This window comes from Populus trichocarpa, chromosome 15 (assembly GCF_000002775.5).
Source record: "Populus trichocarpa isolate Nisqually-1 chromosome 15, P.trichocarpa_v4.1, whole genome shotgun sequence".
Classification (NCBI taxonomy): Eukaryota; Viridiplantae; Streptophyta; class Magnoliopsida; order Malpighiales; family Salicaceae; genus Populus; species Populus trichocarpa.
The window spans coordinates 143,851-283,415 of NC_037299.2; the positions used below are offsets into that span (position 1 = coordinate 143,851).

General features: G+C 35.1%; 16 protein-coding genes, 1 non-coding gene and 1 pseudogene across 28 annotated transcripts in view; 7 read left to right on the top strand and 11 right to left on the bottom strand.

Annotated features, from left to right (window-relative positions):
- The first annotated feature begins 13,649 nt into the window (after positions 1–13,649).
- LOC7464473 (protein DOWNY MILDEW RESISTANCE 6) lies at positions 13,650–21,123 on the top strand. Its single transcript, XM_002321318.4, has 4 exons — positions 13,650–13,989; positions 14,156–14,403; positions 19,948–20,275; positions 20,433–21,123. Exons 1-4 carry the CDS (start codon positions 13,792–13,794, stop codon positions 20,673–20,675), a joined length of 1,017 nt encoding a protein of 338 aa, XP_002321354.3. The 5' UTR covers positions 13,650–13,791; the 3' UTR covers positions 20,676–21,123.
- Positions 21,124–34,138: 13,015 nt separating this feature from the next.
- LOC7464474 (NAC domain-containing protein 86) lies at positions 34,139–35,395 on the top strand. Its single transcript, XM_002321319.3, has one exon. It carries the CDS (start codon positions 34,139–34,141, stop codon positions 35,393–35,395), a length of 1,257 nt encoding a protein of 418 aa, XP_002321355.2.
- A 4,702-nt stretch (positions 35,396–40,097) lies between these two features.
- On the top strand, positions 40,098–66,563 carry LOC7464475 (DNA-directed RNA polymerase III subunit 2). The gene is made up of 38 exons (XM_052447286.1): positions 40,098–40,275; positions 40,400–40,499; positions 40,630–40,751; positions 40,961–41,053; positions 42,169–42,241; positions 42,316–42,406; positions 42,500–42,552; positions 44,354–44,418; positions 47,424–47,529; positions 47,629–47,739; positions 49,200–49,259; positions 50,978–51,016; positions 51,206–51,256; positions 51,335–51,433; positions 52,017–52,076; positions 52,171–52,263; positions 52,468–52,569; positions 52,677–52,787; positions 52,917–53,033; positions 53,878–53,994; positions 54,090–54,170; positions 55,651–55,755; positions 55,832–55,912; positions 56,014–56,145; positions 56,238–56,286; positions 57,288–57,361; positions 57,431–57,570; positions 57,707–57,788; positions 59,793–59,917; positions 60,002–60,137; positions 60,238–60,368; positions 62,592–62,717; positions 62,804–62,859; positions 64,147–64,217; positions 64,693–64,777; positions 64,866–64,969; positions 65,693–65,821; positions 65,911–66,563. The coding sequence occupies exons 1-38, from the start codon at positions 40,244–40,246 to the stop codon at positions 65,959–65,961; spliced, it is 3,453 nt and encodes a 1,150-aa protein (XP_052303246.1). The 5' UTR covers positions 40,098–40,243; the 3' UTR covers positions 65,962–66,563.
- Positions 66,564–67,369: 806 nt separating this feature from the next.
- LOC7464476 (caffeic acid 3-O-methyltransferase 3) lies at positions 67,370–70,247 on the bottom strand. Its single transcript, XM_002321912.4, has 4 exons — positions 69,615–70,247; positions 68,517–68,827; positions 68,299–68,363; positions 67,370–67,938 (listed from the first exon to the last, which is right to left on the bottom strand). Exons 1-4 carry the CDS (start codon positions 70,028–70,030, stop codon positions 67,636–67,638), a joined length of 1,095 nt encoding a protein of 364 aa, XP_002321948.1. The 5' UTR covers positions 70,031–70,247; the 3' UTR covers positions 67,370–67,635.
- A 1,417-nt stretch (positions 70,248–71,664) lies between these two features.
- LOC7464494 (RPM1 interacting protein 13-like) lies at positions 71,665–73,026 on the top strand (annotated as a pseudogene).
- A 1,732-nt stretch (positions 73,027–74,758) lies between these two features.
- On the top strand, positions 74,759–76,662 carry LOC7464477 (nascent polypeptide-associated complex subunit alpha-like protein 2). Of its 3 annotated transcripts, none has more exons than XM_006374019.3 (4): positions 74,759–74,960; positions 75,044–75,146; positions 75,855–75,973; positions 76,093–76,662. In XM_006374019.3, exons 1-4 carry the CDS (start codon positions 74,859–74,861, stop codon positions 76,441–76,443), a joined length of 675 nt encoding a protein of 224 aa, XP_006374081.1. In that variant the 5' UTR covers positions 74,759–74,858; the 3' UTR covers positions 76,444–76,662. The 3 variants fall into 3 exon arrangements, with proteins under 3 accessions (XP_006374081.1, XP_024442710.1, XP_002321358.1); XM_024586942.2 differs by having other exon boundaries at positions 74,769–74,915; XM_002321322.4 differs by having other exon boundaries at positions 74,779–74,960; positions 75,041–75,146.
- An 817-nt stretch (positions 76,663–77,479) lies between these two features.
- On the bottom strand, positions 77,480–79,249 carry LOC7464478 (peroxidase 5). The gene is made up of 4 exons (XM_052447287.1): positions 78,879–79,249; positions 78,447–78,638; positions 78,178–78,340; positions 77,480–78,093 (listed from the first exon to the last, which is right to left on the bottom strand). Exons 1-4 carry the CDS (start codon positions 79,098–79,100, stop codon positions 77,681–77,683), a joined length of 990 nt encoding a protein of 329 aa, XP_052303247.1. The 5' UTR covers positions 79,101–79,249; the 3' UTR covers positions 77,480–77,680.
- A 1,891-nt stretch (positions 79,250–81,140) lies between these two features.
- On the bottom strand, positions 81,141–82,786 carry LOC18105479 (peroxidase 5). Its single transcript, XM_006374020.3, has 4 exons — positions 82,498–82,786; positions 82,077–82,268; positions 81,830–81,995; positions 81,141–81,719 (listed from the first exon to the last, which is right to left on the bottom strand). Exons 1-4 carry the CDS (start codon positions 82,717–82,719, stop codon positions 81,307–81,309), a joined length of 993 nt encoding a protein of 330 aa, XP_006374082.1. The 5' UTR covers positions 82,720–82,786; the 3' UTR covers positions 81,141–81,306.
- Positions 82,787–83,704: 918 nt separating this feature from the next.
- Positions 83,705–89,575, bottom strand: LOC7464495 (uncharacterized). 3 transcript variants are annotated; one of them, XM_002321914.4, is made up of 6 exons: positions 89,351–89,575; positions 88,472–89,156; positions 86,015–87,597; positions 85,459–85,593; positions 85,157–85,334; positions 83,705–85,037 (listed from the first exon to the last, which is right to left on the bottom strand). In XM_002321914.4, exons 2-6 carry the CDS (start codon positions 89,115–89,117, stop codon positions 83,869–83,871), a joined length of 3,711 nt encoding a protein of 1,236 aa, XP_002321950.2. In that variant the 5' UTR covers positions 89,118–89,156; positions 89,351–89,575; the 3' UTR covers positions 83,705–83,868. The 3 variants fall into 3 exon arrangements, with proteins under 3 accessions (XP_002321950.2, XP_024442738.1, XP_024442739.1); XM_024586970.2 differs by having other exon boundaries at positions 83,705–85,067; positions 89,351–89,571; XM_024586971.2 differs by lacking the exons at positions 88,472–89,156; positions 89,351–89,575 and adding an exon at positions 87,668–88,393 and having other exon boundaries at positions 83,705–85,067.
- A 3,233-nt stretch (positions 89,576–92,808) lies between these two features.
- LOC7464497 (protein SODIUM POTASSIUM ROOT DEFECTIVE 2) lies at positions 92,809–94,427 on the bottom strand. The gene is made up of 2 exons (XM_002321916.4): positions 94,019–94,427; positions 92,809–93,334 (listed from the first exon to the last, which is right to left on the bottom strand). The coding sequence occupies exons 1-2, from the start codon at positions 94,146–94,148 to the stop codon at positions 93,048–93,050; spliced, it is 417 nt and encodes a 138-aa protein (XP_002321952.1). The 5' UTR covers positions 94,149–94,427; the 3' UTR covers positions 92,809–93,047.
- Positions 94,428–103,365: 8,938 nt separating this feature from the next.
- Positions 103,366–105,855, bottom strand: LOC7464498 (heavy metal-associated isoprenylated plant protein 9). Its single transcript, XM_002321917.4, has 5 exons — positions 105,405–105,855; positions 105,082–105,271; positions 104,801–104,973; positions 104,573–104,663; positions 103,366–104,056 (listed from the first exon to the last, which is right to left on the bottom strand). The coding sequence occupies exons 1-5, from the start codon at positions 105,423–105,425 to the stop codon at positions 103,587–103,589; spliced, it is 945 nt and encodes a 314-aa protein (XP_002321953.1). The 5' UTR covers positions 105,426–105,855; the 3' UTR covers positions 103,366–103,586.
- Positions 105,856–107,340: 1,485 nt separating this feature from the next.
- Positions 107,341–111,087, bottom strand: LOC7464499 (IAA-amino acid hydrolase ILR1-like 5). Of its 3 annotated transcripts, XM_024587020.2 has the most exons (7): positions 110,531–111,087; positions 110,307–110,432; positions 109,631–109,945; positions 109,188–109,316; positions 108,402–108,779; positions 108,019–108,084; positions 107,341–107,867 (listed from the first exon to the last, which is right to left on the bottom strand). In XM_024587020.2, the coding sequence occupies exons 1-6, from the start codon at positions 110,873–110,875 to the stop codon at positions 108,040–108,042; spliced, it is 1,338 nt and encodes a 445-aa protein (XP_024442788.2). In that variant the 5' UTR covers positions 110,876–111,087; the 3' UTR covers positions 107,341–107,867; positions 108,019–108,039. The 3 variants fall into 3 exon arrangements, with proteins under 3 accessions (XP_024442788.2, XP_024442787.2, XP_002321367.4); XM_024587019.2 differs by having other exon boundaries at positions 107,341–108,084; XM_002321331.4 differs by having other exon boundaries at positions 107,341–108,051; positions 110,531–111,085.
- On the top strand, positions 111,082–111,167 carry TRNAM-CAU (transfer RNA methionine (anticodon CAU)). The gene is given in 2 exon segments: positions 111,082–111,119; positions 111,132–111,167. It is a non-coding gene; the product is annotated as a tRNA-Met (tRNA).
- A 392-nt stretch (positions 111,168–111,559) lies between these two features.
- Positions 111,560–114,582, bottom strand: LOC7464501 (NAC domain-containing protein 62). 2 transcript variants are annotated; one of them, XM_002321920.4, is made up of 6 exons: positions 114,301–114,582; positions 113,896–114,173; positions 113,208–113,465; positions 112,739–113,110; positions 112,185–112,598; positions 111,560–112,105 (listed from the first exon to the last, which is right to left on the bottom strand). In XM_002321920.4, the coding sequence occupies exons 1-6, from the start codon at positions 114,470–114,472 to the stop codon at positions 111,833–111,835; spliced, it is 1,767 nt and encodes a 588-aa protein (XP_002321956.4). In that variant the 5' UTR covers positions 114,473–114,582; the 3' UTR covers positions 111,560–111,832. The 2 variants fall into 2 exon arrangements, with proteins under 2 accessions (XP_002321956.4, XP_024442785.2); XM_024587017.2 differs by having other exon boundaries at positions 112,700–113,110.
- Positions 114,583–116,116: 1,534 nt separating this feature from the next.
- On the bottom strand, positions 116,117–120,119 carry LOC18105480 (uncharacterized calcium-binding protein At1g02270). The gene is made up of 9 exons (XM_024587018.2): positions 119,468–120,119; positions 119,259–119,364; positions 118,492–118,712; positions 118,310–118,386; positions 118,088–118,196; positions 117,851–117,976; positions 117,571–117,681; positions 117,361–117,468; positions 116,117–116,983 (listed from the first exon to the last, which is right to left on the bottom strand). The coding sequence occupies exons 1-9, from the start codon at positions 119,732–119,734 to the stop codon at positions 116,750–116,752; spliced, it is 1,359 nt and encodes a 452-aa protein (XP_024442786.1). The 5' UTR covers positions 119,735–120,119; the 3' UTR covers positions 116,117–116,749.
- A 7,648-nt stretch (positions 120,120–127,767) lies between these two features.
- Positions 127,768–131,669, bottom strand: LOC7464479 (protein GAMETE CELL DEFECTIVE 1, mitochondrial). The gene is made up of 4 exons (XM_002321334.4): positions 131,488–131,669; positions 129,796–130,318; positions 128,331–128,520; positions 127,768–128,195 (listed from the first exon to the last, which is right to left on the bottom strand). Exons 2-4 carry the CDS (start codon positions 130,296–130,298, stop codon positions 128,004–128,006), a joined length of 885 nt encoding a protein of 294 aa, XP_002321370.2. The 5' UTR covers positions 130,299–130,318; positions 131,488–131,669; the 3' UTR covers positions 127,768–128,003.
- A 1,017-nt stretch (positions 131,670–132,686) lies between these two features.
- Positions 132,687–135,151, bottom strand: LOC7464504 (L-type lectin-domain containing receptor kinase VIII.1). The gene has a single exon (XM_002321922.4). The coding sequence runs from the start codon at positions 134,843–134,845 to the stop codon at positions 132,827–132,829; it is 2,019 nt and encodes a 672-aa protein (XP_002321958.1). The 5' UTR covers positions 134,846–135,151; the 3' UTR covers positions 132,687–132,826.
- A 1,657-nt stretch (positions 135,152–136,808) lies between these two features.
- The window catches only part of LOC18105481 (serine/arginine-rich splicing factor SR34A), a 4,694-nt gene continuing 1,937 nt past the window's right edge, over positions 136,809–139,565 (top strand). The window contains exons 1-7 of one of the 5 annotated variants that reach the window (XM_052447291.1): positions 136,809–137,012; positions 137,842–138,101; positions 138,256–138,375; positions 138,607–138,708; positions 138,905–138,970; positions 139,246–139,320; positions 139,394–139,508. In XM_052447291.1, coding sequence (XP_052303251.1) covers positions 138,289–138,375; positions 138,607–138,708; positions 138,905–138,970; positions 139,246–139,320; positions 139,394–139,508 — 445 coding nt within the window. In that variant the 5' untranslated portion in view covers positions 136,809–137,012; positions 137,842–138,101; positions 138,256–138,288. The remainder of the gene's footprint in view (positions 137,013–137,841; positions 138,102–138,255; positions 138,376–138,606; positions 138,709–138,904; positions 138,971–139,245; positions 139,321–139,393; positions 139,509–139,565) is intronic. The other 4 variants (XM_052447289.1, XM_052447290.1, XM_006374022.3 and 1 more) reach the window with 4 other exon arrangements.

Below are 139,565 nucleotides of genomic sequence, written 5' to 3' on the forward strand. Positions count from 1 at the left end.
AAAATTTAAAGTTCTTGAAGAACTAGTATTGTAAGTTCATGAAGAATTAAATAAAACAAATACAATTCTTAAAGAACTAGTATTTTTAAAGAACTAAATAAATAGCAGTTATAAAAGACTTTTTCTTTTATATTCATGATTTTATTCAATAAGTTTTTTTTTTAGATAATATCAAATCTAACAAAACTTGAATTTACCGCTTTTGATATATCTGAGAATTTTTTTTTTGTCATGGATCTTTGATGCTTAGATTCATTTGGAAGCTATGAATCTTGGAGAGACCATCAAAGAAGAAAATAACGCTTTCTTGCAAGATCATGCCAAAACAATTATTTTTATTCGCCACCATCTCCATGAAGGATTAAAAGTTGAATATCTCACAATAAAAAATCCTCTTGTTCTGTGGCAAAATCTAAAGGAAAGATATGACCACCAAAAGTTTACCATACTTCCTCAAGTTCATTATGATTGGTTGCACCTAAGGTTGCAAATTTTTAAATTGGTTAGTGAATATAATTAGACTCTTTTTAAAATTACCTGACAACTAAAATTGTGTGGTGAAAATATCACAAAATAACAATGCTAGAGGAAACATTTTCTACTTTTCATGCCTCAAATATTATCATATAGCAACAATATCGAGAATGTAATTTCAAGAGGTATTCGAAACTAATTTCATGTCTTCTTATGACTGAGTAAAATAATGAGCTTTTGATGAAAAAACATCAGTCTTATCCCACAGGTTCTAAACCATTCCCTGAAGTGAATGGAATCTTTGTTCAAAAGACAAGAAAGAACCAAAGGTATAGATATGAAAAAAAAATGGAAAAGAAAAGGAGACAATCCTTCAAAAAGCAACATATCATACCACAAGAAGTGGAGACACAATGAACCCAAACAAGAAAAGGGTAGGAATTTGAATAAACATTAAGATAAGTGTCATAGGTGTGGTATGCATGGTCATTCATCTCGTACTTGTCGCACACCAAAACATCTTACATATTTATATCAAGCCTTTTTTAAACAAAATGCAGTTGAGACTAATTTTATTCATAAAGAAGATCTTGAAGGTTATAATGCTTATCTTGATGTTAATATTTATCTTGATGTTTATGATTTCTTTGAAAACCCAGATAAAATAGATAATATGCTTAGTGGTGGAATCCTTAGGGATGATTAGTATTTTTTTTTATTTGTATTAGGATATTTACCTTATTATATTTTTAATAAATAATGTCAATTTTATTTCAATTAAATAATAAACTTTAATTATATTTTGAATAGAGGCATGACTTTTCATAAAGAAGATTTATGTCTGGCAGACAATGCAATAACGCACACAATTCTCAAGGAAAAAAATACTTTGAATATTTGACATTAACCAAAGCTAATGTCACTACAATATAAGATCTAACATACATATGATTAAAGGCTCCGGAAGAGCTAATATTTTGTTACCAAATAACACATAACTTGACATCAAAGATGTATTATATTCATTTGAGTCCATAAAAAATTTATTTAGTTTTAAAGATACATGTGCTAATGGTTATTATACTGAAACAATAGATGAAGAAAAAAAAGAATATATTTATATTATTTCACGTATTTCAGGCTAGAAGATTGTATTTGAAAAATTACATGCTTTCTCTTCTGAAATTTATTATACGATCATGAAATCTATTGAAACAAATGTTACGATACACTAGAAGTGTTTCGACCAAGAAATATTTATGCTTTGGCATGATCGACTTGGATATCTGGGATCAATAATGATGCGATAAATTATTGAAAACTCACATGGTTATCCTTTAAAGAACTTGAAGATTCTTTTACCAAGTGAAAATCTATGTGCTGCTTGTTCTCAAGGTAAATTAATTACCAAACCATCTCTTTCAAAGGTTGTTATAGAATCACCATCTTTTTTTGAAAGGATTCAAGGAGATATATGTGGATCTATTTATCCACCATGCGGACCTTTTAGATATTTTATGGTATTGATTGATGCATCAAGTAAATGGTCACATGTTTGTTTACTTTCTAGTTGAAATGATGCATTTGATATATTAATAGCACGGATTATCAAATTTACGGATGCAATTTCCTGATTATCCAATCAAGAAAATTCGATTGGACAATGTTGGTGAGTTTACTTCTCAAGCATTTGATACCTTTTGCACTTCTATTGGAATTAATGTTAAACATCCTATTGCCCATTTACATACTCAAAATGGTCTCGTAAAATTTCCAGACCGTTACTTATGAAATCAAAATTACCTACATATGTTTGGGGACATGTTATATTACATGTTGCATCATTGGTTAGAATTAGACTAAGTGCTTACCATAAATATTCTTCTTTGCAACTTGTTTTTGGTATGCCACCAAATATATTTTATCTATGAACTTTTGGTTGTGCGGTTGTTGTGCCTATAACACCCCCACAAAGGACTAAAATGGTTCCATAACATAGAATAGGAATTTATGATGATTTTGATTCTTATCTATTATTAGATTCCTTGAACCTTTAACTGATGATGTTTTTAAGTCACGTTTTGAAGATTGTCATTTTGATGAGAACATTTTCCCATCATTAGGGAAAGAAAAGTTAGTGCTTGAAGCACGACAAAAAATTATTTGGAATAACTCGAAGTTATCTCATTTTGATCCAAGGACAAATCAATGTGAATTTGAAGTTCAAAAGATAATTCATTTACAAAATATTGCAAATCAATTACAGGATGTTTTCAACAGCAGTGAAAAGATGATTAAATCTCATATTCTAGCTGTAAATGCTCCATGTAGAATTGAAATTCCTGAAGGAAAAAAGAGCAACATAGTAGCAAAAGAATCTATACCACGCCTGAAGCGCGAAAGACCCTTTGGTGCTAAGGAGAAAAATCCTAGAAAATAAAAATTACAACAAATAAATGATGATACTTTTGAAGATTTCTTATCCATAAAACAGGCGATAAATATTATATCAAAATCATCTTCTAATATTGATCCTCCTGAAGAGGCATCTTTTGAAGAGATATAGGTACCTGGAAATAATGAGATCTTCATAAACTATGTTTACACATGAGAGATTTTAGATCAAAATAAAATTATCATAAATGTTGTATTTGCATTTAAGGTTGCTTTTGGCATCACCAAAAGTGATGATGAAATTGAACCACAAACTGTTGAAGAATGTCGACATAGAAATGATTGGCCAATGTGGAAAGAGGCAATCCAAACAGAGTTAAACTCACTTAAAAAACGTGAAGTATTTGGACCTGTAGTTCATACACCTAAAAGTGTTATGCCTGTTGAATAGAAGTGGGTTTTCATTAGAAAATGAAATGAGAACAATGAAATTGTTCGATACAAGACACAACTTATTGCGCAAGGTTTCTTACAAAGACCTGGCATTGATTATAAGGAAACTTATTCTCCGGTTATGGTTGCAATTACTTTCAGATTTTTTATTGTTTTAGTTGTCTCAAAAACTTTAGATAGGCTTTTAATGAATGTAGTTACAACATATCTATAAGGATCATTAGATAAAGATATTCATATAAAAATCCTTGAAGAATTCAAAATGCCTGAAGCCTTTTATGATAAACCTATAAGTGTTTATTCTATTAAACTACAAAAATATTTTTATAGGTTGAAGCAATTTGGTCGAATATGGTATAATCGTCTTAATGAATACCTTCTAGAAAAATGGTTTGAAAATAATGAGATTTATCCATGTATTTTTATTAAGAAAACTACATACGAATTTGCTATTATTGTAGTGTATGTTGATGATTTAAATCTTATTGGTACTCTTGAAGAGCTCATAAAAACTTCTACCTATTTGAAAGATGAATTTGAGATGAAAGATCCCGTAAATTTTTTTTGTTTGTCTTGGTTTATAGATTGAACATCTTTCAAATGGAATATTTGTCCATCAATCGATGTATACATAAAAAGTCTTGAAGCACTTTTACATGGATAATGTTCATCCTTTGAGTACACATATGGTTGTTCGATCACTTGATGTGAAGAAAGATCCTTTTTGACCGTTTGAAGAGGATGAGGAAATTCTTGGTCCAAAAGTATCATATCTTAGTGCTATTGAAGCACTTATGTATCTTGCAAATTATACAAGACCAGATATAGCTTATGCAGTCAATTTATTAGCAAGATACAATTTCACTCCCACAAAAAGACATTGGAATTACTAAAATGAGGTTATTTTATAGTGGATCAAATTCACAATTGATTGGATATGCAAATGCATGTTATATCACAAACAAGTTATCTATTTATCTATGGAAGTACTGCAATTTCTTGGAGATCTGTCAAACAAACATTAGTGGCTACTTCATCAAATCATTCAGAAATTATTGCAATCCATGAAGCAAGTCGAGAATGAATATAGCTAAGGTCAATTATCCAGCATATAAAAGAAAAATATGAATTGTCAACCATTGAAGATAGTTCCTTAATATTGTTTGAAGATAATGTTGTATGCATCACTCAACTTAGAGGAGGCTACATTAAATGAGACAAAACAAAGCATATCTCATCAAAATTCTTTTATACTCACGAGCTTCAACAAAAATGTTATAATGAGATATATTCTGAGTACAAGGTCATTCAAGGAGAAGTGTTATACAAGGTCATTCAATGAGACATATTTTGAGTACAGAATCTTAATTATTTATTTATTTGATGAAAAGAGATTTCTTGAACCATTTTGTGCGACGTCTACAACTGAAGAAATAAGATTCTGTCCCTGAAATACGCAATATATGAAAGAGAAGTGGTCTGGATCCTAGAAGGCAAGTCTTAGTCGCAAGGAGAAAGATCAAATCCTGCAGTGAAGAGGAGCCATATGCATGAACGCACACTAGTGGTGCCGAGACGAACATCATCAAGGACATGGGAATCAAATGCATACACACTCACCAACTCCATGGTGAACCACAGCCAAACATGCCACCTGCAACCCCACGTTAGGGCCGGCCCCGTCAAGTCTTCGCACGTCATCTCTCTTTCTGTTTGAGGTGCTTGTGCTCTTGCAGCCGACCCTTTTTCTCTCTTTCATGATCACACAAGATATGGATATCCTCCTTTTCATTTTCCACACAAGAGAACAAAATTAGCTAGTGTTGTCAGGAATAGATAACGACACTAGTGGCTCAAACTTAGGGTGATATGCGTTCAATGGCAATAGAGGATCCTCCTAGAGACAGCGGAGGGGCATGCAAATTGCAGCAGCAACTACGATATCTTTCTTCTTTTTTTTAATAAAAAATAAAAATGGGACAAATGTGGGCGGAGACTGGAGAGGGACATACCATATGGGCGGTTCAAGGAGGAGTAGTGGCTTCCATTAATTGCTTGGGTTGTCCCTTTAACTATTTCCAAAGATAATCATTGAGCTTGACTATGAATTATATATAGTTGCTCACACACAGCTGGCTTAAAGTGAATTGTCACTTTGGATGAACTTATTAATGTATATATATGACAAATGAGGTTTAAGTTTACATAATTTTTATGTTATAAAGTATGATTGATAAATATATTTTATTTATTTTTGAAGTTTTTATTTTTTGGTTAGGGGGAGGTCTTGAATTATTGTTCAAGTTATCTATATGTTCTGGCTGACTTTGTAGGTTACAAGTATAAAAATAATTTATTTATTGTGAGCCGATGCCATTATACAAGGGTTTATTTTTCATGGCTTGGTAGTAGCATAGCAATGTTTAGTGATAGAAATTAATGGAAGGTGATGAGGTTTACTAGAACCCACAAGGTGGATGTTATTGTTGGAAATTTATTTTAATTAAATAAATTATAGGTGAATAAAAAATTAATTTTAAAAAATCTTTGGTTTTCATACTTAAATAAGTATTGGTTTTCTAGATTTAATTCTTGATTTATAGCGGCTAATTAAAAGTTGATAATAGTGAGAATTAATTTTTATTAATTCTTTAACTTTTTAGTTTTCAAATTTCACTATAAAGGGGAGGGGGTGAAGGAAGAGTTTCTTGTCATCACTCATTTTTTACCTCAATTTTCAACATATTTTTTAAAAAAAGATTGAAGAAATGCCAAAATTCACAGAAAATATGTTTTTGACATGATTTGACCAATTTCTAACCATTTTGCGTATTGTTTTTGTATTGAATTTTTTTTCAAAAATAAATAAAATAATTCAGAAGAAAAGAGAAGAGAAGAAAAAATCAATCAAATAATTTTTTTAGTAATTAAAATGTAATTTAAAAAAACACAAGGACTGATTCATTTTTAAAATAATAATTCCAAAAAAAAAAGAAGAGAAAATTAAAATTAGCTTATAAGGAAGGACACTCTAAAAAGATCTAAAAGGTAAGAAAACATTCTAGAGAAATATAGAAAGTAAAGGGAATCTTTAGAAAAGTCTAGAAAGTGGAAGGGTTGAGAATACTATAAATAGCCACTACACTCCAAAAACAAAAAGGAGATAAAAAGATCCCCATAACAACAACAAAAAAAACACAAAAAACATTCTCTCTTATCCCTCCCCACACACCCTATACACCCCAAAACACTTTTTTTAAAAAAATAAAAAATAAAAACAAACACACAAGCCCCGTGACCTTCCTAGGAGAAAGAAGACCAAAATAATCACACTCATTCAAAGTCCAACCACCATCTCCCACCATACTTGCCTCCACACCAAGAATCTTTACTAGCAACTAGCAATAAACTTTATCAGTGTCTCTCTCACAACACCAACAACCATAATTTTTTCTCTAAACAATGGTCACGACCTCTTCCCAGTCACGACTGAGAGCCACCTCAGTAGCAGCAAAGTCTCTAAATCGTGAACTCCGTTCACAACACAACACCAGATCAATTAATGTTTTGTTCTTCCACAAGCTGATGCCGACAGCCATACCTAAAGCCAACAGTAATAGTGAAAGAAGACAATGAAAACCACTAGAGAGAGATCGAGAAGAAAATGATAGAGAGGACCAAATCATCAACTAAGCATATTTTCTTTCTCATATGTTTATTTACCTCACTACTAATCCAGGAGTGAAGATGAGACAAATGAGCTTTGGATCAACCAACTCACAAACCTCTAGCAACGGCGACGCGTGAATCTATGCGTTGGTAGTTGCATGGTTACACGTTCCACCACCATTCCAGCAAACCTCCAGCCTTGATCTCAATAGATCTTGGACATGCCAAACACCTTGAAAGATCGATTCGTAAACTCAAATATTTTTTTTAAAAAAAATTGCTAAAATATTATGAAATTTGAGAAAAAATACTCATTGTTGTGCATAATGTTTGGATTGTTTGGACATTATTGATTTGGATTGATATGTGTTTGTGATTTGAGATGATTTTCATGAATATTGGATTGGGCATGAATATTATGAGATTTTATTTTGAATGAATGGAATTATTATGTTATTGGCTTGTTAAATTTGTTGAGTTTTTGATTTGATTTGTTTTAATATGATTGAATATGGACTGATTAATTTTGATTTTGTCTGTTGGTTGGGTGGATAAGATAAGATGATTGAATATAGCCATAAACTTTGAATTTGAGAATTTTTAGATCATCGTGAAAAATCTTGAGATGAACATTATATGGAGTAATTATTTTTCTAATTTTTTTTTGTTAACAATAATAATTGATTAATCTACCCAATATGGTATGGTCTAACCTTAGGCTCTGTCTTTCGGATGTTGATTTTTTAAAAAAATTAAATAAATAAAATATTGTTTTAAAGGTAATAAAAAAAATAAAAGACAATGATGAAAAAAATAATAGTAATAAAAAAAATTGTAATAAAATCATCCTTGTATTAATTGTTTCTATTAGTTGTTAACTGACTGAAGATGAAATAATCTTATATTAGATCCTGTCTTTTAGATGGTGGTTATCGAATAACAATATTAATTAATTGTTTCTATTAATTATTGATTGACCCAAGATGGTAGGGCGCAATATTGGATCATGTTCTTTGGATGTCAATAATTGAATAATAGTACCAATTAATACATGATCTATAGGATATTAATCAATAAAATTTTCAGTCACCCTATAACCATTTTAATCTTTACAAACTCAATTCATTGTTCTTATCATTTATCAAGTAGCCCAAAATGGTATAGTCCAAAAGGGGGCCCTATTCTTTGGACGCTAATTAATAGATAATATTTATTTTTCAACTTGCAATAAACCTTATATACAGGTGTCCTTATCATTTCCAAATAACCCTGGATGATGAGGTCCAATAGCGGGCATTGTTCTTTGGACGTTGTTTTGTGAAAGACAATAATACATTGAATAATATACATTCCAATTTAGGCAAACAACCAACAATGTACCTTAATTTAGGTAAGATGTATATGATAATGTCTATCTTTTCTATTACATAACCAGTCTCTTATCCAAAACCTTTGAATACTAGTTATGGTTTCTAGTTACCATAAAACTAGGTGTCGACTCATTTTTTCTATTTTACCCCTTTTACATGTTACCTCGCCTAGATGTCCACATGTAGCATTTCTAACTAGAATTTCATAGATTTTTCCACTCTTTCCCACTTCATTTTGAGTGTTTACATTCTCTTTTATGTTTTGGTTTTCCTCCCAAATCTAGAGTTTATGTTCATTTTGTTGAAAAATATTTGAGTTTTATATTTTTTTTATTTGCATCTAAACCAAGGTGTTGTTGTTGGAATCTTGGGAGTCATATTCCAAGTATCCTTTTTTGTTTTAATTTAAGCATATATATTTTTATTATCAGTATGCAAGCATGCTTATCAATTTAAACTTGTATATAACTCTAGGCTTCCCTTATAAACTTTCTTATGTTTAACATGCCTTGTTATGATAAACTAATCATTATTTCTCACTAGTCTAATACACACACACACACACACACACACACACACACACACACAAACTTTGGTACTACAATCTTAAGACTTTATCCTTTTAGACTTTTTTTAGTTTATCTTGTGAAAAAAAATAATTTAAATTAATTATGAAAGAGGTTATTAGCATCTTTAAAATATAAGTTACTATTTAACTTTCTTTTAAGTTGCTATATTTTCACATATGGATTTAATTTTATTTCTATATGCTTTAATCTATAACCTTTAGGTATGTTATGATTTATTTTTTTTATATTTAATTTTAGAAGGTTGCTATTTATCAGTGTTTTATAATTATATTTTGTCTTTTAAAATTTCTTTTCAAGCTATTTGGATGGTTTAATGCATGTTATATATCTTATTGATTTATATTTTCTAATAAGTGAATACTTAATTTGTTTATGATAGTTTATGTTATCTTACTTATACTCTATAAGATTGACATCAAAGTTATCTTCTTGGTTTTGTTTGCATATATGTTCTTGTTCATATATATAGAAAGTTAGTGCGGTAAATAGATACGGTCTAGGAATTTTTGTCTAAGAAGATTGGATTTTAAGCGGAATTGTTTGTAACCCCTCTATTTTTTTTTTAGGAACTTACTTAGTGAAAGTATTATTCACACGATACTATTTTTGTATACAATATAATTTGTAAGTGAAATAATGATAATTAAATAAATCCCAGTGAATAAAATAAGGCTTAACATAGTAATCCAAGAAAAGAAATGATTGTGGGTTTTATCTTGCATAGTTTAAATATTTTTTTATTCAAAAAACTGCTCTTTTACAAGTTTTTATTGTATTACTTGCTTATTGTGGAGATAAAATATTTATTTATAAATATTGTTGGCTATTGTTATTTATAGATTATATCATGTCTTCTACTCCTTCTATTCAAGATTTGATTATGTCAACCAATGCTGCTTCGACAAGTACTACTTCAATAGTGAGGATTCTATCATCACCTTTTATGGTGTATGGTGAGAAACTTGAAAAGGTTTGACGAGAGAGCTTATGTATAATTCATCGAGAGAAATAAGTTTAAAGCCTTTAAAAGATGAAAGAGTGTAATGATGATAACTATACCTAGCTGATTGGAGATCCTAAAATCTAGATTCAGGTGGAAAATAAGTCATATAACATTCTTGGTAGCACTAGAAAATTATTATTTCTTTCTTACTTCTATGATAAAATAAGTGTTAGCTGCAGTGTGATAAAGGGTGAGTTGAGCTCTTATTGATTTCTATATTTTGGTACACCAAGTGAGTTATAACATAATACTTTTAATAAAAAAAATCATCTATATGAGTGAGAAATATGAACATTTATTTTAGAATTTCAATAAAGACTGAATTTTCTAAAGCACTCATGAACCCAAGAGTTATTCAGAGCTAAAATGAATATAACAGTAAGAACCAAATAAAATATCTAGGTAGAGAACTATGTGATTACTATTGTCATGGTTTATATAGAGATTAAATAGTTCAAGACAACACGCTTGCTATTTAGTCGAGTAAATCTAATAGGATTTCACTAAGGAAGGTTCAAAGCCAAAAGTTATCTATCCTGATATAGTAATCTACCATATCAGTATCTCTCAACAAATCATTGAGTCGTTTTCAAACTAATAAGATAATTTCCATTCAAATAAGGGATTGTTGGAAATTTGTTTGAATTAAACAAATTATGGGTGAATGTGAAATTAATCTAAAAAACCCTTGGTTTTTCTAATCAAAGAACCCTTAATTTTTCTAGATTTAATTCTTAATTTATGGTGGCTAATCAAAGGTTGATAATAGTGAGAATTGATTCTTATTAATTCTTCAACCTTTTAGCTTCCAAGATTCACAATAAAAAAAAAGGGTGAAGAAAGAGTTTCTAACTAGAAATTTTTAGATTTTTCTGCACTATTTCTCACCTTATTTTTTATGTTTTTATTCTCTTTAATACTTTATTTTCCCCTTCAAATTTAGAGCTTAGATTTATCTTGTTAAAAGATATTTGAGTTTCATATTCTTTGGCTCAAAAATCTTGTTTAGAAGTGCATCTAAACCAAGGTGATGTTATTGGAATTTTGGGAGGCATATTATAAACATCCTAGTTATACAAGTGGAGAGCAATAAAGTTTTAAAAACAAAGGATTTATCATTGACAACAACAAAAGTCGTATTACTTTAAAGTGTTTTAACAAGTAAGTACCCTCTTTTATTTTTATTTAAGCATATATGTTTTTATTATTAATATGTATGTTAGGACTTTGAATTATATTAATTATAAGTTTGAATATATAAAACAAACCTCTGATAAGACACTTTCTGCCAACGATTTTCTATCGGCAATGAAAATACCAATAAACTTTTGCCTAATCATCGATAAAATATTTCGTCAACGATTATTTAAGATAACAACCCATAATAGTTAGTAGGTCACTATTGAGTAAAAAAAAAACCTTATGTAAGTCATCTATTAGGTTTGGGCATGTCATAACGCTGCTAATTATAGCAAAAGAAGGTGTGAATATGAATCAATGCTTTTAAAACAATGAAAATGATCACCTCCAGAGTATGATGAATACCATTAATCTCATTAACATTCACATATATAAAGAAGATAGAAAAATATGGAGTTTAGATGGTAAAGGCCATTATGTTGTTAAGTTGTGTTCTACTATCTGTGATAGAATCATTTACCCAGGTTTGAAGGCATACAATGCCGTCATTTGGAATGATGTTTCTCCTTAAAAAACTGAATTTTTCTTTGGTTAGCTATGCACAATAGGTTATGCATCTGCTCCTTTTTTATTACAAGGAAAATTCTCACGATGCAGGGAGATATATGTATTCTTTGTATTTTTGAGTAAAAAATAACAACTCACATCCTTTTTCATTGTTTAGTGTCTTAGAGATTCTGGAATAAAATAGTAGTTTGCTAGTGAGGACTTTCATGGTGCATCCTTTTTTCCTTTGATGATTTTTTTCATCAATTGTAAGGAATGATTAAAGGAAAGTTTCAGCAAAAGGTTTGGCAAGTACTATTCTATGGAATAGTATGGATTATCTAGCATACTGAGAACAAATTCATATTTGATGTAATTACATTGGATTAGGATTATGTTTTTTGCTTTTTATTTCACAATGTTGCATCATGGATTTGTTCATATAATCCTAGTTTTGTTTATGCTAGTATGGATTTGTTAAGAAATAAAGAGTATGTAGCATATCCGAGTAATTAGTTCTTGTATCTTGTTATGTTACCATATCTATTGTTTGTATCTTTTTTTTGTTTTGCTGGATTTCTATCCACTAGATGACCAACTTAATATAATTCTTTGATATTAGTAGTAGTAGTAGTAGAAGAAGAAGAAGAAGAAGAAGAAGAAGGTGTGAATATTAGTTTTGTTTCCAACTAGTCCTTGTTGGAAACAAATTAAGTCATGAATTGAAGGATTTATTGAATATTGTTCTACCAGAATAAGTCATGATTTCAATTTCTATTTGAAGTTCCTATATGTTGAACTTTTATTTCATGTGTATGTTATACCACTTGCAAGGGCAAGAGGATACAACAAAAGGAGGTTAGGTAAAAACAGTAGTAATTATTTGAACTCATCCACGCAATATAAACATGGACTAAATCTTGAAGCAAAAAGAGAGAGAAAGATTTAGTGGCCCAAACAATTTATTAAAATCTATGAGAAAAAATAGATTAAGAACCTTGACCACTCACCGGCCCGCAACCTAACCCATGAATTTTCCTGTCCACTGGAAGCGCAATGCAGCACAGATCATCATGACATAACTACAAAACCCCCCCTTTTTTTTTATCAGAAACCAAATGATGCTCCTGTGAGTGGTTTGTGCTCCCTCTACTTTAATTCCCACGATCTGGGAGGTCTTAAGAAGACACTCCCACTACCCTTTTGATATTTAACACCATGTATAAAGCAGAAAGTGATGGCGGGCCTCTATTTAATTTGGCACTTAACAAGAATTCTAGATATTCTTCAATCTCCGGCAACCTTTCAAAAAACCAAAGAGCAACAACGTTCGCTTCTGGCCACAGAACCACTTTCGAATTCTCATCCCCCCCACTCAATCTTTACTACGTGTGTGTATTTGATAATGGGGTAGTTTTCGCATCTGCGATTCGAAAAGAAAGTTTGAATTCTAATCTCTTTTATCAAAATTCTAGCAGTGAGTTTTTATCCATGTATGCAGATTATAATTCATTAGTTATTCCAGATAAATCTGAAAAAAACCAGAGGTTTCTTGTCCTTAAACCTGTGAGGAGCTCAGCACACCACAATTAATTTCTATCCATATTCAACCGGCCAATTCGAGTGGAATTCGATATATGGCCTAGCTACCTCCAAGACAGAATCCATATAGGATTTGGTAAAATTCAGTGGCCCCATCAAACCTTGAAGCCCCTGCACAACACCAAAGCGCAACGAGAGATAATCCCAAATATTAACCACGTCTTGAGAAGAAGAAAAGAAATTAGGCATAATTCATGTAAATCAAATCAATCATATTATAAGAAATTTTATAATTATTTTATTCATGTGGGACCAAAGCATCAACAATTATAATAAATTAAGTTAAATCATTCCCTAAATGACGACGACCTAAAGGCCATGAGACTTTTTGTTTTTATAGAAAAAAAAAAAGAAGAAGCAAAAGGGACCGGCCTAGCCTCCATGTGCAGATATAAATACATGTGGTGCTTTACAGAGCTCTCTCATCTTCCTGGAACCTTGCATAGCTATAGCAACTCCAAGCTGCAAAATCATAGTGTTGGTGCCCACCTTTTAATTTATAATAACTTGCTGTCTTTTTCATCCTTTGTTACTGTTTTTAATTAGTAACATGGATACAAAAGTAATTTCCTCTGGCGTCCATTACACGAACTTGCCGGCTAGCTATGTTAGGCCGGAATCTGAGCGTCCCAGGCTGTCGGAAGTTTCAACGTGCGAAGATGTTCCGGTTATAGATTTAGGTTGTCAGGATAGGAACCAAATTGTCCAACAAGTTGGTGATGCCTGCGAGCACTATGGCTTTTTCCAGGTAAGCCCACTTTCTATAACTTCTTGCTTCATATATATATATATATATATATATATATATATACACACACACACAGCTAGCTTCATGATTTCGCTACGATGATTAGATGCAGTAGTAATATATAGAGGTATATATAAAGAATGTTCTTCTGGTTTCTTAATGTCAGGTGATCAATCATGGAGTGTCCTTGGAAGCGGTGGAGAAAATGTTAGGAGTGGCCCATGATTTCTTCAGCTTGCCGGTTGAGGAGAAGCTGAAGCTGTACTCAGATGACCCATCAAAGACAATGAGACTTTCTACAAGTTTTAATGTGAATAAGGAAAAGGTCCACAACTGGAGGGATTATCTTAGACTCCATTGCTACCCTCTTGACAAATATGTGCCTGAGTGGCCTTCTAATCCTCCTCCTTTCAAGTAAGTACTCCCTCCTCCTCCTCCTCCTCCCTCTCTTTCTCAACATACTCACACACAGTAGAGTAGATCCACATACATGGAGAGCTATGCTTCTGACACCCTGGGTGCATGCACCAGAGGTGCCTGGATTGATCTGCCACGTCCCTTTCTGTAATAATATTTGTTATTTCTTTTTCATTGTTAGCATTTATTAGCGAAAATGTACCTAGAAAAATCTTCATTGAACGAGTAAGACAAAAAATTTAACCGATTTTATTTAATATATTTTAAGATTTTTTTTAATAAAATTTTAGCTCAATTTAATAATTAGATTGAAAATTACATCCAATAACATAAATATATATAAAAAAATTATAATGAAATAAAATATACATATATTAAATATAATCAATTACATTTGATAACTGAAAAGGACTGTCATTCAGGTATCATATCTTATTCTACGAGAACATTCTAAAGAATTTTTTTTTTTAACTTATAGTTATAAAATCATAGGAATTATATAGTTAAGGTATAATATTAATTTTGAATACTATCTATCATTTAAAATATTTTATTTGCATGAAGATTTTAAAATTTCTCTTTATCTTGAAATAAAAAAAGAAAACCTAGAGAGAAACATATGGTTAGGGTTTGAATTTAGGTTAGACTTTTCTTAATGAAATCCCTACTTGTAATTAAAAATAAAAGAAAAATACAAACTTATTCTAATAACTAATGAACTCAACTTGGTATTATGTTCAATTCAATTAAAGCATGTTAAAGAGTTATGTTTTTTATTTGAAAATATATTAAAATAATATTTTTTTTAATATCTATAAATCAAAACAATTTAAAAATAATAAAAAAATTAAATTTTAATAAAAACATAATAAAACTCAATACCAAATAACCCTGGGAAACTCTAGGTTGCATAGAGGATGTGATCATTCCAAGTATAAAATTCATTTTCCAGCAGGTAGATTAAATGAAGATCTTGTCAAAAACATCTTTTCAAGGAGGATAAAGATATGAACAGTAGCATTAAAATCCAAAACAAAAGGTGTAGTGTCTAGACATCGTACTATATTTGGATGGATATATCCTAGTCCTGCTGGCCTAGAAAACCTACCTTTCCTTCGTCACAAGAGCAAGAAGGGTGTCTGGTTTTGATCAAGTTAAATTTAACCAAGAAAAGTCAACTCTCCCACTCGTCAAGTCATCACTCCAAATAATCTTCTTGTCGCCCAGAAAAAAAAAAATAAAAAAAAAATTATGTGGTCCTGACGAGGAAGTCGATGGGCACGTGAGCACATGCAGCTCGAAAGAGGAGGATTCATTCGATCTGTAGCCGTACTTTTCTGCATCTCTTGCTCGCTAACTTGGCCTTCTGCTCATAAATTCTGGGATTTTTCACACACTTAACCAAATATGGATCAAAGCAATTCATTCATTTTGTCTAGATTATAGTTTTTGCATTAGCCTTTGAAAATTATTACGCACTATTATTAAATCAAGTTCAACATATTAAATTTAATACTTTATATTATTCTACTTCTTACTTGACTTGAATTTATAATTAAATCGTGCTTTTTTTGGCAATATATATATATATATATATATATAGAGAGAGAGAGAGAGAGAGAGAGAGAGAGTCAGAGAGGTTTGTCCTCGTATGAGAGGAAATACCTTTAAGCGTGTTCTTGCTAAGACATATATATGTAGTGGTTAATTCTAATCAATTGTACATAATATATTTGTTTATAATTTATTTTAAATACTTGAAAATATTACTATATGAAATAATACTTTTTTAATAAATATAATTGATTCTTATTCATGCCCTTATTCATGCCTTAACGAAGATATAATCTAATAAATATATTCATATAATTAGATGTCGATCGTAAAATCATTCATTAGCTTTTACCGCAAAAAATATACACAACTCGATCAGAAAAAGCTCTTTGCCATTGAGACCAGTATCATTAACTTATTAGGAGACTGGGTTGACTTCTGTAGCTGCAGTAATTAATTAAGGCTATTTGAGGATGTGGTTGCGATTATTTTTTAAAATATTTTTTATTTAAAAATATATTAAAATAATATTTTTTATTAAAAATTATTTTTGAAATCAGCGCATCAAAATAATCTAAAAACACTAAAAAAATATTAATTTAAAACAAAAAATTTAATTTTTTTAAAAATACATTTGAAACGTAAAAACAAACATAAATATTTTTTTTCAAGATTATTGATTAAGTTTTGAATATTTCATCTACAAAAAAAATATAAGTCTTAGAGTTTACTTTACTTTTTTATATCAATACGTGGCTCATTTTCTTTATTTTAAATATTTATTCAATTAATTGTTTGATGTGCCAAAAATCAAATAAAAATAAAATAATCTCCTTCAATTGCATGTATAAAATATTGCTATCTAATTCGATACACATCAACATGCCATGTGCAAAACTTACACAACAACATTAATTAATAATAGGATTCTAGCAGCAAATGGAGTGTTTAGGCCATCTTTTAAACATTAATAAATAATTAATATATATATTAGCACATGCACATGATATATAGGACCAACAATTATTTAAAATCAAAACAGTATTATCACGAATTATTAAAACCACAACAACAAAGTCTGCCGTCTCTTCTCACACATTATAATTGTAATTATTGATTCTATATATGTTCCTAGTTTTTTTCAATATAAAAACTTAAAAAATATAAAGAATTAAAATAATGTCCTTCTTTTTTTTTTTTTATTCCTCTTTGTTTTTGTGTTTTTTTTTCAAAATTATCTGTCAATTTTTTTTAATATTAAGTTGGTTGAGAATTTTGCTTCATAGTTTTTTTCTTTAAAACACCGTGGATTGCTACAATGTTTCCTCACATGATTTTTGTTTTGCTACAGTGTTTCCCCACATATTTTTTTTTCAAAATTATCTTTGTCGATTTTTTTAAATATTGAGCTGGTTGAGAATTTAGCTTTAACTTTCCCTACATGTTTTTTTTCCCATTGTTTTTTTATTTTTTTGCTTTTTTTTCCAAAATTATCTTCTTCTTTTTTAATTTGTTTTTAGAATTGTTTTTGTCAATTTTATTTTTTTAATATTGAACTGGTTGAGAATTTAGTTTTGTAGTTTTTTTCTTTAAATCATTGTGGATTGCTACAGTGTTTCTACACATGATTTTTTTTATGATTTTTTTGTTTTTTTTCCAGAATTATCTTTTTCGATTCTATTTTTTTTTATATTGAGCTGGTTGAGAATTTAGTTTCATAGTTTTTTTCTTTAAAATATTGTGAATTGCTACAGTGTTCCCCACATGATTTTTTTTGTTATGATTTTTTTCAAAATTATCTTCATCAATTTTATTATTTTTAATATTGAGCTGAATGAGAATTACAACAGTAGATTTCTTCATGAAACACCATAGATTGTTACAGTGTTTTAATGTATGTTTTTTTTTCTTTTTTTTGTTATGATTTTTTTCAAAATTATCTTTGTCGATTTTATTTTTTTAATATTAAACTGATTGATAATTTAGCTTGGTAGTTTTTTCCTTAAAAATATTACGAATTAAAATAGTTTTTTTTATATATATTTTTTTCACAAACCCATCTAATATTCAATTAGAGGGAGAAGAATTAATGCTCCAATCATCACTAATACCTACCGGTTTGCATGCTATGTACAATAATTTGCTCTTAGGTCCCACTACCATAGTCTCCTACTACCATAGTATCATCACTACTGTATTTAAATCGTGGGTGCTGATGCCGGCATGCTCTAGACTCCGAACACTTTCTGTCTTTTATGCAACTTGGTGTCAGAAACTTGGCATGGTGGATCCAAAAGTTAGTGTGGTTCGATACGCTCCTTGGATTACGTGAAGGTTTTGATTTTTGTTTTATCTTATTTTTTATATTTAAAATAAATTTTAAAAATAAAAACAATATTATTTTAATATATTTCTAAATAACAACCATTCCAATTACTTGTGGTTGTCACTCGCGTTGAAATTGCAATCCGTGTCAAGTACAAAAAAGGAGACTTTAAAATATTAAGGTGGGCAATTATTTTATAATCCAACGGTCATGACTCTACCATTGATGCACCGGATGAGATCACATCCATCGACACTTTTTTCTTTTTTTAAAATCTCGTACACAGAAAATAAGGTTGTCTTAGCTAGGTGGAATATGATGTCATGTCCTCCCATTGTCGTGACGTAACAGAACTGATCCATCTGTGATTGATTGGCCTTGTGATGAGGTAGAAGAATCTCTTCTCACTGAATTATTCCCTAGTCCTTGGATTTTGACACGTTACAACATAGTCCTTCATGCTTGAAGACTTTCGTGCTTAGAGTCCTTCTACTCTTCGTGACCATCATTGTCTTGTTAAGACGTTTTGGTATTTCTACCCTAATAAAGGCTGGCAAGAGTCAAATGACTAAGTTGTAGATTTGAAAAAGAAGAGGGACTAAGCTGTAAAGAGTTAAGAAAACCCAGGATTAAAGCATGATTTATCCAAATCTATTACAGTTTAATAGGGTAGGGCCGTTTGCAAAAAGTCACAGTTATTAGTTAGCCCTCTTCTAGAAAGATGATGCTTGCACATGACATGGTCGGTGTTGGAGCAGTCTATTTTAGGGCTTTATTAGTCAAATTTAATCACGGCTCTCCTTCCGTCGGGGCACCGGCAGAGTGTATTTATGCTCATGTTTATCGATGAAATAAATAATAGTAAAATCTAGAATCAATTCACAGAGGCTATAGGACTTCCCAAGATCAGCGTGAATATTTTATTTTTTAATCAATAAATCATAGAAACAACTTGCACGAAAATGTCAAAAAGTAAGGAAGTAGGTTCAGCTTGAAGATAACCATATCGTTTCACAATCCAATAGCATTGATGCATGCCATGTGGATAGGGCCAGTGATGTGGCTGAAGTAAAGCAGTGAGTCATGTCTCCTTCTCCTGCTGTATAATTAATAGACTTTTCTTTGCTTCTTTGAACAAATATATAATTAATAGACAGTGAGTCATGTCTCCTTCTCCTGCTGTATAATTAATAGACTTTTCTTTGCTTCTTTGAACAAATATATAATTAATAAGAATTGGGTGGTGGATGATTCTGAACGCAAACTCGGTTTCATCGTTTTTTGGGAGACGCGATGACAATTATCGGGGCAGTTGATGTATTCCTGCATTTGGGGCTAAAGTCTTGCCTGCATCAAGACTTTCTTCCATTTTTTAAGTGGGAATCTTCTCGTATTCTCATTAGATAATTCGGAGGCAATGACAAAGAGATGACTCAACTTTCACGCCGAATCCACTAGCTGTGCAATCATCTTTCATGTAGTCGATTCATTCCTTCAGCTAATTAGTTCTGGAAACAAATTTCAAAATCCCCTGTGCACTCTCATGCATCCTTCCGAATAACACAGAAAACGAAAATTTTAAATTATGGTACATGTATCTTCAGATGTAACTGAGTCTGTACAGCTAAGATCTAATGATGTGGCATGTGTTGTATCCATAGGGAAATTGTAAGGAGTTACAGTATACAAGTTCGAGAACTGGGGTTTAGAATACAGGAACTGATATCAGAGAGCTTAGGCCTCGAAAAGGATCACATAAAAAATGTTTTGGGTGAACAAGGACAGCATATGGCTGTAAACTTTTACCCTCCATGTCCAGAGCCAGAGTTGACTTATGGATTGCCAGCACATACAGACCCCAATGCCCTAACAATTTTACTTCAAGACCTATCAGTGGCAGGCCTTCAAGTCCTCCTCAAAGATGGAAAGTGGGTTGCCGTTAATCCTCATCCGGATGCATTTGTCATCAACATTGGTGACCAGTTACAGGTAAACCTGCATTTCCTTTTACCAAGGAGAATGCAAAACGAGTGCCGTTGGGCTGCAAGGCTCAATGGCAACGAACATTTTCATGTCCTTGTTTGATGTCAGACACATGCTAACAACTTTAGTTCAAGGGTCTTCTTACGATTATGAATGATTGCAGGCACTAAGCAATGGAAGATATAAGAGTGTGTGGCACCGAGCCATTACCAATACTGACAAGGCAAGAATGTCAGTTGCTTCCTTCCTCTGTCCGTTTGATAACGCATTGATCACCCCACCTAAAGCTCTCACCGATGATGGAACCGGAGCCATATACAGGGATTTCACGTATGCTGAATATTACAAGAAGTTTTGGAGCAGGAACTTGGATCAAGAACATTGTTTGGAACTTTTCAAGAACTAATTAATAGCAGTACATTTATTAATAAGTGGTGCCCATATATCACCTTACTATTGTTGCAATTTGCTAATAAATCCAGGTCGTGGAGGAGGCAGTTATTGTTGTTTTTTTTTTCTGAAATCCTGGACTGACACATCGCCCAAATCAGCCTTAAATTCTTGTTCAGTTTGTGAAATGATGGCAGCAGCAGGCTAGTTTCTAGCATACGCAGTGTTTTGTTCCAAGCATCAGGGTGTTGCTGCGAGTTATAGGGAAGATTATTTGTTGCTGTCTCAGATGATGTTAATTAGACATTCGAATTTGTTCCAGTCAGTGTTCAATTGTTGGTCCATGCTACCTCCTGTTGATTTTGAACTTTGATTCATGTACTATTAATAGATGTTCATTGGTAATCGTTGTTGTAATCAGACAGAGACTTATGCAATTTATTTTATGCTTCCATTGCTTAGAATGTTGAATCTCCCTGCTCAACAACAGTTCTATAACATCATTACCAGCATCACAGCCTCACTAAGGTTCAATCCTAGGTGCTTTCTTAGGACAACATTCCATTCAAAGGCTTATCAAAAGTCATCCAGCCTCCAGCTTCAGTTCCTGGGCCATGATGGTCTGCTAAAATTTTAGGCCAAGTAATTGGCTCAGGCCTTGACGCAACCATTATAAGGCAACCATTAACAATTCAGAGGCTGATAAAATGTTATCCACCTCCAACTCTTATTTCAAACACAATGGCCTCCCCCCTATTAAGATTCAGATCTGGGAATAAATATTCAGTTCATCATCATCATCATTATTGTTAGACCGAGAGAAATGTAGATTAATGCAAACAGAAGGAAAAAAAAAAAGCCATTACAAAGACAAGCCTGGATTTTTTAAGGGAGAGGCAGAGTTCCTTTAGACAGAAGGAAAATATTGAGGTGATAGTTGGCAAGAACACCAAACTCATGCAGCGACAGAAATCAGCTAGCACTGATTACGCCATAGCTTACAAACTTTTTCCTATCTACCAAAAGAGCAAAGAAGCATAGTTTATTTCAGCCCAACCCATTGAAATACAAGACAATGAAGAAGGCCAATCCTGAACCTGACTAAGCCTTTTGATTTCCTTTTTTTTTTTTTTTTTAATTTTATTGTCCATTTTAATGTCTCACTTTCTTTGTGCACCTCTCTAGCACTATGGCCGAGGACTTGCAGAAGATTCACAATGTTTCAATCATCGCTCACAATCAATTCCGAGCCCTCAAACTTCGAAGTTTGAGATGATTTTAGACCAGCGGGTTCAAGCTCAGACGACCCATCTTGCTGCTGATTATGAACTACTCAGTGCTGAGACAACCAAACTCCGTCAATTGGTAAAAAAAAAATGAGATAAAATATTGGCGGTGCTTGTGCTCCCTCTTATTCGCCTCATGGTCTAGGTGAAGACCCACCTTCTCCTCCAACGTGTAAACCCCCAAAATAAACTTTCATAAAAAAAGATAAAAGGTAGGGGTTAAATGCATGGAGGAAATCAAATAAATTCAATTGCTAATGAGGGATTTTAAAAGATGAAAAGAGATACAACTCAAATTATAAAGAAGAGGGAAGAATTTGCCAAAGTATAATTAAGAAGAATGAGACTATAAATACCCTATTCTCTCCTCCATGTGGTCGATTGCATTGAGACAAAAAGGAGGAGGAGATTTAAGATTTTCTTCCACCAAAATTGAGAGGAAAAAAAACCAAAATTGTTAGGGCTATATAAACTCTAGATACTAAGTAGAGAAAACATCCTTTGGTAAAGGAATTGACAATGAAACAAGTGAAGAAATTGTGTGGGAAAAAAAAAAAGAGGGTCGACTACATGCAAGGGGGGAGGAGCTAAAAATCTTAAACCAAATTAGAGTTGAAATCCAAATTTTCTCCAGGTAAGGAGCCCTAAACCTAATTGTGAAAACCAATTCAAATTCGATTAGGAATTGTGCACCAATTTTAAAATTTGAAATTAAGTTAATTGAAGTATTATAAGTTGCCTTAAACATGAAATCATGCAAAAATACCAAAGAAAATTCAATGGCCAAATGGATAAAAGTGGTCGGCCATGTGAGGGTTGAATGAGAGGAAAAGAAATTCTGAATTTGCTTGATAAATCTTTATGATATGTTGTCATGATGTGAACAATGAGTAAATGAGACAAATAATTGCATGGAAAGGAGAAGGGGACCCTTGGTGCCTTTAGGCCAAGTTTCGGAGAAGACCAAATTGAAGAGGGGGGGAGGAATTTTGGGATGTCATATGTTAATGATGAGTGAATTAAGTATGGTAGGAAGCTTAATAATAAGGGAAAACATGATAACTTTGTAGTAGGAAACTTCATGAATAAAATACATGTTTTACGTGAGGAGGAAATGACTTTATTAATCTTATGTATAGCCTATAGCTTTTCTTATGAAGAGTTATGAAATGGAGGAAAAACGTAGAAATAGTTGTTTTAAGAGAAGAAAGGGAAATGGGGATAATTGAAAATTCATCTAAAACTGTTGACGAAAACTGGGCAGATTCATCACCTTGATTTCAGAGAAGATTCGGGCCTAAAAATGATAGAATTTAGGGAAGGTTTCTCATAGATGTTATAGCTAGAGATGTTAACTTTCCAACGAGTCCAATCTCATTTAATTTGAAGCTCCAAAACTCCAGATATAGATAAATATCCGAGGAGAGGTTGAGCTGCCACCTCTACTGGCAGATTCATCAAATTGGCAAAACGATGAAATTTAGTCATGTTAGAGGCAGAATCAGGTTTCCTTCCCTCAGAAAATGTGTAGCATCATGTCTTGGCATTGAAAAGGAAATAATCCATATTTGAAATTGAATTTGTGATGTTAGTTATGATTTGATAATGAGCCATAATCTTAAGGGATGTAATGGAAACAAAAATGTAAGGAAACAATTGTAAAAGAGGGAATAAATGTTGTCATTATTATTGTTGTTCTTTTGCAAAATGTAACTTGAGTAACAAATAATGTAGCATGCCTGTGGATTCAGGAGGGGCACAATAATAGTAAGGGAGCGCGAGCCGAGCTTTTGCAGTAGGTAGGTGTTCTATACCTATACCTTCCTTAAATAACAACAATTTTAGGAATCTGTTCAATTCTTAGATCTCATACTTGTGGATGAAGCCAAAAGGAGAAGAGATAAGATGAAATGAATGAGGAATAAAATTAGATTTGATTAATGGATTTGATTAAGAATGACGAACTATATTAATGGACTTCACGAATAACCACTTCTTGAATTTGATTAGCCGATACTGAATATGGGAGGCTAATGATGTTAGTAAGATTTACTAACATTGATATGACCTTTTCAGAGAATAAGGGATACTGAACTTGATTAACTATTCAAGTTAAAAATAGTTAATGATATCGACAGATGACGTCAATATCAACAACCCCATGAAACATGATTAACTATTCCTGATGTGAAAGGTAATGATGCCAAGATTCCTTGACATCAGCATTCTCAGAAATATTCCAAGGTGTTATGGAAAATTGATTAACTATTTCGGGTTGGAAATAGTTAATGACATCAATCGGTTGTATTGATGTCAACACTACCACAAACTTGATTAGTCAGTCCTGATAAAGGCGACTGATGACACCAATGACATTTATTAGTGTCGGCATTACCCTCCCCAAGTTTTGGAAATGAGCGGTATGATTGGTATTCTCGGTAGTGAATTGTTGATAATATTAATGAAATGGAAATCGACATTTTAAAGGAATTATTCATTTGAAATTAATATGTGATATTGGTTGAAAATTGTAGGATGAAATGGAGGGAAAAGAACGTCTAGTGAATTTCTGAAGGGGTAAACCTAGAAGCATTAGAAGGAGACTATATGAGGTATTGTAAAAAATTATGATAGTACATAGTATTGAAGACACACACACACATATCGTTTGATATTTTCTTCATGATAGTATTGCTTCAATATAATTATTTCTGAATGTTATGTTGTTGCACGTCCATCACATTCATGATAGGAGTAACGTTTTAGATTCTCTAACTTTTATGTTATTTAGGACTGAATGAATGCTAATGTAATTTGTCTTTCAAGAAACCATATAACTTGAATTGTAATAGCATTCATTAATTTGAATGGTTGAATGTAAACTATATTACTATGTACTCCTTCATGTATCTTGTTTTTATATTTAAGTATCATTTTATGTCCTACTTTAAAATATGCATATGTGGGATATTATGGTTATACTATTGCATGTTATGATGTTTGAAATTAGGGATGATTGGGATGTGATTGATTAATGAGTAATAGAAGTGTACAAGTTATTTGTCGATAACTTGGGATCTCCCGGTATGGGGGAGACTTTGCCAAAATTTTGGTAAAAATTTTGGCCAGCTTTGTATGGATTCGGTTTGAAATTTTTTTTCTTACCATATTTTCTCTTTTCTTGATTGATGTGTAGTCCCGAAAATGGGGATGTTATGCAGCACCTTTATTCTAGATTAATTGTATTTGAACTTATAAATGTTTAAATTTTTAATAAATATTTGAATTTTATAGTAATTTAATTTTTTAAATTATTTTATATTTTTTTAAAAAGGTTTTTTTAACAATATATATTTTTTAAATAATTACTAACGGGGTTATCGACGGACTTAGTTCGTCGGTATATTCTACAGAGTTGAAAAAATATTATTGCAAATATCACTATCACTGTTTACTCATGGACGGAATAATAGACAGTATGTTTGACGGTTATATGTCAAATTCATCGACGAACATACAAACGGAAGGAAAAAAAATCAATGATGGAATGATATATAGTTTTTTTGTCAATGATATGTTATATTCCACGATGGAAATACTGATGGAATGAAGTGTGTAAAGTTTTTTTTAGCGTGCTTTGTCCATCAGTAAATTCATCTGTAAAATTATTGCTAACATACCACAAATCACCAACGAGAGTTTTTTCGACGGATTATTTCTGTCCGTGAGCTTATCTGTAAGTTTTGATGCCGGTGGACAGTGAGTATAAATACCGATGGAAAATTCTATTGATAAATCTAAAATTTCTGGTGGTGAATGGAGTTTGCCCTACTAAACATACTTTTAAGATTGAACTAACAATCATTAATGTCAAACTTGCCTTGGAAGTGGAACCTGAACAAATAAAGTTCATCTACATTATCACATAAAGGCATAATAAGGCTAGTGTTGAAGATGCTTGTACTAAAGGTGTACTTTCAGCGAGTGGAAGTGGCAATGAAGGAAATTCTGAAGCTACTTGACAAAGGAATCATCTATCCTATATATGACAGTCAATAAGTTAGTCGTGTGCATGTAGTTCCTAAAGAGACATGTTTGACGCTTGTTCCTAATGAACAAAATGAGCTCGTTCCTATGAGAATTCAGAATGGGTAGAGAATATGCATCAATTTCAGAAAATTGAATGCTACCACAAGAAAAGATCATTTTCCAATTCTTTTTTCGATGAAATGCTTGAAAGACTAGTAGGTAAGTCATTTTTCTATTTCTTAGATTGGTTTTCTAGTTGTTTTCAAATTGTTGTAGCTCAAGAAGATCAGGAAAAAACAACTTTCACTTGTCCATTTATGACTTTCGCTTACAGATATATGCCTTTTGGATTATGTAATGCCCTAGATACATTTCAGAGATGTATGATGAACATTTTTTCTAACTTGATTGAAAATTACATTGAAATTTTTATGGATAACTGTATTGTTTAGGACAATTCTTTCGATCAATGTTTAAATCATTTAACCAAGGTTTTAAAACATTGTATTAACATCAACTTGGTTCTAAATTATGAAAAATGTCATTTGATAGTCCAACAGGAAATAGTTTTGGGTCATGTAGTTTCAGGTAGGGGTATTGAGGTTGATAAGGCCAAAGTTGATTTAATTACAAGTTTGCCATACCATACTAATGTTAGGGACATTCGTAGTTTTCTTGGTCATGCAAGCTTTTACGGGAGGTTCATCAAATATTTCTCGAAAATTTCATAACCATTGTCAAGGTTATTGCAAAAGGATGTACCATTTAACTTCAAGGAAGAGTGTCAAATATGATTTGACAAATTGAAGACACTGCTTACTTCAGCACTAATTATACATCCACCAAATTAGGATATTCCTTTTGAGATCATGTGCGATGCGAGTAATTATACCGTAAGAGGTGTACTTGGCCAAAAAAATGGAAAGAAAAGTCATGTTTTTGTTATGCGTCAAGGATGCTGAACTCCTCTAAATGTAACTATTCTACCACTAAAAATGAGCTTTAAGCTATTGTATTTACCTTAGACAAGTTTAGATTATATTTATTTGGATCTAAAGTGATTTTTTTTTACCATGCTACCCTTTAATATTTACTAGCATAGAAGGAATCCAAACCAAGACATATACGCAAGATTCTTTTATTGTAAGACTTTGATTTGGAGATCAAGGATCGAAAATGAGCTGACAATTCTATGACAGATCATTTGAGTAGGCTTGTTGATGCGGGACAATAAATAATAAGAATTAAAGTAAGAAAAGAAAGAAGCTTTTAGAGAAGAAGCTGAGAAGAGAAAGCAAAGAAAAATAAGAAAGGGAATTGGAGATATGCAAAGTCTGCAATATTTTCAATAATCATCAAAACTGCTTAACATTTAGAAAAGTAGGGTATTAATACTAAAACCCTAACTAGAACAAGCGATTGGGCTTATGGTCCACTAAATAAAATACCCAACAATAATTAAATCAAACCCAACAAACAAAGCCTAATTAATAAACCTCAACTAAAAGTTCATATAAATTAAAACCAAAAACATAAGTTAAAGCCCAATTTCTTAATTGTTTGGGCTATCCTCCATCGTCTATGATCATACGTGTGCATAAATAATATTTCGGGTTCGGTGTCCCCACCAATTCTCCGGGGGTTGGAAGAACTTGACCCCGTCGAGTATAGGTCAAGGCAACTCCGATAACGCTCTCAAAGATAAGGATCAAGCTGTTGTGATGTCTCTCTGATAATCTAAGTATAGTCTGAATCTGGTCGTCGAGCCCATATACCAGGATTTGCTGAAGTTCACCATCCCTGGTAAAAACAACTTGTGCATTTAAAGTAACATTAATATGTTCCTGTTGTGCCAAAGATATGGATAATGAGGTAGGGGTATCAAAAGAAGCATTAGGGATAGGTTGTATTTTATAAATACTGAGGTCTTTTATGTTAAAAGTAGAGCTAATATCAAAGTTTAATGGCAATTTAATGACATAATTATTTGATTTAATCATTTGCAACACTATGAATGGTCTAGCACTACTTACTTGCAATTTATGATCGGTTTCCAAAGGACACCGTTCAGGTATAATCTATATCATGAAATAATCTCCAACATTAAATGCATCATGATACTTAAGTAAATCAACTCGAAATTTGTATTGTTCATTACTTGCTTGAATTTGTTTCATGATCTCAATATGCAAATTATGAACCCTACATGGTAACGACTCAGCTAACTTAGACATCCTATCGTGAAGAGATATAGGAAGGTGTTCTATAGGCTTATCAGGTTTGTAACTATGAACACTAAATAATTGAGGGCGTGGAATGAGACAAACATTGTTTGAAACCTGTGTAGATATGGTATGGACACAATCAAGTAAACTAGGATTATCTTCATCTTCCTCATCACGTGCATGAGGTAAGGGGTCAAAAAGCTCAACATGTTTCTCTAAACTTATGATGTGCTGGACACCAAGCATGTGGGATGAGGAATCAGGTAGTTTAGGAGGACTAATATCATGAGACTCTTCTAAGACCATACTCATCTCTATAGGCGATTCCACTGAAGAGTTCCCTAAAATTTCCTCTACCATTAAAGCAGACATATCAGACTCCTTCTTAACCTCAGTCTCAAGCTCATGTGGACTCATTGTGTTAAGTCTCTCTTCTTGCACATCCCTGTCATCTAGGTCACTAAAATCCTCAAGATTAGGCTCATACACTTCAACACTACAATATTCTTCTTTACCTATATCCTTATATTTTTGGATGACTAAAGGTTTAGAGGTACAATTTAAAGAGATATGACCAAAACTAGACGATTAGTACACTTAACCATAGAACTCACCTTAGACACTTCATTAACAACTCGTTTGCCTTTATCTTTCTTATAAAGTTGGGAGTTACTAAGATTAGGTCCGTGGGGTGGAGCACCTAATAAAGAATCATTACTTCTGAATCAGGACCTAATAGGGATACTATAAGAGTCCTTACGATTCTTCCACTGATTCTTTGTGACCAACTTGTAGTCTTTACGTAAGGTATAAGCTTGGTCAAGGGTAGATACACCTTGAAATACAACTTCTCTTATAAGATCATCATTTAAAACTTTACAAAATCTACGCAAAGTCATGGCTTCACTCTCTCTTATGGCACATCTAATCATGTAATCATTAAACTGCGTTATTTACTCATTGATAGACTTATTCCCTTGTCTTATATTGTTTCATTGGTCTAAGAGTTTATTCTTATAAGACTGGGGTAGGTATTTCTCCTGAAGTTTTTGTTTCATTTTGATCCAATCAGTTATAGGAGGTTTACCTCTCATCTCTAAACAATCCTCAACATCTCTCCAATAAATTTTGGCTTCATCAATGAGTTTCATCTTAGCAAATCTAACTTTTCTATTATTAGACAAGTTATGCCACTCAAAGAATCTATCCATATCATGAATCCACATATCAAATATCCAATGGTCATGACGACTGTCAAAAGTGTGGGCTTCTATTTTGTTAGGACTCAAGACTCGCTCATCAAAGTCATCGTGTTTAGAGTAACCTAAATGATAGTCATATTGGTGGCGGTCAGAGTGAACTTGTCCATAATGATTATTCTTGTGATATTTATGGGTCTTTGAATGTCTTATTCGAAAACTCTCTTGGGGCTCAATTCTCTTAAACATGTTGATCACTTAAGTTTGTAGTTCCCTTTAAATGGTCATAAGAGTATCACTAAAGGTTGAGTCTATAGTAAGTGTAGACTTAAGCTTGGACACTAGATGATCATGACACAAATACATGCAACACTAACTTATAAATGGAATTGAGATCACAAATGGTTCTTGCACGTAAAATCACAATACAAAAATAAAGCTATTTTTTTTATCTTTTTTTTAAATGCGGAGAATAATCAAGAACAAATTATACTAATAAAATTGTAAGCCTGTAATACTAGATTCTTAAGTGTAAATGATTAATCAAACACGATGTCACAAGCATGAACTCATAATTATCAAATAGAACAAGATATTAGCTATCACTAATGAAAGAGGTTGATGAACAAAATTAACAATTAAAAATGCTAGGTGAGTTTTTTTTGGCACAAAAGTAATATTAATGATAACTTCGAATACCAAGTGCAATACCAAAAACGTAAAATCAATAAACCGAAAAGCAGAGTAATTTACCGACTAAGATTCAAATCATCGAATTCGATCGCGGATGGACCTCAGATGACATAGTAATAGGGGTGACGTGGCGAGGTCTGCTTATGTGGTGAGTAGTGACGTGGCTGCTTATGCTGATGTGGCGGACAGTGATGTAGCTGCTCATGTTGATGTGGTAGATGGTGTGGATCTAGAGGACTGACGTGGTGGGTTAATTAATTTCACCTGCCATGCCTTATGTGCTGCAATCTTGTTTTGTTGAGTTTCCTTTGTCTTTTGCGATTTCTCGGTTGCTGTTGCTGGCGGCGGGACATAACAGTTGAAGGCGAAGACTATTGCGGCCACTGGAGGTGGTGGTTGTCACTGATTAGTTTTACTATTTTGTCCGTTGCTGAAGATGAAGATCTTTTGCTGCTACAATGTCGCTCTATTGCCAGGGAACTCGGACGCTACAGGCAGCTAGTTGCGGTTGTTGTCACTGACAGGTTTGTTGTGAAGGCGTTGCGACTGGTGCTGCTGCTAGAGGGTGCGATTCAGTGGTGGCTGAAGCTCAATCGCTGGCGCTGAAGAGGATGGCACTGGTTCAGGCGCTGCCTTTGCTTCTGTAAACCACGAATCGACGTTGGCTGTGATGGGTTTTGTGCGCCGGCCAGTTCTACTGCTCTGTCGGTTGCTAATGGTGGAGGGCGATGGTAACTGAAGTCGCAGGTCTGCTGTGGTCCTGTGGAGGCGCTGCTGAAGGTGATTTGGTGCGATCTGTCAGAGGCGTGGGGAGTGGACTTCTGTAAGAGAATCTACCGCCATGGGTCTTGGTGTGACCAGCGTTGAGGCAGAGTTTCCGATCGGCGTTGATGCACGCTGTAATCGGCGTTTTCCAGATTTGTTGAGTATTACAGCGGCTGTTTGCTGGTGGAGAAGATGAACAGTTTTTTTTTGTAATAAGAACAGTACGCTTTTTTTTTATATCAATCTAGGGTTAAACGTAAACATATGGATCGTTTAATTATAAAAACAATTAAAACCCTTACTCTGATACCAAATTTAATGCGGGACAATAAATAATAAGAATTAAAGCAAGAAAAGAAAGAAGCTTTTAGAGAAGAAGCTAAGAAGAGAAAGCAAAGAAAAAGAAGAAAGGGGATTGGAGATATGCAAAGTCTGCAATATTTTCAATAATCATCAAAACTGCTTAACATTTAGAAAAGTAGGGTATTAATACTAAAACCCTAACTAGAACAAGCGATTGGGCTTATGGTCAACTAAATAAAATACCCAACAATAATTAAATCAAACCCAACAAATAAAGCCTAATTAATAAATCTCAACTAAAAGTTCATATAAATTAAAACAAAAAATATAAGTTAAAGCCCAATTTCTCAATTGTTTGGGCTATCCTCCATCGTCTATGATCATAGGCGTGCATAAATAATATTTCGGGTTCGGTGTCCCCACCACTTGTGCGTGAGGAAGATTCATTGCCCATTGCTAAGACATTCCCCAATGAGTAGCTACTGCATGTGCAAGGTAAGGAACCTTGGTTTGCTGATAAGGTAAATTTCATAGTTGCTGGAATGTCACCTAATTATTTGAATAAGGCAAAGAAAAACAAAATAAAAAATGAATCTAAGTATTATATATGGGAAGAACCATACCTTTGGAAAATAGGTTTTTATTACATTATTCGTTGATGTGCAACTAACAATGAAATTCATTCCATTCTTACTTATTGTCATAGTCATACATGTGGTGGACATTTTGGACCCAAAAGAACAACTAGAAAAATATAAGACATTGGGTTTTATTGGGAAACTCTTTCTAGGGATGCTTACCAATTTCGCAAGAGTTGTGAAAAATGACAAAAAAAAATGGGTGGTTTATCTCGTAGGAATAAAATGCCATAAACTCCTATTTTACATCGTAATATTTTTTTTTTGTATGGGAAATGGATTTTATAAGACCCTTTTCCTAATTATTTTGGATTTTTTTGCATTTTGCTTGTTGTGGATTATGTTTTTAAATAGGTAGAAGCAAGGCTACCCGCACTAATGATTCTAAGGTTGTTGGAAGATTTCTTAAATCTAACATTTTCTATAAGTTGGGAATTCCAAAAGCAATGATAAGTGACGAAGACACCTATTTTTGCAACCAAATTGTTGAATCATTAATGTGAAAATATGGAGTACACTATCAAGTAGCCACAACTTACCACCCATAAACCAATAGACAAGCTGAGGTTTCAAACTAAGAAATAAAGCACATTTTGAAGAAGACGGTGAACCCCAACCTAAGGGATTAGAGCCTGCATTTAGAGGATGCGCTTTAGGAATACCGCACAACATAAAAAACTGCAATTGGGATGTCACCGTATAGGTTGGTTTTTGATAAGTTATGTCATTTACCGATTGAAATTGAATATCGTGTCTTTTAGGAAGTGAAACAATGCAATCTTAATGCTAAAAAGGCGGGAGAAGAACGAAAATTGTAGCTACAACAACTTGAAGAAGTTTGATTGGAAGCAAATGACAACGCAAGGCTATATAAAGAGGGAACTAAATATCTTCACGATAACTTTTTGCAGCGCAAATAATTTTTTATTTTGCAGAAAATATTACTTTTCAACTCTATATCGAAATTCATGCCTGGAAAATTATGATTTAGATAGATTGAATCATTTGTTGTTTTGAATGTTTTATCTCATGGTGTTATTAAAATCCAAACCATTGAAACTAACAAGGTTTTCAAAGTGCATGGCTACATACTTAAGTCTTTTGTTGAGAATTTTGAAGACATTATTTAGAATGAAGTAAAATTGGTCAATCCAATCTACAAGGATGTATGACACGAAAGAAAACTCTATCTAGCCAAAGACAATAAAGAAAAGCGCTTTAGGAAGGCAACCAAATGTGGAGACAATCCACACAAAAACATTATAAATTGCAAAAGAAAAAAAAATTTCTTTTCTATTTTATTTTCTTTTCATATATGATCCGACTTACTACCTTGCCTTTTATGCAGCTTGTAATAACGTAAGCACCCCTGCCAGCACCATTTCCTTGCTCTGCTATATTGCACCACTCCATAGTAGGATAGGGCAGCACAACAAAAATGGATCGATGTATATAGCATAATAATAAATGTGTAAAGGTTAGTGATTAAGCTGGTAATTTGCATTTAAAAAATATTTGTTACTATCTGCGGTATTTTTGAAAGAAATTTTGTGTAGTTATTGCTCTAAATTTGATTTTTGAAATGTGGAAAATTAAAAAAGAAAAGGAAGATTATTTAACTTTCAGTGACCAAAAAGTGTTGTTAAAAATATATTCTGATCTATTATCTGCTTTAAGCATCGTAAAAAGATAAAAGATAATAACAAATTGGGATTGTAATAATTAATTAATTATTTAATGTGTAAAGGTTGAAGGTAATGTTGGGAGAGAAATCTTAATGATTAGCATGAAGATAAATGTGTAAGGGTTAATGATTATAGTTATTTGCATTTATAGAATTTTTCTTGCTATCCACGGAAGAAATTTTGTATGGTTAATTTTATAATTTCTTTAAGTTTGTTTTTAAAATGTGGAAAAATAAAAAACAAAATGAAGATTTTGACACAATTTAAATATATATATATATATATATATATATATATATATTTTAAATTGAAAAGCATTTTCGGTGACAGAAAAAAGTGTAAAAAGATTTGTTGTGGCCATGCATGGGATAATCACAGACACCAAAAGTTTCGTCGTTAAATCAAATCACAATACCTTATATTTTCTGTTTTGACAAGGATAATCGTGTTTATATCTCAACGAGATTCAGCAACAAATTGGGATTGTAATAATTAATTAATTAATGAGAATATATATATATAGCGAAGCCCTCAGCTTTTTTCGATCATAAGAAAAAAAAAACCCTAGCACTTATAATATTAGATCAGCCTCTCGCCTCTCTTTCTCCTAACTTGTTTTGTCATTGAAGATCACAACCCTACTCTCGTTTTACACAATGCAAAACAGCCCTTCTCGCCTTCCTCCTGGATACAAATTCCTCCCCACTGATGAAGAATTGATCGGCTTTTATCTAGACAGGAAAGTCAATGGAGGTTTGCCTGCCGAATATGCTAGCTTGTTCAAGGACTACAATATTTATGGCGAAGAAGAACCCTGGGAGATCTTCGACAGGTTTGAAGGTCACAAGTCAGGTGATAATGGCCTCTACTTTTTTACAACACTAAGTAAGAAAACGGTCAATTGTACTAAAAACAAGAACAGAAAGGTTGGTAAGAATGGCGGCACATGGCATGGTGACGGCGGAGAAGAAGTGAGTACTAGGGAAGGAGCTGTTATAGGAATGAAAAACAGATTCCGTTACAAGAACAAGCGACAACCGAACCATGATGGTTGGATAATGCTGCAGTATGGTTCAGAATTGATTTCTGAAAATATTGTGATCTCTCAACTCAAGACAAAGGAATCGAAGAAAAGGAAGTTGATGGACCTTTCAGAAATTGTTGGAGTTGCTGAAGATGAGGATATAATCCAGATTAGCCAAAGATTTAAAAATCTTCCAGTAATCAACTCAGAACCTACAAGGTCACAAGATCAACAACCCCACCAGATTATCCAGAATCAGGAGACGTGGCTTGAGGCAGCAACGGCTCCAGTTCAGAACATGGAGCCTGAGTTATCGGCAATCGTCAACCGGGGAGCTAAACTGTCACAAGATCAAGAACTGCAGCAGATTGCTGAAAATGTGGATACGTGGCTTCAGGCGGGTGTTGATTCATGGGAGGATGATGCGGGTTGCGCCACTGAAGATTCTTTCACCAACATTGATCCTGCAGCGCAAGTGGAGCCTGGCCAAGTAAACTTCACTAAAGAACCAACTGTTACTGAAAATCTGGAGACAGAGCTTGAGGCAGGAATTGTTCGAAAAGAGGATGGTGTTGTTGAAGATGAAGATATTTTTCATGATTTGACAGATATTGTCAGCAATGAACTTGCCTTTCAAGTGGGGCCTGATCAGCAATTAGACTTCATTCAAGAATCAACTATTAGCGAAAATCAACAGATGGCGCTTGCAAGTTTCAATAATGATCACGCGAAAGAAACTATTTCAGATAAGCTGGACGATATTGAGATGGCGGATTACTTAGAATCTATCTTCAATGGTTATCATATCAGCCAGATCATTCAGGATCTCGACCAGTTTATGCCGAGTCTCGACGACAGTCCAGCTGAAGAATCAGGAGACGGGGCTTGAAGTTTTCCCTACTGAAGATTCGTTCGAGTATGATCACGTTGATTTAGGGAGCTTATGGTCACAAAAACTGGACATATGTCTTGGTGCAATGCTCGTTTCATGTGTTCTTTGTTTTTGTTTTGGTAGGGCTATAAACACGAGATTTCTAATGTTTAGCACTGCATTTTAGGTTTAGCTTAGTTCGCAATTTGTAATTACAAACACTTGAATTTATGAATAAAATATAATATTTTCTTTTTATTGTATAGTATGTTTTTCCTTTGTTGCAGCTATGTTTACGTTTATGAAGGTGATCCTGCTAAATTGGCCCTTTCAGTTTCTTTCAAACTTTGTTTGGAATTCCAATTTGGATGCACTATGTTAAAAACAATATCATTTCTCATGAGCCAAACACTCCATGCTATGCTGAAGGAAAGGAGATTCCAAACCCGAGTATGAAATCTACATTTTACTAAAGAAGGCCACCGATAAATCAATAAATCCAAAGTTTTGAGGGATACACCGGGATACTCCCCACCATTGTAAGAATTTTTCCTATAATTGCCAAGCACTAGAACAATGGAAAAATAAATGATTCGAAGTCTCCCGCTCTACTGCACAAAATGGACATCTAGATTGCTTTACTTGTAATAACCGACGTTTGAGAAGAAAATCACATGTAGAAAGTTGTTTTTAGACCGCCAGCCACATAAATATCTATATTTTGGGTGGAGCCAATTTAAATCATATATTAGATTTGAAATGGCTAGACCCTCCAATAACATTCATTTCTAAAATGTATTTATAATCAAGTTACACTTGATTAATAATCTCATTTTAATTTATAATCAATGGTTCTTATGTGACACAATAGGTTTCCTAATAAGGTAGTCCAAATATAAATCATAATCCTAAATAAAATAAAATAAACAAATTAATTTATTGTCAATTCAACAATTAATTGATTTATATTTGAAACTCAAGTATAATGTCTAACAACTTGTAATGATCCGCAAATATTAGGAAAGACATATGTGGTTTGACTTAACCTTTCAGTGACCAGTTTCTTGGTGTAATTATTATTCCTCCATCAACAATGTTCCAATTTAGACATTATGGTATGGATTATGCCTACTCTGTCAAATCATATTTGTTCTCAACACCATAGTTATTGATTATTTGAATAAGATTTAAAACTCTTTTCAAATCTCATTTCACATTGCGTAAGGTTTTACAATCAATACTATTTGAGAACAGATGAAACATTTTTACTAATTCACCTAGTATGATGAATCATTTTTTTATTACTTAAATACTTTCAAATAATTCATATTATGCCCAATATTTACTTGTTTGATACCCATAATTAGGACAACATATAGTATGATTAAAGCATAACATTCTCTGTATAAGATAACTTAGTGATCTCAAGTTTAAGGATCACTTGCACAACTGTCACGTGAACCTTTCCATACATCATACACACAAGTGATATCTCCATATAAAATTCTTATGCTGGTCAATTCAACATATATTTCATCTGATAATCACCTATATATTAGTGTTATTGTCCCTCATATTTTAGCTTATAAAAACAACTGCTTCCTTTCATATCTCAACAACTCTAATTAATGTTCAATTTTTATAAAGCATTGACCATGAACATTTATGAATAATGCTCTAAAGCAATAACATTCTCATAATTATAACAATTTTATAATTTTCTTCGCAAATCATTTTTGTCCTAATAACTTTATCTTTACTCTAGATTCATTAATCAAATATTATATTTATAAATAAAATAATTGATGAATATTAAATATAAATAAATTTTTTATTAAATATATTTTCATGAACAAAATCAATAGTTGGTTCTTTAGTGAAGTTTATGAAGGGGACATTTTTAAGCCTCTATGTTATATCTTAATAATCGACAACAACAATTTATGATATGTTGGTCCCAATATTGAACTTACAATGGCAAAGAGAGATGAGACGTACAAAACTACAATTTATACACCTTTTTTCATTTATATACGCAGGAGTTGTCTTATTGTATGATAAGATAGATAAACGGTGTTGGAATTTTGAAACAACATATAATTACACGGTTAAACCTGGATGTATAGCCATTGACAGGATAATATTTTCAGGTGTGTCTCTAACCGCTTCATTACCGTCGAAAGGTCTAGTACTTAACAAAATTGAAGTCTTTCTTTGGCAATTGATGCATGACAGCTTATGTACTAGGGAGTTATTAGCCTACATGCATCATATCTCATCAATAAACGACTTGTCCATTTTGTAACTATGAAACAAAATCCTATTGTCATTTGTTCAAACATTGTTTGGAGCCATGGAAACTATGGAGTAGATTTATGAATTGGCTTAGGATCCAAAGGTGCGTGCCAAATTCAATTGATAATGTCTTGCTGCAACGGGATCATTTGGTGACAGGGATTTTTCAGTGACGAGCAATTTTATCGTTGTATTATGGAATTCTTTGGGTGATCTGGGTGACTAGAAATAACATTGTGTTTCAAGACAAGGATACAGAATGGAATGATGATTTTCACTTATACTTCAGAGATTGGCTCTTTAGTGAAGGTCTACAAACAAGAAATTTTCTTTATACATGTCTGGATCTATACAGGGGCCTTAGAAGTATCTTATAATGGACAATCTAGATTTTTAAGAGTCTCACTATTTCAGTTTTTCAGTTTAGTATAGAGTTTTGCTTTCTTTCCTTTCACCTTCTCTATGTCTATGTACATAAAAATAATTTTTTTTTCTAGTTAGCCAAGTTTTTTTTTTACACTAGCTTTTTTATAAAATCTTGATTATTTAAAAAAAAAATCACCTTTGCTTTGTTAATGAATTTATGATTTTTACTATTAGTAGTGTGAGTGCTATTTCTAATATGGTTTAAATATTAGATCAGTTTTACATATTATCTTGTCTTAGATTTAATCCTTCAAAATGAGATTTTTTTTTTGTTTTGGTATAAGACTTTGTTTGTTTTTGTAGTTGGAAAGAAAAAATTATAGTTTTTTTGGTTTTAATTATTTTTTTTATGTTTTTAGATCATTTTGATCAGTTGATGTCAAAAATAAAATTTAAAAAATAAAAAACATTATTTCAATGTATTTTCAATTAAAAAACACTTTAAAAAACAACTACTATCATAATAACAAATGAGCTCTAAAAATAGAAGACGTGGCACAATTTCATATAATTCTAGGTTTAAAATGGGAAAACTGCCCGTCGAGCACTTAGTGGTCCCTCTAATAACAGGAAAGCTCACAATACATGATTACATATTGTTCTTGGATAAACGTATGGATGAAAACTTTTGGAAATACGAATACAAGACAAGGCTTGATCTCTATAGACACAATTTTGAGCATTTGAAAATAAACAAGCATACATGTATAAATAAATGATTTTATTAATTATATGTCTGGGTTTAATCTCTATCTAAAATATTCTTTCAAAAGAATAAGACAATCCCCTGATACTTCCTTTGGATTTGATATATGATGACTTAATTTATTTTTAAGAAATCAAGACAAGATTTGTGCTTTGTAAAAACATGAATTTGTGTATGTATTACGAAGTGAGATTTGATACTTTGAAGAGTACATTTGATTTGTCTTCAAAGTGTTGTTGAAGAACTCTTATGAGATGTTTAGACTTGATCAAATAGAGTTTCATTCTTTGTAGATTTCAAGCGTAGATAAAGAAGGTTTGGGAGCTTTTGAGAGAGTTCCTTGCTTAAAATGCTTGTCTTAAAGAAAATTTTGTATCTCCCAGAATTCTTCTTCTCTTTTTGTCTAGGGTGAAGCCCTTTATTTTTAGACATTTATAAGGGCTCTCAGGTCATTTTTCAATGTCACATGACATTATTTTATTAGCTGATTTTTATTTATGAGATTTTGTATTTATGATAAAATATCTTAAATATCTCATCTCATATATCAACTTTTCATTGACCAAGAAATACATGAAAGTCTATTTATTTTTCATGTCATTTATTTCAATTTTATTTTATCCTTTCATGTAAAAATAAAATAAAAATGACACATGGTGAAATTTGATTGGTAGAAAAAAAATTATTTCTACAAGTGCCATGTTGAGATAATTTCACTTAAAGCACGAGCACTTCCCACAACTTGACTCATGCGTTGCATCTGCCAATAACTTTTATATATATATATATATATATATATATATTTAAAAAGATCTAGGCTCCTAACCCTAAATGATATTAACCAAAAACAATAACAAAAGGATCAAAAAACTCTTGGCTAGATAGAAAACCAAAAATTCTCCTGCTAAAAAAGGCTAAATAAATTACATTACATTGTGAAAAAAAAAAAAAAAATCATTCTACCTCCATTCAATTTAGTAATGACAAAAAAAATAATTTTGCTCCTAGAAGCAAGTTACATGACTTTTACTATGAAGAGAAAAATAATAATTTTATTATATGAATTCATAATAAATTTTGAATGTAAGTACAGTGATTTCATGATTTTTTTTTAATAATAATAATAGTTTACTTAAGTTTCTTTTTTGATTTACGAAAAACACAGAAATAGCCCATGGGCCTAATTCAAGCTAAAATCTTCAGATGGCTGATTGTCGGCCCAATGGGGATTAATTAGACCTGACCCCGAACCCTCTTGGAAAGAAAGTAAACCCAAACTGATTCCCAACCCAGACGCAATCCGCTGGTGTACAAAAGTCAGGGTTTAAGACGAATTAAAGCATAAACCCCTCTTCACCACCGGGAGAGTCTATCAGAGATCATCATCATCAAGCCGTTCTGCTCAGACCAAACCCTCTCTCATAAAAAAAAACCCACTAATGGTTGTCGTGCAAGCCGATTCTCTGTCTGAGTAAGTCATTCTCTCTGTTTCGTTATGGCGCTTTTGTTTTGTTTTGTTTTTTTAAAAAACTGATTTTGGTTACTGATTTTTTCTTAAAAAATTTGCAATTTTATTTTTTAATTCTGTTTAAAAGGGAGAACGTTGTTGACCATTTAATTGACAAGCAAAAGCATGCCGCTGCACCAGTAAAATCCGCCGTCGACAAATTCCAGCTTCTCCCTGAATTTTTAAAGGTAACCCAACTTTCTGTTATTTAAATATGAACGTACTTTGTTTTTTTCTTATATATTTTTTATGTGAATTTACAGTGTGTTACTGCTAGAGGGTTTTTTTCTTAAAGAAAATTTTAATGGTTTTTGATAGGGGAGAGGGTTAGTGAAGCAGCACTTAGATTCGTTTAATTATTTTATAAATATTGGAATCAAGAAGATTGTGCGTGCCAATGATCGGATTGTGTCCACAGTTGATCCTAGTCTTTATCTGAGGTAATCATTCATTTATCCATTTTATGTTTTGGTTGCTTTCTCTGGGTGCACGGGTGCACAAGCTGGTAAAGTCTGTTTATTTTGAGAAATGAAGCAGCATTTAGAAATAGGGAAAAAAAAGATCATCTGGGTTTTTTTTTTTTAATATTTTGTGAGATTGGATTCTATTAATTGTGGTACCTTTTTTTTTTTGGTCTTAAATCTTGTAGGTTTACAGATGTTAAGATTGGAAAGCCTTCTATGGTGGTCGATGCTATTAGTGAACAAATTACTCCTCATATGTGTCGCTTATCTGACACGACGTATGTAGCCATTCATGTTCTTTTTAGTTTCTTAATTGATTTTTTTTTCTCCTGGTTTTTTTCTTATGTTCCATTTTTTTAGGTAAAAGAAAAACTTTGTAAAAGTGAATAAAGCTAGACAATCTGTATGAAAGAACTTAAAGTATGAAGATTAAAACAGAAGGCCTTCCAATGCATTTGTGTACTGATTTAGAAAATCCTAGAAATGTCACAAAGTGGTACAAGTAAAGATGGCTACAAAAAAAAATCAAGCTTGCAATGGTCATCTGCAGGAGTAGAACTAGGGTTTTAGGTATCAGGGTGCCAAAAACTAATATACTATGATACATTTGCAAATAAAATAAACAAATAATGGTTATAGAATAGTACCTTTTTTTTTTTTGGAAGGAGGAGGGTTCCCAAATTGCATATTTTTTTAGAAATAAGCATTAAATTCAATGGCATTAACTTTGCCAAATTTTGAGGGTGCCATGGCCTGCCCCTGGTAACACTGAACCTGTGTAAACTATGCACTTATCCTTCCCTTTCTGATGCAAAATCAAAATGGGGAGTGACATTATTTCAAGGAGAGTGCAAATGGTTACTTGTCCAAAGCTTCACTCTCTCTAGCTTTAGCCCAAGCCCCTATCTGCCAATTCTATTGACTAAATATGCTTACCAGTTGTTACGCTCCCTCATGATCCTAACCTGCACTTGATGATGCCCTTCTCAATTCGAGAACTGAAGAGACTTCCATTAATCCATTTGAGTGCACATTAGCGATACTTGAATATGATTTCATCACTCTCCACATCAGACATTCATCAATTTTCTGTGTTCTCTTTTGTATTATTATAGAGTGGTACAATGATGATGTTCTAGCTCTGGTGTGATGAATGGGGATATATTTCGTTGTCAGAAGCAGGAAACTCTGGTTTCAGCATGTTGGTGTTGCAAGAAGGAAAAAAAACCCAAATTTGTTTCTTCTGTTTTCCTTGATTAAAATTTGTTGATAATTAGCGCATTAAACTGTTTGGCTATCCCTGATGGAACTCTAAACTTGCAATTTGCAACCATTATGCACTTGAATTATTTGTCTTCTAAGTTGTACAAGTTTTTGAATTTGTGAGTTTCAGGTATGCTGCACCGATATTGGTTAATATAGAGTATATTTCAGGAAGCCATGGTCGGAAGGAGAAGATGATAAAGGTAGTCAAATTGTACTTCGATATCTAATGCTTGAGGATGTGTGATTCGGATTTTAAACAAAGTAGTTCTTGCAGAATGATGTTGTCATTGGAAGAATGCCCATAATGTTACGAAGTTGTTGCTGTGTGTTGTATGGAAAAAATGAAGCTGAACTTGCGAGACTTGGTATGTATGCATAAACTCAAACATTGCTTTTGCTGCCACTTATTTCCTCTTGCTTCTTCCTTTCATATTCTTTCATTTTTCCTTTGAATTTAGGTGAGTGCCCCCTTGACCCTGGAGGATATTTTGTTGTCAAAGGAACTGAGAAGGTGATATTCTGCTTGTTGTTTACTAATGCCTTTTGACATCAGGAAGAAATAATCTATTTAATTTGTCTAAATAAAGTTTATGCTTGTGTGACATATTTTGCATTGATTTGAACTATGTGCCTTAATGATGCTAGGTCTTATATTTACATTTTGCATAAAGTTAGGGGTTAACATGAGCCTTAGTGTCATAAAGACTGATTTTTTATAAATGTTATGATGCCTGATCTTGAAGTAGCTATATCTATAGGTAGTTTTTTCTAAAGGGAAATTTATTTAGCTGGCATTTCCATATCATTATCAATTATGGATAACTTCTAAACTATTGATGTTGGATTTACTTTGATATTATTTTTTTCATTTCTATTATACATTTTTTTTTTCTATAGGAAACAAGGTTGCATTCATCATATTTTAGCAAAAGAACATAGAAAAAAAAAAGTAAGTGAAGCAAACTTCGTCGTCATTTTCCAAAGTGAGAAATATGTGAAGTTACTTTTTTTTTAGATGGATAAGCTTTCTGCTAAAAGAAAATAGAAAGTCTGGTTTCTAGAAAAGAAAGGGTAAATTATATTTTCACTATTTTTGATTTATTAATGTTCCTAAAAGTTCCCAATATCAAACTCTCAGGTTTCCAGAAAGTTCATTGGGGACCCTACCTATTAAATAGATAATGTAACCATTTCTGGACCAACCTTTAGAATCTTTTCAAGTTTGAAGTACTGGCAGACATCATCACACATATAGGGATTTGGTAGGAAATGATGAGAGAGACATGAAAAAGTGAAAAAAAGAAATGGAAAAAGTGGACATTGCTCGGTATTTGATAGCTAGTGGTTAGATTGGAATTTTTTTAAAACAACAGGGTTATCGTTGGAAAAATATAAAAAATATAAAATTCAAACTGGAAGATTGCTGATTTTAGCGGGACTAAATCGTAATTCACCCATAAAACAATTTTTATTTTAATTAAAAATGTTATCTTCACTCCTAGATTTTTGTTTTTGAAAATTGTAAATTTACAAGCAAACATGTCCTTAATTTTTATTCTTGAAGTATAATTGCCAATACAAATCTGTAAGTTTTTACAAATAAAAATAAGTAATAATAAAGGAGATTTGGTCTTCGTAAGTCTTTACAATCTGTATTTTTGAAAAGAAAGACGAACTTGGTTGTTTTCTTTTATATAATGATTATATTCTGTCTAAGAATAAAAGGAAAACAATCATGTTTATGTATGTTTAGCTATTTATTGCTCCCAAGTGAAGTGCTATTGCATGTTCTAAAAGTTTAGGGGAGAGAAGTGGACAATTAGACAAAAAATGCCGTGGGTTGAACTCTCAGAGAACATTTAGCTTTTCAATACAATTTGAGAAAGTTTGTCTCATAGTAGAATTGAATGGAGGAGCACGATAGTTTAAGAGCGAGATTTAGTTGAATTGAGTCATAGTGTAGTAATCATTCGAATGACTCTTGGATCAATTGCATTAGTGGTTTTTGGTGAATCAAGTAGACTGCAAATATGCTAAAAGTTTATCTCTGTGGAGGTCTGGTGATGAACACAATACTATTTTATCAGTGTCAGGAAATTATATGACTCACGAATTGCAAAATAAGCTGTTCAAATGAGTTCAAAATTTTCTTTTTCTTCAGCTTTTCATTTCATATCAACTATTGAGATTCTCAAATGTAATTTATTTTGTGTGAGGTCGTCTTGTTTATACTATATTTTTTCAAGAGCTCATGTGAACTTCCTTCCTTTGTCTTTTTTTTTTGATAGCTCTGATGCAATTAATCTTTTTAGGTGATTTTAATACAAGAGCAACTTTCAAAGAACAGAATCATTATTGATAATGACAAGAAAGGGAAGTGAGTTCTTATATCTTTGTTCTTATCTTTACCTCTCTTTCTTTCTCTCATCCCCTTGCATTCTTCTTCTCTTACACTCAGGGAGCTAACCAGAGATTACATTAGAAGTATTGCATTCTTCTTCTCTAACACTCAGGGAGCTAACCAAAGATCACATTAGAAGTGATACTGAACTGCAGTATATGATTTTCAATTTGTTAGATTCAACTATGTCTTTGTTGAAGAATGGGATGGCATTTCCTCTTCCTTTTGACTGGTTATTTTGACCCTCCCTTTCTTTCTTTTCTCCCTTTCACATTTCTCTCTAAATTAGATAGAGGCAACTGGAGATTACTTTAAGTGATGCCTAAATTTAATGGATGATTTTCAATTTCTATAGATTCAACAGTCTTTGTTGTAGAATGGGATGATACTCATTTATCTAATATGACACAAACACATTTATGTAGGTTCTCTGTAAAGTCACCAAGAAGTCTTGATACCATGGTAAAATAGGATAGAGAAGTCCCAACAATGAAAATATAATCATCTTAACAGTAATATGTTCTTGTTAATGAAAAACATTATGAAATGGGGCATTCCTAAATGTTGTGAAATTCCTTAACTTATATTCTTACCATCAACTTGTAACGCTTTTATTCTTTTATGTGTACCGTATGAATCTTGTTCTCTTCAACCTTCTACCTTTGAGCATTTTTTTTATTAAGAATACTTAATCAAGAGAATAAAAAGACACAACGTGGATACTAAAGATACTTATGGGATGATTTATTCCTATAATTACCAAAATCACCACAATCTTTAGTTGTCCAATGATCAAACTCCCCTAAAAGTATAGTGGGTAGAGCATTTTAGAGAAATCTAAAAGATTGGTTTGCCTTCTGAAAATTTCTTAGAAGAATTTTGGCTGATAAAAAAGTCATAGCATTCCACTCCATAAGAACACACCAAATCACCACAAGCATAGGAAATCTGTAAACAATTTTGCTATCTATTTGCCTCTCAAACCCATTTAATGAGTTGGATGAACCTCACAAATGATGTGGGCTAATACATTGATCACAAAAGTGCCAAAAAGACAAATCCTACATTTCAAGTAGTAAAACGTTGCAAGGAGCCAAAAGAAAAAGTATTTGGCTCACTCAATTTTAGACACATCATGCACACATTAAGAGACATTGTTGATCTTCTCATATATGGTATATCATTTGTATTTATCTTCTTGGGGTTATTGACCAAGAAAAATCTTCGGTTTAGATGGTGATTGATAGATACCGTTCCTTCTAAATGTGCTAAAATTAGATAAATTAGAAAAACCAATTGAGTTGGCATGATGCATTTAAAGACATGCAAAATTATTTGTAGTTGCGAAGTATTGGGTAAAATGCAAAAGTTTACTGCCATTTTGGTCATTTGCATTTTATATGTTTTTTTTTTCAAGGCCTCAAAAGAAGTGGACAACAAGAGTAATGATTTATCGTAACTAAAGAAATTTTGTTTCTCATGTTAAGTTCCTAAATGAAGAACACGGGATATGTTATTCTCTTTTAAACTATAGAAACTCATACTACCTTGACCAGGTCATCATTAGGAAATCTACGAAGTCATTCTTGGATAACTTGTAGTGTGATAAAGACTAGAAAGATGGTACACAAACATAGACCACTATAGAAGAATATCCTCTCTCCTTACTTCTTTTACAAGTAACTATAGAATCTTTATGCATATTAGTGTTGTCAAAGGAGAAAGGCGCTATAAGGCGCCAAGCCTGTAAAATGCCCAAGGCGCATGCCTGAATGAACCAAGGCAATATGCTATAAATTAAAAAAAAGTAATATTATATTATATTATATAAATCTAAAATATACATCTTCCCAGTTAAGATTAGATCATTAGAAAATCAAAAGAAAATATAAAATACCATAAAATAGTCATATAAAGTTATATTTTTCACCCTTAAAACAAAATAAGATAATTTAAAGTAGTAAGTAGCTAAATAGATTAAAAAGCAAAATTAAATACCAATTAAAAAAAGACAAATAGCTCAAAACATAAATTAGTTAAAAAAAGAAAGAAAAATCCAACATAAAACGAAGAACTTCAAGTAAACGCCAGCCTTAACGCCTTGCACCCACTTGCAAGGTGCTTCATTGAAATCCAACGTCTGAGGCTTATAAAGGTGTCAGGGCCTCGCCTCGCCTGGAGCACCTAGGCGAGTGCCTCAGTGTCTCTTGACAACACTAGTGCATATATTGCTATTTCAATCTTGTTATCTCTGATTTACAAACAATGTCCACCAACCTCAACTAATAAAGAATCCAAACAATTGGGAAAGCCCGTATAGTTTATCTATCTTGGTCCAATGTTTTCTAAAATCAGAAGAATCTTGATTACGAGCATTGGATTCTAATTCTCATATGGCACACTTCGATTGTTTTGTGTCAAATAATATCTCACTATATAAGTGTGAACATTATTCACAATACATTTACAGGTGACTATTAGAAATTCTAAAGCAATTCAAAAGGTCTATCCTAAATTATAGAGTTATTCAGAAATACATTAAAAATATAGTTATATTTGGAGGAAAGCAAAATATATCTTGATACAATATTTTGATTTTGGAGTAGGACTCCTCTACAATGTTGAGATTGGTCTTCAATGACACCTTAGAATTCCTTCTAGCATGCATTCAATAATTTTTATGAATTCCACAATTTTCCAACAATTCATGCTGGATAGAGCTAATGTTCTGTCATGGGACTTTCCAATCAAATCCATTGCTGTTGCTAATGCCCTACCAATTCTATGCCATTCTAGCATTTCCATTTTATTTTTTTGTAACCTGGATGACCTTATCCTGCGAGGGCAGCTTTGGTGATATCGCCAACTGTTTTGATGATGAATCCTTGTTTAGTTGATATCTGTTGCTTTTGATGTTTTCACTTCTTAGTGTTGGCTTATAGGTTTCTTATGCCCCCCCCCCCCCCCCACCCTGTTTTCAGCATAAATGCATCTGTTACAAGTAGCACCGAGGCAACAAAAAGCAAAACAGTCATTCTGATGGAAAAGGAGAAGATGTATTTATGTCTCAACCAGTTTGCAAAAAAGGTCTTTATCAGAATGATTTCTGTTCAGATCCAGCCTTTCATTTTTTGTTTTCAAGTTGTTTTATGTTTGGGCCGTAATGTTTTTCAAAATGTTTCTTAGATTCCTATAATGGTGGTAATGAAGGCTATGGGGATGGAGAGCGACCAAGAGGTGGTACAGATGGTAGGAAGAGATCCTCGATATAGCGCGTTGCTTTTGCCCTCTATTGAGGTAATCTACATCATGTAATTCTTAGTAGAAAATGTCAACTAACTTTCAAGATAATTTTAATTTTGGATTCGTTCATAATGAATTGGCCTTTTGCCATTGAACATTCATCATATCCCAGGTATCTAGGATTGCTGTTTCATAATCTAAATTTGAACTTCTATTGAATATATTTGAAGTTTGTTTGCTAAGTTGGTAATGGCCTTTAAAATACAGGAATTGGAAAATTTGCATTGCATTTTGCAATTCTATCCTTGTGTCAATTGGAAATTTTTCCCCTGATTTGTTAGAGATTTTTATGACTTTGTACTAGCATGCAGAAGGTTTTCAAGCTATATAATTTTTGTGGCATTAACTTAGTTTCTGCTTTCACACTTAGAGCTTGAAGTTAAATATGATTCAGTTATAATTGCAATAAGATTGCTAGCGCTTTCTTGTTTTCCAAATCATGTCAACCACCGGATACCGCTGTTGAGCCATGCTATGTCAGATGCTAATGTAAAAACTCTGATGTCACCTAGGAAATCAGCATTTCCACATGTATCAGAGCCTCATTTTTCTTATTGTCCTTGCTGTTTGACTTGATTATCCTTGATAAGGAAATGCAGAGCCCTTGCAAACACATTATGGGTGAATTTAACATGAATTGCAATACCCTGGGATTGAGCATCTCTTATTTTGCTGTCCTCTCTCTTTCATCAGTTGTTTTCTTCTGTAAATGGGTGCTCGGTATCTGATTTGTGTTTGACTTTTCTTAATGATCTAAATGCAGGCATAGTTTTAGTGCTCTCTTAAAAATAGATGTTTCTTTCTTGTCAGGTCAATGTAAAGTTTTTATATCCTTGCCTGTTCTAGACCTCTAAGTTAACTGGATGGCTTGAAAGGTGTAGAAAACACTTTCCATGTTGGTTCTTATCTTTACCAACTTTGCTTCTGTTGACATTTCTTTTATTCTAAACTTCCTCTCTTCTCTCATTCCATTTTCCCATTTATTAAACTTGCTAATGGAAGAGAAAATTGGCAAGAGTTTGTGTTTCATATCCCACAAACCTGCCTGAGGGGAGACTGATGTGGCAACTGCAGATAAAAAGTCAAATGGGTTTCGATTAAGCTAGTGAGAATGTAGTTTGTCCTGCATGATTATTATAGTGGCATATTTTCTTCCTTGTAATGATACAAATGTATTGGATGAGAAAGAATGTCAAACATATGGCTTTAATGTTTTTAGTAGTGGTAGGTTTTATTTTTAACATTTCCCATAAATTGTTGATAAATTCTTATCATAATTTTATTCTTCTTGTCTCAAGTATACAAATTGGACTGCTGCAGCTCTTCCTTTCCCAAACATTTCCTTTCCCTTCCTTTCCTTTTCTTTTAATCTTTCTTTATTTTCTTATTTCATTTTCATTTTTTCTCATACCTTTTGGTTTTATGCTCATTTCTATCGTTCATTTTATTTCTAGGAATGTGCAAGTCATGGTGTTTACACACAGCAACAAGCCTTGGAATATCTTGAAGCAATGGTATGTCTCTTACTTGCATGTTGCAAGAACATTCAAAACGCTATCATATATTCCATTATTAAATGTATTGATCCTTGAAGTGATCTGGGTGTCTCTAACTTGTATGTTGAACACCTATTGATGCTGCCACTTAATTCCATAATTGAATGTGGTAATGCTTGAAGTGAACATATAACCAACTCAGCCTCAAGCCTAAATTGGTTGGAATGAGTACAATGATCTGCCTACATCACTTTTAGTTAGCATACAAGATTATTGTGTACTGGAGCATCAACCTGCATTTGGTCTCCCTCCATGCTTTCTCTGTCCTAATACTTCAATTTGTTTGCTTTGGTCGTTGGTAAATCCACAGGTTGGAGTTTTATATGCTGAAATTATGTTAAAATCCCCACAAATATTTGAAAGAGAAGAACAAGAAAGGGATAAAACTCAACTGTCAATAATCAAGTGTCAATCATGTAAATAGGCTCCATCAAAACATTCAATAGGTACTGTTGTTTAGGCACCAAAAAACCATAAAACAACCAAAATATAAATAGACATCCCCAAATAAAAATCCAATTAAATAAGATGCTAACAAATTCTTGATAGATCTACTCCATCTGCTTCAAAGGAATAATAAAACTCTGGATAATCAAAATATAATTCTAGAAGTCGTGTGGTTCAGCAAAAAAAAAAAAAAAAAAACCTCAATCCTAAGGTTGGAATGTCAAAGTAGCATGAACTCTAAAATCAATCTTTGTTTCTCACTTAATATTGAAGAAGTTTGAACTTGGTCCCTTTTTCCCTCACTTTCAAAGTGATTAGAACTTCAATGCATGCATTTGCTTTGTTTATATTTTGTTTAATCATTGGCATGAATTAGAAAAATGTTGCATACTTGGTTCCAATCTCCCTTTCAAGACATTGTGCTCATCACTTCTTTACCATCTCTGAGCTTTCTTTTGACAATTTACTGATCAGTGGCTGTTCTTGTTCCTATACTTGTACTGTTATTGTTAATTATTCTCATTATGCTCTTCTTGACTTGGTTTGCCTTTTCTTTCTTGATTTGCCTCTTCTTTCTCGAACACTAATGGTAGCACTTGACCCATATCAGGCGCTATGTGTCTCTTCATAATGCTCTTCTATGGAACATAATCTTGATTCCTAGTGTTAAATTCCCCACCATATGATTGGTGCCCTGAATAGATATGGTTGCCTATAAAATTCAGTACCTACCCAATACCTTTTCTTTTCTAAATTGCAATTTTTTTCAGCTGTTTTTTATGTCTTGAAAATGCATAACTCCCCCCACCCCCTTCTCTTCTTCCAAGATGTTTGCTTAGATGAGAAATTTTATAAAGAAAACAAGTCGCTAACAATTAAGATCCTACATAGAAAATCATGGATCCACATCGACATTGGAGTCCTTACCTGTGAAACAACCATCTAGTGTTACCAAGCATAAATAACTGTTTAGGCATGGTTGGGTTGAATTCCTTTAGGTGATCATAACCTCTTCCAAGCTGCATTTTGCTTCTTTATTGCGAGTCATTTCAACAATCTTTTTTGTTTTACAAGGATGCTATCTTTTAATGTTATAGGTTTTTGTTTGATGGTTTGTGTATCTTTCTTGACTTCATAAACCCATATAGGCTAACTTCATGTGATTGTTATTGTCAACATCGTACTTGTCTTTTTGGCCAATTTTTCATAGCAGTTGCTTGCTCTTGCAGGTGAAGAGGTCTACATACTCTAGTTCATCGACTGAAAAGGTAGCCTTTCCCCCTTCTCTCTATGGAATGCATGTGTGTGGAGTAAATATTATAAATGCTACTTCTTCGTCTGTAATAATATATATGCTGCATCGTTGTCTATCTAAACATTTATAGACATGAACTATTGTTATTTTTCTGTTGTTGGCACTTCTATTTGATATTGGAATGGTTTGGTGTTTTCAGCAGGAAAATAGAGCTTTGGCCATTCTTCGAGATGTATTTATTGCTAATGTTCCGGTAGGATTTGTCTCATTTTTAAAATTTGCAGAATGTTTTTATTTGATTGTTAACCTAACCGTCACCTGTGCATTATAGGTGCGCAAGAATAATTTCCGCCCAAAATGTATATATGTAGCGGTAATGTTGAGAAGGATGATGGAGGCTTTATTAAACAAGGATGCAATGGATGACAAGGTAATGGATTTTTGGATGTAAGCCATGAACACTTTGTTTTATATCTTATATTTAGATAAACAATATAAATGCAAGTTTGGAGATGAATTCTGATGGTTGTTCGGAAGCCATTCAAACAACAGTAAGAAACCATGCTTATCTTGAGGTGTGAATATTTACACCTTTGAACATGTAGCTTTCAATCTTGTTCAAAAATATTCCATGACAAGCCTCAGAGATTGGTTTTGTTGGCTAATCAACCAACCATATCCAAACATCTATTTAGAACATAATTCAGGCATTGGACAGGCCACCTGCCCATGGACTAACAACCTGCCCATCATGAATTTTGCATGAGGATGTTTGCTTTTAAAAATCAACTACTTTAGATCAATTGCTTCGATGCTTTTGATGCCATGATTGCCCTTTTCCTCTATGCTTTGCTTTACAAACTCTTCTGTAGCTTTGTCTACTGAAACAGGCTGATTGGTCTGTCATGTAATCAATGTAAATGTTCTAGATTGAGTGTGTTAAAGCATATCTTTCCGAGTCCGTGGATGGATGGGTGATGGTAGATGACAAATAATTTTTTTTCTGCATGTAGGATTATGTGGGTAACAAGCGATTGGAGCTATCAGGCCAATTGATTTCTCTGCTTTTTGAGGTAATGTGGATCCAGGTCGTACTTAGTAGTAAACTGCTATGGGTGCTAAAATTGGCTCTCAAGCTGCCCCCTCCTCTCTCAATTTTCTTTGTAGGATTTGTTTAAGACGATGATAACTGAGGTCCAGAAAACAGCAGACACTCTGCTAGTAAAACAAAACCGATCTAGCCGGTTTGACTTTTCTCAAGTAAGTATAGCTGCAAAATCAACTCTATTTGTGACTTGATATAATGGATTTTCATATCTTGATTATAAAAATCAAATCAAAGAAATAATTTAGCCTCTTTTTTTTTTGTTGGAATCTGGTGTCTGCTGTTTCATTTAACACTGATTATGTTAAGTTGTTTTTGGAGTAAGTTTCACATTTTTTTTTTTTAATTTCCTGTTATAGTATATAGTTAGAGATAGTATTACCAATGGGCTTGAAAGAGCACTCTCTACTGGAAACTGGGATGTCAAACGGTTTAGGATGAACAGGAAAGGCGTGACACAGGTTCTGTACTGAGTATCCCCTCATTTTGCTTTATCATTCCTTTTGCACATATTTCTCTGTTTCTTGTTGGTATCACAATAAGCTGACAGAGAATCCTCTGCTAAAAGGTATTAGTCAGGTTATCCTATATGGCATCGTTGGGCCACATGACCAGAATTTCACCACAATTTGAGAAGTCCAGGAAAGTAAGTGGACCCAGGGCATTGCAACCTAGTCAGGTAATATTGATGTCTCTACACTGCCCTAAGAAATCTTGCAAAATTGTCATGTGTTTCTTAGGGTAATATTCAGTCTATTGCTGATGGTTTTTCCTTTTCATTTTACTGATTCCAAGTTTTTTTTCCTAGTGGGGTATGCTTTGCCCTTGTGATACTCCAGAAGGAGAAGCTTGTGGACTTGTGAAGAACTTGGCCTTAATGACTCATGTTACAACTGATGAAGAAGAGAGCCCATTAATCTCTCTGGTGTGTCCTCGGTTAAATTTCTCTTTGTTCATGAGCAACACAGACACAATGTTTTACATGTTTAAAATCATATGAAGTCTTGCCATGAATTTTACTTAGAAAGTTTATATGTAGTGAAGTACCAGCATTTGTGGTTCTCAATGGATAACTTGCCTCCCAGTGGCCAGAAAATTTTGAAAACAAACCTTGTCAATAAAGGATTGCCATGTATTTGAATAATATAATTTCAACTCAATTCTCCTTAAATGACGTATGCAAAGATTCTTCTCTGAAACTCTATTTTTGAATCCCCCTCTATAAAACCCAAATAACAGCCAGTGGAAAGCAAACACCCATATCTCTCTAAAAAAAAAACTACTTTCTGTTTCTTAGCAGCCAACTCTATGTCGATTAGTCTGTCATGAAACAAGTATCTGTTAGCTCTATTGCACTGTGCATGAACTAGCAGGTGGTTCATGGTTGACGAATTCAGCATCTTCTGTGAATTTTTCTTTTCCTCTCTCTCTCTCTCATGAGATTGTCAATGGGGAAAATCTTACCTGAAGTTCTCTCAAGCAAAAGAGATGCTTTGGCTGGAGCTTTAGACTTCAATGTTTAATTGCTTGTCAAGGAAAATTAGGCCTACCTTTGCTGCCCCAATATCTAGACAAGGCCGTGTAAAAATATTTAACACTAAAACTGCCTCATTTAGCTATGTCCAGTTACTTTATACATTCTGCATATAGTTTAGGGTGTCAGCTACTATTATTGACATGTACGTATAATTGTCTAGCATTTATGCATATGCTTTTTGGTCCTGTGAGCATTTTAGAAAAGAACTATGGCTTTTGTAATTTTGCTGCAGTGCAAGTGTTTGGGTGTAGAAGACTTGGAACTTCTCTCTGGAGAAGAGCTTCACACGCCAAACTCTTTTCTGGTTATATTTAATGGACTTATTCTTGGGAAGCACAGAAGGCCACAGGTAAGATTTCTTTTGCATTGAGCAGATGTTGATGTCAAAACCTTCTCATTCAATTCATTGACTTTATCTTCCTGTTTCTCAAAACACCTGTTTAGCAATTTGCAAATGCCATGAGAAAGTTGCGAAGAGCTGGCAAAATTGGCGAGTTTGTAAGTGTCTTTGTGAATGAGAAGCAGGTAATTTCTTCTGTGACATCAATTGGAAAAATCTTTCTGACAGTGTTCTTGTGCGTCAACTATGATGAAACATGCTTCTTGGATAGTGATTCTGAAATGGAACAGGATTAGGTTTAAACTAACTACAAAATAGGCCAAATCATATATCTGAATCAGAAGGTAAAACACTAATAACAAATTGCATCAACAATCATGTTTCTATTATGATAAGCAAAAATAACAGAATTTCAGACTCTTGGTAATTCTGCGAAGAGGCAGATTTCTTGTCGATTGCTTCTGTGGGTTTGTGGGAGAGGATAGAATTAGTAACTCTATGGTTGCGTGCCATCAGTGAAGTCCTGTGATGTGCACTTGGTTGGAGAGATGCTAGAGTGTTTATGAACCAGCAAACTTTGAGATAATTGTTGTGGAATGGGATATTTTTCCTCTCCTTGTGGTGTCATGCTTCTGGAGCTTTTACGGGTATTTTCCTACTTAATATTCAATGAGATTGAATGAACTTAACTATTGGGATACTAAATATAAGACCCTTGTTTTCTGATGTTTCCCTCCTAAAAAGGAGGTTTTGAACCCCCCCCCCCCCCCCATGCTTAAGTAACAAGCATTTTTAAAGACTTAGCTCAAAAGTGGTTTACCAGAATGGGTGGACCATGTCCCATATTTCCTGATTTAGTGGCAGAGTCCTGACTTTTTCCAGAAGAAATGGCGCATGGATTTGTATGCTTATCTGTTTACTCATTCTCTAAGTCCATGTGTCTAAGCCTTTTCATGTCGGTTTTGTATTCTTTTTTAGAATTCAGCTTTCTTTTTTCATGCATGGAGCTTGTTTTGTAGGATTTGAGGTTGCACACACTGCCTTGTTCATGGCGCTTTAAATATACCTCCATTTACTTGCATACACTCTGGCATTTATAATGGATGAGAGTGAAGCACCAAAAGAAAAAAGAAAAATGGATGAGAATGTGAAGTTCCTTTCTGTGTTTTGGGTCCTGAGGAGATCTTGGGGGCTTGTAATACTTGGAAGATACCCACACTGACAAGGAGGCACTGAGGCTCAAACACATGATCAACTCTCAAAGAGGATGTGCTCACCAACGGGCTAAGACCCTTGGTCTGTACCTTTGAAAATATACACATTTTAGTCACCCACATGGATGAGAGTACACAGTTTGTAATACCTGTGTAAATGTCATAATGCATGAAAGTACAAAGCTTGTAATACTGGTAAGAATGGTTGGTATAAAAAGTGCTTTCTGCTGATTCTTTAGGATGGTATAATATCTCATTATCTGTGGTCCTCTAAGGTAATCTTGTCCACCTATATGAAAGACACTTAATAAAGCTTCAGGCTTTGCATTGAAAGTAGGAAATTCATTAGTAATCCTAAAAATGACTGACTCGACCATCCTCTTTATTTATTTAGCTATTCATCTTGTCGTGGACTGCAAATAACTGATATTTAGCAAAAAATGTCTGCTAGCGTGCTGTGTACATTGCTTCTGATGGAGGTCGAGTTTGTCGTCCGCTGGTTATTGCAGACAAAGGTGTATCAAGGATTAAAGAACATCATATGAGAGAGTTAATGGTGAGTTCATTTATTCTATTAGAACCAAAGGAAAGGATGGTACTCTAAACCTGATTTAATTTCCATTTTCTTCAAGGATGGAGCCCGCACTTTTGATGACTTCTTACATGAGGGATTGATTGAGTATCTTGATGTCAATGAAGAGAACAATGCTTTGGTTGGTCTTGAAATCACTATTGAGAAACTGTACTATATTTTCATTATCTTTCTCTTTTTTTATTTACAAGGACCTTTTCAATATTATTATCTGTTTTACAGATTGCTTTGTATGAATGGGAGGCCACTCCTGAGACAACCCATATTGAGATAGAGCCTTTCACGATATTAGGTGTTGTTGCTGGGTTAATTCCTTATCCTCATCATAATCAGTCACCAAGAAATACATATCAGGTTTGTTGTCATTTTCTCAATATTAAAGGTGATACATTTGCATTTCAATTTCTAAAAATCACTCCTTACATCTTACTTGTATCATGTGGCAGTGCGCTATGGGGAAGCAAGCTATGGGAAACATTGCATACAACCAGGCAAGTTCTTTTATGTCATTGATTTGGTCGAATTATTACATTTTATGCAGTCTGCAACTGTTCTTGCATGTGCCTTAGCATGTTGCTGGTGGTGTGGTACTGCTACCAACGTGGTCAATAAAGACAAGATCCTTTTAATTTTTCCAGCTATCTCTACCTTTGAGCACTATATGGATAAACATCCATATGTATTGGAACACATTGGAGTGATGTTCCCATGAGTACTACAACTGATTGAAAAATTTACAGAATTTCATTATGGAAAAAATAGATGAATGAATTATCAAATAATAGATGTTTCATTGCATAGATGAAGGCATTTTTTTTTTAATGAAAATGTGCTAATTAGTATCATTGTTATCACTGTTGAACTGCCTAACTACATTTTCAACTTTGAAGCATGCAAATTCGGTGTTTCTGTTTCCATAAATTAGTCCCAGAAAAATTGCTTCATACAGTTTACACGAATAAATTTCAACCCCGCAAAAAAATAAAAAAGAAAAGAAAAATATGGGTATACTTTTTAAGTTGTTCGCATAATGTGGCTGAATTATTGTTTAACCAGCTCAATAGGCTAGTGATATCTCTTTTCCCATTTGAAGTAAGAGACCATGATCAACTCGTGGAAGCAGAGGATATTGGATAGTTTGTGGATGACATTAATTCTCTTTCCCAAATCAAAATGATGGGCTGAGTTACCTTTTTCCATTCTCAAAGAATCCCAAAGTGTTTTCCACGAGCTTTTTTCTTAATAAATCTCCAAAAGTTGGTGCTTCTGTTCTTGTTCTGTTGTTTATGTGACTTCTATTTCCATTGAACATATTGTTATTGATTTGTTTCATCCAAGTTTAAACAATGAGCAAATGTCTAAGAATGCTTGTTGGTTCCTTGCATCCTTTTTGTTATTTTCACTTTTTGATGAATGGCTGTGGTGATATTTATGTAGGTTTCTATAATAAGAAATGTTCTGTTCTTGACTAGTGATCTTCCTGTCATAGCAGTTAGGCCGTATGGACTCGTTACTTTACCTATTGGTGTATCCTCAACGGCCTTTATTGACAACAAGAACAATTGAACTGGTAATTATCTTCCTATTATAAATGCTTTATCGAGGATCATTGGCTGTGAACTAATCAGTTTGCTTCCAGGTTGGATATGATAAGCTTGGGGCTGGTCAGAATGCAACAGTTGCAGTTATGAGTTATAGTGGCTATGACATAGAGGATGCAATAGTCATGAACAAGGCCTCTCTAGATCGTGGTTTTGGTCGATGTATTGTTTTGAAGAAGTACATAATTTTGACATCCTTAATTTTTCCATATTTTATTATGATGGCATCCTTTCTCAATGTAATTCCCTGTGTGATTTCGCTTGCCTTGATAGAGTGTTAGTGGTTGCTTATTTTAGTCTTTGCTCTATGACAGATACACTTGCACCAATCAAAAGTATGAGAATGGTGCATCAGACAGAATCTTAAGGCCACGAAAAAATGAAGAAAGAGAGAGGGTATGAAACTACCTCCCCAACCCATTCCCTTTTCAGTTTAGTGTTTCCATCTCTATTATTCTTCTAGTTTAGTTTGCTGAACATTTGTTGGTTTCTGAATTTCATTTTCCTTCTCTTGGATGAACAAGAAATATTAATAGAAAAGATAATTGTGTCTAGAATCAGGTTCTTTCAGTGTTGATAGTTTTAGAGGCAGATGGTTCTTGTGCGTCCTTAGGGTTTACTGATGTAGGAAGAAAAAGAAAAATTAGCAAACTCACCAAGTCTGGTTATCTGGATTGTACTGCCAGAAAAGAAAACAAAGTTCTTTTTAAAACTCACAAAATATCAAATTGTCCATTTCTTTTTACAGCAGTAACAGCCCTTAAATACTAAACAAAACCCTAAATTAAAAGAAATAGCTGATGCAGGATCTTTGAATTATGATACCTAAATACTATAGTTTTTAGGTCATAGTAGATTTGGTGGGTTAGGGAATTGGGGAATAGAGTATAGGTGAGGGTTGGGATACCTTTAAGGGTAAGGTGATCAAACTAGATTAAAGGATGAAGGATATAAACGTTATACTTTGAATTAAACTGAATAAAAAAACTACTAGTCACACTAGTAGTGTTTCTATGTATCACACCTAGAAACTAGAAACCTAAGCTCCATGCACATGGCTCTTCGCAATGGATCCTATGATAGACTGGATCATACAATCTCAAACCATATAGTGAAATTCTCATCCATTCATTCATCTCAATGGGGGCTTACAAACAACATGCACACAGAGCAAGGAGGTCAAGCCAAATGGGTATGTTTGCCTTAGCATTATGATTTCCCTCATCTTCAAAAATCATATAAAGGTTTATGTTTTAATTGTTTCAGCTTCTGCATCACCAGCCCTTAAAAATAACTAAATCTTCATTGTCCAAATGTCCCTAATAAATAATGCATAAATAAACAAGTAAAGGAAAAAACCCTAATCGTTTATATAAGTGCACACTCCACTAACATGAACTACTACTTAGAATTTTTCCTGCATCATTTACCTTTGCATTACTTAGAGATCCCTTTTGGAGTATTTTTTTTTGCTTAGAATTTTTTAGAGAGGCTTGGTGGGTGAAAGGTGTTTTTTTCCCTTTATTGCTTCTCCAGTATTCCTTTAGGGTATGTGTATTTTTTTGTTTTTCTATTAGTGCTGCTGAATGTGATAAAAGATATTGAGGGAACAGGGGTTGGGTCGTTTAGTAAACGAGGAGGCTTGTAAGCCTAGTTAGAGGAAGGCTGAGGATTTTTGACATGTTTGAAAACATTAACCGAGTCGTGGCAGTTTCCTTTAGAGCATTGTTCTATTTGGTATAAACTGATTTGGAGCAAGTATGATTTTTGACAAAAATGGCTGGGATGTTATGGTTGCAATATCATTTGTGCAATCCTAAGAAGTTCATTTCATATATTGTTGTTGTTGTTAATTTTTCTTATCTGGTTAAAAGAAAGATGGTAGTGATTCCCAATTTCATTTTATAGCACTTCTGGGGAGGAGATATTCCATTGCTTGAAGCTTTTTCCCTCTTGTTGTCTTTAGAATTTAATTAGATTGCAGGAGAGAAAAAACTAGAGTTCATATACTCAATTATTTATCTCTTCAAGTGTTGATGAAAGCATATATGGACTCTAGAGGGACCCAACACTTGCAAGTCTTTCTTTGGCACATTTTGTTTGTTCTCCTAAACCTTCTTTTCCTTGGTCTAGTCACATTTGGAACACCAAGACACTTTAGGGTCATTAAGTTAAGACTTTCATTTGTTTGTCAATCCATAATATACCAGTGACTTACTACTAGGGAGAAGATTAATGAAAGCATTGTGTTTTAATTAGGGATCTTAAGCATTATAAAACTAGTGAGATGCAGGAAATCAGTTTTAATTATTTTTTCTAATATAGATCACAATGAACCCTATTACAGTGAGATAATTTGTCTTGTGTTTTATGCTGTCCCTCATGGTGTTACTTGTGTAGGTGTTGGATGATGATGGACTTGCTGCTCCTGGGGAAATTATTAGGCATGGTGATATCTATATAAATAAGGAGTCCCCAATTGAAACAAGGGGGCCTTTAAAGTCTGCAGCAGCTTTAGCAGATGTGTCAGTAGTTTACTCCCTCAATTTTAATTTATTAGTTTTTTCTTTTTTGGCATCATTATTCCTCACCTGCATTTTAATTTCCAGAAAATATCGGCCTTGTGCCCAAATATTCAAAGGTACTGAAGGGGAGTCATGTGTAGTTGATAGAGTTGCTCTTTGCTCTGATAAAAACAACAATCTATGTATCAAATATAAAATCCGCCATACTCGTAGACCAGAGGTACGGAACTTTTTCTGCCTAAATGTGGGAAATATGTTTCTTCAACTGGAGTTTATGGTGAATTGATACAGCATCATTTTGTTTTAACTTATCCACCCAGGTTGGTGACAAATTTAGTAGCAGACATGGGCAAAAAGGTGTTTGTGGAACAATCATTCAACAAGAAGATTTCCCATTTTCTGAACGTGGTATTTGCCCTGATTTGATCATGAACCCGCATGGGTTTCCCAGGTATCCTCCTCTAATAGTTAGTGTGCTTTTCTTATCACTTTGTGCTAACTAAAGAGAAGAAGAAAGTAACTTTTGGGCTCTGAATAGTGGCTACATACATGTATTCTGTATCCAGAGGATATCAAAATATGTAGGTCTGTGACCCCTGATAACTCTAAAATGCTATTGCATTCATGCATCAATAATTCATCAAAATTGTGTTCCTCTCCTGCCCTTTTTCTTATATTTCTGAAGATCTTAATGCGTTAGGCAATAGGCAACAATGTATCGAATCTGAAGATCTTAATGCGTTAGGCAATAGGCAACAATGTATCGAATTTGTGTTCCTCTCCTGCCCTTTTTGATATTTTGCATGATCATCTATCCATCTTATGGAACAATAGTTGATGAGCAAAAGCAAAAGGAAAAATACCAATAAGTTTTGTCATAGTTTTGGATGACAAATGACTGCATATTTCTGAAATATTTATGTTTGTAATTTCAGAGTACTCTCCAATACAAGGATTTGTCAATTTATCCATCACTAGTCCACAATCATAGCTTAGAATTTTCAAGTACTTTAGGCATCAATAATGTGCCATGTTTTTTCCTTTGATTATTTTTCTAGTAATGTTACATATGCTAAATTGCGAGTTTCTTTGTTTCTTTATTGTCTATCTTTATACTTGTAGGCTGTAGCCTTGGTACATTATATACGCTGTTATTGATGATCTAATTAACAAGCAATAGCATTCTTCTTTTTCTTTTTGGTGCTTCATAGTTGATGCTTGAAAAGTGTCAACAGACGTTGTTTGCAAAGCATTTTAACTGTCTTTTTTTTTACGTTGTTTGCAAAGCATTTTAACTGTCTTTTTTTTTCCAAGTATAATAAGAGCCTTGATTATTATACATGCATATTATCCCCTTAAATCATGTGGACCATCACAGAAAAAACGAACTTAAAAGCACCCATTTATCTGAGTAATGAAAGTAGAAAATGTGAGGATGACAAACTCAACACATATGGAAGTGGCTTTTGTAAACTGATTGAAGCAACACGCATCACTTGTGTGGAGTGTCTATTATCTTTTTCTTGACATTTTCTTAAAAATTATAGTTGTAATGAGAGTTCAAGATTCCATCCAGATAAAAAAGGTTTAAATTTTAAAAAGTTATTATTTTAGTAAATGATTGAAGGATGCATCGATAAGTTCATACTTAGGAGTGTAATTATGAATGTATAAAATAATTCAAATGTTAAAAAAGATCTTATTGCCTAACGTATACTAATAATACTAATAATAATAATAATAAAATTCTGAAAAATAAAATTCTATTGATTCTTTTATTTGAAAAAATACCAATAACTTAAGTTTTAATAAGCAAGACACAAATATTATTATTATTATTATTATTATTATTATTATTATTATTAGTGTCTTGCTTATTAAAACTTAAGTTATTGGTATTTTTTTCGAATAAAAAAACCAATAGAATTTTATTTTATTTATATAGGAAGTTGGAAGCAATAGTGAAAGGAGTTTATCTCCAATGATTTGTTCGTGAAGGATACCAACACCATTACCTTGCCAAATTGAATTTGACCAGTATAAGCATTTCAAAAGATTTCCTCAAAGCAGAGTGGGAGGGAGTGGGGACAACTTCTTATTCATATTTATGCAGATTTTAGTAATGCTTTCCACCATGCCCTTTTCAATGATTTTGACCATGTGATGAGTAATTCTTCTATTTAAAATGGAAAGATTTTACCTTTATTTATTAAAGTTACAAGTATTATCAGTTTTTAGTGATGTTTTGAAGTCTGCACATTAGAGACAATTGACTATGTTCTCAATGATTGACACCAGTGACTGCATTGATCGTATGTATTACTTGCGCTAATTCTATGAAACCAAATCTGTGTTTGCAACAGCTCTTAACCATGCAGATGAGTAAAGAAAAAACCAATATATAATAGGCAGATTGCAATTGCAATAACACAACACAAGAAGGAACTACTGTATGATATTATTCATGCAATATGTCACATGGGCACTTTACTAGCTTCTTCAATGTGGTGCTTCACCTCATCGCAATCGCTTGATTCTTTTTTATGATTTTTGACAACTATTTCATTTCACATGCACACAAGTTATAAGTTGTCGTGTGGTATCTTTTCAATTGATAGGAGTGCAAGATCTGCGCAAGTTAAATAATGTAATTGTGTGCTTGTTTTTTATATAGTCGAATGACTGTTGGGAAGATGATAGAGCTTCTTGGGGGTAAAGCTGGAGTTTCATGTGGTAGATTTCATTATGGTAGTGCATTTGGAGAACCAAGTGGTCATGCAGACAGGGTTGAAGCTATAAGGCACTTTCTCTCTCTTATGTTCTTTGCTTTTGGTCTATGTTTCTCAAACTTCATTTTTCTTTAATCCTTGTTCTGCTTCATGACAGTGAAACACTTGTTAAGCATGGCTTTAGCTACAATGGCAAGGACTTCATTTATTCAGGTTTTTGTGCTTACCCTTGAGACATTACTTATGAAATTGAACTTACATGCACTTCTATAAATAATTCATTTTGATTTTCTTGAAGCATTCTGAATTTGATATTTTTATTTTGCAAAATGTAAATTATTCCAATAAATAAATACTGGCATTAATGAGACAATACCTCGTTCCAAAAGATAATTTGATATGCTAGTCATGATTGAGTGGAGAAGTGACTGTATATACACGTGCTATGATTTTCAGATATGGGCATGGCTTTCTGCATGCCAAAATTTCAACATGTCCTAAAGACATAGTTCTTGTATTTTTGTTTATTGAATTTTAAATATTATAGACTATTTTGAGGGTCATCAGACTGAACTGTGCACTTAAGCAGTGATCCATCTTGTTTCTTTGTCTTGGTTGTGTCAATGGAGAGTCTTGCACATAATTAAACCAATGTATTACTCTGCCATTGCTTTCAGTAGTGCCATAATGACTTGAGGAGAATACATCATTTCCCCTTTGATTCTCAAATGACTGAAAAACTGGAGATGTCAATCAATATTTCCTTTCTTTCTTTTTTCTTTTTTATTTTCTAAAGATCTGAAAACACTTTCTATGAAGGAACCAAGAACTTGGCACCACTCCATATTCTCATATATATAAACACTAATATATTAGTAATAGTACTTTAAAATATATAATATTATTATAAATAATAAATTACTAATATATATCAACATATAATATTAGAAATTGTTTTAATTTACATAATATTTCTAGAAGATAACATTATAATACACAAAATTTTATACTATACAATAATCATATCTAAAACAATATAAATTCTATCATAACATAGGATACCATAGGAAAAAATTATTATCAATGCACACCAAAACATTGGAAGATGTTTTCCAACTCAACTAAACATTAAAAAAACATACATTTTTTTAATTCATTTTCCAAAAGGATTTCGTTCATCACAAACAAGCATGGCCTTGATTTTTTAGTGACTTGTATTTTTTGAGGTTCCTCTAGGAGTGCCATTCTTGGGGAGTTGAATTAAAGGAAACCTTTCACGAAGCATGCTCCTGGTTTTGTTTCACAAACCTTCCCACTCAAGTCATGTAGGTTAAGATATTTTATCAAGATCCTTCAAGAAGAGTATAAAGTTTGGTATAGCATTTATCTAACAAACAAAACCAATTTGGTTTATCCTTCACTGCCCTCTCCATATACCAACTTAAGCTCTTGGTTTGGATTCTCCAACATGGTCATCCTGACACCTCAAAATTTCCCCAGGTATCACAGGTTGTCCTCTGCAGGCGTATATTTTCATGGGGCCAATTTACTACCAGAAGTTAAAACATATGGTGAGATCTTAAGCTTTCTTTCTGGTGTGACATTGTTCATCTGTACTTGGATAGCTGTTCATGGTTGTTATTATACTTATTTACTGGTTGGTACTTGGGTGCTTCAAATCTATAGCTTTCAAATTAACATAAAGGTGCCAGAAGAGACATGGAATGTTTATAATGATGGGTTTAAGGTTTGCTGTGTATTCAAGTTATTGATTTTACTCTGTTAAACAAATGTTCTTTCCTTTACACATTTGGGGCTTGGGGTATTCTTTCAAGCAAAACATTTGAATTCAAGTTCTCATTACTGTTTCCGTACTTATAACACAGAATCTGCTGATAGTGTCTATAACATGGCATCTACTCTTTTTTTCCTTCACATGTTACATGTAGCCCTGTCACATTTCATTTCTGCATCTCTTATTTATTCAATTAGCACAGTATTCTCGCTTCTTCATATATTTTACATTGTATATCTTGTGGTGACTAGGTCTTAGATAAAATGCATGCTCGAGGTAGTGGACCACGCGTCATGCTAACCAGACAGCCTACTGATGGGAGAGCTCGAAATGGAGGTTTTCTTTTCCAATGCCAAGATACTTTTATCAATTTATGTTTCATGTTTAAGAAGATTTCGCCTTCAGATAAATGTTTGTTTCCCAGGTCTTCGAGTGGGAGAAATGGAAAAGGATTGTTTGGTTGCATATGGCACTAGCATGTTGCTTTATGAGCGCCTAATGGTTTCCAGTGATCAATTTGAAGCTCAGGTAACTTTTATTTGTTTTTGTACTCTACATGCACATAATGAATTTTAGCATGGAGTACTTGATGAAACAAAGTGGATACAAGTATTTTCTGGCATCCATGTTGAGAAACTATCCATTTTATACGAGGGAAGAGGAGTTGCTGCTTTAGTTGTTCAAAAAAAATCACTTGGCACATCATTGCATGTTAAAGTTACCTGCTCAATTGCTCATCGATCCAACTGCATTTATTTGTTTTTTGAAACTCTCCAGTTGAATAACTGTCTCATTGGACACTTTCACTAGCTATAGGTATTTCCCTGGCTATTGCCTTCTGGACCTTAGATTTCAAATTTGATTGAACAACATTTGATGATCATTTTCAGTACAAGTGATGCTAATTTTACTGAAAGGGTGCTCCCAGAATCAGTTCCCAAATTATCTGATTAATTAGATGTGTGGATCTCTCTGTGGGCTCTTCCTATGAACAAATGAGATTTTCTGGAAGTGGCTTCAGGAAAACGCTTTTGGTATAATTAGCCACCATTCTTCTTTATTAGACTATTAATTTATTTGATAGCAGAAATTTCTAGCTTAGACAGTGATTGATCCCAAATGTGATGAGTTACTAAGTTATGCTTATTATAGCCACCAAGTCTACTAGATATTTGTATCTTCTGTATAATAAAGAAGAAAGGTGGTCTGTTATATTTCCATAACAGCTGATAGCCTCTCCATGTAATGCAGGTTTGCAGAGCTTGTGGTTTATTAGGCTATTACAATCAGAAGCTGAAAGCTGCAATGTGTACCACGTGTAAAAATGGGGATAAAGTTTCTACTATGAAACTACCGTATGCTTGCAAGCTCTTGATTCAGGTAAGTGTGCTTTTGATCCATTTTTATACATTCAAAGCTTTCTGCTTGTGTTTTTGACGAACCTTTACCAATGAATGGTCCATTTTCAGGAACTTCAGTCAATGAATATTGTTCCTCGCCTAAAACTGGCCGAAGCATGATCTGATGGCTAATCTTACAGTTACCTCGAATGTGAACTTAAAGAGACGGATCAAGCTCATGAATTTCGTGGTCCAACATTTGTTACTAAGTAGTTAGACAAGAGGTCTGTCAATGCAAAAAGTCTGATGACAAACATGTCCTCACACGTCATCCTTGCTTCATCTGAAGGTGGAGCTGTGGGACGCTTTCTTCACAGGTCCCTGGATGACGCAAATGACCTACCTGTTCATCTGTAAGGGTTGCTCTCCTTCAAGCATTCTCAGGTACTCCGAATATCTGGCACCTAAATCAGTCAAATACTGGGTGGGTAAACTTCCTTTTCTAATACCCTACCCCACGGAAAGTCAAATCCCCACTGCCTCCTTTAAAGAGACGTCTGAACTATTAGACAAAGGGTGTGCCCGAACATTAGTGTGTGATAATACCATATATAAAATGGGTATTTGAAGGTTTAGCAGTCCATTAGTCTACTCATGAATCTTGGGATCCGCCTGGAATATGTAGAAGCCGAGGAATGGATCCTAGATTATAAACATTGTGAGTTGAATACACAAGACACTTGAAAGTGAATAAAACGTATTTTATAGGAACAAAAGTTAAATACAGTCTCTTATTAGGAATCAAGAATGGAATATGTTTGTTTAGTCCTCACGGCCATGTTCAAATGACCATTGCTTTGGAGAGGAGGATGAGGGCGGAGGTCCGAGGGGCACCAGTGAGAGATGGTTTTGTTTCTTCTAAGAAAAAATAAATAAAAAAAATTACATCCACCCATATTCATGAATCTACCTGATGGGGAAATGCCATATCTTAGTCTGAGCTGTGACCTACGCAAGCCCTAATTTTTCATGCATGCTGAATGAACAATGATTTCATCTTTACTGTACAACTGTTACCAAGAAAGAAAGAAAAAAACACTATTGGGGTTGGGGTAGCGCGGCCTTCGTCTTCATATTGATTAGGGGCAAAATAGTCGTTCTAACTCTTTAGGCACGGTATAATAATGAAATTACAGGATCTGGGATTAAATAATATATATAACAGGCCATAAAGCATTCCTTTTTATCTTTATTGTTGGTTACAAAGCCTAGAAGAAAAACCTTTTCACATAATGGCTCGGATGAGAAATTGAGCATCTTTAATTTGTGTTGAAGAAGAAATAAATAAACATGCAGACAAGTTGTCGTTATTCGAATAAACAAAGATCGATCTGATTTGTTTGGAAGTCAGCGTCACTTTATTTTTTAATTATTATTTATTTTAATAAGCAAGAAAGAGTAACTGCTCCGTGTTTTAATTTCTAATTGAATACAAACATATAATATCAATATGAAAAGGCTGGCATAAGATCAAGAAGTAGTCATAAATTAAGGGCCCAGAAAAAAAGAAAAAGAAAAAAAGAAATGCTTCTTGTTAAGAACAATATTCATCATGATCTTGCAAGATAAAAGACGAGTTGCTTTCTTTTTCACTACAACCTCTATAAGAAATCTTCTTCATCATTGCATGAACAAGAGAGATCTTAGAGCTATGGAGGTAATTTGAAACAAGAAGCAGACAGGACACGATCTTATTTGTTTCATAAGAGATAACAAGCAATCACACCTTTCAAAGCCAGCAGGCAGACAACAACTCTCTTTTATGGAACTCAAAATAACTTGGACTTTTGAGCCTTAGGCCTGCTTGCGGAATTCAATCACGTACGTATTGAATGCACAGCACATCACTTCGAAACCCTTGAAGCCAGCTCCCCTGGCCAAGCCCTCAAATTCCTTTTCGGTCCTCTCTTTTCCTCCGGGGTTATGTGCCAGCATTATGGCATCAACGTGCATGACTCCCTTGGTGGCAAGACTTGTGTCAGGAGCCACAGGGAGAATGCATTCAACAAGGATCACTTTCCCGTTTTCCGGCAGCGCATCATAGCAGTTCTTCAAGAATCTTAAGCAGTGTTCATCGCTCCAATCATGACATATCCACTGTGAGAGCATATAAGCACCACCCCCATCAATAACACAAGTACTCAACGCGCATATATGGATTAGTTAAAATAATAAATTCAGTATTTTACTGAGATTGAAAGACTCTTGTCTAATTACCCAGCTCATTCTAGACATTTTATAGACTAGAAACTTGTTAAATTCGACGAACGAAGAGCTTCATGACAGTGGATCATGAATGTAGGGTCTGTTTGTTTGTGTGTACAGTCAACCACGCGGTTGTTAGCCCGTGATTAGATTAGATTAGATTAGATTAGATCCAACTAAAACACCATGGCATGGAATGGAATGAGGAAGGTGACTTCATAGTGGTTTCAATAAATAAATAAAAAAGCTCACCTTCATGAAAACAGCATCTGCTTTGGGCACACTAACAAACATGTCACCACCAACATTCTCCACACCTGCACCCATTATACATGATCTCAATCAGAACTCATAATTAAGCAATTACAGGCAAGTGGCGCATGCATGCATGCATTACTACACCCGGTACTGGCCATCCACCAAGATAATCTAAGTGTTGGCATTAGACATGAGACAATGTGAGTATATACCAGGGAAAGCTGGGGCATCCGCAATGACATGAGGCAAATCAAAGTTGATGCCCTTAATTGAAGGGTACTTGGAGACGATTGTGCTAAGCACAGCACCAGTCCCGCCACCAACATCCACCAAGGATGCGAGGCCTTCAAAGCCTTTGTAGGTCTCAAGAATCTTCTTCATGGCAATTTTAGAATGGTCAGACATTCCCTTGTTGAAAACCTTGTTGAATCTTGGATCCGTGCCATGATATTCAAATGCAGTCATTCCATAGGCCTTGTTAAATGGAATTCCTCCTTCAAGAATCGCGTCTTTCAAATGATACCTGTAGCACTAGCAGAACCAAGTCACATTATCTTCTTAGAGCACGTTTGGGAACGCGTATCAACCTGCGTTCTCAAAAAATTAGAAATTTTTTTTTTGTTAAAATTTAATATTGTTTGTATGTTTTAGATCGTTTTGATGTGCTGATGTCAAAAATAATTTTTAAAAAATGAAAAAACATCATTGACATGCATTTTGGCACGGAAAGTTATTTGAAAAACATCCGCAACCACACTGCCAAACAAGTTCTAAGAAGCACAATCTACCTAAACAATGATGAATCATTTAATTAATTCAATTATTTAATTATTCTATGGTAGGTGTGATATTTTTTTTTTGGTAACCTGGGATATCCGGGTCAGCTTACGCGCATCACAACTAATTCCCGGATCCACTGAACACCTTGCAAGCCCAGTAGACAGGTAAGATATCACGGGAATAACAAGAATGCACACTGAGGCTCGAACCCAGATGACAGAAGCAAGAAACCTTGCCTCTGCCGCTGGCCACAAGCCTCATTGCTGGTATGTGTGATATTAATAATTAAGATGGTGGAGTAGCATTAATGATAGCCTAAACTTGTAATTAAATTTTAAAATCAAATTCAGTATAATTCTTTCGATCGGTAAAGGGGGGTAAAGATTAAGACCTCTTGAAGAATGCGGTGAAGATTGCATTTTAATTTTATTTTTTTTGAAAATGAATAAAAAATAATGTTTTCCAAGCAAAAAGTAAAAAATTTAAAAAGCGCGGCAATACCAAATGGCACCGAGAGATAGAATACTTACCAACTTTCCATGAGGACCTTGTCCTGGTTCATGAGACAGAGAGGGCTAACAGAGACACCATCTTCATTCTTGGTCAAGAACTTACAAACAGAAGCAAGACCATAGAGTCTCTCAACTTTCCCATCAGGAAGATCTCTTAGAGAGCAAATAAGAATGGAGTAACTAGCCAGAAGGCGCAAGATACGATCTAACATGACAGGTGCATCAGGGTTTTTGGTAGGGAGATGAGAAGCTATATCGGATGGGGACAAGAGAGCACCAGGGCCAGCTTTAGCCATGATTTCAAGAAGGTCAAGTTCAATGGCTGTTTTGAGGACCATAGGTAGCACTGAAGAACTGATCAGTTGCATGGCAAAATTCGCTTCTTCATCTAATATCTGAGCTGGAGACATCTGAGTTTCACCTGTTGAACCCATCGTGATCAAGATTGATCGATTCTTTTAAGGGAACAGAGGGTTGAAGAAGGTGTAAGAGAAGAGAAGAAATGCTTTGGGAGGGTATGGGAACGCTAGGACAGGGGTGTACAGTATATATATATGGTGAAGTGGGGAAGTACTACTCAACCACCTTGTAGTTGGTGCCTACTCTCTTGTCATTGCCCTTAAGCAACCTCTGCCTAAAATGGCACAGTGCCTCCTCCTCCTCATCCTTATTCCTATTCTTATTCTTATTATAGTAGTAGTCGTCGTCTTCGATCGTGGCATCATCTTGACCAAGTATAAGTATAAAAAAGGTTAGGTCGGGAGGCTATTTGATATGGTGATCATCAAAGTAATTAAATGTTTTAAAATAAGGTCGTCGCTCTTTGCATCTCTATCAAACGCCAGCCATGTTGTTATTTGTCAGAACAACATGGCAGTATATTATAATTCCTAAGGATTCTCATTACAATATTTTCTTAAGAACAAGGTTGCTATCAATCAATCGAAAACCTACCTACCACATACATTCAATAATTAAGATCATGCTAGCTAGCTAGCTCCACGCACGTACCGCTTGAGGTAATTAAACAAACAAGCTGCTTCCATATTTTGTTAATCCAAAACCTAGAAGAATTCATATGACAAGTGGAGATTTCTGTCACTTATTCTACATTTATATCGTATAACACCCCAGCATGTAGCTCTGTTCTAATCACTTATTTTACAAGATTAATGGAAGCACGCCAACCCCCTGCATATATGTCTAATATTCTAAGATCGAGAGAGATAATGGTTTAATTATTACCTTCTATCGAGGGTGTGTTGTCCCAAGGTACGAAGTTGACTTTGTAGAAGGACTTGAACAACTTCGCATCATATTTGGTAGGTTTTGCTTTAATTATGAGATGCAATAAATTATGGTCTTAGGTGCGCATTTCAAGCTCTAATAACAGGTTTTGTGATGAAGTAGTGATTAAAAGGTAATTAGCAAAGCTTATGTCACGCCAAGCTGCCTGCATGCTTCTGCGGATATCATAGACCTTGGGTAGCATGATGGTCACCACACACTCGATACAAACTTATTCACCCATAAGTACCCCTGCACGACAATCCACATAACTCAATTATGACTCCGTGCATGACCCTCCAAGATTCTTAAAAATTCACTTCTTGTCTAGAAAGTTAGCCTTATTTTCATATTAATCCCTTGAGAGTTACTACCAGCCCTTTCCCCCCAATCCTTGAAGATTTTTCAAATATTCATTCCTAAAGTCCCATGACATTTCTAACTTAGCCCCCACGAGAGTTTGGGTAGCCCTTCACCCTCGATCTGACCAATCTCTCATCGTTAAAAAGAGAGAGAAGAGTGGTGGCATATGTAGTCTCATGGAGTTATATCAATACATCAAAAGTTGTATTCTTTCTTCTTCTTTTTTCTTACGTAAAAGTGAGATTTAAATAATTGTATAGTGCATGGGTTGCATGTTGAACAGATGAAGTTTATACATTGGAGGAAATAATTTCTGCGTATAGTGTCCTCTCGACGTACGAGTGCATAGATTCATCCTATGTGTCTCGGGCCTCTCGGCCATCAAAGCGCAGGGGCTCACCATCTATAGAATTAGGAAAGAACTTGGCTATTTTGCCCCATAAAATGATGGGCTACAATATTGCAATGTCACGAAAACATTTTCTGTCGAAAATTATGTTCCATGCGAGCCAGGATTTTGTTTTGTTTTGGACTTAACTTTGTAATAGATTAGGCCTTAAATCTCAACAACAAATACTTCCTCAGCCCAACAAAAACTTCTATGGCAATACGCGCCTTCTTTGAAAAGCAACGGTCTCTTTTCGTACAATATTCTAGTTTTTGAAATTTGAGTCTGCGTGCTCTGGATTAAAACTTGCTCGGTGTTGTACCAGACTACCAGTGTATTGATTATTGTCCTGGAAGGCAAATAGACAATCATGGAGGTTAAAGATTAATCAGCCGTAATTGAGATAACATCTTCACCGTCTCCAGATGGGACTCCCATCAGACCCATATTTTGTTTGAAGAAAACAAACACGGAAAACATTAGAAAGTTTGATGAGATTGAGGATTGCTTTATCCTTGATTTCGACCCTTCTGATATTGACACTTCTCTTCATCGTATCTCCACTCTCTCTGTCTCCTCCTTCACTGATGATGGTGGTGGTGTCGATGACCTCTCTGTTGTTGCTGAAAAAGGCCAGGTCTTTTTTTATTCTTTATTTTATTTTTGGCTAAGTAGGATATAGGGTTTTGCTTTTTTTGTTGTTGATAGGTTATAAAGTTTTGATCTTTATTGGATTTTTCTTTTTTTGCTGTATAGGTGGCTTGTAGAGATTATCCACACTCAAGGCATCTTTGTACTAAATACCCATTTGATAAAACCCCACATGAGAGCTATTGTGAACTGGTAAATTATTAATGAGGATTGTGTTTCGTTTTTGTTAGTTTTTAATTATGCTGATTTGATTTGATTGCAGTGTTATTGCTATGTTTGTGATTGTGCTGCTCCATGTAAGGACTGGAAGGATTCTAAATCAGCTCATTGCAGTGCTTCAGAGAAAGTTGGTGATTGGAAGGAACAAAGGAGGTTGAAGAGAAAGGAAGAGATCAAACTTCCAAAGTCATAGGCTTTCTGGTTTTGCTAGTGGTATCTGACACTTACATTGTAAAATCTGATCCTTTTGATGTCAATTAGTCAAATTCATGCTTAGAATTTGACGTGTTGCTGCTAGGTGTTAGTTGGCAGTATGTTGAATGCCGTAATTTAAAGATGCAAATGTGATACTATTGTCTGTAATTTTTTGCTAGAGGGTGGTAACGAAGTGGTCATAGGCCATATGCTATTCTAAATTCATTCTGTGATTGTCTTAACTTTTCTCTAAATTGCCTTAACCCTTACTCGTGTTTAGAGAGAGTGCATCATAGTACTTAATTGGAACCTTTTCAGTTTCTCATATTGTTTTGAGCTCCTTTTGCAGAAACTGAAGCTATTTTTTTTATGGATTATTCATGTTTGTCTTCTTGCTCTTCTTGATTCTTGAATGCGCTGATTGCCAAATTTGTATGATATGGTAAACCTTCATTTTACTTTTTGAAGCCTTTGCTGAATCATGTTTCCGTGTGAACTAGTGGGAATTAGGCTTTCTTTGTTTTATAGGGGGGTAGTTGATATATTTTGTTGTTCAGAATATCTGTTGTGGAACTTGGCCTTGAGGATGTTTGGATGGTGAGAGATTGAGTAATTCATGCCTTTCTTTGAAACCTTGGACCTCATGGCATCGCTGGTTAGGTTAGCAGTGTTTAGTAAAATTGAATGATGAACAAGTGCTGAATGGCAAGACTGAAATAACTGAAATCTGTGTTTTGCATTGTTGAAATGGGATGGTAAATTATTGAGCGTCTGGTATCTGGGAACAGAAGACAGCCAACAAAATTTTACCAGTGAAATCCATTTATCATGTAAGCTGCATTTGACTGATTCGGTTGCCATTTATTCTCTGCTGTTCATTCATCGCATTAGTTAGGAAAATTGATATCGGTCTATAATACCTGTGTCAACGGGGTAATTGTTTTCCTTCAACACCATCCACTTCAATCTGTTGTTGCATCTGCATCTTTTCATGCATAGTTTGTTGCAGCTGCAACTTGACTTGAGATATAATCATCATCTTATCGCTTCTGTCAATTTGGTACACAAAAGCCTGTCCATTATATTTTTCTCTGCAATTTTTACCTTGGATACTTCACCTCTAGGACTATATGACATTTGTTTGGACATGGTTATTATTGTAGTTTATATTACCCTTTTTTTCTGGAATGTGAGACACCACAGGAAGTATCCTATGCTAGCAGCAAACGTCTTACTCCTACCCTTCATGGTCTGGAAATGGCTGGTTCCAACTGATCATGGCAGTGCTGAACTAGTTAGCATGGAACCAAATTTATGAAGCTCTTGTAATGAAGTGACTCCACCGTGTTAGTCATATGATGTTCATTTTGCGCCCACCAACATTGTCATGTGCTCTGCATATGAATCTCAGTATAGTCAACATTTTCTATTCATTTTAAAGATAGAAATGCATCTGAGTTCTTAAGCTATCCTGAAAACTTAAAAGTAAATGAATATTAAGAAGTTAAGACTTAAAATCTTTTAGAATTAAAACATAATTGAGAATAAAAAGTTAACTATATGAAAGGTGGAGGTTTTTGAGTTGTTCGAAAGGTCATGAAGCGGTAAGAAACTGCTGATCTTGTCAAACACAAACCCACTTGGTATTAATATGTGTCGGACTCATGTAGGTGATTTCAAGTCCTCAACCATGGCTTAATTTCTATTAAAACAATGTTTGGAACTTGGTTTATTTTTTTAAAATTCAATTTTTTTATATAAAATATATATATATATTATGTTTTTAGATCGTTTTAATGTGTTAATGTCAAAAATAATTTTTTAAAAATAAAAAAAATATTATTTTAATATATTTTTAAATAAAAAACAATTTAAACTCAATACCTCATAAAAACATCAAAAGCATCATCATAAAAAGCATCATTATCTAATTTCTCTAAGAAATATATATAAATTTTTATTTTCACAAAATTTCTCTTCTTGTTGTGACAAATTAATTTAAAAATGGGCCAAAAGAAAAGGTCCATTTCTCTTTAGCCCATAGGAAGAGACCTCTATATCCCTACCTTCCTTACTCTTCACTCTCTCTGTCTCTCTCTCTCTCTCTCTCTCTCTCGTTATCCCAAAACACAAGTAAACTAGCAGCAGCAGCCAAAACCATGTCACCCGGTCCCGTCGTTGAGGCTGAACCCGCCGCCTTCTCCACCACCGAGGAGGTGAAGTCAACTGTGGAAGAGACTCTGCAAAAGAAGCCTCCTCAGGTTTTCTTTTGCTTATGTCTTTAATCTTGATAGTTAATTGTCTAGTATTTGTTAGTTTATTCTGTTTGTATATTCAAAAGCAGAACGAGGATGAGCCTGTTGTGGAGGACGTGAAAGAAGATGAGAAGGACGATGAGGATGAAGACGAGGATGATGAGGACGAGGACGATGATGATGACACCCCCGGTACTTCCTTTTCTCATTTCTCTTATTGGGTTCTTGTTTTATATTTCATTTGATACGTTTTTTTCCCGCAAGTAATTATTATTGATTTGTGAATCTGGGTTTTCTTTCTTGAATTTTTGTTTTCAGTCTTCAAGTTGCTTTAGTGAGTTTACTTTTTTTTTCTCTGCAAATGTTGTGTCTTTGATTCAATTCTTTGTTTGACGATTCATTGTTTGAGGAAAAAAAAAGAATTTTTCTGTTTATTTGGTTTGTGAGGTGACTGTAGCAAATAAATGGTTTAGTGTCTAATGCTTACATGCTTTTGGTTTATGAGAATTGGAAGTGTATTGAGTTTCTTTCAATTACTTATTTCGTATGTGAGAAAATCGACTTTTGAAATATGATGGAAGATATCTTTGTGGCCCAATACGTGAGAGTATTTGCTTGTCAAGTTATAATGCTTTTCCTGGGGTAACAATCCTTAAAGTTTCCATCTTTTCATGTTATTAGTGTCTTTTCTTAATTAAAGTGTTTTGTTTATCTAGTTGCATTACAGATCCATTTTGTCTGATTTTAAACGATAGCTTATGAGTTTGATCTCATATAGTCTTAGCCTTTTTATCCTAAGGTTCATTTTAAATATCGGTTTGGTTTCGTGAATGTTGTTTTTGTTTTAAATAGATGGCATTGTTCTGTTAAAGTTAATGATAGGAGTGCTGTGAGATGCAGGTGCTAATGGGAGTTCAAAGCAGAGCAGAAGTGAAAAGAAGAGTCGCAAGGCAATGTTGAAGCTTGGCATGAAACCTGTTACTGGTGTTAGCAGGGTCACTATCAAGAGGACCAAAAATGTATTATCTTGCTTTATTGTTAATACTATTACTACTACTACTATTACTTTTGTTCTTGAACTTTGGCTGCCTATGTGATTTTGTGCGAGTAACCAATTTTTTTTTCTTTGGCCTTTCAGATACTCTTTTTTATCTCAAAGCCAGATGTCTTCAAGAGCCCAAATTCTGAGACTTATGTCATATTCGGAGAGGCTAAGATAGAGGATTTGAGCTCTCAGCTGCAGACACAGGCTGCTCAGCAGTTTAGGATGCCAGACATGTCATCTATGTTACCAAAATCAGATGCTTCTACTGCAGCTGCTTCAGCACCACCAGAGGAAGAAGAGGAAGAAGTCGATGATACTGGGGTGGAGCCTAGGGACATTGATCTGGTTATGACACAGGCTGGGGTTTCTAGGACCAAGGCTGTCAAGGCTCTCCAGACAAACAATGGGGACATTGTCAGCGCTATCATGGAGCTTACTACTTAGGCTGGCTACCTGGTTACTCTCTTATTTTCAGTTTATGAGCTCTCAGAACATTTAATTAATGGTAGTCAGATTGGCTCGCCATCTCCCAGGAGAATTATCCATTGTGTCAAATTTGAGATTATTGCGGTCATTATGCAGGCTTTTTGTTTTGGTAGTAAGATCTCTTATTTGTTAGACGTGCAGATTGATATAATCAACAATAATAATTAGTTTAGAAAATCCTCTGTCAAAACCTTGCCCAATGTACAAGTGTCTTGGCACTTGTCCAAAACATCATTCTTCCAGACACTGTAACTCTTATCACCAAATGCTCATTCATGTGTCTAAACCTTATTTTCCATTTTACTTCTTCCAATCGTGCCATATTCCACTATGCATATATGCTATAGAGTATCTGATTATTAACATTACACGAGCCACTGGAGCTCAGTAAATTATACCAAGATAAAAGCTTCTGCTCTGGAGGAACATCACAGCAAGGCCCTCCAGTCTGCACAAAGAATTTAAACGTGTTGAAGTATGTTAGCAAAACTGATACCGTAGACGCTAACCAGAGCAAGCCTACTTACTATAGCATACTATCCCTTGCTGCAAATGCGAGTATGTCAGCATACGAATATTGAGCTTTTTGTATCATGAGCTCAATGTACTCAACCATCCTACAAGAATTTATATAAAATCCGTGTAGAAGCTGAGAACGAATATCTTGACAAAGAAAGACAAGAGCCCAGCTGCATACTGTACAAAAATTAAATTTGCTTCATGGAAATCATATTTCGTCACAATTTCTGACAAAAACGTGAAATTAAGCCATGTACATGGTGATCTTGTCTAATTATAGATGAAAAAACATTTTACTGATCAGTATCTCAAATGTATCGTTCATTCATTGCAAGATATCATTGAGAAGGCAAGTGGAAGTCCGTTTCATGAAAATTGGGCTTCATGTAGCGTGAATTGCATTATAGGAAGTTTATTTTATATTATTTAGGGTTTTATATAGTTTTTAAATAGGGATGCAAATAAAAAAAAAAAATGTCTAATAACTTCATCACATTTTATTTTGGAAACCTCTTACAGTATACTGATCATTTGTTGACTCAATTATTACAGAATACTAGTAAATAATTAAGATGTAAAGGCTTCATGTGACGAAGTATATAGCATTTGCTATAATTGCCAATTGACTTGAAGTCTTCAAGCTTCAATGAGTAGTCCAACAATTCACCTCCTAACTTTAGCTGTTGATCACCCTACAGTTTGCCCTAATCTCTCCTGTGTTACCAGTCAAAACTTCAATTTGGCCCATTTTTACCATTGCTGCAGCAAACTTTCTCTTCCAGCCTAAGGGACTCCTCGAATTCGAATTCACTTGACTTGCTGTTGCTGTGTTTGACAAGAGAGTTTGATCTGATGTGAACAAGCCTCGGTTTGCTAGGATATCTCTGTAGTAACTTACATCACTAATGGTTGGAGTAATAGTGTCCATTGGCACCACCAAGTTAGTATCTGTACTAGCTTGTGGGCACTTCTGCTTCAAACTGGCTGCATATGTGGCATCCAAGCTTGGGTCTTGGCTATTTGTTCCACTGAAGTTGTATAATCTATCTCTGAAGGAAGTGCAATGTGAACGACCGATGGTATGTCCTCCTGTTAACATGCAGTAATTAGTAAGTTGTTAATGATCTTGTCTTAGAAGAGTGAGATTGATTCGAGGTTAATTAATTATACTACCGGATAGTGTGACCATTTCTTCTTGTGATAAACCCTTCTTTGCAAAGTTTTGAGTGAGTTGATCAACATTTAAGGTGGGAGGAGGTAAGTCTGAAGTCTCTGCGACTAGCGAAACTGTGCCATCTCTTCTTCCAGCCGGAACATCATAGCTAATCCCTCCAGTCTGCACGAATAATGAAAGGGTTCAAGGTTGAAGCATGTCACATACCACTTCAGTTTCCTAAACAATCCACAAATGCTAAGCCAAATTAATTAACGTTTCTACTTACTAAATCAAAGCTATCCCTTGCTGCAAATGCCAGAATATCAGCACATGAAACGACTCCTCGACATTCGGCTTCTAGTTTAGCCCTTGCATCGTCGACGACTTCATAACCACGCAGACTAGGGTTGTTGGCAGGAGAGTCCTTTTCTGCTGTGTTTGATGAGGTGGAGTCGAGAAGCACAGAACCTTCACAACCCTACATTAGTAAAAAAGAAAGAAACACATCTAACCAGGTTAATAACCTTCGAACAAGCAAAAAAGTTTACATGCTTACACCGATTAAGGCAACCTAGGGTTGCCGTTGCAAAAACATGTTAATAATTACTTTAAGCTTTTTGGATCATGTTATGATTAATTTAAATGTGTCTGTCATGTGTTTTTTTGGCTAGAAAATAACTTTTCTCGAGTGTGTGCTAGCTAGCTTATGCTTACGTACCCTAACAAAACAGTCATGAAAGTGCATTCTCACAAGGCCAGCAGCTACACCTCTATCCTTGTTGATACCATCTCTAACAGCATTTCTAACAATCAACTCAGCCCTCCTGCATGAATTTCTATAAAACCCTACTTGAAGCTGAGATTGGACACTTTGACAAAACAAAACAGCCACCCAACAAATGACAGATAGCTGAGTTAGCTTCTTGGAACTCATCATCATTATCCCCACAACTTTACACTAGCTATATCCTCGAACCTGAATTGTTTACTTGAAAGCTATACCTATTTATAGTTGAAGAAAGGAAACGCTGTTCCACTTTCAAACACTTGAATGTGGAATAATGTTTGGTGCAAGTTGAGAAGCCACTACTGGACTGCAATTAATATATATGCTTATTCTTGAATGGCCAGCGTCGAGTAAGTAATGTCTGTTGTCCGGAAATAGAAGAAAGGACAAGTTGAATCGTTTTCATGGCATTTGGAATCATATATGATTGGATTTCAATTCAGCATCATGCAAAAGAATTATCAGGCAATCAGACAAAGAAACCTAATGATTTTGACTAATTGAGTGGGATAAATTCAGCTACAGTACTGAGGGAGGAAAATTCAGCAAGAGTCTATGTATGAGCATGTCTTAATTTGTCCTATTAAACCCACTTGTGCGAGGTGATTCCCCCCTCATTTGTCTATGTATGAGCATTCTATAAATAATAATAATAAGATGTAAGCTTTGGATGCCAACTTAGTCAAAATTAGATAACGATTTGATTACAATACTATCTCGAGATAGAAAAAACATGTTTCTCAGTACTCTCCATAACTCTTTCTGGAGATGGATGAGGCAGGAAAAGTAATAAAACGTGAACCTACCTAATGCCACTTGCGATCATTGTTTGCATGGAAGCCGACACTCCAAACCAAATTTGAGACTTGGTGTTCGAGATTAATAAAGTCACCTAATTCAAGGAGATTAATTTGTATAATATCATATCTGGCTTTCTTCAAGGATATTAAACTAGAAAACAAGGATTTTAGTCATCTATATAGTATGAAAATCTCATCTCTTTCTAGGAGGTGATTTTTCAAGGATAAAATTTAGTCTATAATGGTGTTGCCATCTCTGAGAGACAAGAATTTCAGCTGTTTATATAGCATGAGGGTCTCCTCTCTTTCTAAAAAGCGTATTTTCAAGAACAAAAACTCATGTCAGCTGAGACAACCATTCTTGAAAGGTTTATCGGTGTGCGGAGTAGAAATAGACACACATTGTCTCCATAATTTTTGTTTTGGAGACAATAACCAAATGTTTTTGAAATTTCCTTCCTTAATTAATTCTAAAACCAAAAAGTTGTATAAAAGGACGTTAAATACCAAACTTTCAAACAAGCACGCTGCCCACAAAGATTCCACATCTTGAATTTTCCTGCAATAATTAGGGCTACCGACATAAAAAAGTAAAAAAAAGGGCCCTGAATTAGTCCCACGGCTGTCAAAACTATATATGAGTGACTTGATTAAAGATATATATCAGCATTATTAAAGACATATAATCCTGTTTGAGATTCTTGTCCTGTGATTGCTTTATTAGATTGTACGTACTGCCCCATCAATGATGTGAAATTATTAATTATATATATGTGTGTGTGTGTGTGTGTTATATAGCAACAAAAGAAGTGTTTCCATCCAAATTTGTTTTGTAATTAAGGGGTAATCTTGTCTTGATTAGTGTGGGTTTGTTATGTAATGCAATTTTGGAGTTTTTTTTTTTGTAAAAAATATTAAAATAATTTTTTTTTAATTTTTTTTATTTTAATATCAACACATTAAAATCATTAAATTTTTTTTTAAAAACACTAATAAATAAATAGACATGCAACGGAGAGTAGTTTCTAAACCAAAAATAGCTTTAATTTGTAAGCAATAATATTTACCTTAGGCTTGGAAGGACAAGTCTACAATGAATTAGGAGATCTTTTTATAGCTAATTAGAAAATAAATCATGCATTATACATGCATGCACCGATCAATATCCAAGTCAAAGAACATATATCACTACGTACAAGCAAGCTTAATCCTTTTTTTAATTAATTAATTAATGGGATCGGAATCTTATTAATTCTTTGAGAATATTAATTAACCATCCATTAGTTTTATTATTTTTAGAATAGCAAATTTAATAAAAATAATATAAGAATCAAAACTATATGAATTTTATTTTTTTCGATTGTAAAGGAAAAATTGCTCGAACGTACGTAGATACCTTCAAGTAGGAGATGAGTGTCATTAATTTGAGCTTTTGAGAATCATAACATTAAGCACTGGAAACATATATTATTTTATTTATTTATTATTTTATTTAAAAAGTATCCCATTGACTTTAAGCTTGAAAGCAGATCAATAATTCAGCTCCCAACTCTGGCTAGCTAACTGTTGATGACCCTACAATCAGCCCGAATCTCTCCCGCATTCCCGGTCAAGACATCAAGTTTGCCCATCTTCTGCATGGCAGCTGCAAACTTTCTCTTCCAAAGCATGGAATTTCTTGCATTAATATTCACTTGAGTTGCAGTTGCTGCATTTGTCAAGAGAGTTTGGTCTGATGTGAACAAGCCTCGGTTTGCTAAGATATCGAGATAGTAGCCTGCATCAGTAGTGGCTGGACTACCAGGGTTCATTGGCACCACCAGGCTAGGATCTGTACTGCCTTGCGGACACATCTGCTTCAAACTTGTTGCATACGTAGCATCTAAGATTGGGTCCTGGCTCGTTGTTCCATTGAAGTTGTATAATCTGTTGCTGAAGGAAGTGCAATGTGATCGACCGATGGTGTGTCCTCCTGGATGTATATCATCACAGAGTTTATTATGATCATTCAGCAGTGTCGAGATTTAATTTGGTAAGAATTAATCTTGTTTTGACAGGATATAGTAAATATAGGTAAAGTACCAGAGAGGGTAACCATTTCTTCTTGTGAGAAACCCTTGTTTGCAAAATTTTGAGTGAGTTGGTCGACATTGAATGTGGGGGGAGGTAAGTTTGTTAAGACCTCTGAAGCTAGTGAAACTGTGCCATCTCTTCTTCCCGCAGGAACATCATAGCCAAAACCTCCAGTCTGCACAAAGAATTAAGGGTTATATATATACATGCATGCTGAAGCATGCGCGTTTAACACTTCATAAACAATTCTTCTTACTATCTCAATGCTATCTCTTGCTGCAAATGCGAGAATATCAGCACATGAGACAATTCCCTTGCATTCGGTCTCTAGTCTAGCCTTTGCATTGTCAATGACTTCAAAGCCTCGCAGACTAGGGTTGTTGGCAGGAGAGTCTTTTTCTGCTTTGTTTGAGGTAGTGGAGTCAAGGAGCACAGATGCATCACAGCCCTAAATGACCAAAAGGGTAACCAAGTTAGTGTCTAATCAAGCACTGTCATGAATTAGATCTAAAACCCACGCGCTATAGTGATATGAACTTAGTTAATTTTTTTCCTTTGAAATACTTCCAAGGTTCCTCTTTTTGCTTCTTTGAAGTAAAGAAGAAGAGATTATGTTTACTTGTTCACATCTCTGTCTCTCTCTACACACACACACACACACACACACACATACTTACCCTAACGAAACAATCATGAAAGTGCATTCTAACAAGACCAGCAGCCACTCCTCTATCCTTATTGAAACCATCTCTAACTGCACTTTTGACAATGAACTCAGCCATCTTGCATGAACTTCTATAAAACCCTACTTCAAGCTGAGAATGAACACTTTGATTACAGAACAGGAAAACAACAACCCAGCAAACTAGACATGGCCGACTTAGCTTCTTGGAACTCATTATGTGATGTTTATATCGCCCTAGCTAGCTCGAACTATATCTATCAATGATCTATGCATAAAACTACGTCTATATATAGTTGAAGAAATTAGGCATCGTAACATTTTATATTGATGCATGACGAATTATTCCATCCAATAAAATGTCCTATGCAATTTTCGGTGCCAGATGAGAAGGCACTAGCTAGGCTGGAATTTCCTGTTACATGATCAGCAATAGATTATGATACTCTTCCAAAAGTACAAGAAAAGACAAGTGGAGTCAGTTTCATGACATGTGGAATCGGATATGATTCCCATTATAATACAATCCACATGCAACAATTGCTCTGTCATTATAATCGTAAAGAAATCAATCTGGTTTGACTTGAGAGCAAGAAGAGCGAATTCAGCAAGAGTGGTTAAAGATTAGATAAAATATCATATCATAATCATACAGTTAATTAAGATTGTCCATGTGTGAGTAACTTGGAGGAGATAAGAACTTCCTCTATAATCTACTTTATGATTTCTTTGCGTGCAAGAAGGGGCCATGAGTCCTGACCAGTTCTAAATCGGTACAAAAACAATGATATTTGACAGAATTTGGATGCAATTGGCATTCTGTAAACAGTAGTCAAACTCCATGAGCAATCCATAACAGTTTTGATGAAGTTCCAGCGATACAGACCTGGTAGTGTTCTAAATTTCTGACAAAATCAAACTTGAACAGTCGATTTGGATTTTAGAATAGGAAAAGGAAATTGATGGTAAATTATAGGGGGGTCCCCTGAATTAGTCCCTCTGTTGTCTAAGTAATTGAGCGATTTGTTCAAAGGATTTATGCACTCAAGATGAAACTGAATACCCTTCCATCTGCACTCACTACTGGATCAAACGTCATACCACTTACCAGCTGAGAAATCTCAGTCTGCAACCAGGCAAAAACTAAACTTAGATGTTCAAGGTAAATTAGAAGATGAAACTGGAAAAAAGGCACACATACATTTACAAAATTCAAAGTCCATAAACTTTTCATACGATCAAAGAGCCATCAAACTCTCATTAAAGCAAAGCCAATGTAAAAATGTCTGGTCACACCATATATATGTTATTGGAAAACAGAGAGGATATTATTTGCAGATGAGGAAACATTGAGCATCCAACTTGTTCATAAATAACCCTGCCCTACAATCTCCTCCTTCAATACATGTTCCCAGTCTGATGAACAGCTATCATACCAACCAGCATGAGGTTGGTCTCCAAACCTATTGGTGAGGCTAGATTGGGTCTTGGCATCATCATTGACAAATAACCGGAATTCTTTCACAGTTGATTTGTCTTCAGCAGAGTCAGCAGGATAATTTCGGATGACAGGTTCCATATTTACATCCAAAATGCTGTCTTTCAATCCACCTTTACCCATTGGAACATCCCTTCTCAGACTGGTGTACCCATTATCAATGCTCTCTGGCTGATGCTCTTCCATTTCCAAGGAACTTGAACAGCCATCTCTGTGTTTCAAGATAAGCAATCTGGCCATAATAGCAGCTTCAATATCTTCTGCATGACTTGATGTGCTTGGCAAAGGAGAATCCTGCTTGGTTATATCTGGCTTTGTGCTATCTTTTGCTTCGACAGTCAATTTACCAACATTGCTCAGATTAGAAGAAACCTTGGAACTTGGCAATTTCTCCATGGCTGATATATTCACAGAATTACAGTTGTCAACCCGGCCTTCTAAAGTACGAAATCTGGCCATGACATCATCTGCATGGCTGCTCCTTCCTGCCATGGGGGAATCCTGGATGGTTATATGGGGCTTAGTACTATCTTTTGTGTCATATACCATTTTGTCAACCTTGTTCAGATCAGGAGAAACCTTAGAACTTGACAATTTCTCCATAGCTGAGGTATTCCCAGAACTAGAGTTGTCAACCCGGCATTTTAAGATATGAAATCTAGCTATAACATCATCTGCATGGCTGCTAACATCATCAGCATTACTGCTTGTTCCCGACATGTGAGAATCCTGGATGGATACATTGGGCTTAGTGCTATCTTTCGTGTCACATGCCAATTTGTCAACCAGGTTCAGATCAGGAGAAACCTTGGAACTTGATAATTTCTCCACAGCTGAAGTACTCATAGAATTTGAGTCATCAACTCGGCTTTTTAAGATATGAAATCTGGCCATGACATCATCTGAATGGCTGTTTCTGCTTAAGATAGATGAATCTAGAAAAGAAACATCTTGGACAGGGCTGCCCTTATCATCAGCAGGCAATATGTCAGATGAAACCTTGGGCCTTGAAAGATTCTCCAAGACCATAGATTTTTCTGGTACAACAGGGGCAGCAGAAGAAAAATCTAAGTAGAAAACACACAAGATTTTAGTAAGCACGTGTCTTTTTATTGAATAAATTAAAGTGACAATCAGAAATAGGTGATAGGTTTACCGTTTGCTTTTTGTGAGTGGCCTTTTTCCATCTCAATCTTCATTCGATTAAAGCGAGCCATATAATTAACAGAGCACAATGAAGCTTCTGCTTCAAGCCATAGATTCCTATACAGAAGAATTTGAGACTCGGATTCTTCTTCGATCGGAAAATTCTTGGCAAGAACCTTCTTTATAGCCTGCAAATCACGTTTTTGTACCAAAAAGTTTTAGTTTTCTTTTACTCTTTTTCATCCTTCATAGCAGAAATCATTTTAAGATTAGAATTTCTATAAAATAGATGTGACAGCAACAAAAGAATACCTGTGTCATGTTATCATCTTTGACTGTATCTGCAGCACACCTTGTGGAAGCCCAATTCGACAGTTTCTCCTTTCTCTTATCAGACGCAATTTTATGCTCCTCCTCATCCTCAAAATGCTGAAACTCAAGTTGGCCCTGAAATATAACAATTTCAACATACTCAAGGTCAATTCACATTTACAACCTAAAATTACATTATTCAGTGTAGTGATAAAACATCAAAACATGGACAAGCAAGATTGATGAGGGCATAAGATTATCACATAGATAATGCCTATTGGTTTAGTTTTTTTGAATGGACATCACAGATTCAATACCAGAAGTGAAAGGTGAGGGATTGGACCATCGAATGATCTTGCCACTACGAAAATCAGCTGATATCCATACATCACCCACCAATGAGAGGTCAATGTTTGTGTGTGATGGAAACTGGATTTTAAAGTTTCACCATTGCACCAAGCAGTGCCTTCAATTCATACCTTTTCCGAGCCCATAGCTTCTTCCAGTTCTATAAAAACCTAAGTTGTTGCATGAATTAAACAAAATAATGAAATACCTTGTAAAGATCAGATAACTTTCCATGAAATTGAGAAGTGGCTTGCTGAGGAATCAATGATTCTTGTGTTGAAATCTTCCTTTCCAAATTCTTCGATATACAGATATCAAGATTGTTGATCACATCTTTAAGAACATCAAAGTCTTCATCCTTCAGCTCACAAGTGTCATTCGAAGAGTAAAATAGGAGCAATTCTGCGAGGTTGTGCATTGTATCAACAAGTGTCCGTGCATGCATCTTTGACAATGATTCTTCACCCTGTGATTGGGTGTGCTGAGCAGGAGCATGTTCTGATGAAGGTGGCGAACATAAGACCTGTTCTATAGCATGGAATGGTACGTGAGATGAACAATCATCAGGGTCATCATTGATTTTCCTCCTAACATCTGCAACATAAGAATTTTTCTTTGATGGCCATTCACCGTCTTCAAGACTTCGCTGCTCAGTGTGCAGGGAGTTAAAATCAGAAAGGATACTTTCTTTCCTAGTTTCATCATCAATGACATCAGAAATTTGAGCTTCATGACAATAGCTTGGTATCCTTTGGTAGGGTCCATACTTCCCAGCATCATCAATTTCTTCTCTAAATAACACTTTAGCATCTAAAGGCCTCTTAAACAAAGAGACTTGTTGATGTTCCAGACTCTCATGATTGAGGGGCACAGAGATATTACTTTGTTTTTCAGGGCAGGCTTTTACAGCATCATTAGTAGCGGAAGGGAAGATTTGAGGGCCCTGAGGACTCAAGCCATTGCAAGCTTCTACCTTTTTTGGAATTAGTGGGTCCACAACCTCAGAAATTTCAAATGCAGATAGATGAGAAACTGGAGCACCTTTCCAGCATGGTGAGTCCACAGCAGGGTTGTAATGATCTAAACTTTCAGAAGTATTCTCTACAGAACCAATGGCTTCATGACCATCCATAGCCAAATTGAAGAAATCTAGATTTCTACGAAGAACTTTATTGTCCATTTTTGCTTTGAAAAGTTGATCGAAGAAATCCACAGAAATATTTTTGTTGCTTGGCAACTCATTGTTTTTAGAGGAAATTTCTGCCAAGTAATCATCATTTTGTTTCAGATGAAAATTAATTTGGCTAGAATCATAGAAAACTTTTCCTTCAGAGCTAATAAATGGATTAGGCTCTTGCACAGAAGAGGAATTATTGCCCTTCTCATCACCATCGCAACCAGTGTTCATATTTTTAAATGAATATGTATCTTGCCCTGGGGATCTAACAACAACCACAGGTGAAGGCTTTGTCACTGGCATACTATCATTTGGACTAGCATCACGCTTCCTTGAGGATTTTCCATATAAAATGACATCTGGCATTTGATTAATCGGAGAATTGACTACATTTGAGGATGGTACCTGAGGATAAGCTTGTGGTGCTACTGAAGGAAACACCAAAGGTGATGGTGTTGAATAACCCGCAGGCATGAACTTGGGTTTTTCACCAAGGAAAGCTTTATAATCCATCTGTCCTGTGCTTGCAGACTCAGTGTGCGTTTGCCTACCAACCACGTTGATTCCAAGGGAAGTTTCTTCACATTTGCTGATATCCTTGAATGCAGAAAACCCTGCAAGTAGAAGCAATTAAGGAAATGCTAGATAACTGGTAACTATCCTAGCTAAAAATGCTTATCTTACCATTTGTTTTCTGCTGGGTGCATACTTCAAAAACTGAACTTGTTGTGCAATTAGAGCCAAAATCATTCGATTAAGATATAATTACTCATAATTAAGGATGGCTCTGGTAGATGGTAAAGAAGAATCTCCTTAAAGACTTCCAATGACATAAGGGCAAAAAGTAACCCCAAGGATACAGATTATGGCTGAGTAAAAGGAATATATTCCAAACCTTATATCTGATATATTAAAAATTATGACAGTGTTATCTACATCCCTCGGTATCAAAAGGACTCTTCAATAAGGAATGGATAAGTTACAAAGAGGCTTATATGTAGACGCCTACCACTTGCCCAGCAGAGCAAGAGTGCCTTTAGAAAACAGTTTAGAAGAATAGATACAAAGAAGAGAGATGTGAATAAAATTACTCCGCAGTGAAAGAGAAAACATGACAAAATGCATCTCACTAATGAGTACGAATTTGAGAGAAAATCACATTTTCGTATTATGTTCATCTTTCTTATACTTTCTCAATGGGCATGGAAACAATAACCAAATGGCATGAAACAGAACAATTACAGCTTAATATAGAGCGTATGCTGTGCTAGACTATGGATAAAGACTTCAGAATAGCACTCATTCTAATGTGGAGATGCAACTACAGGAAAATAAATATCCAAGGTATATGGTATGACAAATAATAAGCACAGTAATTTATAAAGATGACAAAATCAATAATGAGTATGAATAGACAAGAACAAAATGCAAGGTACAAAGTAATTTTTTGAATTCTCAATAATAACAGTAATAATAAGACAAGGATACCTTGATTAATAAAATTCTCCTTCGCAGAAAAACCTCCATCAAGTTGCATTTTTTTGCTCTGATGCCAATCAGTAACTCCCTCCCACAAGCCACTCCACTGTGCAGGATGCTCTAAAACTACCAAGCTTTGACTATAATCATCACGAGAGGATCCATTAGATGTTCCAACATGAGAGGTAGACAATAATTCATAACCAGATTGGTTGGGGATCTTCAAGGAACCATCACTAGCAATTGCAGGTGAAACATACGATGACGGATAATATGGTTCAGCTTCAACAATGCTAGGATTACCTTGAACATACAAAACAGCATCAGTGGAAGCCGAAACAAGAGGGTGGCTCATAGATGGCATCTGGGTAGGCGAGGAGTATCCAAATGCAGGTGGGGAAGGCACGGAATCAAATTCCAGGTTTGGAATGGGAAAGAGATCAGGTCTTGAATTGGGAATGTGAGAGTTGGAGGTAACCCAATTGTGTAAGGAGGGATTCAAGCTAACAGGATAAGTGGTTTCAGTTAAATCCAAAAGGGATTTTGCTGCAGACCTGTCAACAGTGAAAGGTGGGGCTGAAGCTGATAAATTTGAAGAGGAAGATGATGATCCACCTCCATTATTATAACCATAAGAAACCCCATAATTCATCATCTCATTAAGCCTATATCTTTATGTTGTGTTAACAAACAACTGCATAAAATGATCAAAACCCACAAAAATCCATGTCAAATTAAGAATCTTTAAAGTGATAATCAGGACTAACAATCAAAAGAAATAACCATAATGATTAAGAACAAGAATCATGCAAAAAACAATCAATATACAATACAAATGATGAAGATCAATGAATAGGAAAGTCAAAAGGAAAAAAAAAGAGTTGTTACCGGAGAAGAAGACTGGTGCCAGAGAGCCGGGGAAAGAGATATGGCAGTGCTCTGTCTGCGAGTCTTCAAGTTGAAGGTTTTCAAGGCAACAAGTGTTATTTTACTGGTGCTTTGTATTGGATTTGATAAAATAGGCAGCAGTCCGCAAACTATGATTAGTATATGATGTCAGTACCTAAAGTATTGATTCTTGCAATCTTACCTAACAAACAATCAAGTCCCCACTGGAAAAATTGTATGAAATAATGTGATTTTGAGTGTTATCTGATTTTCATAATTGAATATCTAATCTTAAATTTTATTTAAATAGGCTTTCAACATTGAAATGTTTCCTCTAAAACCTAATTGAAAATCAAAAAATAATAATCAATATGTATATATATTATTTGTCTTAGGTTTTAATCAATTAAATAAAATTGGGGTGTAATTCTCCTTCTCTAGCTCTTGTCCTAGTTAACAAAATTGTTTGGTGTGCTAAAAAGAGGAAGCAACTAAAAGGTGTTGTATACATTTGGTTAATTTTAGTCTAAAAGTTAATTATTTATTTGGTTGTGTTTGTTTAATATCCGAAATATTTATAAAAAGGATTGAAACATTTTTAATTGTAAGAATAGAGATAGAGATATAAAAATAAATTTAATTTTAAAACAATTTTGAACTAAATTTTGTTTTTTTAAAATAAAAAAAATTGAGGAACACACATCATTATTTCAATTATCTTCGTCTTTTCTATTCGAAACATTAACCAAAAACTATATAATCTTATATCAAAACCAAATCCATTTTTCTAATTCAATGAAAACAAACTATTTATTTATAGAAAGACTAGGTGATAGTTTTTTTAATATGTTTCGATGGTTAGAAATTTGAACCAAGTTGGATAATAAATTTACATTTTGAAGTTGTTCATAAATGGAACCACACTTGGCTTTTTAATTTGTTGATGGATTGCATCTATCATTTGCAGCTAGTCATTGTGAAAAGCTTGAATCTTGCAAAAGGAGGAGCCCCACAAGGACAACACCAACACTCGCATAAATGTGCAGAGTATTGTCCATACTCTAGTGTGGGGACGCATCGGTGTTTTCAAAAGAGGTCATAATAAAATTTTCTGGGCCACAAATTAATTAATGCATAAACTACTGGAGCCTCTTAATTAAGTAAAGAAAACTACAAGAAAGATGGGGGGGGGGGGGGGGGGCTTGAATCTCATACATCAATGAATTAAACTCAGAACATGAACAAATGACGAAGAACAGGAGAGATAGGTAGGCATGAATCAGAAATAAACAATGAAAGAACAGGGGTCTTGATCATGAGTGGCAGCTGAAGAAGAAGAAGGCAAACGGGAATTCCTGAGACCTCGAAAACCATTAATGCTGCGTCTTGGTGGCATCAATCTCTCTGTAATTCTTGCCAGAGCCACCGCATATACTTCCAGTAGCTCCGCCATGATTGCCACCGTTATCATCTTCAATTCCTGTGTCTGTCTGTCTCTCTCTCCTGAATCTGCGACCAGTACTGCATATACGTGCTAATCAATTCTTGCCAGAGTAGGTAGCTATAGGTTTTATTGTTGTGAAATGTTGCTGTTCTTGTAAGTAAATATGTAGAAATATAAGTTGTTGAAGACTTGAAGAAAGGAGGGAACATGAAGCCAAATTTATAAACCAAAAGGCAGTGAGTGGGATATCTTTAAAAGAAGTCATATTCGACTCGAGTAGATTGCATTAACAATAAGTAAGTTATCACTTATTCATCAAGTTAAGAATCCGAATCTTGCTAATTAATATCAACTCGTAATTATTAACATATTTATATTTTTATATATTACAGTAGCTATTCTATATATATATATATATCTATTAACCCTAGTATAGTATAAATATATTGTTTGTGTTTGGTATTGTAGTGCATTATAAATATTTTTTAAAAATATTTTTTACTTCAAAATATATAAAAATATTAAATCAATCATTTTAAAATTTTATAAGGTAATCGTACCTTTTAAAATGAAAGAAAAAGAAATAATTATTAAAGTTCCTTCGTTATTCAGAGAATAAAACGCTATATACCACTTCTAACATTAATTTAATATTTTTTTGAAGTGAAATATATTTTTAAAATTCATTAAAAAACAAAAGCTATTATACTCTATTAGAAAAATAATATGATGTCAAAGAACCATCTCAACCCAATAGCTTAAGCTGTTAGGTGAGGTCCCAGGATATGATTTATATTATTCTCTAACACACCCCCTCAAGTGAAAGCCCTTTGGGCTTGAAACTTGCACAGGCCTACATTACCTTGTGCTTAATTTTTATCAAATAAATGGGGATGGTGAGATTCGAACTCGTGACCGCTTGGTCATCAAGACTCTGATACCATGTCAAAGAACCATCTCAACCCAATAGCTTAAGCTGTTAGGTGAGGTCCCAGGATATGATTTATATTATTCTCTAACATATGATGTGATCATAACGTTAATATCTATTAATTGTTTTAATTAATCAAGTGGTATTTCGGAATTAATTATCATGTGTTGAAACTAACCTTAGCTTAATTCCTTAAGATTTCCATGCGTGAGCTTGGTTGATTCTCTACCTTATAATTCATAATTCAAACCACAGGGAAGGTAAAGAAATAAAAAAATCGTCTTTGATGCAAATAAATAATAATTTGTTTGAAACTCGATCTATGGAAAAGGGTTTAATTTTAACCCCTCTTGTAGCCGTTACTTACCCTAAAGGCCACCGGAGTAGAATCAAGATAAGACGGCAATGACTACAATGGGGAATATGACGTTTTCGAGTACCCTTTTTCAGATGACATGACTGGAAACAATGGAGCAACGTGGGTGGACCTGCAATGGCTTCCAAGACTGAATTTTGTGTGGCTGCTTTGGCACCTTTCACAGGACCCAGTTTGGTAACAACTCTTTCGAGTCACCCCAGGATAACAAATGCGACGTACGTAATCTAAATATCAATATAAAAATCATTTTCAAACTTTATATTAAAAGCAGTACGTACTATATATGATTACCAACCAACTATTTATATATGTGGTCAAAAAAAAGATTATTTTATGTGCATTATAAAGGAGCTTTTGGTTTTAGTTACTCTCTTTTTTATGCGGCAAAGAGGCCTTAATTTACTCCTTCATCTCCCCACGAAAATCTCTCTTTTACGGTAGTTTTTTAATCCTTAAATTAAATGTATGGAATTATTATTTTTTAATTTTTTTATGATCCAGCTAGATACATCAATTTGTTATATGTATATATATTATTTTTCTTGAAAAAATTAAATTAAAGGGCCAAGTAGTCCTACAAAGTTATGGCGCATGCAGCAACACGCCACGACTCGAATCACCTAAGATTGGTGTGGTGCGTGACCTAACATGTAGAAATTTGTTTCCCTCAAGATGGTCAATGAATTATTTATTACAACTCTAAATTCAAAGAAACACATGGACAGCCATGAAAACTTGCAAGTTTCCACCAAACAAAGAGATGGAGAAAAGCAAGACACCACCGTCAATTTCTTGCAAGAATTACAAAGCCCAAAGGGCCGGGATGCTTGAACATGGTGGCTAGCAAATTTATTTACAAAAGATGAGGCAATAGCTAGCTAGCTAGCTAGCTGGGTTATGAGTTCTTAATTTTAGCTGCAACCAAAATGCATGTTTAATTTCTTTAGAAGGAATAGGTTCTCGTGAAGACCTTTTTCCATACTTTCCAACTTAAGGAACGAGTTAGGGAACGAGCCTTCATTAGAGTCAAAGAAGGAATAGTACTGGAGTCTTTTGGTGGTGGCGGCGGCGGAGACGGTGGTTGTGATTCTTCTTCTTCCATTTCTTGGGGATTCCAAAAGCGAGCTTCCTTTCTTTTGCTCTTTATGGTTGCCAATACATCATGTTTGTTGCATATTCCCCATACCGTCACCTTTTGCTGATAATAATCTACATTTACGGAGTAAATTCCTGCCATTTCCATAGAAAATAATTAGCACAAAGTTACAGAAGTTTTCTCATAATCATCTTGAAATCGAAAGTGGGTCTAATTAATTCAACTAACCCTTTATCATAAAACTATCTAATTACTGTTTCGAGATATAAAAAATTAATACGGTGGAAACATGAGAAGGGCACTCTTAATATTCCACTACGATGAATCCAATTACACTCAATTGTGGTTTTTGAATTTACATGTGAACTTATGTTTAAGAATTTATTGCAAATACAATCATTATATTTCAATCAAAGGAAAAAAGAGAGAGGAAGTGGAAGCCCACAAGCAATAATGAGGTTAATTAATACTCTTGTGACCAAGCTAGTTAATTTCTCGATTGAGTGCATATTCGACCAGCTGGAGCACATAATTGGATGCAAATTCCATCAGCCCATAGATAATTAGTGGGTCCATAATCCAGTTCCTTCTCAATGTCTCCAAATCAAGCCTACAGCCAAAGCCGATCCCATACATCATTTTTGCTCTTGTTTCTTTCGGTGAATTATCGTTCATCAATTATGGTGAAATCATTGTGTTATCTTTGCTAATTAATCAATTAAAATCTAAGTTATAATTAAGGACTGAACATCATTCTCGAAAAAAAATAAAATTATGTCATCTTAATTTGCTGTAATTAATAAGTCTTGATCAGTTACCTTTGAGATGGGATAAGGTCTTCTTCACCTTCTTCTCGCATCCATGGGAGTAAAGAGGGACCATCATCTCCACGTGCTGTGCCTCAACATTCTTGCAGCTGGAAGCTAGAACAATTTGCATGCTTGCCATTTGGAGAACAACCTTATGTACAATTTAATTAACATCCAATAACTAAATCCAGCTCTACTTGTTTCTTCTGAGCTAGCTAGATATGGAAGATGGTTTCATGCTTTGTATATATAGGATTTTGGGTAAAGCTCTAATTGGCTTACATTCATGGATTCCCTTGGAGGAGAAAAAAAAAGGAGCAATTAAAGTGGCCTCTAATCTTTTTTAACTCTTTCTTTCTCTCGACATTTTCTTGAACTCAGTTGTTTATTGTTTTGGCAGTACTGTTCATGGCCGCTTGATCAGTTTAGTTAGATTACAAGGCTTATTATTAAGTTAAAGAGATGCATGGTAGGACAACAGATCGGGGAAATTAAATTCTTGACTTAGAAGGCTGTGTGACATGGATAAGAGTAAGGATGTGTCAGCAATTATGTTTGTTAAATCAAAAGGTGTATTATTGCATCTCTTTTTCCATAGAAGATGATGCATACATGCATGGAAGTTGAAACTGTCCCCAGGTTTTGGCTCCCATGTGAGCTGTTTTCCTTGCCAAAGAAGCAAATATTAATTGCCTTCGAGAATAACAAGATCTTGATTGAGATTCACCAATATGTTTTTTGTTTCTTAATTTGATCATGCAGTTTGTAATTATGCTTAAAGGAAAAGGCAAGTGCGCAAAGCATCACCATTTTATACATGTTGTTTTCGGCGATACCACCATGCACATGCATGCATTCTTTGCTTCTGCTAACTTTAATTCAGTGTCTTCTTCCTGTTGAATCTCTATCAGCATTATCAGAACATGGATTGCCTTCCTCTCTAGAACAAATGTCATCAGCAAAGTAACATGCATGCAGAGTCCAGATTTTGTTTTGGCTAATATATACAATGTTCTTCCTTTATTTCCTTGCAATTGAAAGCTTAATTTGAATTCGACGACGGGATCTTTTTGCAGTAAACACTGCATGCTGTCTTCAAAATTCATGGTAGTAAGATTTATTTATTTATTTATTTATTTATTAATGTAGACTAGTGGATATATTTGTCTGTGGAAAATCAATGGCTTAAGTGTACATATACCCTAATATTGGGGATTTATTAAGCCTATTAATTACATTGGATATATATCTTGTATATAACGTTATATATGGATATCATAGAGTGGATATTAACAGAAGAATTACTAGGGTTTCTGTATAATAAAATGGGATACAAATCCACTCTCCTCTTTAATTGTTACTGCTTACCGGCTCACTGAGAGTGTAAAACCTAAAAGATCTAGAAATGGGGATGGAGAAGCTAGCTGAGGCTGTAATTTCCAATTTTATCAAGAACAACATAGAATTTACAGCATCATATATATTTCATTTGTGTTTTAAATCATATATAGATACTAGGTTTAATATTCTTAACAAGTGAAGCTTATATTTGGGTTTATTGGATAATTAAGCTCAATCCTGGCAATGATTAAGGGGGTGTTGAGAGTGTGGTAATATTTGTTTTTTAAAGTGTTTTTTACTTAAAAATACATCAAAAAATATTTTTTTTATTTTTTAAAAATTATTTTTGACAACAGCATATATATTAAAACGATATGAAAATACTAAAAAAATTAATTTAAATTAAAAAAATAAAAAAATTAATTCTTTTTAAAATTAATTTCAAATCATAATAACACTCCAATGTAAGTTTGGTATTATGATTCAAACAAATGCATTACTAATCATGACACATGAGATGCTTTTCCTTGACGTGAAGTCTGCCATAACATATGCTAATAGTCAAAAACAAAAACAAAAAAGTTGTAGGAAGAGATTTCATGCAAGCTATTGTCTTATCCACAGATAGCCTTTATATCTTTCTCTATGACCGACAACAGTACATGCAGCATGCAAGCAGTTTCAACCTCTCATGGTGACCTAGCTAGCTAGCTTTGTTTATGTGGTTAAGATCGATTGCGTTTTGCTTCAAATATCATATATTCAATTTTGTGGTTTTAAATTCCACTAAAAATTATCTCTTAAATCTAAATTACAGCTTTTCTTACACTTTTTTTTTTTCAAACTGTAATCGCATTACCAAGCACAGTACTGTAACAAGTTTGTGATCATAAATCAAACAAGCTTTAACCAGCAATGTTTAATTTGCTGTCTCTGAACTGATCATCATCAGCTAGCAACTTCCAATGTTAAGTGGATGCTTAACTCTAATTTATATCAAATCATCATGTGACATCGGCAAGCATCTAGCTACTTTTCAAAAAGAAACTGAGGATTCGGGCATGGCCATGAGCTAGGGGCATGCTCTGACGACTTTTGTGTATAGAAACAAAAAGACATGTTATTGTTGTGTGGTCCCGCATCATGTGATGGGGGGACCACCATATTAATTAAGGAGGCAGCTGGCTGCCTCTTTGATTTAAAATGAAACTGCCACTGTAGAGGCAGTAGCGAAGAACAAAAGAGAGAAGAGAAAACCGAGAGAAAGAAAGGAAGAAGAGGCAGCAGAGTAGTCTGTCTTCTTTCTTCGATTTCCAGTTCGTTCACCGTTGGATCGGGCTGAGATTTGGACAGAAGCTTCTAGACACGTTACTCTTCATTCTGAACGGTTAGATTGAAGATTGGTGGTGTGGAAGCTGGTCGTTTTGACAGAAAACGGGGCTGTCAGTGTTGTGAGCTTTTCTCTATCATTACTCTCTTTAATCTTGTTGTAATCCGAGAATAAGTTATTCTTGATGATATATGTGTTGTAGCCCTTAGTTGAATCTGAGGAAGAACAATTGTGAACCCATTATTTGTGATAGTGGAAGTTTTTAGGTGGACTCCGGTCCCGTGGTTTTTCCCGCATCGGGTTTTCCACGTAAAAAATCTTGGTGTTGATTTGTGTGATTGTTGCATTATATTTGTTCATTGTTTGATTCTGTTTTTTACTGCACAAAGAGGGAAAAAGGATTGGGACTTGTGAATTGTGAATTGTATTCCGCTGAATTGATCCGGTTAGTTGTCCCTAGTTTTCCCAACAAAGTGGTATCAGAGCATTTGGTTGTGTAGATTGAATTTCTTGTGTAGTTAAAATGGAAAAGGAAGATTCGGGCATGATAAAGCTCACTTCCTCAAATTATTTCCTATGGAAAACAATGATGGAGGATCACTTATATTGCAATGATTTGGCTTTGCCGATTGAATGTAAAGGAATAAAGCCTGATGACATGGATGATGCAAAATGGAATGGACTAAATAGAAAGGCTACAGCTAATGTTAGAAAATGGGTATCTTCTAAGTCCATTAATCATATTTCTCAAGAACATGATTGCTATAAAGTTTGGAAGATGTTGGAAGAAACCTTTGCCAAGGAGAATGCACAAAACAAGGTTTTTGTAATTAGAGACCTTGTAAATTTGAAGTATAGAGATGGTGAAGATGCTTCAGTGCATATAAATGTATTCCAAGGGTTCTTGAATCAGCTGTCATTGATGAACCTTGAGTTAGCCGATGAAATGCAAGCATTAATCCTATTGAGTTCATTGCCGGATAGTTGGGAGACTTTAGTGGTGTCACTTAGCAATTCTACTCCGAATGGAAAGATCACTTTGAAAACAGTGAAGGATTGCATCCTCAATGAAGAGAAGAGGAGGAAAGGGACAAGCATTTCCGAGTCTCATGCACTTGTTACAGAAAGTCGAGGGAGAAGTCAAAGCAGGTTCTCTCACGACAAGCAAGATAGAGAATCCAGCAATAGAAAAGGCAAATGGAAGCCAAGAGGAAGATCTCAGTCAAGGAAGGGTTTCAAGTGTTATTATTGTGACAAGCCTGGGCATATGCAAAAGGATTGCAGAAAGTATAAAAGAGATAAAAAGGGTAGAGATGAAGACAATGGTACAGCTGCAGTTGTGTTTGATGGTGATGTTGCCATTGTTTGTGATGATGGTTGTGTTAATCTTGCATGTCAAGATACCACCTGGGTGGCAGATTCAGCAGCTTCTTACCATGTTACACCCCGACGTGATTTTTACACATCCTACACTGCTGGTGACTTTGGTCAAGTTAGGATGGGAAATCAAGGGATGGCTAGTGTTGTGGGCATTGGAGATATTTGGTTGGAAACCAATACTGGGTGCAAGTTGCTACTCAAAGATGTTAGGCATGTGCCTGATATGCGCCTACATTTAATCTCTACAGGTACTCTTGATGAAGAAGGCTATCACAGTTACTTTGGAGATGGTAAATGGAAGCTCTCCAGAAATTCCCTAATTGTTGCTAAAGGGAAGAAGATAGGTCTCTACATGTCACAAGTCAAGGTGATCAAAGGGGAGGTGAATGCAATTGAAGATTGCTCTACTGATCTATGGCATAAGCGGCTTGGACATTTGAGTGAGAAAGGCCTTGGCATCCTTGCCAAGAAGAACTACCTTCCATTGAAAGGTATGAACTTGAACACATGTACTCATTGTTTAGTTGGTAAACAACATAGAGTTGCATTTCAAAGATCACCTTCACATAGAAGGTCACATGTTCTTGATTTAGTTCATACTGATGTTTGCTCTATGATTGATAAGTCTCTTGGAGGTGCATTGTACTTTGTTAGTTTTATTGATGATCACTCCAGGAAGATTTGGGCCATTTGTTTGAAATCCAAAGATCAGGTGCTTGATGTCTTTAAGGATTTCCATGCCAGAGTTGAAAGAGAAACTGGTAGAAAGCTGAAATGTGTTCGAGCAGACAATGGTGGTGAATACAGAGGTCCTTTTGAGAAGTACTGCAGGGAACATGGTATCAAGTTGGAGAAGACAGTTCCTAAGACTCCACAGCAGAATGGAGTGGCTGAGAGAATGAACAGAACCATTGTTGAAAGAATTAGATGTATGCTCTCTCATGCAAAGCTGCCTAAGTCCTTTTGGGGTGAGGCAATGAAGACTGCAGTTGCCATGATCAACCTTTCTCCATCAGTTCCTCTTGAGTTTGATGTTCCAGATAGAGTTTGGAAAGGAAAGGATGTTTCCTATGCACACTTGAGAGTGTTTGGATGCAGAGCATTTGTACATGTTCCAAGGGATGAAAGGTCTAAGCTTGACAGCAAGACAAAGCAGTGTATTTTCTTGGGCTCTGAAGATGATGAGTTTGGCTATAGGTTGTGGGATCCAAAGGAGAAGAAAATTGTGAGAAGCAGAGATGTTATCTTCTTTGAAGATCAAACCATTGAAGACTTTGAACTGAAGGAGAAAACAGAGTCTACTACTTTTATTCCATCTAATTCAAATCCAAGACCTACTCCACAGTTACCTTTGATGCCTGCTAATCATGGGGGAGACTTGCAAAATGATGATAATGGTGGTTTTCTTGTTGAGCCATTAGTTGGTGATCATGAATCAACTAATGATGATATTGATGTTATTCCTGAACAGGTTATGCAGGAAGCTCCAGATGAGCCACAAATGAGGAGGTCAACTAGACCTCGCCAACCTTCCACTAAATACTCTCCTCATGAGTATGTGCTAGTTACTGATGGGGGAGAGCCAGAATGCTTTGATGAAGCCATGTCACATGAGAAGAAAAGTGAGTGGTTGCAAGCAATGCAAGAAGAGATGAAATCCTTGCATGAAAACCATACTTTTGAGTTAGTGAAGCTTCCTAAAGGTAAGAGAGCACTCAAGAACAAATGGGTGTTCAGGTTGAAAATTGATGAACATTGCTCACAACCAAGGTACAAGGCAAGATTGGTTGTGAAAGGCTTCGGTCAGAAGAAGGGTATTGATTTTGAAGAAATCTTTTCACCAGTGGTCAAGATGTCTTCAATCCGAGTTGTGCTTGGTCTAGCTGCTAGTTTGAATCTTGAAGTTGAGCAACTTGATGTAAAAACTGCCTTTCTCCATGGTGATTTAGATGAAAAGATCTACATGGAACAACCTGAAGGGTTTGAAGCAAAAGGCAAAGAGCAGTTAGTTTGCAAGTTGAAAAAGAGCCTATATGGGTTAAAGCAAGCTCCAAGACAATGGTACAAGAAGTTTGATTCTTTCATGGTGGACCATGGTTATGACAGGACCACTTCTGATCATTGTGTATTTATGAAAAGGTTTCCAGATGGAAACTTTATTATTCTCCTATTGTATGTAGATGATATGTTGATTGTTGGCCATGATGCTAAGAAGATTCAGATTTTGAAGGAAGAGTTAAGCAAGTCTTTTGCAATGAAAGACTTAGGACCGGCAAAACAGATTCTTGGCATGAAGATCACACGTGACAGGAAGAAGGAGAAACTTTGGCTATCTCAGGAGAGATATGTTCAAAAGGTACTTGAGAGATTCAACATGAGCAACTCCAAACCGGTTTGTTCTCCACTTGCAAGCCACTTTAAACTAAGTTCTAAGCAGTGTCCTTCAAGTGATGAAGAAAGAGATGAGATGAAAAAGGTTCCTTATGCATCCGCAGTTGGTAGCTTGATGTATGCCATGGTTTGCACAAGGCCGGATATAGCTCATGCAGTTGGTGTGGTCAGTCGGTTCCTCTCCAATCCTGGTAAAGAACACTGGTCAGCAGTGAAATGGATACTCAGGTATCTCAAAGGCACTTCTAGTTTCAGCTTATGTTTTGGTAATGATAAACCTGTGTTGGATGGATACACAGATGCAGATATGGCTGGTGATGTTGATTCTAGAAAGTCCACATCAGGATACTTGATGAAGTTTGCAGGGGGAGCAGTCTCATGGCAATCAAGGTTGCAAAAATGTGTGGCATTATCCACTACTGAGGCTGAATATATTGCTCTTACTGAAGGGGGCAAAGAGTTGTTATGGATGAAGAAGTTCCTACATGAACTTGGCCTAGTTCAAGAGAACTTTGTGTTGCACTGTGATAGTCAAAGTGCAATCCATCTCAGTAAGCATCCTACTTTTCACTCTCGATCAAAGCACATTGAGGTTAGATATCAATGGATTCGAGATGCTATGGAGATGAAGTCATTTGTTGTTGAAAAGATCCATACCGATGACAACGTGTCAGACATGATGACCAAACCTCTACCGAGAGAGAAGTTTGAGTTTTGCAGAAGGGAGGCAGGCTTGTTAGAGCCTCCTAAATTGAAGCTTACATGTTGATCGCCAGTATGGCGAATTCCTCACATGGTGCGTGAGGGGGAGATTTGTTGTGTGGTCCCGCATCATGTGATGGGGGGACCACCATATTAATTAAGGAGGCAGCTGGCTGCCTCTTTGATTTAAAATGAAACTGCCACTGTAGAGGCAGTAGCGAAGAACAAAAGAGAGAAGAGAAAACCGAGAGAAAGAAAGGAAGAAGAGGCAGCAGAGTAGTCTGTCTTCTTTCTTCGATTTCCAGTTCGTTCACCGTTGGATCGGGCTGAGATTTGGACAGAAGCTTCTAGACACGTTACTCTTCATTCTGAACGGTTAGATTGAAGATTGGTGGTGTGGAAGCTGGTCGTTTTGACAGAAAACGGGGCTGTCAGTGTTGTGAGCTTTTCTCTATCATTACTCTCTTTAATCTTGTTGTAATCCGAGAATAAGTTATTCTTGATGATATATGTGTTGTAGCCCTTAGTTGAATCTGAGGAAGAACAATTGTGAACCCATTATTTGTGATAGTGGAAGTTTTTAGGTGGACTCCGGTCCCGTGGTTTTTCCCGCATCGGGTTTTCCACGTAAAAAATCTTGGTGTTGATTTGTGTGATTGTTGCATTATATTTGTTCATTGTTTGATTCTGTTTTTTACTGCACAAAGAGGGAAAAAGGATTGGGACTTGTGAATTGTGAATTGTATTCCGCTGAATTGATCCGGTTAGTTGTCCCTAGTTTTCCCAACAGTTATCACCACCGCCATTCTACGCCACGTTAGTTTGTATCCCATTGGTGTTTATTATGATCCTATCTTATACAAGAGGAGTCAGATCTCATATACAGTGCCTGCCTGATCATGAGGTCGACCCACCGAGCATGTGAAAACCCTAGCTAGCCCCACCTCTGGATATGAAAACCCTAGCTAGCCCCACCTGATCTGGATTTTCAGTAAGGAATCTCAAACTTCAAATATTTTTATTATGATGATCTTCTAACATGTGGCATCCACAAACATAATTTGTTAGTCTGCTGCCAACTTTTAATATTTCTTTAGGTTAAAAAAGGGAACTTTTACTGTGACTTTTCTTTTTGTGAATAAGAAGTTGATATATAGATTTCTTGATGAAGAAGAACATCAAAACCTTATTAAGATGGCTGCTCGTGCTGTTTTGGATAAGCTAGCAGATAGGATATGTTGTATATATAAGAGTTCTTTTTCTTTTAGCTTTAAAACCCACCCTGGCCCTCTCTCTTAATTACCTAGGAGAAGATGGAAGGGTAATATTGATTTCTATTGATTTATCTGTAAGTCATGAGTTTTTATTATTATTTTTTATAGAAAAAATAGCAATCTTCGTCAAAAAAAAAAAAACAAAAAATTGGCAAAAAATATATTTTAAAAATGCTTTTACGAATATATAACACAATTTGATAATTAATGTTATAGTTGCTACTCGTATTATTTAAATAAATCATGAGTGAAAAACATGACATTTAATTAAAGATATTAAAGTTAGGATTAGAGTATTATTTAGGGTTGGTATTGAGGGTTAGTTTGACATTTAATGTACATATTACCGTTCATAAACGTAACACTTTAAATATAATGTTTTACAATTGCAATCTTTTTAAATGATGTGTTTAAAAACTGCGGTATATATATACCAAACTGTATTATTTCATTAAAAAACTTTATATTATTTATCCAATATTTTTTTAAAGGTTTTAATAAACAAAAATAACTCACAAACTAGTTACAATTTAATTAACACTTCCAAATTAACTAATATTTGAATGATCCATCAAGCACTAATTTTTTTGTTTAATTTTGTGAACTCATGATGATCGGCCGGCAATTAAGTCTAAAACGTTCTATTGTTAGGTGAAAAATATTAAGACTTTTTAGCTAGTTACAGTAGATAATTATTCTTTAAATTATAAAATTAATTAAAAAGCATTACATGTAGAATGTATTGTGTTGCCAACTGAGTTCTGAAAAGAATATTCTAATGTTGGTTTGAATTTTAATTAACTTCCGAAACAAAAGGTTATATCCACCTTAAATTTAGCTACTTTATATCTTGAATTAAGAGATCATTATGTAGTTCTAATTAAGGTTGTCCAGTTCAAAAGATTATATATAATCATCCTTCAAGCATGACACAAAAGTTCATGGAGATGGAATGACCATGCGTTGCATACTTCAATTAATATGGTACACAAAATACAGCAGGAGATCTCATGTTTATCTTCCCCACAGCGGACTTATATCAACACCATCTCATCAACTCCTCTCTAAATTCTATCTCACCATGAGCAATGGTGGTGTAAATGTGCTGCTTGCTATAAACAATTTATATGGAAACTGATTAATATATATGATTACAAGATCATGAAATGCAACATGCATTGGGATTCTCATCACTGAAGAGCTGAGGAGGTGGGATTCTCTCAATCACGTAAAGTGGCTGATCATAATAATGCATCATCCTCTTCATGTTTTCCTCATCAATGTTGTTCATGATGTCAATATTCTCTACTACTTCTTTGTGCCCTTCATCTTCTTTCTTCTCATTTTTTTCAGGGCTGTCACCACCTCCTTCCTTTTTATCTTCTTCTGCTGGTTTTTCCTCTTCTTTCTTTTCTTCTTTCTGCTCTTCCTTTTTCTCTTCAGCTGGTTTTGCTTCTTCTGCTGGTTTCTCTTCTACCTTTGCTGGCTCTGGCTCTGGCTCAGGTTGTGGGACTATCTTGGCTTGCTTTTTGGTGCGTCTGTAAACATAATCCACTAGTTTGTTTGCTTCCATTGTCCCAGTCACTGTGACTTTGCTTGTGCTCAAGTCTGTCACTGCTGTTTGCACTCCTGTAATCAATCAAAACACTTCTAATTAAGGAAAAATCATATTTTTTTTTATATCAAACATGAACAGATTAATCCTCAATTCGATCCTGAGTGGACCTTAATCTGTTCATGCCAAAATCTATCCTATTCAAAATAAAAAGAGAAAAAATTAGCATGGGAACCATGTTCAGTGTCGACTTCTAATAAGTCAAATTCGGTGCAGTTTTTCTCTTTTTTATTTGTTTGTTTTCTCGTTTTTCTAAGGTGAAAACAGTGCGTTGGACTACACTAGGAAACATCTTTAGACAATCAGCTTCTCTTAGCACGCAGTTACAGCAGGGCATGGGTTTGGGGGTACGTAGGCGAGGTCCCAAGATTCTCCATCTAAACAACCGCAGTCCTACGCCAGAAAGACCCCACCTTTAGCAGATGTGGAAACATCTGGGGTGGGCACCCAGTAGCCCAAATGTATGGGATCCCCTTGTCATCTTCTCTCATGCGGTCAGTCAGTCACACTCAAGTTAATTCCTTAATTACCTCTCATTTTGAGAATCATTTTCTTAAGTTGCTCAGCACAGGCATCACAGTGCATGTTTATATCAAGCTCCACAGTTGTTAATCCGCTAACCTGGAATTATCAACAAAAATAACATAGTTTTAACTTTCCATATATAATCAACGACAATGTCTAACAAATTAATTAATTAATTAATTACATGCATTGATTAATATTTAGTAGATGCTGCCAAATATTAATTATTAGACCTGTGAAGCGACAACTTGGGGCATTGGTTCACCCTCATTTTCAGGCAACGGGGACAAAATTTTAGCTCTTCTTCTGGTTTTCTTCATGATTTTATTACACACAGCTTGAGTTTCCACTATCCCCTTTATAGTCACTTGGTTTTGTGCCATGTCCATCACAACCCCTTCCACACCTGCAGTTAATGAAAAATTGTTAGAATTCATTAGTTTCGAGCTTTATTTAATTAGTTTTCTTCTCTTTTTTTTGCTCCTTTACTGATTAAATTGAGAGACATAGAGACCTCTAATCTTCATGATGGACCTCTCAATCTTCTTGGCACACCCCACACAATGCAAGTCCACAAACAAGACAAATGGAGATGGTGGCTTTGGTTCTTCCTTCTTTGCTTCCTCTGCTGGTTTCTCCTCCTTCTTCTCCTCTACATTTTCTTCCTTCTTCTCTTCTGGCTTAGCCTCTGCCTTGGCTTGTTCCTATCAATTCATAACCAAGCACGATCACATTAATGAACAAGACTCAAGCCCCCAAAACTTTTCAAAAACCAAAAATAACACAAAAAACCATGCATGGATCGAACATATATATATATCTCTGATGATTAGTTACCTGCTTAGCTTCTTCCCCCATTTGCACAAACAACTAAAGCAAACTTCTTCCTGAGAATGAGGTGATGAACCAATTAATACAAGAACTAAACAACAAGATGTGAGAGAGAGGCCTGGATAATCAAGACCAGCAAGGGACCACAGTTTATATACGTATAGGAGAGTGTGAGAGACAGTGAGCGATGTATTAATGGACGGTGGGGTTTAATTAATAACACAAAGTATAGCAATGTGATTCCAAGGCACATGGAATGCCACTAAATGGACAAAGAGACTAAAGCGTCACTACAATATTATTTCCTTCAGAATTCTTTTGAACCTGCAAGGCTAATAATCAAGAGGTAGAAGAAGGGCGGGGAGGAAAGCAGTGAAGTAGGGTTGGCAAATTTATAGAGAAAGTAAGGGGAGATGATCAATTGGTGAGGCCAAGGGAGAGATGGGAAAAGAGAAGTAATTAAGCCAGCTAGCCAGACATTGAAAAGGATGATACATAATTCCAACACCACCGACCACTGTGATGAGTCAGCTGGGTGACTTTCACAACCTGGATGGATTCCTAGTTAGTTTCTTGTGTGTTCCATTTTGGATCTCATGTAAGAAACTCACATCACTTTAATTTCTAGTTAATAATATCGATATAATTTATTAATAAAGTATTATCCCTATATTTAATTAGGATGAACTTAATTTCTAAACACATTAGGGTTTAAGCAAAATAAATCTTTTTTTCCTATTCTAATATAATTAAAGTGGGGATGGATGAAATTAACGAAAATGTGATCAGTTTTGCGTGTAAAGATGTTTACACACTTAAATTGCTATATATGGCAATGGTTTCCATAAACATAAACATAAACATGAACATTAAACTCTTTATCAAAGTGGGATTGATGTGGTATTTTTATTAGAAAATAATATAAATTATATATTTAACAATTTAAGTTTTTGAGTTTAATTGGTTATTTGATATGGTATAAGAGTTTTAATAACTTAACGGTCACAAATTTGAATTTTATTATCCTTATTTATTTAATAAAAAAATAAATATGAAATATTATTAATCTATAAAAGTTTCAAACCCAAAAAACTTTTACTTAAAAAAATATATTAAAAAATAATATAAATCATATTTTAAAATCTAATCTAAAACATTAAATTTTTAAATTAAATAATTTCTTTCCCATCTTTCACCATTCCAATATCAAAACCAAAGACAACTAGGATTTTGGTTCAAAAACAAAAATGGATGCATAAACTTACTTCGTCGAATATGTGTAAAAATGGATTTGGGTTCTTTGACTTGGCAAGGGACACCACACTCGAGCCCCCACCTGGTACTTAATGTCTAAGGATTTGGTCTCTCTCGACCACTAGAATTTCCACACACACAAACAACTAATAATATCAGTCTGCCAAAAAGAGCCATCCACAGGAGAATTTAGTTTGGCCATTTTTCATTATTCTAATGCTTTTTGATCGACAAAGGTAGAGATTGTGTGGCAGACAATTGTTTTTTTGCTTAAGTGGATGATAGGCTGCTTATGAGGCTATGATTTGATTGATTTACACCACTTTTCCACAATAAAGAAAGAGATTAAATATGATCATTAATTAGAACTTTATATTAACATAATTATGGGATGGATGATTAATTATAAGATTCTAATTATGGTGTTCTTCCCAGCTATATATATATATATATTGCTAGCTAGGATGGGTGGTTAGACTAACTTAATTAAATAGAATAAATAAATAAATAAGAGCATTACTATATATATATATATATATAAAAAAACACTTGGTCCAATAGCATTATTAGTCAGTGATTAAAGCAGGTGACTAGGAAAGATTTTGGATTCGATTCCTTTGATTATTATTCAAAGTAATAGAAAAAAATCTATTGCTGTTAGAATCTTTCAAAGCCAAGGCAGCAGGAATTGTGTCATTTGCGTTCTGTATGTTTTATCATATATTTCTCTTTTAATACGGGCACCAAGTCGTCCTTTGAGAATCATGCGACATTCATTTGATGCCAAAAAAAAAAAAACAACAACATGCGTTGTCTTGTTCCATGGTGAAAATACATGGAGTGTAATGATAGATCATGATGGGGTCTTTGACTGGTTTTGGTGGGGTTAGGGAAGAAATCGAGTCTGCATTCTAGGAACTCTAAAATGGAGTCCATGTGTGATCAGTAACAATAGGCATCTAGATGCAAAGAATGCAAGCAACATGCTGAGCACGATTGTGAAGTGGAAGGAGGCCCGCAGCAATCCTTCGTTATATTATATGCCATGAAATCTTCATTAGTGTTTGGAATCAAATGTTGCTCATTTGTATGCTGCCCTACTTGATGTATCTTGTACTGCAATGATATGGATCTCCACTTATCTTACATGTGACCATTCCATATCGTCGTCCCCTTGTATGTTTAGAAGATGTTACAGCAGGTTTCTATGTCTGCCTGTGTGAGAACAATGATTATTGCTGGGTTCACGCACATTGCCTTAGCGGAGCAGTAAAGACATCATTTGTGCATTTTGAATTCTTTGAAATGGTAACAACAGCTCATAGAAGTGGAACATTTTCACCAGCCAAAAGATTCTTGAACTCACCAGTGTTCAGCTTGCATGGCCTCAACTCCTGTGCTGAAAAGGAAGAGAATGCAGGTTGGGACTTGCCTGCAGTGGTTGGGACATTCCATTGTAAATACACTATCAATTACCAGAATAGGCATTTTGAAGCTACTTTTTGGCATTTTGAGAAATATGCAGAACAAAACAGCAAGAACTGTATCCAGGTTGCTCGTGTTTAACCTGCTTCAGAACAGGTGAGTGCCTTAACCAGAAACTGGGTGGTGATCCAAAATCAAGAGTTTAATTACTGTTTTTTCCCCTGGTGTTTACATATTCTGTCACTGCATATAGCGACTTTAAAACATGGAGCACAATTCACTTATTCATGATTTTTCATGCTATTATGGTGTCTCATTCTCTACCTGTGCAGCAGATTGTTGATGCTCATTCAGATAAATCTCTGCCAGGGCAGTGTGCAATGCTGCCCCAATTGGAAGAACATCCTCATCAAGAAAGAAATAAGGTGAGTGTGGGGAGTGAATTGAACCCACGTTTTCATTCCTAATTCCAATGCTGAGCATGACTCCAGGAATCACTTCTTGATAGAAGGCAAAGTCCTCACCCGCCATCACCTTCTCGCCCATCTTGACATTCTCAGGGCCAAAAATAAGTCCACTGACCCTCTCAAGGTGCAAATTCAATTTCTCATCGTTCACAGTAGCAGGATAGAAGGGAAAACCTTCTACGTTTATGTCTATGTACGCACGACATCTATGTACAGCTGCCTGGCCTTCAACAACCTACAAGGAGTTCCAATTGTATGAGCATGATTCACTTACCAATAGCTACTTCGCAGATTTTATCATTCAATTGGCAGTTAGTAGCATGACATATGAATGATTAAATCCAAGATAATGTGGCCCAATGCATAGAATGGAAACTACGCAGGTAACTAAAATTGCTAGTCCCTCTTGAGACTCATATAGGACAGCCAAGCATGAAACTATGAGCAGCATTTATTGACATTTAACTTGCAGGCTTGAGAAAGAAAAATATTTAATTCTGTTTTATACATATTTCACTGAAAGAGGAAAATACAGCAACGTGGAACATTACGGGGATTGAGAGCATGAAAAATGAACAATTGATCACTTGGTATGATTTCTTCCACCAAAGTGAAAGTGGAAAGGTTAACTACTGCTCCTTACCTCTTGCAACCTCTGCTGGAGTTGAAGCAAGCCCTCAGTTGTAAGACTCCTCAAAGTGCCACCAAATTCAAAATATGATGGAATTACATTCAAGGCAGTACCCCCTCTGACATAAGTGATGGATAAAACCTTCAGCCAAAAACAAAACATCAGTTCTGAGACATACCTGCTTCACCATTCTCTCCTAATAACTGTAGGGTGTCAAAAATGAAAAAGAAAATAATAGCTGAGGAACTTCCTGTTGAAGTCAGTACTGTTTTAATAGAGTTAGATAGACCAAAAAGGAGAAAGAGAAGGGCAGAGAATTAAATGCATGAACATTTCAAGGTGAGCTAACAGAGGAACTCTCTGTTCTTTTAATGGATCATCTAGATTCCTGAATTGGGAATTATCATGCTAGGTAAAATGAACACTACTAGAAGAGATGGATCACAGGGGCATGCCTGACTATGGAGGGGATCAAGTTCTCTCGAGATGAGCTGCTGCAGTGCTAAAATTGCAAATGATGCTGCAAGAAGTGGATCCACGGCATTATGGGGTCCTGCAGCATGCCCACCTTTGCCTTCTATTTTTACTTGAAAGAAGGACACAGCAGCTAAGACTGGCCCAGGCAAGGATGCTATGGTTCCAGTGGGTTTTGTGTAATCAATGTGCATTCCAAATATGGCTTCAGCATCACCAAGGGCACCTTCTTTTATCATATGTGATGCACCAGCACCTCCCTCCTCCGCTGGCTGGAAAAGAAGTCTCACAGTTCCCTTTAGAATGGAATAAAAGGGAGTTACTCAATTGCTGCAATGGCCTTGCAAACACTGAATGAGTGGATTATGAGCCATTTTATCTTTCCACAATAACTTCTTGTTGTAATACCACTCAAAGTAGGCAAAAGCATAATTATAATTAATAATCAAGAACCATTCCGCTTCCGACATCATTGACATGAGAAAAATGTTCCTTAATGCAAACAAATTACAACCTTGGTTGTTCTTTCAACTATATTAAAAAGCACACCAAACCAGACATTACCAGGAAAGCATCATCATCACCAGTAGAAGGATTAAAAACACAAGAACTCCTCTAAAAACAAGACCTTCACGAAGAAAAACCAAACTAACTTACCTTGAGCATATGTTTCCTTTCATTAAGCAACTTAGCAGCACCAAGAAGCATAGCAGTATGTGCATCATGACCACATCCATGCATTTTTCCATCTACCTTACTCTTATGATCCCACTCCACAAGCTCCTGCACACCAAAAACAAAGCACAATCACAATCAATAAAGCAAAAGGTTCCAATCCTCAAACCCAGAAATAAAATAAAAGGACTAAAAAAGCACATCACTTGCAAGGGAAGTGCATCCATGTCAGCTCGAAGAGCTACAACCGGAGGAGAACCAGAGCCAATTTGAGCAACAATCCCAGTTTTGGCAACTGGGTATGTGTAAGAAATGCCAAGTTTATCAAGTTCACTTCTGATAAGAGCACTAGTGTTGTATTCTTCAAATCTAAGTTCTGGGTTCTCATGGATTTGTCTTCTAATGGTTATTAACCAGCCTTTGTCTTGTTGTGATAAGCTTAGAATCTGTTCTCTATAGCTCTGTGGATCAAAAGTGGCCTGAGTTGAGTCAAGACAGATAAGAAATGAAAGAAGGGTTTGGCATAGTATCAAATTCAGAAAAGGTCCCATCTTTATAACTAGCACTACTGTATTTCAATTTCTCAAAGTAAGAAACAAGTTTTAAATTCTACAAGATTAATGAACAGCAACGAGAGGATTCAAGTCAAACCAAAAATCTTTGGGAGTAGTCGCAAACGACGACAACCTATCCACAATAAGTCTTTCGTACAATGCTTTACTATTTGATGGGATGGTGCTCAAAGAAGTCAAAAGGTGGGGTGGTGGCGCAGTTGGCTAGCGCGTAGGTCTCATAGCTTAAAGAGTGATCCTGAGGTCGAGAGTTCGAGCCTCTCTCACCCCATAAAATCATTTTGTTGCAACGCTCTTGTCCTCACCTAGCAATGGTGTCCCTGACTCCCTGTTCTTACCACAAAAGTCCTACACTCCTACTTGTAATCTACATGTTGCATCCCAGATTTTCCTTCATGTCCAAGAAATTTCCATGCACGTTGTAGCCTCCAGCAAGTAATTTGCTTTCCACCAATTGCCTACGTGGTTGCCAAGTACTTCTATTTCAATAGTTTAAAATGCTTTTTATTTAGAAAAAAATTATTTTTTCAAAACAATACACAATTTTCAAATGTTCAGCGGAGGTGATTTCCACAACCATTGTCTAATGATTATGCAAAACATCAAGTTCTGGAGTTTGGAAAATGGTCGGATTAGATTAAGAGAACCGGACAATCTAGACAGTTATTCCATAAATATTCGAACACCAAAAGATGTCCATATAGTCATTAAATAAAGCCTCTCTACAAATAAGATATACAAAAAGGCTCGAACCAGTAAAATGTCATTTATACACAGGTAGGATTCAGCCTGAATATATATTTTAAGTCAGCTAACTAGTTGAGATAATATACATGAATAGCGTGACCTACAAAATCTATCCAATAACCTTAATTTGCGATCCCACCCCCAAAAAACAAAAAACTAAAGTGGGAAAACTGCACGGAGATGAGGTCCCTATGCAGTATTGAGAATAAAGTGTCTCCATCTGCTCACTACGACTGCGAACAAAACCGCGAAGACAGCTACCCTGAACATTGTATTTGGCCAGAAGGAATTGCGAGCACAAGAAGCCTTCGAGAACATAGATGAAACCTTGCTCAGTATAGAACAATTATTCTTCGTGTCTATAAGGCTTTCACTAACTTCAACAAGGGAAGATTTGTGCTGTTCATCAATGCCATTATCACCACCACAAACAGGAGTTTCCATTTCTGTAACTTTGGCATCCTGCACATGGTAATTCAATAATACTCAAAATACACATTTAGGCAAAGATAAGGGCAGCATCATTTAACAGGCTTCTCACCTTTGTCACAATACACTCAGATTCAACTTCTTCAGAGCTCAAATCTCCAGACTTTGTGCTGAAATGAGCTTGGAGCTTACTCTGCAGAAGAAATCTTCTCGATGCATCACCTTGCATATTGAGGTTCCTGTCAAATTGTTGATTTCGTCGTGGATTGCGAGGCCTGATCCTGATTCCATCCCAATCAATGTCACTACCACCAACTTGATTTGTATTGCTGCTTCCTTTGTTAAGGTTATTGAACTGGTCTGTGGCAGAAATTGACGCTAAACTTTTCTGTTCATAAGGTTCATTTTGTAACAGACCCAGATTGATCTGCTGCTGATGCGCATTACTAACAGAAAACAGACTTGAAGAAGGCTTCTGGTCAACATTCCCTTCAAGAAGGTCAGCGCCCTGAAACTCTTGCTGAATCTGTAATAAGAAGGAATGTGTATGGTTAAATTTATAAAGGGAATAAATTTATTTATAACACACCATAATGAAATTTAAATGGGACCAAAAAGAAGTAAGACCATGCAACATGCAGAAGCAGTGTGGTAGTTTCCACTCACTCTAATTGTTGCCAGATCAACATCTGAGCCGCTGTAAGATCCAGAGTCCTTAACAAAGACCACACTCTTAAGGCTCTCGTGTGGGATTGTTGAAATGTTCTGAATGCTAGACTCCCCATGTGAGAACTCAACTGGCTGCTGAAGTATGGAATCAACGAAATCAGAAGTATCGGCATCCGTTTCATTTGCACCATTATTAAATTGCAGCCCTGTATTACTGGCGCTCAATTCATTGTTGCCGGGATAAAACATGGAGGAAGATCCCATTGCTGATTGGACCTGCACGTGCAGTGGTGAAAAGATTTTGTAATCTAGAGGCTCTGGCGGGGAGTCAATAAACCAATTTAGGGCTTCTTCCACTGGTAAATCCCCCTACAAAATGCATAAACAAACAAAAATAATTAATTAGTCGATTGCATTTTTCTTACACAGAAAAGGTCATGTGTATTAAAATTGACCTCCAACTCACCTCAGAAGCTCCCAGACCAACAGATTGACCTCCTCCATCACAGACACCAAAGTTGTTGCTTTGAAATTCCACTGGTGCTCCAACCTCAGAAGTTGTATTTGCTGGAGATGCTTCAATCAGTGGTTGATCAGATTGTGTAACTTCCGGAGACGATTGAACCATGGTCGGAGATGAAACAGTAGCTTCAGCTTCATCACAGTTCAGACTTTCAATGCTCTCGTCTTGTTTCTTAAACAAACGAGAAAGGACAAAGGAACTCTGGAAGCACAAAAGATTTTAAAACATCTTTTATCATGGACATCATTTGTAAACTGAGCAAACATAAAGCGCCACTGCCAAGCACCAAACAAAGTCAATCAATCATGGCAGCATCTCTTGAAGTGGCAAAGGCGACCAATCAATCAAACAAACAACAAAGCACCCAACTGCAACCTACATTGCATGAAATAACCTAAAACTAAGTGAACTAAACAACTTTACCAACATAACCCTAGTAATACCTAATTAAAAAATTGAGTAATCATAATAAAAAAAAAATATCCAAAACTACCATTATTTCCAAATTGGTCAAGAACAGACTGTCACGCCTACAAACATTTGAGCAGCAAACGAGACAAATCAATCAATGCATCAAAACTCTAAACTTCACAGCAAAAGCATAAAACCAATGACCAAAAACTTATTTTACCTGGCCAGGTTTAGTTCCATCAAGCTCCTCCTCAGTAGCACGATACTCATGCATGACCCAATTAGTCCTCTTCCCCTTAGGAGCGCGTCCAGTATAAAAAACAAGAGTCTTCTTCATTCCAATCAAATTATTTCCAGACTTTATCTTCCTATCGTTACCAGTCGCCTTCCAATACCCAGCATTTGTTGCTCTATTCTGCCTCGACCCATTTGGATACTTCCTGTCTAATGGACAGAAAAAAAACCACTCTGGATCCTTGTTCTTTATGATCGACAAATCTACACCAACAACAAAAAAACAAGCAAAACCCCCCAGCTCAAAATTCAATATTGAATTCAAAAAACATGAAAAGATTAAAAAAGAGGGGGGGGGGAGATTTTTCTGTATTTTAGAGTATGAAAGTACCTGGTAAGTCCCAAGGTTCCCATTTGCAGACATCAATTTCACGAATAACTTTAACTCCATCATCATCACCATTGATTTTGAGTCTTAAGTAGTAATCTACTAGTTCTTTATCTGATGGTCTGAATCTAAAGCCTAAAGGGAGTGAATTGAAGTTCATAGACAAAACAGCCATGGTTTTCAGAGAAACAAAGGGCCCAATTAACAAAGAGAAGTGAAAGAGAGAGATAAAGATTCAGTTTGGTAGTAATCAAAGTGAAAAAGAAAGTAGAGGACCCAGCAACAAGTTTATTGAGAGAAAAAAATATAAATAAAAAACACGACACCCTCGTATAGTCGTATATACCGCGTATAAGATTTTCCTAATGTTTTACCCTTGGTCTTCTCTCTTAATTACCATAAATACCACACAAAAAGTGTAGGATCTGATAGGGCCAGATTAGGTAAGAAGATAGGCGCCTGAGGGCCGTAATTAAGATTAAGAGGGCTGGATAGCGAATGAGATGTTGCCACGTGATATGGATGGCGTTGGCATATACAGTGGGGTCTAAGCGTCTGACGTGTGTGATTATAGAAAAGAGGGGAGATCTTTTTTAAAGGAAGAAGGAAGAAGAAGAAGAAGGTGCCAAGAAACATCATCCTTCCAGGTCAATAACACTCGGCTAAAAAAATTAACCTAAACTTGTTAAAAATAACTTTTTAAAAATAAAAAATTCTCAAATAAAAAGTACTTTCTGGCCTTAGATTTCAGCGTGCTTGTTTTCTCATCCCCATCACGTACATCCCAGCACTGTATTAAGCATCAAGCTTGAACCCCAAGAAATCTGTGGAGCTGTGTGTGATAGCTCGAGACTTTGTTGTCTTTAACAAACCTTTTTCCCAGTGAGCTATCGTTGGTTTCTGGACCTGAAAGACGATCGCCTGCTTTCAAAAAAGACACAGCATTTGGGGCAGATATAGATGGGGACCCTGCCGTTGCTTTTCTTTCTAAAACCCTTGAATCAACAACTAATATTGTAATTAAACTAATCCAAAAAATTAATATAAGTTAAGATTCCCACGCAACCAAAAACAAAGAACATAATTTTCATCCAAGACAGGAATGAAACGCAATTCTTTTTGCTATTGGCACCCCCGTTTGTTTAGTGGAATCATCTCGTAGTTAAAATCCATCACCTTTTGGATTAGGGTTCTGCATATCCTTCTCTGTTCCTTGAAAAGAAGTTGCTTTGTTAGTGGAATTTCAAAAGTTAGCTTTTGCATGCCCCTACTTTTTCTTTTTTAATTTCTGGTAATGAAAAGACAAGAAGAAAAGGAATGGCATGCCTGCATCAGGCCTCGTCTACTCTATCTTTTGTTTTTTATATAAACCTTTCCAAAGGGTAATTGAATTATGGATTCATGGAGCGGTCACAGGATTTAAAAAGAATTGTGAGGGCTCAGGCGGGCTCTTGATGGTCATGTGTGGTAAATGGGTTCTGTTTTTGAAACTCTGGGCTCCCCTGATCCCTTTGAGTTTTCTTTCTGTTCATGGCTACCCTCATGGTGCAGTCGCGACGTAAGCAAATGGGGCACTAACAAGATCATCATCATTTTAAAAGATGAAGCAAAAGGCATCATTTTTCTACTTTTTCAAGCCAGACATAGACCCCTTAGACAGATGGGGCACGAGCAAGATCATCATACTTCCAACATTCCACAGGCTGCCCTCAGGACAAGTCAAAGCTAGCCCATGAATCCAAATCGAGTCTTCACGTACTTGTTTAAAAATGTTTGAAGAAGCCAGCTTTGTTTCAGCTATAGCTGCTTGGGACATGGATTACAAAGTAAAAAAGATAGATTGGTTGATTTATTAGATTCTGAGATTTATCTCTGTACGGTTTGATCAACTACGACCACTATTTGTATTAACGATCTACAGAGGCAGGGAAAAAACTCTATTACAAGACGATTCTTGCATGTCTACAATCTAAATGTGGTCCAAGTGCTAGAAGCACTATTGTACTGTTGCACTCACCAAAATCTACAGAAAGTGATGGCTGCCTACTTGTATCCACAAGAGTAAATTTCCGCCTCTGCTCTCTTTCATTTATTCCCCCCTCTTCCTATTTCATTGTCAATGAGCAAGCAAACGAAGCAGAAACTGGGTCCAACGAGGAGATTGGCATAGCTAGTTCAGTCTATTAGTGTCCAACAGGAGTCCTTGAACATTCAAATGGAGAAAGTTCGTTGGAGAATCTGCAGCAAGATGATACACTCTCAACACTAAGGCTGTTAAATTTGGAGCAAGAATCAATCGGCCATTGCTCCGTCTAAAAGAGAATTTGAAGCCTCTCACTAGATAATTCTTGCGCCTGTTTTAGCACCCCTCTGACAACCTGTTTGTGGCCCCTCATGCTCTGCTCATTCATTATGTTATAAAATCCTGTGCCTGTTTTTCATTTGCGGACTGTCATGATATCAATTGTGAGCATGGCATTCTTATTGGTGAGAACACCACCGTGAGTCGGGCATGATCGGAAAGAGAGTAGTTCTCAGGCCACATTCCTTTTTCTACCTCAGGAGGGAATAGCACCGCATTCTCCACACTGAAACCAATGGTTTGCTCCTCTCCACCCTTGTGATCATCATCTAGGATTCCATCATTATCTTTCTGATCTGACCTTGTAGGATTCCAAATTCGCTGCTGCAGTTCCAACATTCCACAAAGTGAACTTCATAGTTAACAAAATTATTCTAGAAGTATTAATGCTGAATTGGTTTCTTTTCTGAAACAGATTTGTGGTGAAAGATATGGCAAGCCATGTCGCAGCTACACACCTATTTCTTTAAGATTGCCAAATACATGGAATCCACTCATCAGGTTCAGGATAATAACATAAACAAATGCAACTAATTTGTGGGTTGCAAACACAATCTTATAATTCGAGCTCAAGCAACCTGGATTGCCGATCCTGGCACTATAACAGTTTGCTAAAAAGACATTTGCATTGCCAAAAAAAAAAAGGTTCGGAAAATCAGAGTATGACAGATAATGCAAACATTCACTTTTTAGTTGGTTACCTGAAATTCTTTATAATCAAGAGCACCATTGCCATCAATGTCGGCCTGCACCCACAAATCCTTTGTTTCCTCGTCGTTGAGTCCATAACAATGCCCGGTTAGGTTAAGCTGCAGAATCAAGAAACAGTTTGAGTTGTCAAAGAAATGAGTGTAATCATTTTACTCAACAACAAAAATGATAGGAGTTTATATAGATTCCGCTTATCATACCTGCCGAAGAGATTCACAGAAGCCTGAGTAGGTAATGCAATCACTATCATTATCAGCCTTTAGTAAGGCAAAGGCATCTTCTTCAGTCAGGGAAGCTCTCCGTACTAGATACTGAAATGGAAAATTTCACTGTCAGAGATAGAAACTCAAGGATTGTTTTCTCAATCTTCCAAGTGCCATAACTGAAGAAATTCCATTTATTTCATGCCCCTGACATTAGGAAACCAACGCAGAACACAACAAGTATACGAGCTCGCTCCAGAAGAAATAAAAAACTGACCTTGAACATGCCAAATACTGCTTCACTCCAACTTGTTTTTAGTAGCTTTCGGTATCTATTGGGATTAAGAAGCCATATAAAATCCACACCACAAATATTTCCGCGATGGTTAAGGTGGCTAACCCACTGCATTCAAAAGATGAAGGGAATGAGAAATTTATACAATAAATGAACCACATACGTGATTTCTAACAGAACAGAATAAATTATTACTAGCTTAAACATGAAAATAAGGACCTTGTGAGCATCTGCATCAGTGTACTGATGAGCATTATCATATGATGATACAAAGCCTAGTGATCTGAGGAACTTGTAAACATGCCCACGTTTGCTCCCATTCCAGTCACTGCAGAAAGTATAGAGTAAAGGGTAGAATAAAATGAGTGTAATTCTGTGAAGGGCAAAGAATCTAACAGGTGTGACTTGTAGAAAGGATTAAAAGTATAAGCCCGTACTTACCCGCAAAGCATAATAGGCGTCGGGCTAAGCTTGTTTTCTTTCTGATAAGATTCCACATATTGCAGGATTTTGTAGACCTGATATTGCAATCATATAACACAGGTCAAGACCAAGGATTGCTAGAAGTAACCTGTGAAGAAGATAAGTTTTTTTTTAAAAAAAAGGGAGGAAAATGTACTTGCCTGATTCAATCTTACAAGAGACAAACTTGAATCATGAGGAAATAACAAGTGGGTGTTGACAATGAGAATTTCTTGTCGAGTGTCATTGTTCCGGGACGGTGAATAAGGGGCAGCTAATTCAACATGTAACAACTGGGCAACTCGATCTCCACAATCATTGAACAGCAATTCCCTATGGTCAATAACTCTGAAATGCTCCTTGCGCACGGCAATCAGTAGCCCTGAGATATCAGACAATGGCATGGTATGTTCAAAGGGATTCGACAAAAACTGGAGTAGACATAGGAAAACTGTGCTCATTGTTTCATCTGCAATCCATTCGTATCTAGGCCCGGTTTGTTTCTTCAACAAAACTTAAAACCTTTTATTTCTATTTTTTAAAACATGGGAGAATTCTTCTAAATATTGTAAAAGAAAACAGGAAGCAGAGGAATGAGTCAAGTTTGCAAGCTTTCTTCCCTATTTTTTCCAAATTGGAGACATTAAACCTTAGGCAATGGTGACTGTACAAATGATGAAACCAGAAACATCAAATGCAGATCAAATCGGACAACTCCATCTCTAGAACATGACCTATAATGTTTGATTACAAAAAGTCCAACGGCATCCAAAACTTGTATAAAGGTTTCAATCTTCGAAGAATATGGTAAGATATGAAATATCAGAATTGATTAAAAAAACAAAATCAAAATCAAGATTTAAATGTATAAACAAAAGGGATTCTAGAGAAAAGTATAATATGAGAGATGAAGAAGAAAGGTACCTACCATCACCCCTGTTGTTAGTACGTGCAAGCTTGAAATTAAGATAGCCAGCATCACCTAATCTCTTCTCATACATGTTGACCAGCTCTTCATTTCCTACCCAGAATTCCTACACCAATCAAACCCCATTTGAAACAATCAACAACCAAATCAAAACAACAACAAAATAATCATTAAAAACCATGAAGAGACCGAGAGGGAGAGGGAGGAACCTGAAGACAAATAATGGAAGATCTTTCACGCAACAAAGAATCCAAAATCTTCTGGTTTCTAACAAGCCAATAGGCTCTGTAATCACTTTCACGAGAATCCTGGTTCTTATCATTGTTAACGTTCAAGCGTTTGTAGATAGGTGCAAGAATGTTAAACGTTGTGCAAGTAATACAAGGTTGTTTCCGATGATCTCTCATCGACATTGATGATGATATTGCATAACTTCCTATTCTATTAATCCTTCTTGATCTCCTTTCCTTTCTCATATCTTTCTCTTTCTCAATAACTTTTTATTATATTCAAATTTAAAAAAGACACAAATGATCAAATTTTGAGGCACCAACCAAACAAAAATAACAAAGGATGGGAATTAAGTGGGGGTGGTGGCGGCAAGGGAGGAGGGAAAATATAGTTTTGAAGGAAAACGTTGTGGTGGCGGTAGTGGAGGCTGTTACGAAGCAGCCAATTGAAGGGGAAAGGCGGCAACAAAACAACCACAGCCACCACCAACAGCAGCAACAAAAAGAAGAAGAATAATAACAAGAAATTGTGTAAATGGTGGTTCGCTGTGATTTAAGAAAGGCAACCTCATTCTCTTGTCTTCATTTATGGCGAAGCCTTCTCTTTATATACATGCGATATGGTTATCCCTTAATTTAATCAACCGTTGCCTTTCTTATTATGTGCAGCCAAAGTTTTACACACAACATGCATTTTATATCTTTGGAGCTATTGCTTGGGTGGTAAGCATGTGAGTTTGTTTTTTATATATGTATATATTTTTTTGTAGTTACAATTAAACCCGGTCCGGTTAATTTAGTTTGGTTTGATTTGATAGATATTCTAAGACCTGACAATCTTAAATTTGTTTTTTTATATTATTGTACCGTTGTTATTAAACCTGGTTTGATTTAATAGGTCATTCTAAAACTTGATCGATTTTAAATATAGGTTGGGTTAAGTTTAAAAATCAATGTTAAATCAAATCTAATTTAATATTTTTAAAATAATATTATTTAAACTTTTAAAATAAATTGATTTAAGTTAACACGAGTTAACTTATCTATATCATAGACACATTAGCTTTGAGTTAGGTTATAGATAGAGTTGGGTCGTCATGTTCAGTGTTAGGTTTAATAGCTTTTCTAGAAACCCTAATGTAGGCTCTTTAATTATTCATAAATAATATGATAGTTAATTTGTTATGATACTAATTAAATGGAGATTTATTTTGACTGTACAAAATAGTGGTGGTTGTGGTTAATAATTAACCCATCTATTTCGTAGACAATCTTTATAGACAGGATTGCTTTGTCATGGACAATGTTAGGTTTAATAGTTTTTCGAGAAACCCTAATGTAGGCTCTTTAATTATATATAAATAATCTGATAGTTAATTTGTTATGATACTAATTAAATGGAGATTTATTGTGGTGGTACGGTGGTGGAAGGTGGGGTTTTAATACACATTTACGAGAGAGATCGATGTCACAATATATGCTTTATGAGTTCTGCACATAATAACCAAATAATTAATAAATGTTCTTTAGTGCCAAATTGTTGTGCTAAAGGCTGCCTCGTCCTATTGTTTATAGGAAAGAACATCAAATCTAGACATTTCTTTTTTCAGAAGAGGTAGAAATGCCTTGAAAAGCCAATTGCTTTGATGATATTTCTTTAATTCCTTGTTTTTCCTGCTCTTGTTTGTCCTGCTTACAACTAACAGCACTTGCTTGTTTTTCCTTTTTCTGCTGTTTGCTTTAGCTTTTTCATTTTAATGTTGTGGTCCGTTGCATTATTGTGTCGTCTAACATTAACTAATGTTGTTGTTACTTCTCTTTTGTCTGTCCAAGAACCATAATAATTTAAACGTTCAAGCTGCTGGGTTCAGGTAGATTTGTATTATATATATTAGGCTTGCGTGTGTTTTTACTATTTTATATTATTAATTAATTTTAATTAAAAAAAGAGAATAAAAACAATAAGATTCAAGTTCATAAGTGTATATATGATCTATCCAGAAAAACATTTCATGCTTTGTATTATACTTCAGGTGCACAAAAAAGAAATTATCAAAATGTGCCAAGAACATGCTGAGGTGATCAAAGCAAGTTGAGGAATAAAGCTAGGGCAGGAGGAGCACTAGATTTACGAGAAATATGTGGTGATAATTATGAAAAAAACAGTACATATACGAGCAAGTAAATCAATTTGCATGGACCCCCACGTACAGATGCTTTATCTTTCCAGCCGAAAGTTGTAAAGAGGCAAGAATACTCATCCACTAACTCACTGCTCATGAGGATTGATCCACCGAATTAGCTCTTCTGGTGTCGATCGGGGCTTGTTGGACAGTACTGGTAGAATATGCTTGTGCATCGTGTTCCTTCGTTTCAAGCCTCTCTAGGTGCATGGAAGATTGAGTATATACCTGTAGGAAACCATACATAGAGCTCATTTTCATTACGACACGGAAACATCGTTTCACCTGGAAAATAATTTATATTGTTTTGTAAGGCATCCTTTCAATGAAAGCTTTTCATGTACGAAACTGAATTAATTTATTAAATAAAATAAAAATATTAAAATTTAAATATCATCAAAACTCTGATATCATATTAAAAAATTAATTATTCAATTTACTAAGCTGACTGAGATACTATTCTTATTCTATAGTTATAACATGGAGGGGGGGGGGGGGGGGGGAAAGGGAATGAAAGATGGCATAAAGGACACTAAACTATCTTTGCTAAATCCAAAGAAGATAGATCAATTATAATGTTTGTAAGAATAGAAATACGACTGAAGGAGGGCCATGAACACAAGAATTTATAAAGAAAGAAAAGAAGGGACGGCGGCTTAGGAAATGGGAGACACAGAGACAAAATAGGAGAGCATGCGCGCAAGGCTGATTATTAGAATGAAGATCGATGGTAATCAAATCAGAAATCAAAGAAATTAAAATTTGATCAAGAGCTTAATTAGCAATTAATTAGATTAATCAGTGTATATATATATATATATATAAAAGGAGTTCGGAGTTTGGAGTTTGGAGTTTGGAGTTTGGAGAGGAAGGGAGACGTGCAGCAAGCAAGCATTGGTGCCCATGCGTGATGTGATTGGTCGGTCTTACTTTGATGTTTGCTTTTGAGCCGCACGTGAAAGACTAATGGCTTGTTTCTGTTCATCTCTCCCTGTCCCTTCACCCTCCTTCTTACCACTAGGGTTTTTTTTTATATAAGAACAATTTGGACTTTAATTACATCCAACTATTTTTATTTTTTATTTTTACCTGTGCTGTGTAGCGTGCTGAATTTCATTTCTTTATTCTTTAATATTAAAAAAATTATAAAAACATTAGGAAGTAAGAAGTTCAATGCATGCTAATATAAATACTTTTAAAATATTTAATCGATAACATGTTGGAAGAAGTATTTTTTTTAAATAAAATATTAAAACAAATTAGAAAGAGCAATTATAATAAATCAAATATTAAAGATAAAAAATATTAAGGCGACACTAAGATATTATTCTCAAATAATATGATTCTTAATTTAATAGTATAAAAAGGACGACACTAATTTAATAAAAAAACAAAGAAAATTATGGTAAATCTCCTAAATTTAACTTAATATTTCTAAATTATAACTTGTGAAATTTTATATCGGTGCGTAATTGAGAATGTTAAATCCTAACTAATTTAATGCTGAAAGATAAATATATAAAAAAAATTGCAATCCATAAAAACTCATATCCGGGTTTAATCAACAAAAAAAAAACCTCTAATAAATCTATATTAGCGGTTGTCACAACAACTAGGATAATATTCCCAAATAATATGAAAGAAGCAAAAGATAAGTATAGTTAATTTAATAATATCCAAAATTCATTGATTCACGAAAGGGCAAAGTCCAGATAACAAATAACATCCACACTTACAAGGATTTATTCTTCAGGGATATTGATTTCTTTGTATCCTATCTCTTTGGGAAAAAAAGAGTTTATTAATTAATCTATGCTCAGCATAGTATAATCTAAGATATATCTGCAATATTTTTTCCACGGGATTTAGGTTCTGTTAATTGAATAGCGAAGTTAAGAAATTCATGCAGAAATATCTCCTACGTTCTTTTTCATATGAAAGCATTGAAAAGTATTTTCATTGCTATTTGAGAGTGACAAGACTACGGCACCAAGAACAGCAAAGCCTATGGGATTGAAATTACCTTCCTTCCGAATTAAGTATTGAAATTGGTTGTACATGATTTTAGGTTTGTGCTTTCATGTAAAGAAGAAATATGCAGTATGGACCAAGACAATGAATCAACTCGAGAGTACTGCTATAACTGCCATTCACATGGATTCTCACATGGCAGGCACCCGCCTGGCATATCACAGAATATGCAAGACTGCATTGATCATACGGGCTGCTTCTACATTAATGTTCTTTGGGTATTAATGGTTTGGAGTACTGGAGCTCCTCCAGCCAACAAATGAACATGACAGCACACATGGAAACCCATTGTTCATCTTTCGTGCACTCATCATATTCATTACACGCTCCAGCTATCACATGACTCCTAAATATATATATAGAGTATCAGGTCATGGTTTTGGTCCTGAATGGTACTTAATTTAGTCATTATTCCTGAGTGTAGGAGCCATGGATGCTGGAGAAGACTACAAAAGGAAGGCAATTACAAGGAAGAAGAGTTCTTACAGGATTAGCCTTTCGGCTAGTTTACCTGAAGATGTTTGTGGTGCTTTCTCAGGTGATACTATCTGTGCAGTTAAGCTCTCTAAGGATCCATTCTCAGACATGAGAGCATCAATATTAGAGATGATTCAGAACGTGGGTGTTCATGATTGGGATGAAATGGAAGAGTTAGTCTATTGTTACATTGCCCTTAACTCTCCTGACCTGCATGGCATCATTGCCAATGCATTTCTTAGTTTATCTTGTCATTTTTCCTAGCTCGTACGCTCTTTCTCTGTTGTCTGCAACATACTGCTTAAAATGGCACATCTAGTCAACTTCTTTTTAGTCCACTACTCCTGGAAGATTGAGAATGTATCCTTTAATGTATCAATGTTATTTTGACAAATTCGGTTTCAGCCACCAGAGCAGGAAAAGAAGATCCAATGATTTGTTTCTACTTTCTACAACAGTAATTAAGAGCTAGCTTACATGCTTATTTTCATGAACAAATGAAAATCTGATTGATGAAACCAAGGGAATGCTTTAATCTGCCCAAACAGGAAAAATAAGCTATTTCGAAAGCAAACATCATGATAAATATAAGAGCACCATGTCAATCGATTCTCAATAAGAGACTTGACAGGTTTTTTGTAATCAATTCTCTATTGTAAAATTTGAATTCAATTGATAAAGAAGTTGAGTTCAAGATAGAATTCAATTCATTTTGTTTTTATATGACGTAAATGGTTACTTTGGAAAGCTAGTTTTAACATTAATTTTTATCTTTAGTGTAGTAAATCGGAAATTGAATTCAATTAGGGGGTTGCAAACAGCAGACACAGATCTGAAACTCTATTGGCCTAATTTTCTCCCACTTCAAAACAGCTTCAAGAAAACTAGCAGACATAGAAGAAAACTAGCATTGCAATCTGCAGATCCCGACATGGTTATCAGCATTATGTAGAGCCACAAAAAATTTCCTCGTTTTTTATTTTATTGGAAAAAACGGTCCTTTGGCTAATATAATTGCTTAGGGTGGCATCCAGAGCGGCAGTCGCTGACATTTACACTAACCAAAATATACTTTTAACAAGCTTGACAGCGAGTTGTTAAGGCCGGATGGTAGATGATCCACGCTGCGTGCTACCCCGCCAGCCAGGACATACCCCGGACTGAATTTCATTCAGAAACGAAAGAGATGGCAAATGAGGCAGAGAAGAAGAGTCGAAGTAGTTGCAGTGAAAAATTAGACAGATTGAGTGATCTGCTTGACTGCATAATCCATAAAATTCTATCTTTGAAAGGTGCCCAGACAGACGTGTATTGTCTAAAAGATAGATTGTTGTGAACATCACTTCCTGGCCTCAATTTCAATGCTCCCTGCCTGAAGCTCTCAAACTTTTCAGCTTTTTAATAGATTTGTGAGCAGAGTGTTATGACAACAGCGATCTTTATAAGGTTCAGCAACATTTTCCACTCGGAGCTCCCATCATTCTTTTTAGGATATATGATCATAAACTATGCTGTTTCCCATCATGTTCAGCAAGCTCATGGTCATAAATTATGATGATGCACCACCTTCTGTCCGATCTTTCTCTTCACCGGAGGCATTTTTAACTTGAAAACTGTATCCAAATTATCTGGATTCAACTTTCAAGCTTTTCATTTTGCTTTCACAAATCTCATCAGGTTGAGACTCGAAAATTGTTCCTTCGGTTATCAAAGGAATATCGGTGATCCTTTTGCTAGCTGTCTTAGTTTGAAGAATCTAAGCCTACGATTTTGCAATTTGCTGTCTCCAAAAGTTATGGAAATATCTGCAATTCAATTGCTCAACTTAGAAATTCTGGGGCTTGGATATATGCATCGATCTGATTACTGAATAGGATTAAGATTTTTGCACCAAAGCTCACATCCTTCAGCTACCAACTCTCTCAAGTAATGGATTTCTATAGGCTCCAACTTCCCTCCCTTAATTGACTAGAATCTAATCTTACATGAAATTAATTTTAAGTCTTTAAAGATTTTGAAAATATCTGTACTCCAATTGGTTAACCTGGAGATTTCAGGTTTTCTTGGTTACACTTGCAAGGTTGAGACTTTTGCGCCAAAGCTTGCCTCTTTCAGCTATAAAAACTCCTGCCCTGTGGCTATGGATTTCTCTAGGCTTAACCTCCCCTCACTTTGATCATGTTGATGTTGCGGTTAATCTATCAACATGGGACGACGAAAGGGATAATCTGCAATTGATCAATATGTTGCAAGGGCTGCACAATGCACAATTTGTCAGGCTATATAGATCCTGACACCATCAAAGTATACTTCTTTACAATTAATACTATTCGCTAATTTATGCTGTTAAGCTCTACTGACATGCTATAAATAGCCAAGATGTATTGAAGTTTCAACAAATCAGAAATAAAAAATATCTTCAAATTTCTCTATCGTTTTGTAAGGTATTTGATATTTTTTATTTCTTACTTGTTAGAACTTCAATATATCTTGGCTATCTATAGCCTTTAGTTGAGTTTAACAATATTTTTAGAACTAATAAATATAATTAATCATAATCTATAATAAAAGATAATTTAAGATAATTGTAACAAATCAGAATCAGGAACAAGTCTGCCCGGTTTGAGTTGCTGTCTTCAGTACTGTTTCGGCCTCACATTAGAACTGATCTTGTTTCTGGACTTTCCTTCTCGTTTTCCTTGTAGGATACTTCCTCTCCAGTTTCTGCTTGGAAACTGTCCTCTTAATGCTACTGCAAATCCTCTAGGAATGTTTCGTGTTCCTGCTCGTACAACTTTCAACTCTTCAAGGAATGCCGATATCGATGCTATTGGTAGCATGGGTCATACTACACTTGCCAGATGGCTCAGTTTTTCCTGAATTCATTGGAGACATAGTGCAGTCCAGCACCCTTGCGTCTTGTGTTCTCTTTCTGGAATCAATGGAGGTTCATAATTAATTAGTGTTTTTTCCTCAATGCAGATTATGTTATAGATATAAACAACGAAGTTACTGAATCAATTTTTCAGATACAACCTTGGAGGAAGTCGTCTTTCTTTATTTATTTTTTCCTTTATTGGTGCCAATAAACTCTTCTTAGTTGCTTTTGCGACAAACGGTTTCATATTGTATGATGTACGCAGAAGATATAGCTCCAAGATTTTTTATAAGATTGGATAACACCGCTTCCATTTGCAGCAAGTCTATGCGCTAATGGATACAGTTTATGATTTCGTTCGATCTTCCTTTGTATATATTGATAAATTATTGTTGTCATTGTTGTTGTAACAAGGGACCGAGCAATTTATATGTTCCTTAAAAGAAACAATAACATTTATAGTTTGAAAAATAGTAATTCGTGGGCGTTCCAGGCGGGGTATTCAGGCAACTGCTGATATGACACATCAAAAACATTGCGAAAACGACGTTTATAATTGGAGGTGAAGACATTGGGAAAAGCGATTCGGAATGATTTCCACTCTCTTGGAGTTACTTGTAACACCACTTCAAAGTCTGGACAGCTAATCTAGGTGAATGTAAAGATCTGGTTAGAGTGAAGAAAACTTTAAAGAAAAAAAAACAGACGAGTGCTCAAAAGTTGCAGTAGATTCCATGGAACATGAGATCGGGAAAAAAAAAATCATTCATGGATGAACATGTGAATCTCAGAAGCAGGCATGCTCCCTAAACTGATAAAGCACAACTCTGGAGTTCGAGAGAAAACTCTTTAAAAAGATAAGGGAAACACTGTTTGACTTGTGTTTATTCCCCTGAGAAACATCAATGGCTGGGAACAAACAAGTTCGGCGGAATCAGGAACTGAACTACCTCCCTTTGTGGGTAATTAGTTTCCTGTCCTCTTTGAATGGTTGTGTTGATGGATCAGATAGGCTCGGCACTCTTGTAACACTACCCTTCCCTTTCTTGGCATTTGGTCCTAGTTCTTCTATCATGTATTTCCAACCATCAATAGGCCTCCTCCGGCTAAATATGTGAGTCTTGATAAAACTAGCTATCTGCAAGTAGTTGCAGAAAAAAATTTTAGTTAAGCTGGAAAGAGATGATGGCTAGGCTGGAAAGGAGATATATACCTAAAACTAGCTCAACAAAAGAAGACATAATTTAAAGTGATATTGAAGACGTCAACTTGCCTGGAATTTGCTGTATGCTATTCGACGATCAAATTCTTGGAGGAGAATATCTTCCTCCCTCTGTGACATTTCCCAAATATTTCCATCTTGTGCCTTCGCTGTTGTTTCCCAACCATCAGGTTTATTTTTAAACTCGGAAGAGCTTGGGATTTTTGAGTTGTCCAGGTCATTATTGGCTGTGTCAAAAATTCTGCAATAAGATATCTATTAGAATTGACAAGTTCACCTATACTCTAACAAAAAACATCTGAGTTATATTCCGACTTGCCAGTAATCCCACACAAAAAGCAAAGCTTAAAGGATCCAGGAATTCAATAGGGCTAAAAAAGACAACGAATTTATTCTCAAATTTTCTACACTTTGTGGAAGGCCTATGACATGAGACTATCAGAATAAGCTAGAAGAAAACATCGAATCACACAAACCATAAACCAAATGTACCCAAATTTTTAATCCATAGAAATCCAAAAGGGCTTTCAGGGAGTGGGAGCTATCAGGGAGCGGGAGCTGTGTTCGATTCTTCAATGTGAAGGAAATGTAGCCTTATTGCTTCATGGTCATATAAGTATTTTAATTCTCAATTTCATTTTTGTGTTCACAACAGCATTGATACAGCTATTTTATTATGGAGCATAGCACAGTGAGAAGATCAGAGAAAAGGTGCATTAAGAAATGCATCCTGTTTAGAAACTTTAAGCATAAAGTTCATACAAGAAGGCAGACTAATTATTTATCAAGAAAATGGCATGCCAATAGCCGTACCATTCAATTAGTTGTTTTCAGGTTAATTTTGTTAGCAGGCTTTGACATTTGTTTTTGCTATAAAAAGAAAAAAGAAAAAATAGAATCACAATGAAAAGAAAACATGTTCTCACATACGATTTTTCTCTTTGTTACTAATCAAGAAGCTTTAATGAGTAGGATTTGGGATACAGGTTGGAATGGGCTAAAAGTAACTTACTCGCTCAAGAAGCTCAAAACTAAGAATGCCTGGCGAAGAAACCAGCAAACTTCCAGTTTTTTCTTCTTTTTTCAAAAAAATATTACGTTGATCACTAGCATAAAATGTGTAGTAATTTGGTCAACAACAGGCTTTAGTTTCTATAAAGCAACAATCAAAGAGTTCTTAAAACCAAACTTTAAAAATCATCAGAAGCAAAATTTCTTAAAATATTTAACAAACTTTTATTGTTGTACGTGTTATATATGGTGCTTGGTATTGTTAAGAAGGTTCCTTTATAAAGGTCAATATGATTATTAACTAAACCACCAGCCTCACCAATTTCTCTTGGAGTGAGATTTATCTATCATTTCTAAGAGACAATTACACAAGTGTACTGGTCTGGTGATCGTGATGGTCATTTGGTAGTTTAGCCTCACAAACCAATTCAGTTTTAGATCAGAAATAATTAAATTATACAACTAATAGTAAATAGCATTGGATGGATGGAAGAAAGGGACGTACTCAGAGCAGCTATCAAGCAATCTGTCGATATCATCAGGAGAAGAATCTCCCAATGTAGCATTCATAGCCTCCTCCTGCTGCTTCTCAATTTCCTTGGTCCATAACCCAGCATGAATTCTTTGCTTCTTCAATCTGTAATCTTTTTTCATATTGTCCAAATTATAAAGCGAATCACCTCCATTTTTATTATTATCATTCTTTGGCTGTGGTTGTGGCTGGGTTTTCCGCCGCTCATCCCAGTTATCATTCATTTCCTCAACAAAAGCCTTGGTCTCAGCGTCCTCTATCCCTGTGGGTGAAGAGAAATTGACGTCCATTTCCCATGGAGCTCTGTTCTTAGCCGTTAGATCCTCTGGTAGCCACGCTGTTTCCCACGCATCATTCCATTCATCCTCCCCTTTTTTGGTAGAAAATGATTGAAAAAATTGGCTCACTCCATTTATTCTGCATCTTTCTTTAATTCTACTACAACTTGCTGCTGCTATCTGTCGAACAGAAAGCATTCTTTGTTCTCTTCACTTGACTGCAAGAAATAACAGATAATAGAATTTAGTATTTACTGGATCTATGACCCACACACCGCTGCAGATCAACTTGCTAAGCTGTTTCAAATGACAACAACTTTTGACGAAACAAGATGTCAAGGTTTAGATAAAAAAAAAAGGTGATTTTTTTTCAAATGATTTTGAAGTAAGGAAAGCAATGATCAAACTAAAAAGAAAATAGAAGCAAGGTGTATGAATCAAATTACACAAACAACATGTAAGGATATCAGTTTTTTAATTTCGCATGTCTAGCTAGCAGCCTGCATACAATGCCATAAACCTCATTCAAAAGTCCCAATGTACTCATACACAGATAAGCATCCTTTTTTCCTCCTATTTTCTTCCTCAATAACCATAATAAACCCATAACCGCAAAACCTAAACTCTCAAATCAAACCAATAAAGCATATTAAATATCTTCCGATATTAAGACCTCTGTCCACCATCACAAAAAAAAAATGAAAAGATCCAAATTCCAACAAAACCCAGTAATAAAGACTCACTCATGCTTGAAAAGTTCAAGCAGAGGAAACTAAAGGTTCTTCGAAAACCACCACACAACAAACATCAACACGTCCTACCAGTGTTCAGACAGTGAATAAGAGTGAGTGCAGGTTGGAGAAGATGATCAAAGAAGTCCATAACAGCCATAGCCAATACCATAATCACATCTCAAATACAATCAAATGACTCTTATCTCAATAAAAAAATCCAACTTTCACCTATGTGAACTAGCAACTAAGCCACATGACAACAGAATTGAAACCAAACTTCATTACAACAAATGATTCAATAACAAAAGAAATCAAAACTCAAACTTCAAAAATCACCAAGCTTTGTATGACATAATTAATCATATCACCGCACCAATCAAAGAGATTAACTAAACAAGAAAATAAACAGACCCCAGATAAAAAAAATTGAGTTGGAGAGCAGTGAAGTGTAAAAAAGTGAACTTTTAGAGTTAAGATTAATGGGTTTTAAGGATTAATTTAAGTTTTTAAAAAAACGATCACACCAAGTCTGGAAGATAAAGAAAGAGTGAATTTTAGGCCAGACCAAAATAAAATAATTTTTCTAAAAAAAGAAGAGCTACGAACATCTCTAACTCAAGAAATGAAATGAAGAGAACAAGTGAGAGAAATACCTGAGTACACGAAAAAATCTCAACTTGGCGACGACGACTCGGTGACTCAGAGAAATTCAGGTCCAGCTCTGGTAAACTTGTAAGGAGACGTTTCGAAACCACAGTACAAAGACAACAGCAAAGATAGACAGCAGACGAGAAGAGAACAATATGAGAAAGCCCAAAAGCTCTGTTTGGACTCGAGGCTAGAACATTTGAGTGGAAACCTCACAATTAGCCCCTAATGTATTATATAATGTTTAGTTAAGTTGCAAGACAGAATAGTTTCTCAATTAGGTCCTAAATGACAAAAAGATTTCTAATTCGGATCTTTTTATCCATTTTTTGTGCCCAATTTTATATAAAATGATTATTGGGTCAGTACTAAATAACATACTATTACTATGGAAAAAGAACCCAATTGAGAAACGATTGAAACATTTTGGACCTAATTAATAAAATATATTGACTTGGTGACTTAATTGAGAATTGATATATAGATTAGGAACTAAATTCATATAGAGTTACAATAGGGAGGGTAAATTGAGGTTTCGCCATGGAAGAAAGCATTTGGTGTAGAGAATGATAATGATTGTTTGAAAATATATTTTTTTGGAAATATATTAAAATCATTTTTTTTATATTTTTTTATATTTACTTTTGTAAGTTTCCCTTTCTCTTCTGCCTTTTCAATGATGTGAACCAACATAAGACTCTGTATAACTAATCATATAGTGGAAGATGTTTGGAACCATTAGTAGTAGTTGCAGAATACTTGATGTGGATGATGTACCGATATCTTCTATGGGCATGAATCCAAGTTTAGGAGATTTTATCCTTCGTATTTGTGTTCTGCAAGCATAATCTTTGCTTGCAAAACTACCAGAGACAGATAGCGAATTGAACAGTTTTAGTAACATGAGTTCAGGTATTAGCTTACTGCCTGTTTTTGTTTAATGCTCCTACACAGTATCTTGGGAAGACACTCTTTTCCCCATGGTGTTCAGCTTGCACATCCTACACTATAGAAAATACTGGCTCTACCTCCTCTAGTCAAGCCCGATGGTTGCCTGCTGCATAATTCCTAGGAGTGAATCCTCATACTAGTGATTGCATCCATCTCAACCGTTTTCTTTTTGCAAAGTGATTTTAGATTCTGTGAATTTTGTGCCTTGGATGAAGAGAAGCAAAGGCATAGAAAGTTGGATTCAGCTTCATAATGACAGTAATGGCCATAAGGATGTAAGAACTCAATATATATGTTGGAATAGAATCATTAAACAGCCTAACATCTCTGCTCTGATTTGCTTGTCTACAAAATTTGATGGTGTTGATTTTGCAGACTAAAAATGCAGTGCTTTCACTTGAAAAGAGTGCAGGAATAGCCAGTGCAGAGACCAGTATTGGCGCTGCTGTAGGGAAAAAGAGAAACAGGTCTATTTGGTGGCAACTCCGGAATCGGCCCATCCAGGTTCAGAAACTCCACCGCCTCCTCCATGCATGGCCTGCCTTTGTTCTCATTTAGTGTACAAAGCAGTCCAATCTCCGACACTCTAATTGCTTGTTCCAAGTTCACCATGGAGCCCATCCTCCTGTCCACCAATCTTGCCTTCTCATCAATCTCATGCATTCTCCATGCGAAATCCAACAAATCCCTCTCTTCTTGCCTCAACTCAGACTCCAACCTTCCTCTCCCAGAAACAACTTCCAACACAAAAATGCCGAATTCAAACACATCAGCCTTTTGACTCACGGTTGCTTCGAAACGTTGCGACTCGGTGGAAGAGAGCACGAAGCCAAAGTCGCCCAGAACTGCTCTGAAGCTAACATCAAGAAAGACACTGGTAGTTTTCATGTTCTTGTGAGCTAGCTGCTTTGAGTGGAGGAAACTGAGTGCATCTGCAACATCTTTAACTACTTTCAACCGCCGAGTCCATGGAAGCACGCCAGCCCCAAATAGCCATTTGTCGAGGCTTCCATTTGGATAAGAGTCATACACAACCATGGTTTCACGATTATCCTGACACCAACCTCTGATAGGAACCAAGTTGGGGTGTCGAACTCGGCTAATGGTACTGATTTGTTTGAGCAATCTTCGTCTATCCAATCCAATTTGTGAACTCAAAAATTGAGCAGAGAAACGTTTAATGGCCACTTGACAACCATTTGGAAGCTTCCCTCTGTAGTAAATACCTTTGGAATCGTTGCCTAGTATTTCATACTCGTGAAAACCCCGAGTGGCAGAGGAGACTTCAGAGATGGTGAAGCGACGGGGTTTGTTGGGAGGCCTTGGTCGTTGCCTTTTATCTGGCAATATCACAGCCTTAGTTTGATTATTTCTGCGCCTGCCGTTATAGAAAAGACTGGCAAACACAGCTATAGCCAGTGCCATCACACAAATGAAAATCAACAAACTGTTTGGGGGTTCTTTCTTTGAGCTATGTGACGCTGAACTTTGAACACCTTGATCATATTGCTCCATAAGCTTACTCTCACATGTCTCTGCAGATGGGGCACGGAGAGAGGCTTGGCTTGTAGAAGTGAAGTTCCACGAGTATACATTGTGAATTTGGGTCATATTGCCAGTTGAAGCTGAGAATCCAACAAACATGTATTCATTGAGAAAAGGGGAGAGATCAAGAGAACCAGAGAAGATGGTCTTCGATCCAAGGCTAACTTCCATCCAGCTTCGTGAACCATTATATGCTATCTTAGCTTGGTGAATCAAACCATCCTTGAGGTAGACACCGACATCTGAAGCATTTACAGTCGTGCTGGAAATGATGCTGCCAAGATTGATTCCCACATGATTGTCATTTGGATCACCAAATTCAGGGTTATGACGGGTATCAAACTCAACAGCAACAGCTTTATAATTGTCCTCACAGGCATCATTGAGCATGGCCAGCCATGGTCCCGGCCTACCCACAGTGAACTCATCAGGCACCACAATAAAGGCAAGGCCACTGCCTCCACTATTATTGTAACCATCTGTAGAGTTGACATGAGATTCAGCACTAGAGTTGCTAAATTGGAAAGAGAAGGTGGTCTCGAAGGAAGCTGGAGTACCAGTGAGCGGATCAAGCATACGGATAGGATAAGCATGGATGGCTCGTCCTGCTTGATGTCTCAGATCTAACTGGGATTCGTCAGGAATTTGGATAGCTCCCTTTTCATCTGAAAACCTGGCACTACCTAAAAGCTTAACCTCATGTACAATTTTGGGATCATCTAGCCTAAAATCTGAGAAGAAAAGATGTTTGGTCACTGTAACTGCAGGTCCAGTTATCTGCTTCTTCCTGTCAGCTAAAATTGGATGTGCTAGAAACACTACAATAGTTGCTGAGAATAACAACGAGAAGCAGCAGTAAGAACCCATTAAAGCGGACAAAGAAGAACAAGAGCTGAACTGCAGAAGAAAAGTTCCTTACTGCTAAGGTAAATGTTGGAAGAGTTTGCTAAATAGACGACTCCGTTCCACCACCTATCATGTATACTGAACTTGATAGTGTGTTATTTGTCCACAAGTGAACAAAATCATCCACTTGTCCTGGTTTGAAGATATTAAAAAGGGATTATCCTCATCAAGGTATAATGGCTGATAGTGACTTGTAACATCGTGTGTTTTAGCTTCATTCCTTCATGGGGTATAGCTATGGTTGTTTGAGGTGAATAATGATTTCTGAGTCATATTCTAGGGTCCCTCCTTGTCTTCCATTTTGGCTTCCCAGTTGTATAATCGAAGAAGGCCACCCTATATTCCGCCGCCCAAATGAATGAGAAGGGCCATCAATCAAGATTTCATCTTATGACAGGTAGTATGCTAATATACCTTTCCATATTGTTCTAAAATCTAAATAATTGCAATCAGTAAATTGGTAGGCAGAAGGTAGATGTCATCTTCTTTGAAGGATAAATTATAAGTTGATGACGCAGTCAAAAAACCTTCATACAAAAATTAGGATTTTCATGGTTGAGTTGGGGCTTGACTGATCCGAAAAATTAAGATGCCTCATGAACAGAGAACTTTTTCAATGCTTAAGCTGGTATGTGTAAAGAGAAAAGGAAGAATATAAAGGAAAAGAAAAGAAAAAATAAAATGAGGGCTAGGAAGTGTGTATTTGGCCTGGTTTTCATGGCCTTTGACTGGATTTTATGGCCTTTGGCTGGCTTTTCATTCTGCAAATTGCTCTCTATTGTATTTATGGCGATGTTATGATTGACTTAAATTATCTCTTACACGGGTTACTGGGTGTATTTATATATCTAAACCTTTGGAATTTCTTCAGGAAAAAGAGATTATATCATTAACGACAAATTAAATTGATTTTAGCTGGGCATGGTAGCTCTTGGTGCCATGGTTGTTGTGCATGCATACTGTTGATGAAAAATGTTGATGATGGTCTACTATTAAGGTAGAAAAAGGTAATTGCCCTGCATAGAAAAAACCAGTATGAGAAGTTTGTAAGAACAGCTCATGGAAACCCAAAAAAGTAGAAAAGCATGTCGGGTAAGATTGGTTAGACTGAGACAACATGGATTTGGGATGAACTTCTGCTAGAAAATTCCAGCTGCTTGCGTGGAGAACTTTTTATCTTCTTTTTTTCAAAAAATTCTTTGGTATACCATCACAAGCACCAAAACATATATGCACATTTTAGGTTGGTTTGAGACTGCTAATGTGTTAGGTTTAGTAGGATAAACTCTCACCTCAATCCTGATTATGATTATGGGGGTGTTTGGGATAACGATGGTGATTGTTTTTCATAGTATGTTTTTATTTGAAAATATATTGAAATAATATTTTTTTTTATTTTTTAAATTTTATTTTTAATATTAACACATCAAAAATACCAAAAAACCGATATTATTTTTGTGATTTCCAGCCTTTTGCGCAAAAAACATTTATAATTTTATATATGTGTGTGTTTATTTATAAGTTGCGCGCATCTCGTAAGCATACAGGATTTTGTTGTTTATTATTAAAATATTTAAATTTTTTATAAATCATTTTTAATTAATTTTTTTTAATATTATCAGTGTTTTTCCAAAATATTAATGTAAGATAATAATTATATTGATGTTATTTTCCTACATAAGAATATAATTATTTAAATAAAAAACTGAGGCTAAAAGATATTAATTCTTAAGATTAAAAAATCGAACATCACTGGAATAAAAGAATAAAATAGTTATCACTATTTATTATTTACTCAAATATATATATATACACCAAAAAATAAAAAAACTCAAATATATATCTTATTGTTATAACTCAAAAGCCGATTGGGATTTGGGCCTCTTACTGAACCGAAAAAACACGGTTCGGGTCGGTTTTGAAGTTGCGAGACCACAGTCACTACACTACAAAGTGGAAGTGTGGGAGTTTAGCCAAAACGCAGCATCGGCCCGAAGTTTCAAGCTTTGAGAGAAGGAACAGCAAGAAACCCTAGCTATCTTCCACCTCAGTCCGTCAGTCCGTCCTTCCTCGCTCTTTCTCCAAACCTCATCGGCTCGCTTCGGCTTCGGCAACCGTTTCTCTCTCGGTATAGTTAACAACAACATAGCTCCTCTCTTTCTCTAATTTCTTCATGTTCATGTTAGGGTTTCAAGATTTGATTTCTAAACCCTAACAACTTCCAGGACTTGAAGATTACAGCAATTAATTGAATTCTTGCTTAATAACTGCGATTAAGCAACTGTAATTACTGGTTTTTATTGATCTAGTGTTCTCCATCAGTATTTATTTATACATTTTAAATATTGAGAAAATTAATCTACTTTAATTAATATTATTATTATTAAAGGAAACGAATTGTTTGAAATTGATGATGAGAGGCTAACATTAGCATTTTCAAACACTCCGCTAATTCTCGCTTGTGTTACTTTTATTGTTGGGGTTGCGAAATGTGTATAGTGATGTGGGCTGAGAGACAATCTCTTTTACTTGATGTAACGAAGAAGAGCTTAGGACGTGCTAACTAACAAGAATAAGGAAGTTTTCAAATGGAGTGTTAATCAATGGTCTCTAATGGCTATTTAGATTAGTTGTTGGCTGACTGTTTTTTTTTTTTTTTTGCGGGGGGGTGGGGTTGAGTCAGTAACTGACTTGATGAATTCTTAAGTCGGTGAATTCAATCAGGGAACGGAAAAAGGTTTTAAAAAGTGGCGTGAAAGACAGATGCCCCCTAGCCTTGACCCGAGGGTAACTTGCAAAGTTTGCGTTTTTTGACAAAAGAAGGGGAACTTGGGGGTGTATTTGTATTTTAGAGGGTTGTTTTTATCAATTCTGTTAGAAAAAAAGTGAGCTGAGTAAGGTAAGTAAATAAATATATGTTACTTGATATCATGACACAAATGCTTTCTTTATGATAGATGACAAGCGCTTGGACAAATTTGAGCTGTGCAATCATGCATAGTGATATAGAGAGGGAGTGGGAAAATCAGGGTGGAGTGGACTTATGAGTATTATTTTTTATAACTGGAGATTGTTTCTCACCTTCGGAAGAGCTATACATCTACAAAAAAATTGTGGAATGATGAGGAGACCAAATATATATTTCCAATTTTGTTATAGCTTTGGAGCATCTTGGAGCAAATGAGCAATGGAGCTTGTGGAGCACCGCCCACATTGAGTATTGCTCACTTGGTTTGCTTCATAGTTTTTGGTTTTGACATACTTTTGTTATCGTCAGAGTACATGCTGATGATAAATGGAACATAAGTACATGGAGCCTTTTTGTTTCTGAAAATGTTTCTTTATTTATGCAATTTATTTGCATTGTGCAGTGAAAGCTTTGCTGTACTCTTCTGGTACAAAAAATGAGTGGTCGCTTTTCTCGTACAATCTATGTTGGCAATTTGCCTGCAGATATAAGAGAATCAGAAATTGAAGATTTATTTTACAAGGTTTGTTTTAAATGTTTTCATGTGACGTTAAGTCTTGTTTGCAGAATAATGAGATTTGTTCATTTTCAGTGAGTTGTGTATTCAACCTTATCATTGTTATTGACCTCAGAAATAATGGCTGCTTTTATGTACTATTAATTATGTACATGCCTGCTTGCTATTTAATATTATTTCCATAAGCAATCTTATTTGTTTCTGGCATTCCATCCTTGCTTCAAAACATATTAAAAGTCCACACAGGCACATCTGTGCTTCCAATCAGGGGAATCAAATATTGAAGAAAAAAACAAGCATTGCTTTGCTCGTTCATGTACTTCCCTGAGGCTGAATAGAGTGAGTGAGTGAGTGTGTGTGTGTGTGTGTGTGTGTGTCACTTATGCAATGCTTGTGTCATTTGTATTATAGCATAGTGAAATAGCTATTACTGGACCATTTGTAGATTGTATATGACATGGTTTGTATATGTTATGCAGCTTCCCAGTGGTTTACTATGGCTAAGCTTACAGATTTTTGTTATTTATTTTTGTAGTATGGCCGTATCCTGGATGTTGAATTGAAGATTCCACCTCGCCCCCCTTGTTATTGTTTTGTCGAGGTAAAGCCCTCACTACATTTGATCTCGGCAACATATGGAGCAAGGTAGCATTGTTGTATTTTCTACTTGGAAAGAAGAAGAGCACTTCAAATTGTGTTTTGGGGCCATTGCATGGTGAAATGATCATTGTCCTGTATTGCAACATGAGTGTTTCTGTTTGAGTTTGGGGATCAACAACTTGATGAGAAAACGCTGAAACTCTCCTAATTGTCTCTCCTAGAACCCTCACTCATAACTGGGGTCTTCATCATTGGACTTGTGTTTTTCGTTTTCAGTTTGAGAATGCTCGGGATGCTGAAGATGCAATAAGGGGTCGCGATGGCTATAACTTTGATGGTTGTAGGTTAAGGGTAATAATCAGTTCTAATTGTGTCTGTATCGTTTGCTGCTTGCCTTTTTTATTTCTCATTGTTATGCATGCAGGTTGAGCTTGCCCATGGTGGTAGAGGACCATCATCAAATGATCGCCGTGGTGGGTATGGCGGTGGTGGTGGGAGTGGGGGTCGGTTTGGCATCTCACGCCATTCTGAATTTCGAGGTTTGTTTGGGGAATATTTATTTCCTAGTGAAAAATTCATAGCAGTAATTGGACAGT

Bases quoted from the DNA above. Each gene is read 5' to 3' on its own strand.
- LOC7464473 (XM_002321318.4), top strand. From the start codon at position 13,792: ATGGATACAAAAGTAATTTCCTCTGGCGTCCATTACACGAACTTGCCG. The intron at 13,990-14,155 runs GTAAGCCCACTT...TCTTAATGTCAG, and splicing joins AGCACTATGGCTTTTTCCAG to GTGATCAATCATGGAGTGTC. The intron at 14,404-19,947 runs GTAAGTACTCCC...TTGTATCCATAG, and splicing joins TCTAATCCTCCTCCTTTCAA to GGAAATTGTAAGGAGTTACA.
- LOC7464474 (XM_002321319.3), top strand. From the start codon at position 34,139: ATGCAAAACAGCCCTTCTCGCCTTCCTCCTGGATACAAATTCCTCCCC.
- LOC7464475 (XM_052447286.1), top strand. From the start codon at position 40,244: ATGGTTGTCGTGCAAGCCGATTCTCTGTCTGA. The intron at 56,146-56,237 runs GTTTGTTGTCAT...ATCATGTGGCAG, and splicing joins CACCAAGAAATACATATCAG to TGCGCTATGGGGAAGCAAGC. The intron at 64,970-65,692 runs GTAACTTTTATT...CATGTAATGCAG, and splicing joins GTGATCAATTTGAAGCTCAG to GTTTGCAGAGCTTGTGGTTT.
- LOC7464476 (XM_002321912.4), bottom strand. From the start codon at position 70,030: ATGGGTTCAACAGGTGAAACTCAGATGTCTCCAGCTCAGATATTAGAT. The intron at 68,364-68,516 runs GTATATACTCAC...TAATGGGTGCAG, and splicing joins GGATGCCCCAGCTTTCCCTG to GTGTGGAGAATGTTGGTGGT. The intron at 67,939-68,298 runs GTGAGCTTTTTT...ATGCTCTCACAG, and splicing joins CAGATGCTGTTTTCATGAAG to TGGATATGTCATGATTGGAG.
- LOC7464477 (XM_002321322.4), top strand. From the start codon at position 74,859: ATGTCACCCGGTCCCGTCGTTGAGGCTGAACCCGCCGCCTTCTCCACC. The intron at 75,147-75,854 runs GTACTTCCTTTT...TGTGAGATGCAG, and splicing joins CGATGATGATGACACCCCCG to GTGCTAATGGGAGTTCAAAG. The intron at 75,974-76,092 runs GTATTATCTTGC...TTGGCCTTTCAG, and splicing joins CTATCAAGAGGACCAAAAAT to ATACTCTTTTTTATCTCAAA.
- LOC7464478 (XM_052447287.1), bottom strand. From the start codon at position 79,100: ATGATGATGAGTTCCAAGAAGCTAACTCAGCTATCTGTCATTTGTTGG. The intron at 78,341-78,446 runs GTAAGTAGAAAC...TTATTCGTGCAG, and splicing joins CAAGGGATAGCTTTGATTTA to ACTGGAGGGATTAGCTATGA. The intron at 78,094-78,177 runs GTAGTATAATTA...GCATGTTAACAG, and splicing joins AGAAATGGTCACACTATCCG to GAGGACATACCATCGGTCGT.
- LOC18105479 (XM_006374020.3), bottom strand. From the start codon at position 82,719: ATGAGTTCCAAGAAGCTAAGTCGGCCATGTCTAGTTTGCTGGGTTGTT. The intron at 82,269-82,497 runs GTAAGTATGTGT...TTGGTCATTTAG, and splicing joins TTCATGATTGTTTCGTTAGG to GGCTGTGATGCATCTGTGCT. The intron at 81,720-81,829 runs GTACTTTACCTA...ATATACATCCAG, and splicing joins AGAAATGGTTACCCTCTCTG to GAGGACACACCATCGGTCGA.
- LOC7464495 (XM_024586970.2), bottom strand. From the start codon at position 89,117: ATGATGAATTATGGGGTTTCTTATGGTTATAATAATGGAGGTGGATCA. The intron at 87,598-88,471 runs GTATCCTTGTCT...TTCTACTTGCAG, and splicing joins GGAGAATTTTATTAATCAAG to GGTTTTCTGCATTCAAGGAT. The intron at 85,594-86,014 runs GTATTTCATTAT...GTTATATTTCAG, and splicing joins AGTTATCTGATCTTTACAAG to GGCCAACTTGAGTTTCAGCA.
- LOC7464497 (XM_002321916.4), bottom strand. From the start codon at position 94,148: ATGGCAAGCATGCAAATTGTTCTAGCTTCCAGCTGCAAGAATGTTGAG. The intron at 93,335-94,018 runs GTAACTGATCAA...TGGAAATGGCAG, and splicing joins GACCTTATCCCATCTCAAAG to GAATTTACTCCGTAAATGTA.
- LOC7464498 (XM_002321917.4), bottom strand. From the start codon at position 105,425: ATGGGGGAAGAAGCTAAGCAG. The intron at 105,272-105,404 runs GTAACTAATCAT...ATGAATTGATAG, and splicing joins TGGGGGAAGAAGCTAAGCAG to GAACAAGCCAAGGCAGAGGC. The intron at 104,664-104,800 runs GTCTAATAATTA...TGATAATTCCAG, and splicing joins CCCAAGTTGTCGCTTCACAG to GTTAGCGGATTAACAACTGT.
- LOC7464499 (XM_024587020.2), bottom strand. From the start codon at position 110,875: ATGGGACCTTTTCTGAATTTGATACTATGCCAAACCCTTCTTTCATTT. The intron at 109,317-109,630 runs GCATGCCCCTGT...TTTTGGCTGAAG, and splicing joins TTGATCCCCTCCATAGTCAG to GTTTTATCCATCACTTATGT. The intron at 108,085-108,401 runs GTAGAGAATGAG...CAACCACTGCAG, and splicing joins ATCAACAATCTGCTGCACAG to GCAAGTCCCAACCTGCATTC.
- LOC7464501 (XM_024587017.2), bottom strand. From the start codon at position 114,472: ATGGCTGTTTTGTCTATGAACTTCAATTCACTCCCTTTAGGCTTTAGA. The intron at 114,174-114,300 runs GTACTTTCATAC...TTGTTGGTGTAG, and splicing joins GGAACCTTGGGACTTACCAG to ATTTGTCGATCATAAAGAAC. The intron at 112,106-112,184 runs GTGAGAAGCCTG...TACCATGTGCAG, and splicing joins CTGAGTGTATTGTGACAAAG to GATGCCAAAGTTACAGAAAT.
- LOC18105480 (XM_024587018.2), bottom strand. From the start codon at position 119,734: ATGAGAAAGGAAAGGAGATCAAGAAGGATTAATAGAATAGGAAGTTAT. The intron at 117,682-117,850 runs GTCAGTTTTTTA...TTTCCATTTCAG, and splicing joins CAGTATTTGGCATGTTCAAG to TATCTAGTACGGAGAGCTTC. The intron at 117,469-117,570 runs GTATGATAAGCG...TTGATTCTGCAG, and splicing joins TCTGTGAATCTCTTCGGCAG to CTTAACCTAACCGGGCATTG.
- LOC7464479 (XM_002321334.4), bottom strand. From the start codon at position 130,298: ATGCTTTCTGTTCGACAGATAGCAGCAGCAAGTTGTAGTAGAATTAAA. The intron at 128,521-129,795 runs GTACGTCCCTTT...ATCTTATTGCAG, and splicing joins TTGCTTGATAGCTGCTCTGA to AATTTTTGACACAGCCAATA. The intron at 128,196-128,330 runs GCAAGTTGACGT...AACTACTTGCAG, and splicing joins TAGCATACAGCAAATTCCAG to ATAGCTAGTTTTATCAAGAC.
- LOC7464504 (XM_002321922.4), bottom strand. From the start codon at position 134,845: ATGGGTTCTTACTGCTGCTTCTCGTTGTTATTCTCAGCAACTATTGTA.